At 48.2% G+C, this 107,577-nt stretch overlaps 2 protein-coding genes across 2 annotated transcripts in view; both read left to right on the top strand.

Annotated features, from left to right (window-relative positions):
• SPRED1 (sprouty related EVH1 domain containing 1) overlaps positions 1 to 6,001 on the top strand; it is an 83,386-nt gene extending 77,385 nt beyond the window's left edge. Inside the window, exons 5-6 of the mRNA XM_075330495.1 lie at positions 988 to 1,137; positions 4,390 to 6,001. Coding sequence (XP_075186610.1) covers positions 988 to 1,137; positions 4,390 to 5,034 — 795 coding nt within the window. The 3' untranslated portion in view covers positions 5,035 to 6,001. The remainder of the gene's footprint in view (positions 1 to 987; positions 1,138 to 4,389) is intronic.
• Positions 6,002 to 44,975: 38,974 nt separating this feature from the next.
• Positions 44,976 to 94,482, top strand: FAM98B (family with sequence similarity 98 member B). The gene is made up of 8 exons (XM_075331096.1): positions 44,976 to 45,110; positions 48,065 to 48,210; positions 57,816 to 57,947; positions 72,127 to 72,296; positions 73,632 to 73,712; positions 82,033 to 82,149; positions 83,120 to 83,287; positions 93,225 to 94,482. The coding sequence occupies exons 1-8, from the start codon at positions 45,073 to 45,075 to the stop codon at positions 93,504 to 93,506; spliced, it is 1,134 nt and encodes a 377-aa protein (XP_075187211.1). The 5' UTR covers positions 44,976 to 45,072; the 3' UTR covers positions 93,507 to 94,482.
• The last annotated feature ends 13,095 nt before the right edge of the window (positions 94,483 to 107,577 follow it).

Genomic DNA, 107,577 nt, shown 5'->3' with positions numbered 1-107,577 from the left:
GATTCAGTTGTGACATACTCCCAAACTCCTGGGACAGTGGAGCCGCTGGCCAAATTCAGGACACTTCTGATGGATACAGGATGGTTGGGAGGTGTACAGATAGCCTCTTCAGGGAGGAAGAGGTCAGGAACTGTAGTGCCACCTATTGTAGCAATCCTAAAAGTCAATATCGAGCCTTCATAGGGCCAGAAACCTCACATGCAGACACTTGTTTCAGGTTGTTTGCCCATCATATGTGTAAAGCAGAACTGGTTTGGCTGGGTGAGAGACCTTGGAGTTCCTCTGAACAGGTTATTTGCATATTAAAATTCCCAGGGAAGCATTTCAAGGCTGTTATGCCTCCCTCCTTATGCCAACTTCGTGCTTTCCACAAGGAGAAAACTTTACCTAGAATTACGATGTGTAGAAGTTTGTTTAGGTGACCAGATGTCTGTCGTTCAGATAAGTCAGTCCAAAATATCTCCAGTGTTTAGCCTCACTTCAGGACAATTATTTATTGATTTTACTTATTTTTCCCCAAAAACTTATGTGAGAAAAGCCTCTTATGGCAAAAAATTGTCTTGATGTATTATTTTTGCTTTAAAAACAATTGACCACGAAGTTGGACCTTCCGGCTACTGATTCACAACACCGTAATGGGTATCAAGGCGGGTTAATCAGCCATGATGCAAAAAGTATGAGGAGTTCCCTACCACCACTGTAAAAAATATATATTTACTTAATATTTAAACTATCAGAATGAATTTTGCAGCAATTGGAACAGGAATCCCTTTTCAGCATGTAATTCAGCACCAGACTCATGGGCATGCTTCACGTGTAGCCATGGCTTAGACCATGCATGGCATATGAGCGCATGATGTGGTATCTGTTCTTGCTCATCCTGGAATATGTGGATTATTTTTTTTTAATTCATATTGTGTGTTTTATTTTTATCCTTTACCAAACACTGTATATGGAAGTCATGTTTTTTGTGTGTCCTCTCTTTAGATGAGCAAAGAAGATAATTGCAGCACTCAGAACAATGACTCGTTTTTCCATCGTGACTCGATTCCTACGGATGAACTCTACCGCAGCTCCGCCATCAGGCCTTCTCCCTTTGAAAACCTTAATCCCAGAAGAGCCTATATGCACACCCAGGTGAGGCAGCTGGGAAGGAATACAAGCCATCTCCAGGGTCAACGGGTTCATACACTTTAGATTTTAGTTGTACGTTTCCACTTTCTACAATGCTCATCATTGATGGTCATAGGATCAGGAATTCATAACATTTCTAACTCCACAAGGATCAGTGAAAGTGATGGCAGATAGTTACCTTTCTGGAATCTCCCTCTCTAATCCACAGGTTTTATGGATTCACATGGCCAAAGTAGGAGCACGTTTAAGTGAACCTGGAGTTCCCATGCTTCTACTGATCTCCTCAACTTGGATCATCATGGAGTTCTATAGCAAGCCAAGTTTCATAGTGTTTAAAGGGAACCTGTAACCAGATGGTTCATAATACCTAACGGTCGGTGCAGAGCAGACTGGTCGGATGGACGTCTCCGTTCTCCGGGTCCAGCGCCTCCTCTTTCGGCCATCTTTGTCCTCCTTCTGAAGCCTGGGTGCATGACGCGTCCTATGTCATGTACACTAGCCAACAGTGAGGTCCGCACACTTTGATCTGCCCTGCTCATGGTAGATCAAAGTATTGTAGTGCGCCTGTGCGGGGCCTCAATGTCTGCTAGTGTAGATGACATAGAACGCGTCATCCACACTAGCTTCAGAAGGAAAACAAAGATGGCCGAAAGAGGAAGCACGGGACCCGGAGAACGTAGACACCCATCCGACCAGTCTGCTCTCATTGGGTAAGTATTATAAACATCTGGTGACAGGTTCCCTTTAAGGTTGAAGGTAGACTTAGGGGTACTTCACACACAGCGAGATCGCTACTGAGATCGCTGCTGAGTCACGGTTTTTGTGACGCAGCAGTGACCTCATTAGCGATCTCGCTGTGTGTGACACTGAGCAGCGATCTGGCCCCTGCTGTGAGATCGCTGCTCGTTACACACAGCCCTGGTTCGTTTTTTTATTGTTGCTCTCCCGCTGTGAAGCACACATCGCTGTGTGTGACAGCGAGAGAGCAACAATCCTGAATGTGCAAGGAGCAGGAGCCAGCGTCTGACAGCTGCGGTAAGCTGTAACCAAGGTAAACATCGGGTAACCAAGGTGGTTACCCGATATTTACCTTCGTTACCAGCCTCCGCAGCTCTCACGCTGCCAGTGCCGGCTCCTGCTCCCTGCACACGCTAAGCTAAGCGGTGTGCGCTGGTAACTAAGGTAAACATCGGGTAACCATACCCGATGTTTACCTTAGTTACCAGTGTCCGCAGCTTCCAGACGCCGGCTCCGTGCAAGCGCAGCGTCGCTTGCACATCGCTGGGGGCTGGTCACTTGTCGCTGGTGAGATCTGCCTGTTTGACAGCTCACCAGCGACCATGTAGCGATGCAGCAGCGATCCTGACCAGGTCAGATCGCTGGTGGGATCGCTGCTGCGTCGCTAAAGTGTGACGGTGCCCTTAGTTCCATCGAGTTCAACCCATGACCTAACCTAACATGTTGATCCAGAGGAAGGCAAAAAAAAAACATGGGGCAGACAGTAAACTCCACATTAGGGGAAAAAATTCCTTCACCACTTCACGTACGGCAATCAGAGTAGCTCCCTGGATCAACGCTCAGGGTTCATTTAGTTTGGTCCATTTAGAGATGTGGTGAGCACCAATCTTTTGGCCCCAGTAGCAGCAAGTGTATTTTATGCGTGTACTCAGATTACCACCTCCCCCTTCCTTAACAGATCAGTCACTTTCTTTGAATGGTGTGATTGTCATTGTTATAACATGTTAAATACTGTAAAGTGATCCCTACAGAACAGGAAATGTCAGGCTTTTTAAATACAGCCCTTTTCACCCAGTGAGAATAACTTTTCAAATAGGAGAAGCCCCCTTTAATATGGTGATATGTTATCTGTAAAGCTTTTTTTCATTTGTTGAATAAAATTAAAAATTTAAAGGGTATGTTTTAGTTTACAAAGTCCATTTTGAAGCACACAAATAATAGATTGGGGTCCCTCCTTTGGACTCCCCCTTGTTAGGAAGGGTGTAGAGCGGGGTATTGGGATTGTCTCACAGTGCCGACCCTTTCCTGAAGAGGCTTTGTGATAGATAACTCCCAGCAGCTCCACCACTGGATTAAAAAAAACGCTGTGGCCACTCGCCCTTAAAGGAGTTATCCCACGATTAAAATTAATTTTGTTCAATATTTCATGTAAAAATAATTTCCACAATTGGATGTGTTTAAAAAAAATGTTCCTGTGCTGAGATAATCTTATATATGTATCCCTGCTAAGTACTGTGTAATGGCTGTGTCTGACCATACAGGACATGGTGTGATCATACCACATCTCCTGGCCAGGGGAGGAAGTAAGGGTATACAGACATTACAGCACAGAATCGCAACTGATTATTTTTGGGATGTAAAACATTTCCCTGTCCGTTCTTACAAAATATTTTGCCTCCAAAGAGAGAATAATTTGTGATTCCACGCTGTAATGTCTGTATACACTTTTTTTCCTTCCTCCCCAGCTCAGGAGATGTGGTATGATCAGACCATGTCCCTGTACGGTCAGACACGGCCATTACACAGTACACAGCAGAGACACATATATAACATTATCTCAGCACAGGAACATTTTTGTTAAACACATCCAATTGTGGAAATTATTATTATTCCAAGATCTATTGATTAAAATCAACTTTGTTAGTGGGAAAATCCATTTTAGCTTAACAAAAAAATTAGTTTGCAAAATTTTAGGAATCAAGAGCATTACTATTTATGATTTTTGTGTTTTCTTTGCTTTCTGAAAGGGAAGTAATATATGATATAAGATATCAAAGCATTGTGTCCCTCCTGGCCTGGTCTAGTGAAGTTTTTTAAGCAAATTGTCTTAATTTTTTTTCTGAAAGTCCCAGTAAGTGACATCATGGTTATCAAGTAACCCTCAGTCCACTGTAGCACCACATGACTATCTCCACTACTACTACTACTCTAGCCTCACCCATCCCCTGTAGACTGTGAGCCCTCGCGAGAAGGGTCTTCTCTCCTCCTGTAGACTGTGAGCCCTCGCGAGAAGGGTCCTCTCTCCTCCTGTAGACTGTGAGCCCTCGCGGGAAGGGTCCTTTCTCCTCCTGTATCAGTCTGTACCTTGTATTGTTCATGAATATTGTACTTGTCCCTATTATGTATACCCCAATTCACATGTAAAGAGCCATGGATTAATGGCACTATAATCATAAATAATAAAAAGTAAGCTACCCATTTCACATGATCGCTTACCCAAGATACTATCTCTTCCAGGTCCCTCTCAAGCCTCTCCGCCACGTCAGCTTCCAGGATGAAGATGAGATTGTGCGTATCAACCCTCGTGACATCATCATTCAGCGCTACGCGGACTACCGCCATCCTGACATATGGAGGAATGACACAGAGCGCGAGGAACATGAGATAAGTGCTCCTTTCACCAAGACGGACTGTAAAAAAAACAACTATCTTTACTCTCCAGCTAATGGCAGAGACTCGCTCAAGGAGCAAAAAACATCTGGGGTTTTTAAGACTCAGCCTACATCCTCTCTAAAAAAGCGAAGAAAAGAGGATGGAGAACGCTCCCGGTGCGTGTACTGCCAGGAGCGCTTCAACCACGAGGAGAATGGAAGGGGAAAGTGCCAGGACGCTCCCGATCCCATCCGCAGGTGCATCTATCAGGTCAGCTGCATGCTGTGTGCCGAGAGTATGCTCTACCACTGCATGTCAGATTCGGAAGGAGACTTCTCTGACCCCTGTTCTTGCGATGCCTCCGATGAAAACTTATGCCTGCGCTGGCTGGCTCTAGTCACTCTATCCTTCATTGCCCCCTGTATGTGCTGCTACCTCCCTCTACGAGCCTGTCACCACTGTGGGGAGATGTGTGGCTGCTGCGGGGGGAAGCACAAAGCAGCCGGATGACACCGTGACTCTGCAAGCACAGGAAGAATTTCTTAATTTTGCCGGGTGGCTGCTGGAACCGACGCGGGCAGTTTACGGTGACAAAAGTGGATCACGTGTGGCAGACTGTACTGGAGCTATCTGACTTCAGATAGGACCAGCGAGAATATGTAACAGTGCCAGTCTTGCATTAGATATATATATATAAATATATATAAATATTATTTTATTTTTTTCCTTTTTGTAATTAATATTATTTTATTTTTTATTTGCCATTCCGGAATGAATGCAGATTATTAAATCATCTTGTAACATATGAACTACAGGACATCCCACCAGATGAGAATGTTTGATGAATGGGTCGAAAGTGAATGTTTATCTTTGGAGAGAGGCGGTGCGGGAACTATAGAACAAATATATAGAAATATATATATATATGTATGTATGTCTGTCTACTTTTCCATGTCCCATCTTTTCGCCGTTTAATAATAGCTCTGGTACTTCCAGACGTGAACTAACCTTGTATAGAAATCCGAGCGATTGGACGACCTACAAATACACAATATCCGAATTTTTAGTGGAACTAAATAATTTCTAGTTTTATTCAAGTGATTTTCTGTATAAATAACAAATGTCTATATTTAACTAAATGTACGGTACAAGAAAATTTTATGACTTTTGGGAGAAAGTTTCTTACAGTGCGCTCCTCACCCAACTTCCCTCACCCAACTTCCTTATCTTTTCCTAATGAAATTTGGGACATTCCGGTATAGGGCCGAGTCCTGCTGCTGTTGTAGGGTGACCACGTGTCTCCGGCAGCTGAATGGATAAAACAAAGCTGATTTATCAATGTATTGTTTTTTTTTTTATTATTATTTGTTTTTATTTTCTGATGGTTTATTCAGCTTTTATCTGTTTCTCAAATCTACCTGTGTTATGTCACATTATTTATACACTCTGGTACATAGAATATAACACAAGTGTCAAATCTTTGTTTGTGTCTTTTTATTCATGGACCAATATCACAATCGCCAAAATTTGTATTCTACGAGGGGCTGCTGCTAAGTCTTTGGCTTTACCCAGAAAGAAACGAGATAGGATGATGAAACTTTACATTTATTACACATACTCTCCACTGATGACAACACACTTCTTACACCGGTACTCCACGTTCTGTAAGCCTAGCAAAAGAAGGATTTCGGTTTTGCCTCAAACTAGGCATCCGTAACAGACATGGCATCAGAAATGGTGTGAAATTTGGTACCCTTGAGGTGTTTCTTCAGGTTTGGAAATAATGATAGTCGGAGGGAGCTAGATCTGGTGAATAAGGTGGTTGGTCAAGCAGCTGGAAGCCCAGCTCTGCCAGTTTTGCAGTGGTCGCTTGTGCAGTGTGAGCGGAGGCGTTGTCTTGCAGGAACAAGATTCCTTTGGACAGCTTGCCGCGCCTTTTGATCTTCAGAGCTGCCTTCAATTGGTCCAAAAGTTCAATGTAATACCTTGCATTGATGGTGGAACCCTTTTGAAGGTAGTCCACTAGCAGCACGCCCTCCTTATCCCAGAACACAGATGCCATCACCTTAGTGGCTGATTTTTGCACCCTGAACTTCTTTGAACGAGGAGACCACTGTGCCTCCACTCTTTTGACTGCTCCTTGTTTTCAGGGTCATACACATAAATCCAGGTGTCATCCATAGTGACCAGCCGATCCAGGAAGTTCTTATCAGTCCGGAAACACTGACAAATGGACCGGGAAGTTTTCACTCACATGCTTTTCTGATCTGTTGTCTAACATTTGGGGACCCACTTTACAGATAACTTCCTCATGTCCAAATGTTCATGGATAATGACACAAACATGTTCACGGGAAATCCCCATGGTGTCTGCTATTGCTTTAGCTGAAATTCGTGGATTCTCCAGTATGAGATTGTGCTCAGCATCGACGATCTCTGGAACAACAACCACTCTCGGTCGTCCAGGACGTTCCTCATCATTGGTGCTGAAGTGGCCCGTTTTAAATTTGGCAACTCAGTTCTTAACATTGGGGGATCAATGCCCTTCATATTCCAATGTCTGCGACATATCACCATGAATATCCTTCACGGACTTTCCTTACAGAAACAAGAATTTTATCCATCCTCTGCTCTCAGTTGCTGTAAATATCGCATTAGACTCCGCCATTTTGTTTTCCCGCCTGCGTAAAACACTGTTGCCATAAGCAACAAAAACATAATTTTGAAAACCTATATTAAGCCTATATTAAACACACAAGGCTTTCATGTAATGTAACATTCGTTACCATAGAAACAAAAAAAATCACAAAGCCAAGGACTTATCAGCAGCCCCTCGTAGTTTGCAGTGGGAATTTCTATTCTAGCACTATTAGGTGTTTCTCTTGGAAGCTGGTCCGGTATCACATGGCTTTATTAAGACCATTATTATTATTATTATTATTATTATTATTATTATTATTATTATTATTATTATTATCTCCACAAGCGACTGTCCCCTTAGTTTGCAAAACACAAAGCGGAAAAAAAAGACATCAGGTGGGTGGAATTTAATAAATCACATTTATTTTGCTGCTAATGATCAACGCTGCATTCTTTCCACATGAAAAAAAACAAAAAAAACGCAGTGTGAATAAGCCCTTAGGATATGGTCCCACAAAACACACTGATGAGTAAAAGAGTAACAATGGACTTTGTGGGGCCAATTGTATTATATGGAAGGCTACGCTGAGGCCATTAGAATATGGGGAGGCCTATATATTATATACAGGACTATGACATTACATTACATATTAGTACATATTGGGCCATTACACTGGCAAGCAAAAGGGTAACAATGTTTTAAACTTCTGACTTTCAGGCTCCGTATCTCACCATTCACTAAAACTTTGAGCGTGAGACTACCTTCATTTTATAGACAATCATCTTGGCTATCTCATACATAAATTTGACTTGCACCTATTTAGCATATGATTAGTTATGCAGATTCTTGTCATGTCACTGCATAGTTACTGTTTTGTGCCTAAAATCTAAATTTTAATTTTTACTATTTTGTTAGTATTCTGTAAATCCACCTTTTGGCTGTCAGCACTATTGAATCCTTCTGGCCAAACTCTCATTCAGATTCAAGCTCATCTTGACCGAAATCTGATCCTAGATCTCTTCTACACGTTCCCAATGTTGGTGCAAATTGGTCGCCTCGCTTAGGTTTATATGCAGCTTTTTCTTCAACTCTACCCACAAGTGTTGGATTGGTTTGAGGAATGAGGACTGTGGGGACAATCCAGCTCCTCTACTTCATTGTCATTGAACCATTTTTTCACCAATATCAACTTGTGCTTTGTGTCGTTGTCCTCCTGGAACACTATCGTCCTTTTCATTTCCATTTTTCTCTAGGGTATGAAGTAACTCATCTTGTAGGATAATCACATATAGCTCAGCATTGAGACCATCATCGATCCTGGTCTAGTATCCAAAGCCTTTGGCTGTGAAACAATTCCATGTCATCAGGCTTCCTTCACCGAACTTGACAGTCAAGTTCCTTCAATTTCTCGATCCGATATCCTCCTTATCCCTAGTTTCTTTCAGACCCATTTGCGCCCATCAGAGCCTAGTCTATTGACTTTCATCTCATCGCTCAACAATACCCGTTTCCAATCTTCTATTGTCCACTTTTTGTAATCTTTTGCAAACTCGAGCCGACGCTTCTTATGAAGATATGGAGGTCGAAGCTTCCTCATTTTTTTTTTTTTCAGCCACCATTCCAGACCTATGTAACATGCGTTGCACAGTGCTTGTATGGACATCTGTGGTCTCACTATTATGAAGTATAAGAGCCGCCTCCACTTTCGACTTTGTCGCTCCAGAACTGATGGACCTTGTGATGAGACGACTTACTGACTCCAATATTTTGCCTGGACGTCCACCTCTTGGCTTTTGAATGGACGGACTTCATTTCATATTCTTCCAACTGGCATGGCCTCACATGATGCAGTTTGGCAATTTTCTTGGCCAAGAGATCACTATGAGCTGGATGATGTGGTGTCTGATTTCTTGGGAAATCTTCATGGCTGCTCCTTAATTTGAATCAATGACCTTTCACATGAGAGTCAACCTAATAACACACTGAGGTATTAGGGAATGTAAGAACAGGTTGTAATTTGTAGTATACAGGAAGAAAAAGATTTTTCCAACAACAGGAGCAAAACAGTAACAATGCAGTGAGATGACAAGAATTTGCATAACTAATCATGTTAAATAGTTGCAAGTCAAATTTATGTATGAGATGACAAAGTAAATTTTTAACCCTTAGAAACAGCCATTCTTCTGCAGTGTACCCCTAGGGTATGTATACACGACATCTTTTGTTAGGTACAATGCTGCCTAGAACCTGCCTGAAAAAGTGCTAAAAGAAACAAAACCTAAAAAACAATTAAACATGCACAGCATTGTCAAAATAACTTGCTGTGCACATGTTTCGTCTTTTGTGACTTCCTTTAACTGCTTCTGGCTTTGAAAGTCATGAACCAGCTGAAGGATGTCACCCGACAAAAAATAAATACATAAGTCGCCGGCGGCAAAGCCATCTCGAAAGTAACTGAGTAGATGACAAAGAAGATGCTTCTGGAAAAACACCACCAATGTTTTGCTGAATCATCATCTTCAAAAACATTTCTGGTATACCGGCGTCTATAGGACAATGTATGCACATACCTTCCTTAAGGGGGTGTATTCTGCAGATATAACATAAATATCTCTCATGAGACTGATCGGCGATATCACACGCAGAGAATGGACAAGACTAGCATTTAGTTGCATCCTATTCTTAGTAAGGGACTAGTTAAATGACTGGGTAAAAGACAAAGCCGCTTGCTTCCATGCACCCAGCTTTTATTTTGTCTGGCACGGGTGGCATTGGCCTTCCACACCTAATACACCAAATCCTCCACGTGAGCGGTTATTGTAAAGTGAATCTGAGGTCATATTGGTCAAACCTTTTTCTAATACCATCACAAATACAAGACGAGGGAAATGTCATGGTGCATTTGTAGAAAAAAATACCACTCTGGATATTTTATATTATAGTTTATCATGAGTGAATAAAATCTGTTGCCAGAAATATACTAATCATGTCTAATATTTAGATAAACTAAACACCTGAAATTGCGCCAAGTTTATGAACATGGCTCAGGCTGGATGATGAATCTGGTGCATGTTCAGATACTCTTCTGGTTGCACCACCAGTTGGTTGGCTTCCATTGGATAAGACTATTAAGCTGCAGATACAGGGTTAATTTGCAGGAAGGTGCGTTAGGAAGGTGCTCGGCTTTCGTACTGAAAGTGCGACACCTGGGAGAAAATGAACTTTATTCCTCTCAGAAGCTGCCAGTTTACAGTTATCCAAGCTACAATTATCTCTATAGTGTAATTCGGTGGCTGTAAGCACACCCCGGCACTGATTCATTACACAGCCAGCTGTCAGTCAGTGTCCAGGCGTACTTTCAGTTACTGTTAACAGTGCTGTGAGTGGTGACTAGCCACGCTGACACACCTCTGTGACTGAAAACCGGTGGCTCTCGAGAAGAATTAAGTTAATTTTTTACCGGATGTTGCACGTTGAGTACTGCGGCCGGACATGCTCATAACTCTGGTAACCTGCAGATTAACCCTATATCTGCAAGTTAATAGCGTTCTCCAATGTAAAAGGTTTCCTTTAATCTTACACTGCGAGCACATCAGCGGTATTCTGCCACAATGCCGGATCCGTCAGAAATGAGGTACAGTTCAATACAGTGGACTTGCGGGAAGATAAGGTCACATGTGGTCATGGCTGCATGTGACCACATGTGACCTTATCTTGCCGTGATTCCATTTAACTGTATTGAACTGTACCGCATTTCTGACGGATCCAGGAGCCAGCCTCACTGAGCTACATTAGCCATTTTGTTTGGCCTGTGTTTGGCAGGTCAGTCAATAGGGTTATGGAGTAGACTTCAACCAGAAGGAGATACTTATCCCAACACTTCTGTTTTTCACGTATTTGGGTCTGTGATTACGCATAACACTGGGGAACGCAATTTTTTAGGAGTTAGGTCAGACAACTGTTCTTAATTAATTTTTGGATGCTGAATCCAGAAATGATCTCAGTTTTTCTCTATCACGTCAAGTTTTTGAACTATAGGATTTTTGTCTTCTCAAAAATATGTAAACTACTGTACCTAAAAAGTGTTTTGTTTTTTTTTAAATAGTACAAATATGGACAAAAAATGAAATATATAAGAAATAGGCATGACAAATATGTTTTTTAGTTGTGACTACTCTTACAAGTTGCCACGTAGCTCGAATTGTACTCAGATAACAAGTCTTATTACAGAAATCAATGCAATTGTGCTTCTATGGCAGGTAAGTTGAGGAGGAAAAACTTGATGTGATAGAAAAAAACTGACTACATTTTTGGAATCAGCATGCCAATTTTAGTATAAATCCGCTCAAAAACCTAACTCAACAGAAATTTTTTTTCAAATTGTTCCCCAGTGTAATCTATAGACTACGTGTTTGCAAAAAAAAAAAAATCATAGAAACGGCTGTTTTTGATCTGGAACAAAATTAGCCATACAAATCTATGGACCCGTGAAAATCACAGACCGCACATATATGGCATCAGTATGCTGTGTCTGATTAATATTGCAATGTATAGGAGAAGATTATTCATTGTATTCATGCGTAAAACTCACTAATAAAACTGACACGCTGATCTAAAATACTGACATTTGGACCATGTTTTGCATATGTGAATAAGGACTGCCGTATGAAAGGCCTCGCACCTAGCTCCAGTTACATGTCCATGACCGAAACCGCTATTCTATTCTCACCTATAAGGCCCCTTTCACGTTGCGTTCCGATCTCCGTTCACTGGGCCCGTCGGGGCTTCAGGCCGCTGACGCTGTTTTTTTTCTATTTTCTGTTTCCATTTTGAGCCCCGCTGCATTATTGCCTAGACATGGCATGTCAATTCTTTGTGGAGTTTTCTGAATAAATGGTGCGATTACACTGCAAAAACGCATAAAAAAAGCAACGTTCGCATACACAAACACTGACCAAACTGATCCAAAATACTGATGAAAATCTGATCCAAAATACTGATGAAAATCTGATCCAAAATACTGATGAAAATCTGTCAGGTTTTTTTTGCGTATGAGAAAAAAAAAACTCACTGACTAAATGAGCTCTAAGGACATGTTCACACGTTGCGGTTTTTTTTGTTTGGTTTTATGCAAATAATCTGCTTTGTACAGAACCAGAAAAACCTATGAAATTCCAGAAATCTCATGCACTCACTTGCTTTTTTTTCCTGACTGACATGGAAAACGGCTGCGTTTTTGATAGAAGCAGCTTGTCAACTCTTTCAGCGGTTTTTGCTGCTTTTTCATCATTAAAAAGAATGGAGCTGCCTTATTTGCAGCAGGGTTTTTTTTCAGCTTTGTGGTGAATTTATTTATTTTATTCACTTTTATAGCGCTATTAATTCCACTGAGGTTTACAAACATGATCGAAACTAACTTTATTCAAAGATGTACTATAGACAAATGAAACAGAATAAATTCAACAAAAAAGGTGCAAAAAATGCAGCTTCTTTTTACTGGTTTTGCTGCAGAAAAAAAATGCAACATGTGAACATGGCCAATGCTTCTTTTTGCTGATCCAATGCGCTAACTACTTTGAGGATGTCACATGATGTGGTTTGGGGGGGTATCATGATTTTCAAAAAAATCCAGTAAAAACTCAACAATTTTCACGATTTTGGCAAAAAGTATGTATTGTTTGTCCACTGCCCTGTTCCCTTTCTTTTTTTTTTTCCTTTAGTTTTTCTTTCTCTTTTTTTTTTTATTTCTGCCTTTTTTTCTTTCTTATTTTCTTTCTGCCTTTTTCTTTTTTATCTTTATTTTTCTCTTTTTTTCTTCTTTCTTTTTTCTCTTTTTTTTTGTTTTTTTTCTGTTTTTCTTTGTTTCTTTCTTTCTCTTTTTCTTTCTTTCTTTTTCTCTTTACTTTTTTTTCCTTCTTTATTTTTTTTCTTTTGTATTTTTTCTTTATTTTCTCCTTTTTTTTCTTTCTGCCTTTTTCTTTTTTTTATCTTTATTTTCTATTTTTCTTTTTTACTTTCTTTTTTTCTACTTTCTTTTTTTTCTTTCTCTTTTTTCATTTTCTTGCTTTTTTTTCTGCTTTTCCTTGTTGTTTTCTTTTTCTTTTTTTCTTTTCTTTATTTCCTTTTTTCTTTCTGCCTTTTTTCTTTTTTATCTTCTATTTTTCTTTTTTACTTTTTTTCTTCTTTCTTTCTTTTCTTTCTCTTTTTTTTCATTGTTCTTGCTTTTTCTTCTGCTTTTCCTTGTTTCTTTTTCTTTCTGTTTTCTTTTCTTTATTTCCTTTTTTCTTTCTGCCTTTTTCTTTTTTTTTCTCTTTATTTTCTATTCTTTTTATTTTTTCTTTTCTTTTTTTCTTTCTCTTTTTTTCATTTTTTTTCTTTTTTTTTACTGTGTTTCTTTGCTTCCATCTTTCTCTTTTTTTCTTTTTTCCTTTTTTTCTTCTTTCTTTTTTCTTATTTTTTCTTTTGTATTTTTTCTTTATTTTTTCTTTTTTTCTTTCTGCCTTTTTCTTTTTTTATCTTTTTTCTTTTTTTCTTTCTTATTTTCTTTTCTTTCTTCCTTTTTTCCTTTCTCTTTTTCTTTCTCTATATTTTCTTTTTTCTTTGCTCCTATATGAATATTACAGACAAACCACACTGGGGGAGCATTTCATCCTCCCGACATTTTACAAGATGCAGATGCACAATGCTGTTGAAATTTGGCCGTCTGCTTTGAAGGAAAGCTTTACTGTAAATCATTCTCACCATTTCCACTATGAAGCCACATAAAATAACTTTGCGCTCAGTTTGATTTAATAATCTTGTACTGACTTTGAGCCGCAGTTTAGATGTGAACAGAGAAAACATCATTAACATATTATTAGCAATTACTTCTTCATGCAGATCTGGAGATGAAGAGAAGCGGAGCGCTCCTTTAAATACATAAGTGTATTTGTTGGCGTACGGAGCTCATTCTCCCACCATTATCGGAGCGGCACATTGTGATACATTAGTAGAGCTGGAATTTCATACGGCCGGGCTTATGAGCTGATAAGACTAGTCATGGTAAGTACATGACATTACTGATCCTCCCTGTCAGTCACACCTGCTAATGTCACAAAGCAGGTTCTTCTTCTCCAGGGTAGCAGGGTCCAAGTTACACATTTCACAAGAGAACAATGCCTCTACTGACCCCTCCAGCAGCCAAGAATGGAGGCGGCAGAGCCAGTTGGCTCACATTCAGGCTTGTTAACTATTAGTTTTGTGGATAGAAACAAGCCCAGGGATAATTTTCCTTCTTATGTGACAATACATTTAGTCGCTTCACCTTTGCACATGTTCTCGTGAGCACAAAGTCTTCCTATGTATTTGTAGCATTTAGCATCGAGGCCCAATAAGCGCTCAGAGACTCAGCCACATCCTCTTTTTCCTCTACAAAACACACCGGGCCCAATTTTTTGACCGTTTTTGCACAAATGTCATCAAAATAGCAAATTGTCTCTCCAGGAAAGGAGACAAACTCTAGCGCAGCGCCACCTATTGGAAGTAGCAATCCTAAAAGTGGCAAAAATTTTGCAAAAAAAAAAAAATTTCGTTTTTGTCCTTCACATGTTTTGCACCTTTTCAGCACCAAAAATCACAATGTTCACGAAATGCTGCAAGATCTGAGACCAAATATCTGGCAGATATAAGATCAGGCCGGCGGGGCATTGGAGAATGTTTGCACAAAAATGTTACCACTTTTTAAAAAGTCGATATTGATGAATCAGCTGAAAACATCTGGAAAACCCAAATCCTGCTAACAATGGAATACAAAAAAAAGATGTAAACAATCAAACTAGACCTGAAGACTTAATGAAAGTAACTTACTGCTCCTCTGCCACACTCCCCAACGCACGTTTCGCTTGTTGCTTCCTCAGGGCATGACGTGGAGGGGAGTTTAAAATAAACTTTAAAGCACCACTCCATTGTTTTTTTATGTTACTGCTGGAGTGGTGCTTCTAATCTAAGTTCCCCACACTTAGCTATAGGCTGTGTGCACACAGTGCATTTTTTGATGTGTTTCGCTTGTTGCTTCCTCATGGAGTGATGTGGAGAGGAGTACAGAAAGCTTAGATAGTGGGAGCATGAAAGACACACCAATAGATAAAGCCAACTATCTTGTTATTGGGTGCCACCATGAATGCCTATCTTTATGCCAGCAAAGTCAATGAGAACTCTGAAGTGTTGTGTGCACGTTGCTTATTTTTTTCCTTGCAGATTTGGTGCAGAAAATAATCTGCATCATGTCAATTGTTGGTGCATTTTTTTCTTGTAGTTTTTTTTTAGCCCTTTCACCCATTGACTTCATTAACAAAAAACATACATTTTTTAGGGTGCGTTTTTCTGCCAGTAGGTGCAGAAATTGTCTGCACGAAACACTCGTGTGCACACAGCCTCCAGTCGCGTTTCACCTTCTATTGCTTCTATTTCCATCAGTCTCCAGCCATTTGTATTTTACGAAAAATACTAGAGCATACCCTTTATGAAAAAACGAAAATAATATGCCAGTATGGAAGAAGAAATTGTGAGAAGTACCAATTGTGTATTTAATCAAATTCATTATTTTATTAATTGCAAAAAATATTAAAACCAACATGAAACATAAACAAATTAAAATAAGAAGTTGTCATAGGGAGCAGGAAAACACCCAGAAAAGATGAATGAATAAATCAGGTCAGGATAACCATATAACTGAATGGTATGAAGAGGATCACATGTGCTAATAATTGGGTTCAAAGACTGGAGTAGGAATTGATCAATCCAATACCAAAAATATAATAATATCAAAATTGCTAGTGCAATATATACAAGGATTGGATTTCATGAATACATAAAAGGATTATATATTGAGTTACCAAAAGATACAAAATGGAAAGCGACATAAATACCACGATTGCAATGAGATAAATGAGGTAAGAATTTACAATAAAGAAAAAGTGCAAGTGCAAGAAATAGAAAGTCTGAGCCAATGGATAAATGGCATCTATTTAGAGACCGCCATGAAATGAGATCAGGTAAATCTGTAGACGACAAATAAATGGTAACAATCAAACCAGACCTGAAGACATAATGAAAGTAACTTCCTGCTCCTCTGCACATATCCCAACGCGCGTTTCGCTTGTTGCTTCCTTAGGGCGTGACGTGGAGGGGAGTACAGGAAACACTTAAGTAGTGGGAGCATGAAAGACGCACCAGTAGAAAATTCCCAGTATCTTGTTATTGGGTGCCACCATGAAGTGCACCTGACCAAAAGTCCGGGGCTAATCACAGTCAGAAATATCACTAATACACGCCAAGGAACATGCAGTGACGTGGTGTGAAGGTGCACTTGAGCCAAACACTGTTGGGAGCACGCACAGGGGTGCAATACTGGTGATGCGGGTGTTACGATGTTGCGATTGGAGCCATACAGGCAAAAACCTGATATAAAACAATGTGCACAGAAGGATAATGATGAGAAGACTATTTGTAGAAGAAAAAATAAAGTGATGTTTAAATATATGATAATTGTGTAAGGTTCCATTGTGAAAAATACTAAAATGACTTGTTACAAGAGTAAAAACTGAATAAAAGAAAAAGTGCATGAAAGTAGACAGTTGCTATTGTGAGATATATGAGATATATAAATTTGTAGAGCATTGTGATATATGAATCTGATATACAGTGTGTCCACCCATATCCTGTCCACCGCCATTAACTTGAGAACGGCGGCAGCTATAGGCATAGAAGTGGTGTCTAGGTATAGTAAAGTAGCAATGCGCTACGCAATGGAACCACCTATAGCGCCACCTGGTGGAAAACAACGGAGTTAGCATTTTTATCTCAAAAACGGAACGAGATGGAGAAAAAAAGTGAATTAAAAAATTGTAGGGCATCATCAATTCAATACGAATCGACACCTTGCATACAGCAATGCTATGATATGAAACCCATGACCCCCCCAAAACATTGAATGCTGGTCACGCATATGGTGCTCATTTAACTTTGATGCTCAGAGTGGCCCCCGTCAGCTGCAATGCACATCTGGACTCTGGACAGCATACTGTATCTTGCTGCACGCTGTGCAATATGGTAGGTGACACGTTTGCACAAGCATCTGTGATACATCGTCGTAGGTCCTGCAATGTTGGTGGAGGGGTCGCTTAGACCTGCTGTTTGATGTGACCTCACAGAAAGAAGTCCAATGGGGTCAGGTCAGGTGGCCGTGGAGGCCACTCCACGCAGCCACCATACCCAACGACTTGTATAAAGGTCTCCATGAGGTATCGCTTCACGTCCGCAACCTTGTGCATTTTACACATTCTAATCATAGCATTACTGTATGCAAGGTGTGGATTCATAATGAATTGATGATGTCCTACTACTTTGTACTTCACTTTTTTTCTCTATCTTGTTCCGTTTTCGAGATAAAAATGCTAACTCCGTTGTTTTCCACCAGGTGGCGCTATAAGTGGTTTCATTGCGTAGCGCATGACTACTTTACTATACCTAGACACCACTTCAATGCCCATAGCTGCCGCCATTCTCAAGTTAATGACGGTGGACAGGATATAGGTGGACACACTGTATATGTCCTCATCTTAGGCCTATCCTGGTATATATGTCACCCATCCTGGTATATATGTCCTCATCCTGGGACCAACCTGGCGTATATGCCCCCATTCTGGTATATATGTCCTTATCCTGAGCCCATTCCTGGTATATACTGTATGTCCTTATCCTGGGCCCGTTCCTGGTATGTAGGTTATCCTGAGCCCCTTCCTGTTATAATGTATATAGTCCCCATTCTGTCTCCAACACAAAAAATTAAAAACATTCTACTCATCTTCTCCAGCTCCTACATCACGCAACCTCCTACTCTGTAACTGGTGCAGTGTCTGGCAGCTGACAATGTCGTTCCTGCTATGGTAATGCATGATATCAGTGTCATGCGTCCCCAGCCACTTGAGCACCAAAGTCAGCTGCCGGCCTGTAGCGTGTATTGCAGTACAGAGACTCAACAGGTCTCTGTGCCGCAATGCATTTCACCTTGATGTGCATTCTCAGACACATATACAGCTGAAGTAGGCACTGGGGTTGGTGAGCCCACTCTAGACCTCTGTGACCATGATCATTATGTGGCGCCCCTGAGGCTTCAGTCGCCACAGGGTATTGCATCTCTTTTAAGATGTAGTACTCATCCCAGGTAAGGAGAGGTTAATTGCTGGTGATTCTCATATTCACACACCACAAACAGTTAGGTGTCTTCCCTCTGGGGAAAAGCCTAGGGTAGGCAGGGGGGTTGGCCGTCACAAAGCATGGGACTTTCCCAGTCACTGAGCCAGCCACCTGGTGGGCGGGAACCACTTGGGGAAAAGGGAAGGAGCATCTTCACACATAGTTAGTTAGCCCCGGGCACAGCTTGGGGTGAGACGCACTTGGGGACCTTGGTCCACTCTCTTCTACCTCACGCTTCTGGCAGTGCCATAGGGCCCGTGGCTTGGAGCATCCAGCTCAGCCCAGGTTCTCTACAGCTACATGTGATTCCAGGGTCTGCGGTAAGTGCAGGAAACAACCGCAGCCCGTTCCATATTCCAACTACACCGGGATAGGACGGACCCCGACCAGAAAGTACTCACAGTGGGAACACCGGCGGTGACCTCAAATTGCTCGGGATCAGCTGGGGCCCGTCACAGTGGTGGCCAGTACTTCTGAAGCGGCAACTGGGTTACTTAAAGAACTGTGAGTAAAACACCTGGAACCCGCAGAGACTGTGATCACCTGTCATTCCCGGCACCGCCGCCCCGTGCCTCGGCGACCGCCATTACTACTCCCCTCATCATCTTCCCTGGGGCCCGTCCACCTGTGGGGAGCAAAAACACCTCAGCTGCTACTACCATCCGTCCTGGAGTACAGCGACAGCAGCGGCGGCTAATTCCCTGGCCGCATACCGCAGGTAGCGTCACGAAATCAACCTCCATCACCACCCCTTCCCTTTATTGTACACCTCGGGGTCACGAAACCGGGCAGGGCCACCCGTGACATCCCCTGACCCTCACCGGCCCGGTGACGAGTATTTTCCCCCGAAACCCTGGGGTGCTACATTTACGTCCCTGACCGTTGATCAATGTAACTGCTCTTCTGAAAATGTATGTACCTGCCAGATACCCTAATAGTTAGCTCACAGGTTTAGGCTATGTTTTTAAAGTCTGATTACTGTCTGTGAGAAAAAAAGACCTCACATGGATAGCACTTTGCCAGTTATTCAAATATCTACATGACAAAAATGACAGCATGCATGTATTTCAGATGAAACATTCTCATTCAAGCCCATGGTTGCCCCCCCCCCCAAAAAAAAATTGAATCCCATATGGATCAAACATATAACGTCCGATTTTTACAGATACATTTCTTAACATGGGAAACAATTTTTGGACTTGTAAATCTAAGGCTACGTTCACACACCAGTTTTTTTTTCCATCAGTCACAATCCGGAAAAAACGGATAAAACGGATCCGACGCCGGATCCGTTTTATCCCCATTGATTTGTATTAGCGTTGGATTGTGCCTGATGGCCTTGTGTTGCATCCGGCTTTTGATGGATCCGGCATAATTACTCAATGAGGCGGCCGGATGGAACGTCTCATTGAACGTTTTTTGTCTCTGAAAAAAAAGTATCGCGCGATACGGCGTGATTTACAATGAATGCCTATGGACGCCGGATCCGGCGCGATGCGTCAAAATATGGATGAGGCCACCGGATCCGTTTTTTTTAAACTGAGCATGCTCCAAGTTATTGAAAAAACGGATCCAGCAAAAAAACGGATGAAATGGATGCAAAAAATGGATGCGCCAGATCTGTTTTTTTTGACGGATCAGGTATACCGGATCCATTAAAAAAAGGATAAGGCGCATCCGTTTTTGCATATTCTGCGCCGGATCCGTTGCATCAGGCACACGCCGGATTGTCAAAAAAACTGATGTGTGAACGTAGCCTTATTAACTGCTGATGTTTAAAAACGGATGACAAAGAAGATGAAAAATTGCCCATTTTTGGGGGATTAAAATGATGATAAAATGGTGATTTTTTTTTACACTGATGTGAACTTAGATCTCGCGGTCTGGAGAATATTTCCTCATTAGTAGTGTCTTTTACTCTGATAAACTCCTGAAACATTTGGGTTTGTTCACATTTACGCAGTCAGACTCTTTCCCACCCACATGAAATTCTATACAGTTTACACACAGTGACTGGACCCAGCATTCACATGGAGGATGGTGACAACAGATGGATTCATCTAAACACTGCTGTAATGATGAGTAGTACACATTCATATAAGCAGATTTCTGGAGGCGAGTGCAATTCACTGCAGCCGGAAGAGAACTAAGCAGGGAAAGTTCAGCTGAATTGTAGGGCGGTGAGTGGCTTTCTCCTGGCTGATCCCTTTCCGGATTACACATATTGATCCACCTCGACATTCCATTATAGTGCATGATGTCAGCTGTACTCCGCATGCTGGATTTGTAAAGGACTTAGTGTAAAAAGAAATATAATTAACTGCTAGTATTTGGGTACAATAGTACAAGTCAAGGAGTGTGATTAGGCTACAATTGGCCAGTTCATGAAGATGATATGTTGGAAGCTCGAAAAATTGGCAAGAATAATGATCTCTGTGACAAGGTCAAATTGTGATGGCAAGATTACTTGATCAGAGCGCCTCCCCCGGGTTTTCCATGTATTTACCGGCTAACAGTGGTCCATAAAGGACAACGATAAACCAATTGTTCCCAGGGCTCACTGAGGCCAGTGATTAGCCTGTTTAGGCCAGAGTCATACTTACGATTGAGTCATGTGTGACTTGCGCAAGTCTCGCATCACATCACCCGGCACGGCCCCACACTCTCTGGACAGAAGTGTCTCAAATGCATAAAAATACATGTAGCCGACCCACTCCTGTCCAGAGAGCAGATGCCGTGTTGGGTGATGCACTACGAGACTCACATGAGTCACGCACGGGTCAATCGCAACTGTGACTCCATCCTTAGTCTGACACCACGAAAGGGATATAGTATAGATGTCTGAAAATTGTAAAGCTGGCTATGAAAGACACATGTCTGAAAGTACAGTTCATCACAACTGGTGTAACTGGAGCTGTACAATCACAGACGGGTCAGCATAGACATTCAGCTGCAAGTGTCTCCAAAGGGCATGTGAGCTTTTGGACCGGACCATGGAACAATGGTGGCCTGACGTGATCAACTACATTTTGTTTTACATGACCCTGGAATTGTAGATTCCGGAATTAGAGCAAAAAAAAAATAAAGAATGATCCTGCACTACCAGGGTTTACCTTCACAATTCCAGTAGCGGTAGAAAAGCGGATCCAATTCCTTTAAATCCATACGTACGAAGCGGTGCACTCTCCAAAATAAGCCACTATCCTAGGAAATCCACCACAAAAAAAGAAAGGGCGGCTCAACTGCAAAGTCCGTAAAAAATAGATTTTTATTCCAATAAGGTGTGCATAAAATAGGCAGTGTCGAAGCCGGATGTGGGCTCCCCCAGCTCCCCATTGTCCTGGAAGAGCCTGCATCCGTCTTTGCCACTGCCTATTTTATGCACACCTTGTTAGAATAAAAATCTAAGTTTTTACGGACTTTGCAGTTGAGCCGCCCTTTCTTTCTTTGTGGTGGATTTTCTTAGATTCCAGAGTTACCAGCGCCTCCCCCCCACCCAAAAAAAGGGGATTCCACCCCGTATAATAAGCACTCAGACTCTTTGCTTGGATAATTTTGGCCACATCAGCCATTTTATTTAACAAATACGTAACAGGATATAACACTATAGGATGGGGACTAGGATGGGCACAATACTATAGGATGGGGACATTACTATAGGATGGGGACAAGGTGGGCACAGTACTATAGGATGGGGACTAGGATGGGCACAATACTATAAAATGGGGACATTACTACAGGATGGGGACAAGGTGGGCACATTACTGTAGAATAGTGACATTACTACAAGGGGACAAGGATGGGAAACATTACTATAAAATAGGGATAATGCTGGGGACATTACTATAGGGTGGGGACAAGGTTGGCACATTACTAAAGGATGGGCACATTACTATAGAGTGGGGACAGTACTATAGGATGGGGACATTGCTACAAGGGGACAAGGATGGGGAACATTACTATAAGATGGGGGACAAGGATGGACACATTACTATAGATTGGGGACATTACTATAGGATGGGGACTAGGATGGGCACATTACTACAAAATGGGGACAAGGATGGGAAACATTACTATAAGATGGGGACAAGGATGAGCACATTACTGTGGGATGGGGCACAATACTACAAGGGGACAAGGATGGGCACGTTACAACAATATGGGGAACATTACTAAAAGATGGTCAAAATTTCTATATAGTGCTAATTGTAAGACTATTAGTTACAAGAAAGGGATAAAATGTAAAAAAAAATGTTTATATTTAAACAAAGAATGTGCATGTTTGCTATAATGAACAAGTGAAAATGTTCAAAATCAGTGATCCCAAGGTGTGTAAAAAAAAAAAAAAAAAAAATTATATATGGTACCAATAAAAATGTCACTTTGTCCTGCAAAGAATGTGCCCCCCCAAATTATTTTTTTTCCTCTGTGCGGCCCATACACCCAGCCGAGTTTGAGACCCCTGACCTAGAGGATATTTACCAATAGCGACATTAGCCCTGCCTGAGGTAATAGTATCATAGAGTTGATACACGAAACAAAATATTCCAAGACCGATGTCTTCAGCTCCATTGTAGCACTTTCCACCACCTCCGTTCATGCCTTTGCGGCGCCGATTGACGTCAGCAGTGTGATCAGCTGACCGGATCACACTGCTGACGTCACCAGGTCAGGACTTGTACTGGCGTGTAATAGACTCTAGTACTGATCCATGAGAGCCGCCACTGCAGATTCTGTGAGCCACGGGCAGCTTAACAGCAGCTCAGAGAACGTCTGACTCCCATGTGTGACTCCCTGGCCTATCAGGTCGTCACAGGGTATTGTGCAATCTGCCCTTCAGCACAGTATCCGCATCCTCCTTGGTTACGGATCCCTGTTCTTTGGTGTTGCTAAGATCAGAGCCAGCCAAAATCCTAGAAACACTTTACACCACACCCACCAGACACACCATTGGGGGGCCTGAAGAGAATAGGGCCGCCCACTTGGGGGGTTGGTAGGGAAAAGTGAAAAAGTGTAGAAGAAGAAGGAGAGAGAGGAGTGTGAGGAGCAGATGTGCAGTGGTGACTCTCGTAGGGAGAGGTCACCGTGTTGGAGCAGGGCTCCTTCAGCTACTAGGTGGCAGACGTTGGTCTGGGCCTGGTAGGAGCCGGAACCCCGGTTGCAGGGGATCGCGTCAATATTACAAAAAGATCTGGATAAGATGTCAGAATGGGCAGATACTTGGCAAATGAGATTTAATGTTGATAAATGTAAAGTAATGCACCTAGGACGAAGTAATCCTATAGCTGCGTATACATTAAATGGAAGTAAACTTAGGACTACAGAACAGGAGAAGGACTTGGGTATTCTCATTACAAATAAGCTGAGCAGCAGCACTCAATGTCAGGCAGCAGCTGCTAAAGCAAACAAGATTTTAGGGTGTATAAAAAGAGAGATTAGATCCCGTGATCCCAACATATTGTTACCCCTCTATAAATCACTTGTAAGGCCACATCTGGAATATGGATCCAGTTTTGGGCTCCACTTTTTAAAAAGGACATTCAGAAGTCAGTTCAAAGGCGGCAACTAGACTACTACAAGGAATGGAGGCTGGCCGTATGATGAGAGGAATGGAGGCCACCCGTATGATGAGAGGTTGGAAAAATTAGATATGTTCAGCTTAGAAAAAAGACGTCTCAGAGGAGATCTCATTTATATGTATAAATACATGTGTGGTCAATATAAAGGACTGGCACATGACTTATTTCTTCCAAAGACAATACTAAGGACCAGGGGACACTCACTGCGAGCGGAAGAAAAGCAATTCCGACAGCTAAATAGGAAAGGGTTCTTTACAGTTAGAGCAGTCAGACGGTGGAATGCCCTACCACAAGAGGTAGTAATGGCAGATACTATAACAGCTTTTATATCAGGGCTGGATGATTTCCTCAGTACACAAAACATTGTTGGTTATAAATGACTTAGTGACCAAATGTAGAACTGGTGGAGGAAGGTTGAACTAGATGGACCTAGGTCTTTTTTCAACCTAAGTAACTATGTAACTATGTAACTACTAAGGGGCACGGATCTGCCGAGGAGGGCAGCCAGCGGCCTTGAGCCATCTCCGGGCAGGGGCCAGGACACGACGGGGTGCGCGAACCCTAGGTCGGGAAGTAGCTTCAAGCCTCCTGGTAATTTACCCGACGGGGGTGAAGTCTTAAAGATTCATCCCTCACCCGCTCCAAAATCAGGGTACTAGCGTACCGATGGGATAGGACTTTTCCCAAAACACAGTCCATCAAATCCCACGTGTGAACCCTGAGAGCAAGCTCACTCCGTTAGCCATACGGGTGAGCGGGACCTGACTAGTTACACACCACAGGGTCCAAACAGCGAAGAAGGTGCCATGAAAAAGGTCACAGGCTAACAAGCAACACCAAGGGCACGGATCCAAGCGTGCTCCCTCCTGGCTGCAGCGGTGCTCAGCATTCTGGTTTACAAGCTGTCGGTGTCAGTATTCTTGGACTGAGTGAGTACGCAGAAACCCTTTCCTTCACAACGGCACCCCTTTGCTACAGTCACCGGGCCCCGGGGCACAACCCCCTTACCCACGGAGGGGTTAAAAACCTTGCTACCATATCATCGCCACCGGGCGCCCCCAACAGCAGCGGTGGTACTCCATCTTACCACGCACCGTGGGTGGTGTCACGAACTTCCCAGAGACCCCTCGAGCCACCGCGGCTCCAGATCCGAGCGGCTCGGCCGCTGACGAGGGGGCGGTACACATGCAGCTGCTGAGAGACACCGCGGACCCCCGCATCAGGCGCCCCCCTGCCAGATGTGCCCGCCTGCCTCCTCTACATACGGCTCTGGTCCCCGCGCCTGGGGCCCGGTAAGTAGAAGAGTAAAATCGGAGGGGTTTGACTGCCAGTGTGTCCAGGACCCCCTGTGTGCTTCTGCTCACCCGGTGCGCCCTCTGACGTGCATCTCCCATTCCCCTTCTCTCCCCACCCCCCTCTGCGCCACTGACCCAGACTTCCAGTCCAGCACATGGCTAATTTGCATGCTCCGCCCCGTCACATGCAAATGATCCATCTATAGAAGCTAAAACGACACTGCCGGGCCCCTCTGCTGCAGCTGTGACTGGGGCCTGGTGAAAAGGAGGGCCTGGCCGGCCGAGGCTTAACACAGCTAAGTAATTACCCAAGGCTTGGCCGGGGCCCCCTTCTTGACCAGGCCTCATACACCAGTCACGGTTGTAATGCCCTGATGGTGGCCCTGTTTATACATATCCAAACTGGGTAATGTACTAAAGAAAAGAGATGGGCATGCTGAGCACAAATTGGCTCTGAGTGCTGGTTGTGTGTGTAGAAATTGGGGGAATGTGGGAAGGTCATCAAATATATAAAGCTGAATGTGTGTGTGTATGTATGTCCGGGATTGGCATCTGCACCGTCGCAGTTACAGCCACAAAATTTTGCACACTCACACGTCTGGACCCCGAGAGCGTCATAGGCTATGTTGTGAGGCGAAATTTTAACCCCGCGCGTTCCAATTTACCAATTAATTTTGCCCCTATCTAGATAATGGGGAAAAAGTGAAACGAAAAGTGTATCCGCACCATCGCATTTACAATCACAAAATTTTGCACAGACACCTCATGTGACCCAGGGAATGTCATAGACTATGTTTTGACAGGAAAATTTAACCGCGCGCTTTACAGTTACTCTCCAAAAAACATGTCTCCATTAAAGTAAAAGGAGCCTGAAACTACAGGTTATTAGTAGGAGCTGTGATTGGTTGCTATAGGAACAAAAGACATTCATAGTATAAGAAGCTTATATGTGAGGTAATAAGATGTCGGTGGGGAGACGGATAGAAAGAGACAGAGAGACAGACAGAGACAGACAGAGACAGACAGACAGAGACAGACAGAGAGACAGACAGAGAGACAGACAGAGAGACAGACAGAGAGACAGACAGGGAAAGAGACAAAGAGATAGCGACAGACAGGGAAAGAGACAGACAGAGACAAACGGTGAAAGAGACAGACAGAGACAGACTTGGAAAGAGACAGACCTTTAAAGACACAGACCTGTAAAGAGACAGATGGGAAAAGAGACAGATGGGGAAAGAGACAGATGGGGAAAGAGACAGACAGACATGCAGACAGGGACAGAGACAGGCAGACAGGGAAGGAGGAGACAGCCAGAGAGAAAGACAGAGATAGATGTGGAAAGACACAGACCTTGATAGAGACAGACGGGGAAAAAGACAGAAATAGAGACAGACAAGGAACGAGACAGACAGAGACAGGCAGACAGGGAAAGAGACTGACAGGAAAAGACACAGACAAAGAGACGGGGAGACAGACGGGGAAAGAGACAGACCTAGAAAGAGACAGACCTAGAAAGAGACAGATGGGAAAGAAACAGAGAGATAGAGACAGACAAAAAAAGAGACAGACAGAGACAGGCAGACGGGGAAAAAGACAGTGGAAGAGACAGACGGGGAAAGAGACAGATCTGGAAAGAGACAGACGGAGCACATTACTTGGCCAATTTAAATCTGTGTGGAATATCTGTGGTGTTGAAATATATGTTGTGAAATGCTTCTATTAGCTTAGTTTTTGCCTTTTAATAATTACATTTCTATCTATTTGTTTTGTGTGCAGAATACATTTTTGTTAATACATTCTATTTTGTCAACAACAGTTATTAACCCGGGCGAAGTCGGGTAGTACAGCTAGTCTATTATAAAGGCTGAGCGGGGAGGCTTGTAGGCAGGACGCCCCATAAAAGAACTTTCTGTACAGTGAAGGCCCATAATCTGCTCTTCATATTCTGCTGTTTGATCAGAAGGAATGAAAGTTTATGGCTGGATATAAATAGAAAGACTCCTTATTTCAGACAGCTTGAGCTGGGAAACAAGAGAGGCATTATCCTCCTCTACTTTCTGATACATGAATCCAGCAGAGAAGAAAGAATAATTATTAAGATCCGTGACAAAGCCTCTGATGTGGATCTGCAGCAGACTGATGTCGTGCGAGATGGTTATTTCTAGTGCTGCCATCACTGGATGGGATTTCATCCTGTCCTCTCTAGTCGGCCATATTCACACAAACTTCTGATGTGACGAAACTGCTTTGTCCTAATGTCTGATAGATAGCTGGTGTTTTTCATGAATGACTTCAGAACATGACAAAATAGCTCAGCATTGCCCCCCTGTGGCCACACACAGAACTGCCCTAATGTGAACGTTTGTAATATTCTCTGTAGCTAAAGATATTTTTAGGTTTAGATGGACAAAAGACAATTATGTTCATAGTGTAGCTGCTCCCACAAAAAGACTCAATGGAAACCAAGGGAAAACTTGTGCTACGTGTAGGGCTTTGAGATAACCCATCTGACAGGGTCCACCTAACTTGTATCTAGAGCAAACTTTGCTCCTTTGGTGGCCGTTAGAGAAGTAGGGACTCTCTCTGTACCTCACTGTACCCCTCATAATTTCATCATGGTGTATCGATGGCTGACATGGGAGCTGCATGTCAAACAAAAGTCTCAGGGTCTACATCTAGCAAAGTATATTAGACCCTGCTAAAAGCATAGTCTAATAGCCTCATGTCAATGTGAAAGTAACCGTTGTAATAATCTGAAATACACATGTATTTAGATGTAGTAAAGGGAATCTGTCAGCAGGTTTTTGCTATGTAATCTGACAGCACAAAAATGTTGGGGCAGAGACCCTGATTCCAGTGATATGTCACATACTGAGCTGTGTTTTACTGTTTCAATACAATCAGTGTTTTATCAACAGGATATTATCACTATGGACAAATGGTCTTCTGCATACTAGTCCCACTGCGCCCTCACCATCAGCAGTTTGTCACTATACAATGTACACAGTAAGCTGTGGTGATGTCGGGAAGGGGGGGGGGTTATACATAGCTCAGCTCTACTAGATCTATAGCAGAGAAAACTGTGATGCTGTATATTATCAGCTGTGATTCTATATATATTCACCCAAACTTGCAAAAACTGATTTTCCATGACAAGCTGAACTATAAAGTTATAACATTATTACTCCTGCATGGTAAAACCTGTTAAGAAAATAATAAAATGAATAAAACTGGTGTGAAATTCGTTTTTGGTCAACTTTCCTACAAAAAAATATAATAAAAATTAGTAAAAAAAATGCACATTTTTCCTTTGCAGAAAAAAAAAGCTATGCCTCTTAAAATATACTGTGAGTATCTGACTAAAGACTATTGGACCAATGGATGTAGTAGAGCGGAGCCCACAGTTCTAAAGAATTTAGACCTTTACAGCACAGAACACCAGTTATGTCAATCTTATTGTTGTGTTTTATTAGAGATTGCTTGTTCGTCAGTTTAAGGTACACAATTTGAAGGGGAAGGGGTTGTAAATGGGTGCAGCCTAGTTGTCCTCCATGGACTCTAATGTAATCAGGCTTGCAGTAGGATTCATTGTCCTACATCTGGTGGGGGTTTGTGCATCCATTGTTGCCTTCTGCAGTCTGCTGGCAAATGCAGGAAGTCTTGCAAACAAAATGAATTAATTGGAGACTCTTATGTCAGCCACAGGTGTGGTGGGCATTATGGAAACCTGGCTGGATGAAAGCCATGACTACCATGAATACCAAACGTAGAAGGTTACACTACATTCAGAAAGGACAGGAAAGACAAAAAATGTAGAGGGGTATGACTAGTGATGGGCGGACCCGAACTGTAAAAGTATAGATCCGCACAGTTTCAAAGGTACCTGAGTGCCGGACCCAGGATTCCAGATATTGATCCGGATCCGGCACTAGAAAATAAAAGATATAAAGGAAAAATAAAGAGAATAGGAATGAACCAAGCGTTTTATACTTATGAAGGCTCCAGAACGGCTGTATCTACACCCATGGTCTCTCCTTAATATCCTGGGCCACTCATCATTACTCATCCTTATGCACTGCTTATCCCGTCCACCGGCCATCCTAGTGTCTGTGATTGGTTGCAGTCAGATGCGCCCCCAGCCTGTGTGACAGTGTCTGACTCCAACCAATCACAGTCGCTGTCTGTGGGTCAGTATCATGGTAAAAAAAATAAATAAAACAATTGGCGTAGGGTCTCCCCATATTATGACACCAAGCACAGATAAAGCCCATGGCTACGGGATGCAGACTGCAGCTGTGCGCCTATCTTGGCTGTGTACCAAAATAATAGGAACCACATATGCCTTTTTTTTCAATTATTTAAATAGTTTTTAAAAACAGCGTGCCATCCCCCCCCCCTTCAATTTTGATACCCAGTCGTAATAAATCCCAACAACTGAGGACTGGTATTCACATCTTGGGGAGTCCCATGGTTATTGGAACCCCTCCAGGCTAAGAATAGCAGCCTACAGCCGCCCCTAAATTGTCACATCCATTAGATGTGACAATCCCGGCGCTTTACCCAGCTCTTTCTAATTTCCCTGAAGCGGTGGCAATCGTTGTAATAGGGGTTAATGACAGTGCACAACTGTCATCAAGCCTAGAATTAGTAATGGATAGGGGTCTATGAGAAACCCCCCAATCACTAATCCTATACGTAAAAGAAAACAAACACAAACATAGAGAAAAAATCCTTTATTTGAAATAAAATACAGCACCCACTTTCCCCTCTTTATTAACCCCAAAAAGATCCTTGAAGTTCCACCGCAATCCACACGATGGTCCTGGCTCTGCTACATCCGAGACTGAAGAGACAGAAAACATGTCTGATCTCTCTACGCTCCGGGTAACAGTGACAAGGGAGACCCAGCTGGCAGCAGAGAATTCACTCAGTTCACCAGAGGTCATACCTGGGTTAAGCTAGAGGACCGCACTCTAGCTTAAAGTGCGAGGTTATGTCCTGCACTCCACCAGCCCTTTAACAGTAACAGTACCGGCTGGGGACGGGGATTGCTGAGATGCCTCGCATCCCCCTCCTCGACCAGCACTGTCACCCTGCCAGCCATTTAACACTGACAGTACTGCTTGGGGAGTGTGGGGAAGCCCCACACTCCCCTCCACCTAGTTGGCACTGTCAGTGTTGAAGGACTGGCGAGATGTGGGGCACGGCCCTGTACTTTTACAGTGACAGTAGCAGCTGGGGGTAGTGGGTTGAGGGGCTGGCCCATACTCCCCGACCCTGGTTGGCACTATCACTGTTAAAGGGCTGACGGGGTGCAGGGCATGACCTCGCACTTTAAACCAAAGTATGGTGCTCAGTTCACCGGAGGTCATACCATGGGAACCCAGGTATACCCTTTGGTGAACTGAGTGACGTCACTGCTGCCAGTCGGGTCCCCCTTGTCAGTCTTTCCCGGAGCCTGAAGATATCGGACATGTTTACTGCTTGAAATTAAACTTGTGACTTATGAAGCACTGGCAAAATTACAGCCCACCATACCAGTTACTCCATAGTGACAGCACCAGAGAATTCTTTTTAATAGTCCAATTACCCCAATACACGCTGACATGCGAGTCTTGGGAAGGGGTGGGGGTTATTACAGAGCTGAGGGACTGATCCAGTGGTCAAAGTAAAGGTGGCTTTACACGCAACGACATTCCTAACGAGATGTCGTTGGGGTCACGGAATTCGTGACGCACATCCGGCCTCGTTAGTGACGTCGTTGCGTGTGAAACGTACGAACGACCGCTAACGATCAAAAATGCTCACCTTATCGTTGATACATCGTTCTAATCCCAAATATCGTTGCTGTTGCAGGACGCAGGTTGTTCGTCGTTCCTGAGGCAGCACACATCGCTAAGTGTGACACCCCAGGAACAAGGAACAACACCGTACCTGCATCCTCCGGCAACGAGGTGGGCGTCACTTTCTTTCGGCTGCTTCTCCGCCCCTCCGCTTCTACTGAACGGCTGCCGTGACGTCGCTGTGACGCCGCACAAACCGGCCCCTTAGAAAAGAGGTGGTTCAGCGGCCACAGCGACGTCGCTAGAAAGGTAAGTTTGTGTGACGGGTGTTAGCGATGTTGTGCGCCACGGGCAGCGATTTGCCCATGATACCCAACCGACAGGGGCGGGTGCTTTCACCAGCGACAACGCTAGCGATGTCGCTGCGTGTAAAGCAGCCTTAAGAATCCTAGCATCAAGTAAACAAAACCACGTAGAATAAGAATTTGTTGTCAGGCAATTCTCCCAGAGTCCATATGTTTTTTATTTTTGCATAATTTGCTGTAGTTTTCACTGTTTTCTGGATTTGCACTGATTTGTGATTTCTCTCGATTTTCACTGATTTTTGTGCAGTCTGGTGATTTTTACTGACTTCAAATAATTCAAATCAATGTGACAGTAATGTTGCTGATTTCACTGATTCTAGGGGAAAAACACAAAAAAAGGAATGCGACTAGACTAAAATTACTGAACATCAGCAGATGCCTAAATTTCAGTGAAAACCTAGAATGAATAGTGAAAATCTAGAAAGAAAAAAACCCCAGAGGAAATATAGAAAAATGATAGACTGATGTGAAAAACATCCTCTGGACTGTGAGGATATCCCAGAAAACAATAAATAATTATTAATATTTTATCTATTAATACTTGGAATTGAACCTGTGACTTGTAGACCACAAGCTGATTTGCTGCCCACCAGACCAGTCACTTGGTAGTGACAGCACCTAAGAATTTTATTTAATATCATAATTACCACAAGACAAAATTTAGAAAATTAAAAAAATCCCATGGTCCGTATTTCATAAAAATTTGTGACTTAATTGGTTCATATTAAAACATTTTCATGTACATATTCAAGATAACTGTCCCACTGACGCGTTTTGGATGTAGTGCGGACCCATGCCAGTCACCAACCGCGAGGTACCAAAGATTGGGCACGATCGGAGAGTTGGCTTATTTTGACTTGCCGTGCAGCTGCAGAGATCATGACCCAAGACTGTGTGCTCATTTAGCGAGCTGTGGTGGAGTAGAGACACCTTTTATGGCCGGGATAACCCCTTTACCGAAGGTTTCCATGTGGCATTCTTAAAACTGGAAAGCCCACTGAGGTTGTATGCAGCTACTGTGATGCAAGGAGCATTCACCTTTGAGGGTCGCGAGTTTCACTTTCATAGCACTTGTGCACCGATAGCACCACCAGAGGAATAGAAAACGTGGTCACCTGAGTGTGAGACCAGCCACAGTCTGCGTGGGTTTTTTCTGAACTGTCCCCCAGTTCTTTTGCACATGTTGCGCCCCCCTCTGCTGGAAAGCTGAACCCTGAGCATTTAAAGGACTGCCTGCCCCACAATGTCCTTACCACTTATCCCATGGACCTTGCCCCTACCTGGAACTTTAGGTCAAAGTGGACTGGAATCCGCAAAGAGAGGAGGAGAAAGGAAACTGTGGACTCTGGAGGGTGGGTCCCAGACTGTCATGCGCCCAGTCAAGTATAGGCAGGCACATGGATGATGCTGCTATCGGCAGTCATCTGCAGGTGGCTGCTGTTTTTAAGTTATCATCCTTGTTCGGTAAAGGACAATCATAAAATAGTTTTTATTATTGGTTTTAAAAATATATATATATATATATATATATATATATATATATATATATATATATATATATATCACACACACACACACGGGTGTGTATTAAAAGTTACGGTTGGGGACGACCATATTTAAGTAGGGAGGCGTACAGGTGGCAAACCCTCCGATATAGAGTGCATGGTTATGTTGAGTACAATATTATCCTTATTTCAAAATGTGTATGTTGATATGTTATGCTGCTAACTTGGTGCAGGTTCCAGATACAGTACAACGGGACTGTCACCAAAGGCGCCAACTAGTGGTTGCATTGAGATAGCAGCAGAATGGATGAGAAGGTGAAAGGGGTAGTGACAGATGTGGGAAAGGTTGGTTGGGAGGTCACAAGAGGAGCTACACTAGAATAGGGTTCAAGTGTGAGAAGATGTGGCCTCGGTGCTAGGAACCCTGAAGTATCCTCAAGAGGTCTGCTGCCTACGGCTCACCCCGGTAGGCTTAGAGAGTCATCCGCTACAGAGCCGCCGGGGCCCAGAATCGGACGAAGGTGAACTGAGTCAGGTAGAAGGAGACACAGACCTTCAAGCTTGAAAACAAGATCCCTGATTGCGCCGGGTAACAGGTTCCCCGCATTGAGCGGAAGCAAGCAAAGGAAGACCATGAAGAAAAAAGTAAGTTTCTGGTTGGCTAAGGCTACTTTCACACATCCGGCTTGAGCCCTGCGGCTCAATCCGGCTGTGCAAGCTATGCAACGGATGCGGTGAAAACACCGCATCCTTTGCATAAGTTTTTCCCATGCGGCCCGCCCGGTTTTTGCCGCTTGCGGCATGCTACTGAGCATTCGCAGTGGCAAAAACCGCATGCGGCGGCCGGATGCGGTATTTGCCGCATCGCGCCGCATCCGGCCGCCATAGGCATGCATTGAGAGATGCGCCGCATCGGCCGAATGCGGCACGATCCGGTTATTTTTGCCGCACGAAAAAACGTGCCAGGCAACGTTCCATCCGGCCGCCGCATCGGCTAAATCTGCCGCATGCGGCAAAAACCGGATGGAACGCAAGGCCATGCGGCACAATGCGGCACTAATTAAAGTCTATGCAGGAAAATCGCAACCGGCAGCAAAAAAAACCGGTTGCGATTTTCCTGCAAAGTGCCGGATTGTGCCGCAGAAGAAAAACCGGAGGTGTGAAAGTACCCTAAGTGAGATCTGCTGTCATGTATATTATTACAGTCTACAACAAGAACTGACAGAGGGTTGAGACACCGGCCTGAAGAAAAAAAAACTAAGAAAAAACTAGTAAGTGTCGTGAACCCCACCCAAAATGCCATGAGCAGTCTCCTTAGCAAAGGAGTGCGGCCCAGGGATGGCACCTTCCTTTATTTCCACCTAATCTAATTAGGTTATAGAGTGTATTCTCAACCTGGACATCTTTTATAATATAGGTTTGTGTGTTTTTAGGAGCCTTTGTGGCTTTCAAATAATTGGCAATAAGTTATATTTGAATAAACTTTCTACTCTGCTGAGTAACCAAAATAGGTTGGTAGAATTAATGAGCTCCTTGTTAGATTTTATAACCAATTCTTGAATCAATTAATAATATAAACTATACCAATTAAGTGCTCTCCTAAACAGCACGTGGGGCAAAGCTTCTCACAACATACCACTTAATAGTTCCCAGCAGCTGCACTAGAGTAAATATGTGACCATGTTCTTAAAACTCTTCTATAGTGAGTCCAGGTGGCACTACTTGAAGGGTCTCCACTGGAGTCTTACCAAGCGCAGTTTTTCCAAAGACGCCATTTACATCGCTGGCAAAATTTTGCCAGGTTTGTGTGGCTTGTGCAACTAATAGGACATCTCACAAGATACATTTTAATTTAATTATTTTAATGATAATGCAGGGAAGATGGTTAATAACATAATAGCATGGACCTTAAACCAGTAATGTTGGTGAAAAAAAAAACCAAAAAACCCCACATTAAGTCATCAGAATACCTTTAACTTTTATTACATAGACACAGAAAGAGGCCCAGAGTGGCTACAACATAGTACAAACTGCAAAACTTATGAAAATGGATTAATATCCCCCCGTTGCGTCCCAGTGTAATCAGAACAGCCATCCCTCTCAACTGCTGTCTATTATGACCCCACACGTCTGTATACTGAGAGATTACACTTTATATAAAGAGGTACACAGGGTTAATTAGTAATTATGGCCCATAGTTTGGCAGTCTGTGCAAAAGGAAAATGAAATTAACTAACTACAGGTGTTAAATAAATCAGACATTTTGTGGCGTGCTTCGGTTGCAATGGTAGTACAGCAGGCCACCTTTATTCAAGTGTAAGGGTATGTGCGCACGTTGCTTTTTACCTGCTTTTTTCCTGCTTTTTCTTCTGCGCTGTTTAATGCCAAAATGGATGTGTTCTTCTATTCAAGCAAAGTCTATGGGAATTTGGGTTTCTTGTTCACACTATGTTGTTCAAAATGCTGCCTTTTTGTGGCAGAACTTTGGTCAAAAACTCAGCTTTTCAAAGAAGCAACATGTCAATTGTTTTTGCCATTTGGGTTTTGCACTGCAAAGCTGAGTTTTTGACCAAAGTTCTGCCACAAAAAGGCAGCATTTTGAACAACATAGTGTGAACAAGAAACCCAAATTCCCATAGACTTTGCTTGAATAGAAGAACACATCCATTTTGGCATTAAACAGCGCAGAAGAAAAAGCAGCAAAAAAGCAGGTAAAAAGCAACGTGCGCACATACCCTAAGGCCGCTTTCACACTGCATTCCTCTCTCCGTTCACTGGTTCCATCGGGGCTTTTGTCTCAACTCCCGCAAAACGGGTTTCAGGCGTATGCGCTGATGGGGCCACTGACTAATGGTGCAGACGGAGTCACCGCGTGCTCTGTCATTCACTATTTCTGGGAGTATATGCCTATTGGATGCGGACACTCAGACATAGTAGACCACGTCTGAATGTCCTCTTCCAGTAGGCGTATACTCCCGAAAATGGTGCAAGACAGAACACACAGGGACTCCTTCTGCACCATTACAGTCAGGGGCCCTATATGAATGAATTCACTGCACTAGTTATTGAACTTGAAATAATTTTTAATGAAACGTGGAAAAGCAAAAAAATATCCAATGTTTCGACCCACCGGGTGCCCCCCACCACCACCAGACATCCCTCCGATGCACTGCCCCCACATACCAGGATCGCCATTCAGGTGCCCATCTGCCCCTCTAAAGCCAGCTTTACACCTTACAATTAGGTATGCGATCTCGTATGCGATGTGACACGCCCAAGTTGCATATGCGATTGAATGAGATCGCACGTAGGTCGTTCATTTGCTGTCACACGTGCGTTAGTAGTCTATGTTAAATTGATCAATTTTGTGTGCGATCCTTTAGATCATGTGTTCTGTGACGTATGCATTGGGTACCCTTTTTTTCTTTTTTTTTTTTATTTATTGACTTGCCAAGCGTGTGTAATGTGTAGGGATGCGTTTTTACTATGTCATCTGCCATTCAGCTCTGCTACATGGCCGCTGACAGCAGACACAGACAGCCATGTAGCAGAGCTGAATGGCAGATGACAGCAGACACAAAGAGCCGCACTGTCAGAATGAACTCGGGTTAACTTCACGGTCATGCTGCGGCTCTGTCTGTGTCGCGTCCTGATTAGCGGTCACCTGTGAAGGACTCACCGGTGACCGCTAAACTCCTGAGTGACTGAAGTTAGCAGCCCTCTCTTATATACTCACCGATCCCCGATCACCGGCGCTGCACGGCATTCACACTGCTCCGGCGGCTTGTACTATTTTGAAAAAGCCGGCCGCTCATTAAACAATCTCGTATTCCCTGCTTTCCCCGCCCACTGGCGCCTATGATTGGTTGCAGTGAGACACGCCCCCACGCTGAGTGACAGGTGTCTCACTGCACCCAATCACAGCAGCCGGTGGGCGTGTCTATACTGTGCAGTGAAATAAATAATTAAAAAAAAACGGAGTGCAGTCCCCCCCAATTTTAAAACCAGCCAAATAAAGCCATACGGCTGAAGGCTGGTATTCTCAGGATGGGGAGCTCCACGTTATGGGGAGCCCCCCAGCCTAACAATATCATCCAGCAGCCTCCCAGAATTGCCGCATACATTAGATGCGACAGTTCTGGGACTGTACCTGGCTCTTCCCGATTTGCCCTGGTGCGTTGGCAATCGGGGTAATAAGGAGTTATTGGTAGCCCATAGCTGCCAATAACTCCTAGATTAATCATGTCAGGCGTCTCCACGAGATACCTTCCATGATTAATCTGTAAGTGACAGTAAATAAACACACACACCCGAAAATATCCTTTATTAGAAATAAAAAAACACAAACATATACCCTGGTTCACCACTTTAATAAGCCCGAAAAAGCCCTCCATGGCCGGCGTAATCCACGGACCTCCAGCGTTGCATCCAGCTCTGCTGCATGAAGGTGACCGGAGCTGCAGAAGACACCGCCGCTCCTGTAAGCTCCACGCAGCAACTGAAGACAGCCACGCGATCTGCTGAGCTGTCACTGAGATTACCCGCGGCCACCGCTGTATACAGTGACAGTGGGTAACCTCAATGACAGCTCAGCTGATCGCGCTATTCCCTTCATTACCTGCATGGAGCTGACAGGAGCGGCGGTGTCTTCAGCAGCTCCTGTCACCTTCATGCAGCAGAGCTGGATGCAACGCTGGAGGTCCGTGGATTACGCCAGACATGGAGGGCTTTTTCGGGCTTATTAAAGTGGTGAACCAGGGTATATGTTTGTGTTTTTTATTTCTAATAAAGGATTTTTTCGGGTGTGTTTATTTACTGTCACTTACAGATTAATCATGGAAGGTATCTCGGGGAGACGCCTGACATGAGTAATCTAGGACTTATTGGCAGCTATGGGCTGCCATTAACTCCTTATTACCCCGATTGCCAACGCACCAGGGCAAATCGGGAAGAGCCGGGTACAGTCCCAGAACTGTCGCATCTAATGTATGCGGCAATTCTGGGCGGCTGCTGGCTGATATTGTTAGGCTGGGGGGCTCCCCATAACGTGGAGCTCCCCATCCTGAGAATACCAGCCTTCAGCCGTATGGCTTTATCTGGCTGGTTTTAAAAATTGAGGGGGACCGCACGCCGTTTTTTTTTTAATTATTTATATAACACATTTCAATTGACTAGGTTCGTACAACAAAACGTCCAATGTATGAGGAATAAACGACGTGTATGCGATCATCGTATTTGCGTTCAATCTTGATCGCACGTAGGTGTCACACGCAAATACATCACGAACGATGCCGGATGTGCGTCACTTACAACTTGACCCCGACGACGGATTGAAAGATCTATTGAAGCGTGTAAAGCAGGCATAAGCCTTGTCATGTGAATTTGACAATAGAGATGGCAGTTAACATGCTTAAAGGGTATGCTAATCTCCAAGATCCTATCCCAATATGTAGTAGGTATAATAATAATAATAGCAAATACCTCCAATTAGAAATGTAATATAGTTCTCCTGATTTACTATGTCACTTACCTCATGTGCAGAGCATGCAGGACCTTAGGTATCCATGGTTACGGCCACAAGCAACTAACTGTCACTATATGTGTGGTCGTAACCATGGATACCTAAAGGTGCTGGCTAAGCCATGCAGAAATATTTCATAAAATGGTGAATATCAAACACTTTACAAAGCTCCTGGGGAAAGAGAAAAAAATAAATAAATCACTATAACGACTGATCTAAACTGGGCTGAAAGCCAAGGGAATACAAAGCCGGACCACTCTGCCAAACTCCAGCCTCACTGCAAAGAGAGAAGAAAAAGGTCAAATGGCATTCAGCAGAACATTACACAGAACGGTGAAGTATAATATGGGGCTCCCCTTCCTCAAACAGCGTTCCTCTCCAATATGGCACATATGCCGTGTCATTACTAACTGAACAAGCTGGAGAGTGCCAAAAGATGGCATCTATGCCAAGATCCTAAGTGCTGAGGTCTCACAGTAGCTGGTGGGCGCAGCTCTGCCACAAGCAGGTGATGTGAGGACAGGGAACTCTTCCCCAGCAGCGTGGGGGTGTCTTCCAGAGCAATGGGAGCAGCCATAGACACACGCTGTTGCAGAAGTACATGGTCTCCATTTTCTACTGCATTATCAGGGGGTCTAAATTAATTTAGGGGTCTGGTCTAAAGTTTCCTATAAAAGCATTAAATTACGTATATAGCGCTATTAATTCCAGAGCCGTGATCACACGGTCTCCTTTATGACGCACAACCCAAATTCCCTATCTGTATGTCTTTCAAACATGGAAGGAAACCTGAGAACCCGGAGGAACCCACGTAAACATGAGAACATACAAACTCTTTGCCGATATGGTCCTTGGTGGGATTTTAACCATAGACTTCAGCGCTGCAAGACTGTAGTGATAACCACTGAGCCACCATAGAGCTCTAGCATCTTTTATCCTTCTTTCTTTTCTCTTCCCTCATTCTTTCTACCTCTATTCTTTTCTTTTACTTCCCTTATATGTATAGCCCACGTGCCAGCAGCCGACGCTGCTCAGGCCCAGACCTTCAGGGGTGGGTGGAGACCCAGGGGTCTCGCGGACACGCCGAATAAAATGGGGGACGTAGATGTACGGGCTAGGTCGTAATAAGTTTGTGACGCCACCCACGGTGTGTGGTGAGGTGGGACACCACCGCTGCTGTTACGGGGCACCCGGGGGAGATGTTGTGCAGCAAGTTGTTAACCCCTCCGTGGGCAGGGATGGTGGCCCCGGGACCCGATGGCACCGGTGCAGGGGAGATGACGACCGCAGGGGGTGCTGGAGTACTCACGATTAGTCACACACACACACACACAAGTCTCTGGTAAACCAAGGTGGTGGTGGCCGGTGCCGCGGCCGGTTGCGTTCGGGATCCCCCCACCCGGCTGGTGGTCTTCTGACGCCCCGGACTAGTCGGGTCGTCCTAGGTAGTCACACACAACACCACACCCCTCTCCCGATTAGGTAACACCAGTCAAACTGAAATCCTTGTCACCACCCTCCAGGTTTGATGTCCACACAGGGGGGGCGGAGCCAAGCGGTAGGCTCCGCCCACCAAGGAGTTCACAGGCATGAAGGCGGGAAAACAAGTAGTCTAGTTCAAGTGCAAGTCAAGAGCAGTCAAGTTCACGGGCAGTCCTGTGTCCAGGCTGCCAAGAGACTACCAGGTGGCTGGGTCGGGGCCCAGTCACCATTGGCAAGGAGGCAGATGGTGGTGGCCGCCTACAGGAGACCAGGAAGATGACCGATGGAACCGTAAGGAACCGGGACAGGGTAGTGGCCCGCCGGAACCGATGCGGGGAGCCAAGTGGATACCAGAGCACCAGGCAGGGTACTCAGACCCAGTACAAAGCCCTGAACTGACAGGGCCGAGTCGAATCAACTGATTGCGGACTGGACTTGAGGACCTATCCCACAGAAGTCCCGTTAGAAGACAACAGCCCAACCATACAGGGTAAAGCCACCGCCAAGGCATAGAGACCCAAAGGGCCAGCGTCTGCGAGCAAACGGGCTCCTACGGCATATACAAGTTGGGGAGCGGACTACCGGTGTCTAGGCATAGGAGTCAAACATTTACACACAGAGGTGCAGGAGAAAGGCGGAAACCACCAACCTATTCTGGGAGAAGCTGCGGCTGGCTGCGGGCCCCGTTCATCACTCCGATTGGTTTACCAGAGACTCCAGTGTCTTGTGTCAGAGTGAGTACACCAGTGCCATCAGGCACCGCACCACTTGACCCGGCACTCCGGACCAACACCCCCTACCCACGGAGGGGTCAACACCTAGCTGCGCCATTACACCGGTCCCGGGAGCCCCCATACCTTCACCGCAGCGATGGTGTCTAAAATCACCACAACCCGTGCATGGCGTCATGAACTATCATCCCAAACCAAACCACCGCGACCCCGGCCGTGGAACTCACCCAAATCCCTGCGTATAGCGCCAACTCCCTTGCAGAGCGACGTGACCCCCGGGTCTGTGAGAGGCTCGAGCCACCATCCGCAGTACGAGCACGGAACCGAGCAGCTCGGAGGTCGCAGCCGAGCCCGCAGGGTGGTACAGTCTCTATCCTGTTCCTGCACCTTTTTGTGATCAATGGACTTCCCCGGTATGGAACTCGGGAGTCCGCTCCCGGCTGGATGTGGCCTAAGGAGCCGTGCCCGCAGACGCTGGCCCGTGGGATCTCTGGGCCTTGCGGGTGACCTCTTATCCCTAATCGGTGGGCTGTTGTCTTCTATGAGGGACTTTGGGTGGGACAGGACCTCTAGTCCTGGCCTCAATCGGTTAATTAACCAGTTCCAGTAGGTTCTGGTGCTGGCTTCAGGGTCCGAGTATTCCCCTTTGTGCACGGTTTCCCGTCGGGTCCCCGGTGTCGGTACCGGCGGGCTACAACCCTGTCCCGGTCCACCTCTGTTCTGCCGAGCCGTCTTCCCATCTCCTGCTGACGGAGACCACCGTCTGCTTCCTAGCCAGTGGCACCAGGGCTCCTACCCTGGCACCTGTCAGTCAGCTTCAGGCTTGTCACACAGGCCTGACCTCCACTCTCCACTACTCTGAACTGATCTCTCAGCTTAACTGCTGCTTTTCCCGCCCCGGGCTGTCTAGACTCCTGGGTGGGCGTGTTCCAACCGCCTCGTCACGCCCACTGGTGTGTCTATCTGTCCCTAAGGGGGGAGGGGGGAGTGACTAGGGTTTACTGGTCGGCTGTGTGTTTCCTAATGAGGGAAGGTGTTATGCAGGGGCCTATTTGTGACTACCTGGTTTGGCCAGGGCATCACATATACTAGATGAGAGAGAGTACACTGGAATCTTCCAGTCAAGAGGCACTGACTGCTTCCAGCCCAGATGCCCTATACTGGAGAAACGCACAACTTGAGATACCATACTCTGACTTCTTCCAGTCAAGTGGTGCTGCATTCCACGTGGGCTTGTCATCTGTGCTAGAATACGTCAGTGCGAAGCCATTATCCTCGCTCTGCTTCCCATACATCATGTGATATGCTGCATTATTTGGTAAGCATGTGACTTGTCATTTGCAGTTTTTGATGAGAGGGAGGCCCTCTATTTGAACAAATTACCTATAGGTATTAAAACCATTGCTACACTTACCGAAGAAAAAACAAAAAGCCAGCACGAAATGTGCACTTTAGCACTAACAATTCCAAACTGTACTTATAAAAATTTTGAGATTTTTGGCAAAAAATTGCAATTTCTTGAGCTGCCTCGCCACGTCACGGCAAATCTCATTTGAGGCAGTCCTACACTAAAATATTTTTATACAATGTGCCATACGGCCTCACATATGAATAGTAGAACTGCTCTCAGCAGCACTCACCTGGTCTATTTCAATCCCGTACCCATGACTGAGTCATGGCTGTGGGCGGGACAGGTCCAAGCAAATGCTGCATGAAGTAAATAGCCTGTGGACAAGGCCTGATGACTTAATGTGAACAGTCACCAACCGCCAAACTCTAAACTGTCCCGCCCACAGCCATGACTCTATATGCACACAGAACCAATAGCAGTTCTGGGTGCATATTGCTAATCCCTGCCGAACCGTCCCAGCATCTAGTAGCATAGATAAAAGATCTTTAGAAAAGGTATTTCTAAGGATCGCAGATGATACACTAATTAGGCCAGCGATTAGTCGCATTGGCGTTACTTCCCTTGGCTAATCAGCCCTCTTAGCATGTAAACACGCCCCTGTGGGCGTGTTAACATGCTAATGAATGCGCAGCGTCAGAGTCACGGTCGATCACAACTCTGCTGCCATCGCATCCAACACTATGAAGCCGGGTGTACGTGTCCAGGCTTCAAACTCATGTAGTGCGTGTGAACGAAAGTCCAGGATAATTTGGTGCCTGTCCTGAAAAAGTGGTGCCAGTTCAAAAAAAGTTGAATAAACACACCCTTCATCTACTGCTGGGTTATTTTTAGTTTTTTTTCTTTTATCTGTACAGCAGTGCAGATTCATCCACGCATGTTCTGGTTCCTATACATTTACTAATCATAAGAGACACAGAGTTTCAATTTGCACTGCAGACCATGAACCATGCCACTATGGCCAATACCCAACCCACTGTATGAAATCTTTTGGTTCCTTGCCCCTTCCTCCAGTTTCTCAGCGCTGACCAGATTAAGGACAACCTGGTCACAGATCTTCCCCTGGACATCTCTGCAGGGTCTCCAGTTTGAAGCAAATGTTTCCGCAGACTGGTTGGGAAACAAACCTAACTAGCAAAGAGATGTACGAAGGAAATATTCCCAATGAGATAGGACTACAACTGGTTTCCGTTTCTCAACTACTGGTCTACCATTCAGCATGTGCCTCCAGAATACCTCTACACAGCCAGCCTGTCCCCTAGTGATGTGTCGGTCGCGAACGATCCAACACAAAGATCCGGCTCCCTGCAGTGACTGACAGGAGCCGGATCACCAAAGTGAGCCACTAAAATCGCTAAACGGCTCTTTTCGCCGCTGAAACCCCGCCCACCTGCATCTAAACCCCGCCCACTCCACGATCTAATTGGTCCCTTGTAAGTGGGCTGGGTTTAGCTGCGAGTGGGCATGGTTTCAATGCGTCACTATAATCCTAAATATGTGTTCACCTTGGGGTGAACACATATTTAATAAGGAGCCGAGAACGATCCTAATGAGCCGGCTCTTTTTGGTGAGCGGAGCCATGGGAACCGGTTCACCAAAAAGAGCCGGACTGCCCATCACTACTGTCACCCCCCCCTCCCCCATCCCCAACACAAACCGTATTCCAGAGTTCTCTTTCCCTGCAGCTGCTTAGGTTGCTTTCACACATCCGGTTTTTGCAGTACAGCTCAATCCGGCTCAAAAACCTATGCAACAGATGCGTTGGAAGAAACGGATCTGTTGCATAAGCTTTTCCATGCGGCCCGTCCGTTTTTTATGACTGATGCGGCTTGATACTGACCATGCGCATTGAATAAAAACGCATCCGGCGGCCGGATGCGTTTTTTGCCACAGGACGCTCATCCGGCGTCCATAGGCTTGCATTGTAAATTGCGCCGCATCCAGCGCAATGCGTTTTTTTGCCGCACAAAAAAAAAAAACGTGCCAGGCAACTTTCCATCCAGCCGCCGTATGGGCTAAATATGCCGCATCCGGCAAAAACCGGACGCAACGCAAGGCCATGCGGCACAATACGGCTCTAATGCAAATCTATGCGGAAAAAACGGTTGCGTTTTTTTCTGCAAAGCGCCGTATTGTGCCGCTCAGCAAAAAACGGATGTGTGAAAGCAGCCCAAGCAATAAACTAGCTCCCCCCAAGTGCATCCTCACACCACCAGCAATCAACAATTACCCATTTATCCTCAGAACATACTGTTGTAAGGTATTCCACAGTTCTCTATGTGCCTCTAGGGTCTTACAATACTACAAAGCATTTCAGTTTCCCCATGTGCGGCCTGCCTCCAGTGCACCTCCACATCACTATGCTGCCACTGTAGCCCCAAGGCCTTACCCCAGTGTGAATGTCCCCCAGTGCACCCCTAGCATTCAGCTATTCACCACGTGGGGTAATGTCCAAGCTGGATTTCTGCAGAAGGCTGCAAAAGTTGGCCATTTTCACCAGTACACTGCCACATGAGTAAGATTTCACTTTTGCATGTCTCTTCGATGCACACACACCCAGCATTCTGATTCCCAGTCACCTCCAGTGTACCCACATAGCAATACCAACTGGCACTATTTTCCCCCAGTGCACCCCCAAACTCCTCTCCACCTGTGCAGACATTTCCCGCCGCTCTGCCACAGTCACGTGACTGGACTGTATCACGTGACTCTGGAACGCTTCACATGGTGACATGACGACCGGAGCGACGAAACTCTATACCGGGCTGCCGGGTGGGGTGGAGGGGTTGTGAAATATCAGCCCAGTGCACCCCGGACCCTTCCGCTGCAGCCGGTGCCATCCTGTCCGCTCTCCGCCCTGCGTACGGCACAGGTACTTCCTGCACCGGAAGTTGTGTTGCAGCACGGACGGATTTTATAGCTGCACAGGAAACCGCTGTAATAATCGTTCCGGCCAGCAGCGGTGCAGTGTGCATTGTGTCTGTAGGAGCACGGAGACCTGATGGAGGCTGATTTACTGGACACACTGGAGGCTCTGGGGTGAGTGGAGCGGCAGTGCTGTGTATACGGCGGCAGGAGGCCGAGCTCTGACTACTGTTATTACAGGTTACATACTGAGGAGAATGGGCTCTGTGCACACGGTGCGTTGTGTGACAAATCTGCACCAAAATCCGCATGCCTATCCTGCAGCCAGCAAAGTCTATGAGATGTCTGAAGTGCTGTGCGCACAGTGCTTTTTTTTTCTTGCATATTTGGTGCAGAAAAGAATCAGTATGTGTACTGTTGGTGTGGATTTCTCTGCGTTTTTAGCCCTGCCACCCATTGACTTCATTAAGAAAAATGCATACATTTTTTAATGCATTTTCTGCCAGAAGGTGCAGATTTCATGCAGAAACTTTCTGCACCAAATACTCAATGTGCGCACATAGCCATAGGCCTCATGCGCACGATGCATTTTTTTGCCACGTTTTCCAGGTGCATTTCCTTCCCCAGCAAAGTCTATGAGATTTCATTTTTGCTGTCCCAACGTTGCAGCTTTTTTTGGCTGCATCTTTGTGGTGACCATAAGGCCTTGTGCGCACTAGACGGAATTTCCTGCGGATTACCCGCGGATTAGCTGCATGTTTCACTGCAGAAAATGTTCATAACATCTCTGCAGTGATTCACCAGCAAATCCTATGGGAAAAAGAATGCTGTGCGGAGTGCGCACTAGGCGGATTTTGACAGCTGCATGTTTTGCTGCGGGATTCCCGCAGCAAAAACAATTGCATGTCACTTCTGTTCCGCAGGTAGCTGCGGGACTGGCTACTGGGGGAATCTCCAGTAATATCGGGCCTGGCCGTGGTTACCTGCACTGAACTCCGGAGCTGTCACCTGAGCTCCGGAGATCAACCCAGCCTGAACTAAACTCCAATCACCAGGGAATCAATCACTTGGCGCTCGCAGTTTAGTCTATGCTGCAATCGCTGGGGAATCAATCACTCGGCGCTCGCAGTTTAGTCTAGGCTGCACTCCGGAGCTCAGGTGAGAGCTCCAGAGTTCAGTGCAGGTAACCACGGCCAGGCTTGGTATTACTGGAGATTCCTCCAGTAGCCAGTCCGACGCTAACTGCAGCATTTCCGCACCCAATCCGCAACAAATCCGCACGAAATCCACAGCAAAACGCAACAATGCGGATTTGGATGCGGATTTCGGTGCAGTATTTTCCCGCAGGTACGGAAATCTTACTGAGTCTCCGGAATTTTCTTAAGAAAATTCCTTTTTCTAGTGCGCACAGGACCTAAAACTGCAGCATGTCAATTCTTTTTGCATTTGGTCCCTGCATTTCTCACTAGTGATAGGAGGACTGGCATATAAATCCCCCCTTGTCACGGGGGATTGATCCCTGGTATCTAGCCGGATGCCGGTCTCTATATAAAGTCTATAGGGACCAGAATCCGGCGCAAAGGAGTAGGTGCAAGCATTTCATACTTATCACGGCTATCACACTGCTCCTGCGGCCACTCATTCACTTCCCAGGTCGTTCATTGCCTTCATTGAATATGCACCGCCTTCCCCACCTACCGGCATCTGTGACTGGTTGCTGTCACAAGCACCCCCAAGCTGTGTGATAGCCTTTCTGACACTTCCAGTCACAGATGCAGGAGGGTGGGTCTACATCAAACAGTAAAATAAATAAACAAGATTGGTGTAGGGTCCCCCCATATTATATACCAGCACAGATAAAGCCTACGGCTACAGGCTGCAGCCTCCAGCCCTGCGCTTCTATTGGCTGTGTATCAAACTAAGAGGAACCGCATGCGGCTTTTTTTTCTTTTAATTAATTATTTAAATAATTAAAAAAAAACAAAACAGCGTGCGGTCTTCCCCAATTTTGATACCCAACAAGATAAAGCCTGACAGCTGGGGGCTGGTATTCTCAGGCTGGGGAAACCCATGCTTATTGGGCTCACCAGCCTCAAAAAAGCAGCCTGCAGCTGCCCAGAATTGCTGCATCCATTAGATGTGACAGTCCCAGCACTTTACCTGGCTCTTCCCGATTGCCCTGGTACGGTGACAATCGGGGCAATAAGGAGTTAATGGCAGCCCACAGCTGCCCCTAAGACCTATATTAGTAATGGGCGGTATCTATGAGAGCCCCCCCATTACTAATCCTGTAAGTGAAAAGAAATAAACACAAACACTAAAAACATCCTTTATTTGCAATAAAAGGCAAAAGAAACACCCTCTTTCACCACTTGATTAACTCCCAAAATATCCCTGCAGATGAGATGTAATCCATATGAGATCTCAGTATGATTCTAGCTCTGCTACATCTAAAGTCACGGCGCGTGATCATGGAACATGACTGCTCACTGTGAGGTTCAGGCAAAGACTGAGTGAGCTGCGTGATTTACTATGATGTCACTCAGCTTAGCCGCGGCCACAGCTGGAGCTTCCCACGGCCCTCCAACTTTGACCACAGGTAACCTGACCCTAGGGTTCCTCAATGAACTCCCTCAAGTCACCTGAGATCAAGTTACTTGCGGTCACAGGTGGAGGGCAATGGGAACCTCCAGCTGTGGCTTCGTCTAACCTGAGTGGTCAGTGGGAATTGCTTCATCAGGACGGCCTATGAGCAGTTTTCACTTATGATGTATCTGCTGTCTTCCCCACACGTCCCTGCTTCTCCATTGCTGGGATCATGTGGTGCAGGGATGGGGATTTGGTCTCCCCTTCTATAAGTTGGTGGCTCCTATTTATCTAGTGGACAGATACTAAATCTGTGTTGCTAGAATATCATGATAAATACAATTGAGCTTTCCCGTTATCATTTTGGTCGCCGTTTACCAGGCAGAGAACCGTTATCATTCCGGACTGCTGAATTCTAACACTACAGAAGAGGATAAATTAGGAATTCATGCGGATAGATTTCATTTCCAAACTGTTACTCAGTATATAAACGATTTCTGCACTTTTTGTAGTGATATTTTCTTTTTTTTGTGTCCCTCTAGGTACCAGGGTCCTCTATTGGAGGAGGATGCTCTGGGTCCAGCCCTAGAAAGTGGTTTGTCATCTTCTGAGTATTTTCAGCTCCTGAACTGGCTCACATCACAGATACAATTACTAGGTCACCTAGAAGAAAGTGTAAGCTCTGATGGTGAGTGACAGCCGCACCGTTTAGTCTCACTTTCCCCAATCACTGACGCAACGTTATTTCCCATCAAGCTCATGTAAAACCCAATGTCCGGGTGTATACAGTATGTATATAAATATGTGGACATTCTGTTGCAGAATTTTCTGCTAATGTGCTATACAAATAAATGGGCTTTTTAAAAAAAGCAGCTTTCAAAATGCCCATTTTGTTGCATATTTGTTGCTTTTTTCTGTGTTCTTTGCCTACAGTACACGATTAATACAACAAAAGGCTTATGGCACATTTTGAAGTGTAAATGTGGCCCTGCAATACCATGAGAGCAAAGGCTCACTACCTACTCCATTCATCATTTGAAACAAAGAGGAAAAGGAGTTTTACAGAATAAGTATAAAAAACTTTATTGATATAAGATGTTAAAACCAATGCCAATACATAAGTGCAATAGTGTGATTACAATAAAAACTGCAAACACATGACAACAAATAAGGGGAGATGGGCTGAGCTCAAACCAGTGCTGGAAAGTGCGCTACTTCTGCACTCCCAAAATATGTCCTCCCAGCTATTGGAACAGCCAAATGGCAAAACAGTAAATCCCAGCGGGAGGAGGGGAGGGCGGGGAGCTCTATATTTACCATATGGATGTTCTTGGGGGTTTCCTCCTACCTCCTGCTTCCTCCAGCGCTGTTACTTTGGATGTTCTTGGGGGTTTCCTCCTACCTCCTGCTTGCTCCAGCGCTGTTACTTTGGATGTTCTTGGGGGTTTCCTCCTACCTCCTGCTTGCTCCAGCGCTGTTACTTTGGATGTTCTTGGGGGTTTCCTCCTACCTCCTGCTTCCTCCAGCGCTGTTACTTTGGATGTTCTTGGGGGTTTCCTCCTACCTCCTGCTTCCTCCAGCGCTGTTACTTTGAATGTTCTTGGGGGTTTCCTCCTACCTCCTGCTTGCTCCAGCGCTGTTACTTTGGATGTTCTTGGGGGTTTCCTCCTACCTCCTGCTTGCTCCAGCGCTGTTACTTTGGATGTTCTTGGGGGTTTCCTCCTACCTCCTGCTTGCTCCAGCGCTGTTACTTTGGATGTTCTTGGGGGTTTCCTCCTACCTCCTGCTTCCTCCAGCGCTGTTACTTTGGATGTTCTTGGGGGTTTCCTCCTACCTCCTGCTTCCTCCAGCGCTGTTACTTTGGATGTTCTTGGGGGTTTCCTCCTACCTCCTGCTTGCTCCAGCGCTGTTACTTTGGATGTTCTTGGGGGTTTCCTCCTACCTCCTAGTTGCTCCAGCGCTGTTACTTTGGATGTTCTTGGGGGTTTCCTCCTACCTCCTGCTTGCTCCAGCACTGTTACTTTGACTGGTAAATATAGACCTCCCGCTGGGATTTACTCTTTTGCCATTTGGCTGTTCCAATAGCTGGGAGGACATATTTTGGGAGTGCAGAGGTAGCGCACTTTCCAGCACTGGTTTGAGCTCAGCCCATCTCCCCTTATTTGTTGTCATGTGTTTGCAGTTTTTATTGTAATCACACTATTGCACTTATGTATTGGCATTGGTTTTAACACCTTATATCAATAAAGTTTTTTATGCTCATCCTGTAAAACTCCTTTTCTTTGTCGCTCCATTGGGAGACCCAGACAATTGGGTGTATAGCTTCTGCCTCCGGAGGCCACACAAAGTATTACACTTTAAAAGTGTAACCCCTCCCCTCTGCCTATACACCCTCCCGTGGATCACGGGCTCCTCAGTTTTATGCTTTGTGTGGAAGGAGGCACACATCCACTCATGCATTCTCATTTTAGTTATATCGGTTGGAAGAAAAGAGGGCCCCCGGCATGTTCCCTTCTCACCCACTACGTCGGCGGTGCTGTTTAAGGTTGAGGTACCCTTTGCGGGTACAAAGGCCGGAGCCTCATGCCGTTTCCTTCACCATCCCCTAGCGGCTCTGGGAGAAGTGGGATCCTGAGCGGTCATCCATTTACTGGGACCGTGCTCCCTCCGCAGCCCCTGTGGGAATCTGCCGGACAGGAGTCTATTCATCGTCAGGGACCGGGCCCTGCATCTATAAGGTACTCTGTGTCCCCATGGGGACTGTGCATGGAGCGCCTTTTTCCCGGACGCTGCAGCAGCTGCTGATTTGTGAAGACCGGCGGACTTCCGCGCCGACCGCGCCTGCTTGTCGGCCGCGGTCTTAAATTTAGTCCCCGGCTTCATCGCGGCCTAGTAGCAAAACTCCCGCCCCCGGGCCTGTCTGTCAGGGGTAAGGGCGGGACTGCCGACCTGACGTCGGATGTGAGGGCCGGAGCATCCTGTATGTTTCCTCCCCCCTCACTGATCACTGTGGGGACCAGAGATTCCCGCACTTTCCTAGCGCCGCCCACGGCTCCACTCCTCCCCTGAGAGCTCCGGCAGCCATTTTTCTGCCATTCTGCCGGTGGAGGATTATCAGGGAAGAGCTCTGCAGCTCTGGGAGACCTAAGGCAGGGAATCTGGAGGACACACACTCCGCTTTTTAGCGGTCGGTAAGCCACACCAGTCACCCGGTGCTGGTCCCCCTAGGGTGCCGGAATAGATACGTATTCTATATATATATTTCTGTTCGGCCGGGCTGTATACCCTTTCCCATATACCCTCAGTGATCACTCTCCTAGGAGACAACAGCATGTCGTCCACAAGGAGCAAGGGCGCTAAGGCACAGGGTTTTTTTGCGACCTGTACCTCTTGTGGGGCTATGTTACCTGCGGGTTCCACCTACCCTCACTGTGAGCAATGCTCGACCCCTGTTTCGCTTGCTCAGCCGGAGCCTCGGTCACTAGTGGGCCCCTCGGCTCAGGTAGACCCCCCCCCTGCTGCCCCTGTCCAGGCGGCAGGGACAGAGTTTGCAGTTTTTGCTGAGAAACTCTGAGTCACTTTCACAATCCATGGCTCAGTCTATGGACAAATGGTCTGCCAAGCTGCTAGAAGCCTTGCAGTCCAGACCGGTCCTTACACAGGTCCCGGGCCCTGTTGGATCGTCGCCTCCAGGTCCCTCTCGGTCCGCGCCGCAGCGCGCTCCCGGGGTGGGCCCTAGGTCTCACGTGGAGGACTCCTGCACGGACCACAGTCCCAGACCGGCTAAGCGGGCTCGCTGGGAATCTTCCCCGACTTCTTCACGCTGCTCGGGTTCCCAGCTTGAGGACTCTCTGGAGGACGAGGCGGACATCGCAGCTCAAGGCTCTGACCCTGACGTTGCCCTCAATCTTGATACACCTGAAGGGGACGCCTTAGTAAATGATCTTATCTCGTCCATCAACCAGGTGTTAGATCTATCTCCCCCGCCGCCACCTGTAGAGGAGTCGACTTCTCAGCAAGAGAAACACCAGTTTCGGTTCCCTAAACGTACACGGAGTGCGTTTTTCGATCACTCTAACTTCAGAGATGCTGTCCAGAAGCCCAGAGCGGTTCCGGACAAGCGCTTTACTAAGCGCCTTACTGACACACGTTACCCCTTCCCCTCTGATGTAGTTAAGGGTTGGGCTCAATGTCCCAAGGTGGATCCTCCAGTCTCTAGATTGGCGGCTAGATCTGTGGTATCGGTTGCAGATGGCTCATCGCTAAAAGATGCCACTGACAGGCAGATAGAGCTCCTGGTGAAGTCCATCTATGAGGCCACGGGCGTGTCTTTTGCCCCGGCTTTTGCAGCCGTGTGGGCACTCCAAGCTATCTCAGCTTGTCTGGCTGAGATTAATGCGGTCACACGTAATTCTGCTCCGCAGGTTGCATCTTTGACTTCTCAGGCGTCGGCTTTTTCTTCCTACGCCATGAACGCAGTCCTAGACTCTGCTAGCCGTACAGCGGTGGCATCCGCTAATTCTGTGGCAGTCCGCAGGGCCATGTGGCTGCGCGAATGGAAGGCAGACTCGGCTTCCAAGAGGTTCTTAACCGGTTTGCCGTTTTCTGGCGACCGATTGTTTGGCGAACGATTGGATGAGATTATTAAGGAATCCAAGGGAAAGGACTCCTCCTTACCCCAGTCCAAACCGAAGAGACCTCAGCAACGGAAAATACAATCGAGGTTTCGGTCCTTTCGTCCCTCCGCCAAGTCCCAATCCTCTTCGTCCAACAGGCCGGAGAAAGGCCAGAGGAACTCCTATGCGTGGCGGTCTAAGTCACGCCCCCAAAAAGCCCCCGGAGGCACTGCCTCCAAGGCGGCCTCCTCATGACTCTCGGCATCCCCGAACCGCATCCTCGGTCGGTGGCAGGCTCTCCCGCTTTTGCGACGCCTGGTGGCCACATGTTCAAGACCGATGGGTGAGAGACATTCTGTCTCACGGTTACAGGATAGAGTTCAGCTCTCGTCCTCCGACTCGTTTCTTCAGAACCTCTCCGCCCCCCGCTCGGGCCGACGCACTTTTTCAGCCAGTGGACGCTCTGAAGACAGAAGGAGTTGTGATTCCCGTTCCCCCTCAGGAACATGGTCGCGGCTTTTACTCCAACTTGTTCGTGGTGCCAAAGAAGGACGGATCATTCCGTCCCGTTCTGGACCTCAAACTACTCAACAGACATGTGAGCACCAGACGGTTTCGGATGGAATCTCTCCGCTCGGTCATCGCATCGATGTCACAAGGAGACTTCCTAGCATCAATTGACATCAAGGATGCTTATCTCCATGTGCCGATCGCACCCGAACATCAACGCTTCTTGCGTTTCGCCATCGGGGACGAACACCTTCAGTTCGTGGCATTGCCTTTCGGCCTGGCGACAGCCCCACGGGTTTTCACCAAAGTCATGGCATCCGTTGTGGCGGTCCTACACTCTCAGGGCCACTCGGTGATTCCCGACTTAGACGATCTCCTAGTCAGGGCACCTTCTCGGGTAGCGTGTCAACACAGCCTTACCGTCGCTCTGGCGACTCTCCAGCGGTTCGGGTGGATCATCAACTTCCCAAAATCCAAGTTGACACCGACCCAATCACTGACTTACATCGGGATGGAGTTTCATACACAGTCAGCGGTAGTCAAGCTACCGCTGGACAAACAGCTTTCTCTGCAGGCAGGGGTGCAATCTCTTCTTCGGGGTCAGTCACACCCCTTGAGGCGCCTCATGCACTTCCTGGGGAAGATGGTGGCAGCGATGGAGGCAGTGCCCTTCGCGCAATTCCATCTGCGCCCACTCCAATGGGACATTCTCCGCAAATGGGACAGGAGGTCGACTTCCCTCGACAGGAACGTCTCTCTTTCCCTTGCAACCAAGACGTCTCTTCAGTGGTGGCTTCTTCCCACTTCTCTATCGCAGGGAAAATCCTTCCTGCCCCCAACCTGGGCTGTGGTCACCACGGACGCGAGCCTGTCAGGGTGGGGAGCGGTTTTCCTCCACCACAGGGCTCAGGGATCCTGGACTCCGATAGTCTTCCCTTCAGATCAATGTTCTGGAGATAAGGGCAGTGTATCTAGCCCTATTGGCTTTCCATCGGTGGCTGGAGGGCAGGCAGATCCGTATCCAGTCGGACAACGCCACGGCCGTCGCATACATCAACCACCAGGGCGGCACGCGCAGTCGTCATGCCTTCCAGGAAGTCCGGCGGATTCTGCAGTGGGTGGAAGCCACGGCCTCCACCATCTCCGCAGTTCACATCCCGGGCGTAGAAAACTGGGAAGCAGACTTTCTCAGTCGTCAGGGCATGGACGCGGGGGAATGGTCTCTTCACCCAGACGTGTTTCGAGAGATCTGTCGCCGCTGGGGAACGCCGGACGTCGATCTCATGGCGTCACGGCACAACAACAAAGTCCCGGCATTCATGGCATGGTCTCAAGATCACAGAGCTCTGGCGGCGGACGCATTAGTTCAGGATTGGTCGCAGTTTCGACTGCCTTATGTATTTCCTCCTCTGGCGATGCTGCCCAGAGTGTTACGCAAGATCAGGTCCGACTGTCGTCGCGCCATTCTCGTCGCTCCAGATTGGCCGAGGCGGTCGTGGTACCCGGATCTGTGGCATCTCACGGTGGGTCAGCCGTGGGCGCTTCCAGACCGCCCAGACTTGCTGTCACAAGGGCCGTTTTTCCATCTGAATTCTGCGGCCCTCAACCTGACTGTGTGGCCATTGAGTCCTGGCTCCTAGCGTCTTCAGGGTTATCTCAGGATGTCATTGCCACCATGCGACAGGCCAGAAAACCAACGTCCGCCAAGATCTATTACAGGTCTTGGCGGATCTTCTTGTCCTGGTGCTCTGATAAGGGGTTTACCCCCTGGCCTTTTGCCTTACCCATTTTTCTTTCATTCCTTCAATCCGGAATGGACAAGGGTTTGTCACTCGGCTCTCTCAAGGGACAAGTATCGGCGCTCTCCGTATTTTTTCAAAAGCGCCTAGCCAGGCTTCCGCAGGTCCGCACGTTCCTGCAGGGAGTTTGCCACATAGTCCCACCTTACAAGCGCCCGCTGGAACCCTGGGACCTTAACAGGTGCTAACGGCTCTTCAGAAACCACCTTTCGAGCCGCTGCGGGATGTCTCTTTATCACGTCTTTCGCAGAAGGTGGCATTTCTAGTGGCAGTTACATCACTCTGAAGAGTGTCGGAGCTTGCAGCGCTGTCATGCAAAGCCCCCTTCCTGGTTTTTCACCAGGATAAGGTGGTTCTGCGTCCTGTCCCGGAATTTCTCCCTAAGGTGGTATCTCCTTTTCATCTCAATCAGGATATCTCCTTGCCTTCATTTTGCCCTAATCCAATTCACCAATGTGAAAAGGATTTGCACTCATTAGATCTAGTGAGAGCACTCCGGTTCTACGTGTCTCGCACGGCGCCCCTGCGCCGTTCAGATGCGCTCTTTGTCCTTGTCGCTGGCCAGCGTAAGGGTTCGCAGGCTTCCAAGTCAACCTTGGCTCGGTGGATCAAGGAACCGATTCTTGAAGCTTACAGTTCTTCGGGGCTTCCGCTTCCTTCGGGGCTGAAAGCCCATTCTACCAGAGCCGTGGGTGCGTCCTGGGCATTGCGGCACCGGGCTACGGCTCAGCAGGTGTGTCAGGCAGCTACGTGGTCTAGTCTGCACACTTTCACGAAACACTATCAGGTGCATACCTATGCTTCGTCAGACGCCAGTCTAGGTAGGCGAGTCCTTCAGGCGGCGGTTGCCCACCTGTAAGAGGGAGTCGTGTCGGCTCTTTTTATCGAGGTATTCTTTTACCCACCCATGGACTGCTTTTGGACGTCCCAATTGTCTGGGTCTCCCAATGGAGCGACAAAGAAGAAGGGAATTTTGTTTACGTACCGTAAATTCCTTTTCTTCTAGCTCCTATTGGGAGACCCAGCACCCGCCCCTGTTCCCTTCGGGCTGGTTGTTCTTTTGTGTACACATGTTGTTCTTGTTGAATTGTTCTTTTGGTTCATGGTTTTCAGTTCTCCGAACATCCTTCGGATTGAATTTACCTTAGACCAATTTATAAGTTTCCTCCTTCCTGCTTTTGCACCAAAAATGAGGAGCCCGTGATCCACGGGAGGGTGTATAGGCAGAGGGGAGCGGTTACACTTTTTAAAGTGTAATACTTTGTGTGGCCTCCGGAGGCAGAAGCTATACACCCAATTGTCTGGGTCTCCCAATAGGAGCTAGAAGAAAAGGAATTTACGGTAAGTAAACAAAATTCCCTTCTTCCTCTTTGTTTCAAAAGTACACGATAAAGTTATGGTCAAAAGGGTTTCAAAAGTACCCGAGTGTCAGGCACAGGCCAGGATTGACCTGGATCCAGCACTCTGGTAATATGAACCCCTCCCAAAAAAAAAAACCCAAGCGCGCTGTATTTTACCAGTCTCTGACATTGCTGTAGATGTATGGACTCCTTCAGGTATGACGTCATTTCAACACGCCTCTATCACATAGTGGGTCAGAGGGGGGCAAAGCCCCCCCTGCTTGATTATAGTGGAATGGAGAAAACCTTGCCAAGCTCACTAACCCAGCCGGTCATGTCCACTAACCTGAAAGAAACCCGTACATTCTAGGCTCAATTGTACCTGCTCCTGTGGCCCCTCCTATTTCCGGGGGCCACTCATTAGCCTCATGCACATTCACTGCTTTCCCCACCCATCAGCGTATGTGATTGGTTGCAGTCAGATGCTGTCATATAGGCTAGGGGCACGTCTGACTGTAACCAATCACAGACCCAGTCTTTGAGCCTATCATACAGTAAAAAATAAATTAAAAAAAATTGGCGCAGGGTCCCCCCATATTATGATACCAGCACAAATAAAGCCCATGTCTACAAGCTGCAGCCCCCAGCCGTGTGCTTATCTTGGCTGTGCATTAAAATAATAGGGACCCCATTCTGTTTCTTTATGATTTAAATAAAAAATTAGAAAAAAAAAAAACAGCGTGCGGTCCCCCCAATTTTGATATCCACCTAAGATAAAGCCCAACAGCTGGGGGGCTGGTATTCTCAGGCTGGGAGACCCAGTCTAAAAATAACATCCTGCAGCCGCCAAGGTTTGTTGCATCCATTAGATGCGACAATCCCAGCTCTTTATCCGGCTGTTCCTGATTGCCCTGGAGCGGTAGCAATCGTGTAATAAGGGGTTGATTGCAGCTCATAGCTGTGACTAAGCCCTAGATTGGTAAAGGCAGGCATCTGAGACCCCTCCCCCCATCACCAATCTGTAAGTGAAAAGAAATAAAACACAACAAAAAAATCCTTTATTTGAAATAAAGTATGAAAAGCCCCCTCTTTCACCATTTTATTAACCCCATAAACACCCCTGCAGCTCCAACGTAATCCACACAAGGTCCCACGACAGTTCAGCTCTGCTACATCTGAATCTCACAGCGAGTGTCATAGAACAAGGCTGCCCACTGTGAGCTCCAGAGAGAGAATAAATGAGCCGCGCATTCAGCGGTGACATCAGTCAGGCTATTTGCAGTCACAGATATCTGCAAGTCCGCCCATCACTAGGGTGAAAAATGAAGGCAAACCTGCTGGCTCAGTGCGTATGATCAGAACTCCCTGTACTTTCGGTCATGTGTACTTTGAAGCCAGATGTCCGTATAAACTGGTGTAGTGCACATGACCGGAAGTCTGGGGACACACTGAGCCAAAAACCAGCGGTAGTAACAGAGGTGAGAGCGACCTTGCTGCTAATGCTGGACATTCATTAGCATATTAGCGCGACCACAGGGGGCCGACTAGCCAAGGAAAGTAACGCCCTTAGGACTAGTCCAAACGCTCATTAGCATTTTATAAAGGATCTTTAGAAATACTTTTTCTAGAGATCTCTTTATCTATGTTACTAGATAGAGGGACGGTTAGGCAGGGATTAGCAATCTGCACCCAGAACTGCTTGTGGTACTGTTGCATATTACACCTGACAGGTTCCCTTTAATACTAAAGATGATACAGTGGGATACTTGCCTCCCGTCAGATTATTCTATATACAACAAGACCGCTTTCCTCACAATAATTCCTAAGGCTCTGGTGGGCCGCTCCTTTACTAAAGCCCCTATACCTAGGCAGCCATCTCATGTCCTGAGTAAGGGCTGTATGAAGGGCACATGGATTGGACCCCCGTATGGTGGTGATATGCAAGACAGTCATAATACGGCTCCTGCAAATATGAGAACATTGTGCTGATTGCAGGCAAATATCTAACTGTCCAATTTCCTATCTTAGGTGGTGATCTAGAAGGCGTTCAATTGGAAATAAGTGGTTTCTTGAAGGAGCTCTCCTGCCCTTATCCTTCCCTGGTTTCTGGAGACATTAAAGATAGATTAAAGAAGAAGGACGACTGCCTGAAACTACTGTGTGAGTACAGCGAGAAGCCGATCCAATGATCAAAGGATGAAAAAAAATTGATCATATCATCACGGCTTCAGTAATGGAGCCATGAAAGCTCGGCACACTTTACTTATTATTTTTTTTTTTTACATATAAATATATAACACAGACTTCTGTATTCCTGGCATCAAGATGATCAGAAACCCGATGATCGCGCGTGTCAGTAGCATGATGTATTGTAGGCCTTGTGTAACGCTATAACATGGGAACATATCATCATGTGATGTAAACAGAACCGAGGACATAGCTGCTTCTCACACAGCCTCCGGGCCACAACTGTTCTGTCCTGGTCAATGCTTTTCTGTGCTGATGAGATCTAAAGTAGAAGTGGCAGGTCCATAGCCAGTGTAAGTCTGTGCTCACACTCAGTGAAATGCCCGTTTTTGCTGCTTTTTCGTCCCTTTTATTTTGCATTTCTTTTTGAGTAACCTCTCCACGGAGAAAAATAGTGCCAACAACCCAAATAATTAAGACTCCATTTCTTTATCGTTCCTATGGGAGACCCAGACATTGGGTGTATAGCTTCCGCCTCCGGAGGACACACAAAGTACTACACTAAAAAGTGTAGCTCCTCCCTCTGAGCATATACACCCCCTGGATAACCAGATCTAGCCAGTTCATTGCTTTGTGTTCAGGAGGCATACATCCACACATGCATTCTCATCTGATTTTTCATTTTTGGAAAGATTTTGAAGAAAAGCGGGTCCAAGCCTGGACCCCCGGCATGTCCCTTCTCACCCCACTGTGTCGGCGGTGTTGTTAAGGTTGATTCCAAGGCTGGAGCCTTACATGCCGCGCTCCTTCACCATCCCTCGGGCTCTGGCTTGAAGTGGGAGCCAGCACGGTTCTCCATGCTTTGCAGGAGACCGGTCTCCATCCGCAGCCCTTCAGGATCCTGCTGGACGGAGCGCTCATCCCCAGGGACATGGCCCTGCGTCTCAGCAAGCTAAGTACCTGAGACGTTTATGTTCTGGGGGTCCCTGTACTTTATTATGTGGGGAGAGTGTGCTGAGTGTTTTTTTGTGACATTTCCGGCGGGTTCTCTGGCTGTCGCCTGAGAACCGCGCCGATGGTGCCTGCGTGCCGGCCGCACCGCTCAAATTTAGGCCCCGGCTTCGCCGGAGGCCTACTTTCGGTTTCACTGCCCTCGCATGTCATTCATGCAGAGGGACAGTGTGGCTCCGCCCAGCGGCCGTTCTACACAGGGGAGACACACTCCTCACTGAGTACATGTCTCCTCCCCTGTAAGTCTCTTTGGCCCTCCAGATCCCGCTCTCGGGTTGGCCCCGCCCCCTCTCCTCGCTCCGGCGCCATTTTATCAGCGTTTTCTCTGCAATCAGCACTTGCTGCAGCATCCCTGCTGAGGTGCTTGGGGGTCCGGGCTTTGGGATCTGGAGGGCACAGAACACCGCTCCAGCGGTCTGGTAAGCCACAACCTCTGGTTGTGGGCCTCTGTATATACTCTCTGGGGGTCACTCTGGCAAGAGCCCCCACTTCAGCAGCATGTCTCACACGAGGAGCAAGGCTCCAAAGCTATATTCAGTATGCACTGCATGTAAGCTCGTGCTGCCTGAACCGAGCACATATCCACATTGTGATGCCTGCTCTAACCTGACGATGCCTCAGCCTGGAATCGCCCCCCCCAGTGGTCTCTCCGGCTGCTCCGGCTCCTGTGGCTGAACCCCCAGCTTGGGTAGAATCCTTCTCTAGGTCAATCTCCCAGTCTTTTGCCTACTCCATGGGACAGCTGTCCCGGACTTTGCTGAACATGCATCAGCCCCCTTCACAGGGTGCCTCTGCTGCTAGGGCTCTCTCAGCGGAGCTCACAGAGGATTCATCATCTGGTCCCAGACCCCGTCCTCCTAAAAGGAGACGCAGGGCTCCCTCTCCTTCCTCGTCCCGCGGCTCTGTTTCAGAAGCTGACTCGCCGGACGAGGAGGATGCCTTTACTGGGGGCTCGGAGGCTACCTCCATGTGCCCCATTGATCTGTCCGAAAGTGACGCAGATGTTAGTGATTTGATTGCGTCCATTAATTCTGTACTGGATCTCAATCCGCCAGTATCAGAGGAGCAACCCTCTCTGGCAGAAAAGCACCAGTTTACCTCGCCTAAGAGGACAAGGAGTGTGTTCTTTAACCACTCCAGTTTTCAGGCCGCTGTGACCAAGCCCAGGGCCTGTCCTGACAAACGCTTCCCAAAGCGTGGTTCTGATGACCGTTTTCCCTTTCCACCTGAGGTGGTCAAGGAATGGGCTCATTCACCAAAGGTAGACCCTCCGGTGTCTAGACTCTCAGCCCGGACCGTTGTATCAGTGGCTGATGGCACCTCTCTTAAGGATTCCACTGACCGCCAGGTTGACCTTCTGGCCAAATCTGTATATGAGGCGGCAGGGGCCTCGTTCTCCCCATCTTTTGCAGCAGTGTGGGCTCTCAAAGTCATCTCTGCTTCTCTAGAGGAGATGCATTCCCTCACCAGGGAATCTATGCCCGAAATGGTTACCTTAACTTCCCAAGCTTCAGCTTTTTCATCCTATGTCATGTCTGCCATGCTGGAGGCTTCTCACCGCACTGCGGTGGCTTCGGCTAATTCCCTCGCTATCCGCAGGATCTTGTGGCTTCGAGAGTGGAAGGCAGATGCTTCTTCAAAGAAGTACCTTGCTGGGCTCCCTTTTGCTGGGTCCCGGCTGTTCGGTGAACAACTGGATGAAATTATTAAGGAAGCTACTGGCGGGAAGAGTACTTCCATGCCACAAACTAAAACCAGGAAACCTGTCCAGGGTAGGAACCAGTCGAGGTTTCGTTCCTTTCGTTCCTCCAACTGGTCGTCCTCTAAGCCCTCGGCCTCGTCCACTAACTCAGCCAAGGACCAGAAATCCAACTGGCGCCCAAAAGCGCGTCCACAGAAGACCGCAGGAGCTGCTGCCACTAAGGCAGCTTCCTCATGACTCTCGGCCCGCTCCAGCCACGTCCTTAGTCGGTGGCAGGCTCTCCCACTTTGTCGACGTGTGGTTTCAACACGTCTCCGATCAGTGGGTGCGGGATATCATCTCCCACGGCTACAGGATAGAATTCTCTTCCAGCCCGCCAAACAGATTTTTTCTGTCAACTCCCCCCTGCTCCAAGGCCGCCGCCTTCTCTCAAGCCGTGGCATCCTTGCAGGCCAACGGAGTAATTGTACTGGTTCCCGTCCGGGAACGGTTCAGAGGTTTCTACTCAAATCTCTTCCTAGTCCCCAAAAAGGACGGTTCCTTCCGGCCCATCCTGGATCTCAAGCTTCTCAACAAGCATGTTCAGGTGCGGCATTTTCGCATGGAGTCTCTGCGATCAGTCATTGCCTCAATGACCCAAGGAGATTTCCTGGCATCCATCGACATCAGAGATGCCTATCTGCATGTGCCAATGGCAGTTTCACACCAGCGTTGGCTACGTTTTGCAATCGGAGAGGAACATTTCCAATTCGTGGCTCTCCCCTTCGGGTTAGCCACGGCCCCTCGAGTATTCACCAAGGTCATGGCAGCAGTGGTTGCGGTTCTGCACCTCCAGGGGTTGGCAGTGATTCCTTACCTGGACGACCTTCTAGTCAAGGCTTCATCCAGCGCAGACTGTCAGCGGAGTGTCTCGCTCACTCTCGCCACTCTAACCCAATTCGGGTGGCTTGTCAATCTGCCCAAATCCACTCTGACTCCGACCCAGAGGCTCCTGTACCTAGGGATGCAGTTCGAGACTCTGCCGGCACTTGTGAAGCTGCCCTTAGTCAAACAGCAGTCCCTCCAACTGGCGGTGCGCTCTCTGCTGAGGCCCCGCCGTCATTCCATCAGGCACCTAATGCAGGTGCTGGGTCAGATGGTGGCGTCAATGGAGGCTGTTCCCTTTGCCCAGTTCCATCTGCGTCATCTGCAGCTGGACATTCTCCGCTGTTGGGACAAGCGGACTTCCTCCTTGCACAGGCTAGTGGCTCTGTCGCCACAGACCAGGAGCTCTCTTCAGTGGTGGCTTCGGCCCCTCTCTCTGTCTCAGGGGCGCTCCTTCCTGGCCCCGTCCTGGGTGATCCTCACCACGGATGCCAGTCTATCCGGCTGGGGTGCGGTATGTCTCCACCACCGAGCGCAGGGCACTTGGACTCCGTCCGAGTCAGCCCTCTCGATCAATGTGCTGGAAACCAGAGCTGTGCTTCTAGCTCTCCTAGCCTTTCACCACCTGTTGGCGGGCAGGCACATCCGAGTCCAGTCAGACAACGCGACAGCGGTTGCCTACATCAATCACCAAGGCGGGAGACGCAGCCGCCTGGCAATGTTGGAGGTTCAACGCATCCTTCAATGGACGGAGGACTCCAAGTCCACCATATCCGCAGTCCACATCCCAGGCATGGAAAACTGGGAAGCAGATCATCTCAGCCGTCAGACCGTGGACAGTGGCGAGTGGTCCCTGCATCCGGCAGTGTTTCAGTCAATCTGCCGCAAATGGGGCACTCCGGAAGTGGACCTAATGGCATCCCGTCACAACAACAAGGTTCCGGTTTACGTGGCTCGCTCCCACGATCCTCAGGCCTTTGCAGCGGACGCTCTGGTTCAAGATTGGTCCCAGTTTCGTCTGTCCTACGTGTTTCCCCCTCTAGCTCTCTTGCCCAGAGTTCTGCGCAAGATCAGAATGGAGGGCCGTCGGCTCATCCTCATTGCTCCGGACTGGCCCAGGCGAGCTTGGTACCCAGACCTGCTCCATCTGTCCGTAGAGGTGCCGTGGCATCTTCCGGACCGTCCAGACCTTCTCTCACAAGGTCCGTTTTTCCGTCAGAATTCTGCGGCTCTCAGATTGACGGCGTGGCTCTTGAGTCCTGGATCTTGACGGCTTCTGGTATTCCTCCTGAAGTCATCTCCACTATGACTCGGGCTCGGAAGTCTTCCTCGGCCAAAATCTATCACAGGACTTGGAGAATTTTCCTGTCCTGGTGTCGCTCTTCCGGCCATGCTCCTTGGCCTTTTTCCTTGCCGACCCTTCTGTCCTTTCTACAGTCCGGTCTGCGGCTAGGACTATCCCTCAATTCCCTCAAGGGACAAGTCTCGGCTCTGTCAGTACTGTTCCAGCGGCGTATCGCCCGGCTGGCTCAGGTCCGCACCTTCATGCAGGGCGCGTCTCACATCATTCCACCTTACCGGCGGCCCTTGGATCCCTGGGACCTCAATTTGGTCCTCACGGCCTTGCAGAAACCCCCCTTTGAGCCTCTTAGGGAGGTTTCTTTGTATCGTCTTTCACAGAAAGTGGTCTTTCTAGTGGCCATAACTTCCCTCAGGAGAGTCTCTGATTTGGCTGCGCTCTCTTCTGAGTCACCTTTTTTGGTTTTTCATCAAGACAAGGTGGTTCTCCGTCCGACTCCGGACTTTCTCCCTAAGGTGGTTTCTCCTTTCCACCTTAACCAGGACATTTCCCTGCCTTCCTTTTGTCCGGCTCCTGTTCATCGCTTTGAAAAAGCGTTGCATACTCTGGATCTGGTGCGGGCGCTCCGGATCTATGTGTCTCGCACCGCTGTTCGTAGGCGGTGCACCTCTCTTTTTGTGCTAACCACAGGTCGGCGTAAGGGCCTCGCTGCTTCTAAGCCGACCTTAGCCCGTTGGATTAGGTCGGCCATTTCCGATGCCTACCAGTGTTCTCAGGTGCCTCCCCCGCCGGGGATCAAGGCACACTCGACCAGAGCTGTCGGTGCCTCTTGGGCTTTCAGGCACCAGGCTACGGCTCAGCAAGTCTGTCAGGCTGCCACTTGGACTAGCCTGCATACCTTTTCAAAGCACTACCAAGTGCATGCTCATGCTTCGGCAGATGCGAGCTTGGGCAGACGCATCCTTCAGGCGGCTGTTGCCCACTTGTGAAGTTAGGCTCTGCCTACTTCTCAGTTTTCTGTTTATTCCCACCCATGGACTGCTTTGAGACGTCCCAATGTCTGGGTCTCCCATAGGAACGATAAAGAAAAAGAGAATTTTGTTTACTTGCCGTAAATTCTTTTTCTTATAGTTCCATATTGGGAGACCCAGCACCCTCCCTGTTGCCAGTTCTTGTTCCGCGTGTTATCACCGGCTGTTGTCGTGGACAGAGTCTCCGGTTGTTCCGGTTCTTACTTTGTCTTTACTTGTGGGTGGCTATTCTCCTTCAGCTTTTGCACTAAACTGGCTAGATCTAGTTCTCCAGGGGGTGTATATGCTCAGAGGGAGGAGCTACACTTTTTAGTGTAGTACTTTGTGTGTCCTCCGGAGGCGGAAGCTATACACCTAATGTCTGGGTCTCCCAATACGGAACTATAAGAAAAAGAATTTACGGTAAGTAAACAAAATTCTCTTTTTTTTATTTGGAATATGCAATATAAAATTCATGAAAACAATTAAAAGTGCAAGGAGTCCATATACAGGGATGATCTCACCACTAGAGTAAATTAGTATAATGAATTAGTCATATCTAGATTATAATATGCATATGTAAAAGAGGGGGGGCAGGATAGTAACCTATTGTGGCTATAATACACAACATTTAATAACTATTTAGCCATATGTAAGGGACAAATGTATAATTAATCTAAGCCTGTGCTGAAAACAATTACATTAGCCCTGATCCACCTAGGCAAACCATTTTATACTAAGTACAATATAACACTAAACTACCTGCTGTTGGTATACATAAGGTACCAATGTGACCTAATATAACCCTGTAGTGCTGAATAGCATTAAAAGTTAATTACCAACCTATCAAATTGCAGTGCGAGGCCTTTCAAGTCCCAACGCGCGTTTCACTTCTTCTTCAGGAGGCCTGGAACGGCCAAAATGCAGTGTGAATGGACACTCACTAATACAGAGCTTTTTATAAACCGCATGTGATGCAGAACTATTACTCGGACTTCCATGCTCCCTGCTGTCCTCACATGACTGTGGCAGAAGGTTTCTGTGATGTCCTATTAGTGGGTTTCACTTGGGAATGACAAGGCAGCCATATATCAAGAGACTATGCAGTGTATCAGGGGATCAAAGGTTAATTCCGCGCTGCCAATGGGCCAGACCATAAGTAGTTTCCGTCTGCGGGTTTTGAAGCAGAGGCTTCTTCAGGACATAAAACTACTAAATTAGATTTTTTATTTTTTTTGTCCTGAAGAAGAAGCCTCTGCATCAATAAACATAGACTGAAGCTACTTATGGTTTGGTCCATTGGCAGCGCGGAATTAACCTCTTATTTCCTGATACACTGCTCTTCACCTTTCGGGTCCGCAGCAGCTTCCTTTTTATGTTTTTACTGCATTATTGTGGATTTACAAACCCCCCCCCCCCCTCCCCCGACCAGGTGAGCACACTACAATCGTATATACCCTTTACCACTTTGCGCTGTCTTCATTGCAGTTACTATTCCTACAAAGACACTATGGTCAAAGCATGTGGATTCTTTGTGAATGTGACCTATCACCAAAAAGGTTGGCTAGCCCTGGCCTACAGTATTAAGATGCAGAGTTAAGGTATTCCCATGTTCGACACTGGATATGTCATAAATGTCTGACATCTTGGGACCCGCACTTATGTGTTATAATGGCCATCCACACCAATGTCCAGAAAGTAGAAATCTACAACATACACCATCCAGTATTCCAAAGTGCTTTATTCCATCGTTGTGTGCAGTTAAAAGTAGCGGGGGGAGAGCCGAGTGCAGGCCCCCTATGGACGACGAACGTTTCTTCATCGTTCCTTATGGGAGACCCAGACCATGGGTGTATAGCTACTGCCTCCGGAGGACACACAAAGTACTACACTAAAAGTGTAGCTCCTCCCTCCGAGCATATACACTCCCCGGATGACAAATCCAACCAGTTCAATGCTTTGTGTTCAGGAGGTCACACACACACATGCATCCTTTGATTTTTGATTTCAAAGATTTGGAAGAAAAGCGGGTCCAATCTGGACTCCCGGCATGTCCCTTCTCACCCCACTGTGTCGGCGGTGCTGTTAAGGTTGATTTCAGGGCTGGAGCCCTTTTTCATGCCGCGCTCCTTCACCATCCCTCGGGCTCTGGCTTGAAGTGGGAGCCATCACGGTTCTCACTGCTTTGCAGGAGACCGGTCTCCATCCGCAGCCCTGTTCAGGATCCTGACGGACGGAGCAATCATTCCCCAGGGACCTGGCACCTGCGTCTCACAAGCTAAGTACTGAGACGTTATTACCACAGACTGTGGTCTTTCCAGGGGTCCCTTGTACTTTATTTATTGGGGAGAGTGTGTTTTATAACTGTGTTAACATTTCCGGCCGGTTCTCCAGTTTTCTCTGGAGAACCGCGCCGATGGTGCCTGCACGCTGGCCGCATGGTTAAATCTAGGCCCCGGCTTCGCCTGAGGCCTAGTTTCGATTCTCTTCCCCTGCATGTCAGTCAGTGCAGTGGGACAGTGTGGCTCCGCTGTTCAGCACAGGGAAGGGACACTCCTCACTGAGGAAAGATTCCCTCCCCCGTATGCCTCATTTGCCCTCCGTCCTGCTCTCACAGTAGGCCCCGCCCCCTCTCCTCGTGGAGACGCAGGCTGCGGACGCCATTTTCTCAGCGTTCTCAATGTCTGCATAACACATTGTGACAAATGGGGGCCTGGGCTGGGGCATCTGGAGGGCACAGAGATGTCTATGTAAACGGTCTGGCAAGTCACAACCTCCGGTTGTGCAGCTGCTTATATACTCTGTTTATATACTCTGCTGAGGGTCATCCTGGACAGAGCCCCCACGTCTGCAGCATGTCTCATATCAGAGCAGTGCTGCAAGGCTGTTCTTATTATGCACAGCTGTAGGCTCGTACTGCCTGTACCGAGCACATAACCACATTGTGATGCCTGCTCTAACATAGTGGTGCCTCAGCCTGGAGGCTCATCCCCAGTGGTCCCTCCGGCTGCTCCAAGTGGGCTCATTACCCCCGGCTTGGGTTGAATCCCTCTCTCCAGGGGACAGCTGTCCCGGACACTGCTGAGCATGCATCAGCCCCCTCCTCAGGGCGCTTCTGCTGCTACGGCTCGCTCAGCAAAGCTCACAGACGATTCTTCATCTGGTCTCAGACCCCATCCTCCTAAAATGGAGACGCAGGGTCCCCTTTCCCTCCTCGCCCCGCGGCTCTGGTTCACGAGCTGACTCGCAGGACAAGGAGGATGCCTTTACTGGGGGCTCGGACACTTCTCCATGTACCCCATTGATCTGTCCGGAAGTGACGCAGATGCTAATGATTTGATTGCGTCCATTATATTTGTACTGGACCTCAATCCGCCTGTATCAGGGGAGCACCCCTCTCTGGCAGAAAAGCATCAGTATACCTTGCCTAAGAGAACAAGGAGTGTGTTCCTTATCCACTCCAGCTTTCAGGTTACTGTGACCAAGCCCAGAGCCTGTCCTGACAGACGCTTTCCAAAGCGTGGTTCTGATGATTGTTTCCCCCTTCCACCAGTGGTGGTCAAGGAGTGGGCTCATTCACCAAGGGTGGACCCTCCGGTGTCTAGACTTCAGCCCGGACAGTTGTATCAGTGGCTGACGGCACCTCTCTAAGGATCCCACTGTCCGCCAGGTTGTCCTTCTGGCCAAATCTATATATGAGGCGGCAGGGGCCTCGTTCTCCCCATCTTTTGCAGCAGTGCGGGCTCTCAAAGCCATCTCTGCTTCTCGGGAGGAGATGCATTCCCTCACCAGGGACTTTATGCCCGAAATGGTTGCCTTAACTTCCAGGCTTCAGTCTTTTCATCCTATGCCATGTCTGCCATGCTGGAGACTGTCACCGCACTGCGGTGGCCTCGGCTACTTCCCTCGCTATCCGCAGGTTCCTGTGGCTTCGAGAGTGGAAGGCAGATGCTTCTTAAGAAGTTCCTTGCTGGGCTCCCTTTTGCCGGGACCAGTCTATTTGGTGAACAACTGGATGAAATTATTCAGGAAGTTTTTGGCAGGAAGAGTACTTCCATGCCACAACCCAGGAAACCTGTCCAGGGCAGGAACCAGTCGAGGTTTCGTTTCTTTCGTTCCTCTAACTGGTCGTCCTCTAAGCCCTCGGCCTCGTCCACTAACTCAGCCAAGGTCCGTAAACCAACTGGCGCATGAAGCCGCGTCCTAAGTCGGCAGGAGCTGCTGCCACCAAGGCAGCCTCCTCTTGATTATCTGGCCGCGCCAGTAACGTCCTTGGTCGGTGGCAGGCTCTCCCACTTGGGTGACGTGTGGTTTCAACACGTCTTCGATCAGTGGGTGTGGGTTACCATCTCCCACGGCTACAGAATAGAATTCTATCCAGCCCGCCAAACAGATTTTTTCTGTCAACCCCCCCCCTGCTCCAAGGCCGCCGCCTTCTCACAGGCCGTGGCATTCTTGCAGGCCAATGGAGTAATTGTACCAGTTCCTGACTGGGAACGGTTCTGAGATTTCTACTCAAATCTCTTCCTAGTTCCCGAAAAGGACGGTGCCTTCCGACCTGGATCTCAAGCTTCTCAACAAGCATGTTCAGGTGCGGCACTTTTGCATGGAATCTCTGCGATCAGTCAATGACCCAAGGAGTTTTTTTTAGCATCCATCGACATCAGAGATGTCTATCTGCATGTGCCAATCGCAGTTTCACACCAGCGTTGGCTACGTTTTGTAATCGGAGAGGAACATTTCCAATTCGTGGCTCTCCCCTTGGGGTTAGCCACGGCCCCTCGTGTATTCACCAAGGTCATGGCAGCAGTGGTTGCGGTTCTGCTCCTCCAGGGGTTGGTAGTGATTCCTTACCTGGACGACCTTCTAGTCAGGGTTTCATCCAGTGCAGACTGTCAGCGGAGTGTCTCGCTCACTCTCAGCGGAGTGTCTCGCTCACTCTCAGCGGAGTGTCTCGCTCACTCTCGCCACGCTTGCAAGTCCACTCTGACCCCGACCCAGGAACTTACGTACCTAGGGATGCAATTCGAGACTCTGCTGGCACTTGTGAAGCTGCCCTTAGTCAATCAGCAGTCCCTTCATCTGGCGGTTCACTCTCTGCTGAGGCTCTGCCGTCATTCCATCAGGTGCTGGGTCAGATGGTGGCGTCAATGGAGGCGGTTCCCTTTGCCAGTTCCATCTGCGTCCCCTGCAGCTGGACATTCTCCGCTGTTGGGACAAGGAACCTCTTCCTTGCACAGGCTGGTGGCTCTGTCGCCACAGACCAGGAGCTCTCTTTAAGTGGTGGCTTCGGCCCCTCTCTCTGTCTCAGGGACGCTCCTTTCTGGCCCCGTCCTGGGTGATTCTCACCACGGATGCCAGTCTATCCGGCTGGGGAGCAGTGTTTCTCCACCACCGAGCACAGGGCACTTGGACTCCGTCCGAATCAGCCCTCTCGATCAATGTGCTGGAAATCAGGGCTGTACTCCTAGCTCTCGCAGTTTTTCACCACCTGTCGGCGGGCAAGCACATTCGAGTCCAGTCAGACAACGCGACAGCAGTTGACTACATCAATCACCTAAGGCGGGACTTGCAGCCGCCTAGCAATGTTGGAAGTTCAACATATCCTTCAGTGGACGGAGGACTCCAAGTCCACCATATCCGCAGTCCACATCCCAGGCGTAGAAAACTGGGTGGCAGATTATCTCAGCCGTCAAACCGTGGACAGCGGCGAGTGGGCCCTGCATCCGGCAGTGTTCCGGTCAATTTAGCAGGCGGGGCACTCCGGAAGTGGATCTAATGGCAACCCGGCACAACAACGAGGTCCCGGTTTACGTGGCTCGCTCCCACGATCCTCAGGCCTTGGCAGCGGACGCGCTGGTTCCAGATTGGTCCCAGTTCCGTCTGGCCTCCGTGTTTCCCCCTCTAGCTCTCTTGCCCAGAGTCCTGCGCAAGATCAGAATGGAGGGCCGTCGGGTCGTACTCATCGCCCCAGACTGGCCCAGGCGAGCTTGGTTCCCAGACCTGCTCCGTCTGTCCGTAGAGGTGCTGTGGCATCTCCCGGACCGGCCAGACCTTCTCTCACAAGGTCCGTTTTCCGCCAGAATTCTGCGGCTCTCAGATTGACGGCGTGGCTCTTGAGCCCTGAATCCTTACGGCTTCAGGCATTCCTTCCGAGGTCATCTTCACTGTGACTCAGGCTCGGAAGTCTTCCTCGGCCAGGATTTACCACAGGACTTGGAGAATTTTCCTGTCCTGGTGTCGTTCTTCCGGCCATGCTCCTTGGCCGTTTTTCCTTGCCGACCATCCTGTCCTTCTACAGTCCGGCCTGCAGCTAGGACTGTCCCTCAATTCCCTCAAGGGACAGGTTTCGGCTCTGTCAGCGTTGTTCCAGTGGCGTATCGCCCGGCTGGCCCAGATGCGCACCTTCATGCAGGGCGCATCTCACATCATTCCGCCTTACCGGCGGTCTCTGGATCCCTGAGACCTTAATCTGGTCCTCATGGCCTTACAGAAACCCCCCTTTGAGCCTCTTAGGGAGGTTTCGTTGTTTCGTCTTTCACAGAAAGTGGTCTTTCTGGTGGCCATAATTTCTCTCAGGAGAGTCTCTGATTTGACTGTGCTCTCTTCGGAGTCACCCTTTTTTGTTTTTTTTTCACCAAGACAAGGTGGTTCTCCGTCCGACTCCGGGCCTTCTCCCTAAGGTGGTGTCTCCTTTCCACCTTAACCAGGACATTTCATTGTCCTCCCTTTGTTCGGCCCCTGTGCATCGCTTTGAGAAGGCGTTGCATGTTTTAGATTTGGTGCGGACGCTGCGGATCTGTGTCACCGCTGTTTTTTTTCAGGCGGTGCACCTCTCTTTTTGTGCTGACCACAGGTCAGCGCAAGGGTCTCTCGGCTTCTAAACCGACCCTAGCTCGTTGGATTAGGTCGGCCATATCCGATGCCTACCAATGTTCTCAGGTGCCTCCGCCGCCGGGGATTAAGGCGCACTTGACCAGAGCTGTCGGTGCCTCTTGGGCTACGGCTCAGCAGGTCTGTCAGGCTGCCACTTGGTCTAGTCTGCACACCTTTTCGAAGCACTACCAAGTGCATGCTCATGCTTCGGCAGATGCGAGCTTGGGCAGACGCATCCTTCGGACGGCTGTCGCCCATTTGTGAAGTTAGGTTTCGCCTACTTCTCAGTTTCTGTTTATTTCCCACCCATGGACTGCTTTGAGACGTCCCATGGTCTGGGTCTCCCATAAGGAACGATGAAGAAAAAGAGAATTTTGTTTACTTACCGTAAATTCTTTTTCTTATAGTTCCGACATGGGAGACCCAGCACCCTCCCTGTTGCCTGTTGGCAGCTTTCTTGTTCCGTGTGTTTTCACCGGCTGTTGTTGTAGACAGAGGTTCCGGTTATTCCGGGTTTTACTCTATCTCTACTTATGGGTGGATGTCCTCCTCCAGCTTTGGCACTAAACTGGTTGGATTTGTCATCCGGGGAGTGTATATGCTCGGAGGGAGGAGCTACACTTTTAGTGTAGTACTTTGTGTGTCCTCCGAAGGCAGTAGCTATACACCCATGGTCTGGGTCTCCCATGTCGGAACTATAAGAAAAAGAATTTACGGTAAGTAAACAAAATTCTCTTTTTTGCACCTCCTTGTGCTTCAACGGGTCCCACCCAACACCCACCCTGCTTGTTGGCTGCATCCATGTATATATGCCATGGAGATTTATTTGGTAAATTCTCAATCACTTCTACCCCCCCGGTAAAGGTTATACTGGGAGCACCAGATTTTTCCTAATCCATCTGAGAGCAAACTGAATTGGTGTAAAGACCCTGATTCCAGTGACGTGTCACTTAATGTGCTGCTTTCTACAGTTTTGATAAAATGAATGTTGAGCTGTGTATAACCCCACCCACTGATTGGGCCATTTCTGTGTACACTGTGCATAGGCAGAATGCTGCCAATCAGTTGGTGGGGGAGTGGCTGGACTACCTGGCAGCAGATTTACTAGTCCTCTAGTGAAAATCTCCTGCTGATGATACTTCTTTTATAAAAGCTGCAGCAATCAGCCAAGTAAGTGACACATGACTGGAATCATTGTCTCCTTCTCTACATTATGCTGCTCTCACATTACATGGCAAACGCCTGGTGACAGATTCCCTTTCTGACATCCATGGTTATATTTTGTGTTTCACGATTTTGCCTTCTTAGCTGCTGACTCCGTTTCGGTGACAGACCACAGACCCGTTGTGTCCGGTTACATTCATCTTATGTTTTGTTGATCTCTTTCAGTGTTTTTAGGTTCCGAGCTTCAGGCCTTACAAATCCTACAGAACAAAAAGAAGGACTCGAGCCTGGGCGATGACGTCTGTAAGGAAGTCCGGACGGTCTGTGAAGCTCTGCGCCTCCCTGATCAGTCATCTTCAAACATTACCTTGATGTTAAAAAGCGTGGAGGAAAAGGTGGGGACTTATGTGTCAGGGTCTCCCAACTGCTCATAATTTCTGATGAGGGAGGATTCATCTGTAGAAATGCTGTAATTAATCCTCTACTGTTTATGCTGCAGAATCTCTGTATGTATTACTATAAGGGGCATATCAGACCCTCCTAGTTTACGTAGATTTGAACACCGCAAACATACCATATTTTTAATTTTATAAGATGCATCAGATCATAAGACGCATCCCAAATTTAGAGATAGAAAAGTAAAAAAAAAAAAAAGGGTGTGTCTTACCGGGTTTGGGTTTGAGCGGGGTCACAGGAGGCAGGGGCGTTGTGGTGGGGGCTGTGCTGGCTGCGGTGGGGGCACTGCTGCCTGTGGGGCTGTGCTGGCTGTATGATGCAGGGCGGTGCGATGGATGTCCTAGATGCTTAGTCTGCGGTGCAAGCTTCAAAGAAATGCAGCCCGGAGTGGCACATGCGCAGATTGCGCTCTCGGCTCAATGACAAGCCAGTCAGAGATCAGTGGGCCGGAGGCGGCGCGTCTGTAGATGAGATCTTAACCCACAAGCTCCATCTGCACACGCGCTGACTCTGGGCACCATTACTTGAAGCCCGCACCACCGATAGAGCACCTGCTGCACAGCTCTGCTCCACACAGCCCCCCCCGCCGCAGCCAGCACAGCCCCCCGCCGCAGCCAGCACGGCCCCCACCCCCCCCCCCGGCTGCAGCCAGCACGGCCCCCCCCCGGCTGCAGCCAGCACGGCCCCCCCCCCGGCTGCAGCCAGCACGGCCCCCCCCCCCCCCCCCCCGGCCGCAGCCAGCACGGCCCCCCCCAGCCCCAGCCAGCACGGCCCCCCGGCCGCAGCCAGCACGACCCCCCCCCCCGGCCGCAGCCAGCAACGGCCCCCCCCCCCCGGCCGCAGCCAGTACGGCCCCCCCCGGCCCCAACCAGCACAGCCCATCCCGCCACAGCCAGCACGGCCCCCCCCCCCCGGCCGCAGCCAGCACGGCCCCCCCCCGGCCCCAGCCAGCACAGCCCCCGCAGCCAGCACAGCCCCCCGGCCGCAGCCAGCACAGAGCCCATTCTCCACTTTTTGGTAAGCTACGTTCGGATTATAAGACGCACCCCTCATTTTCCTCCTATATTTTTGGGAGGAAAAGTGCGTCTTATAATTCAAAAAATACGGTATGTTAAAATCTTGTGCATTTATGATTAATGATCTTCACCCTCCACAAACCCTGATAAATACCTTTCACGAGCATCCCGGCACTAATACTTCTATGCACTGATATATTATTTTTATATAAGGAATTTTATTTTTTACAAGTAAATTGTTTATTTTATTGTTTGCAGATTACGGAACTTTTACCAAAAGCGAAGGCTTCCAGCATCAACCAGGGGCTGCTCAATGTGGACCTGAATGCTCAGCAGCTGGTGAGGACGCGGTGCCATGTACAGAATACTTGTGGGCGAGGTGTATATTTACAGATTATACAGGGTCTGCGTAGGATCCAGGATCTAGAGAGAGAGCAAATGATTACTTGTTATCCATAATACACAATGCTATCAGAATGAGGCTGTATGGAAGCACGTGGACTCCCGCCTGCCTCTCTATAGTGCTGCCATATAGCACATTACAGGGCTAGTCTCAGTGTGCAGAAAAGCTCCGTAATATGGAGTGCAATGGAGCATTCCAGATTTATTTGAGAAAAATCCTATGTGTGTCTCCATATGAAATCAGAGATACAGTAAGGCACCATAGACATCTATGGGAGACCTTAAATCTAAAAAGGTGTGCGTGAAGTCCTCAGGTAACTACTAGATAGATTTGGTAGGTTTGATCATAACCCAAATTTGTATGCGAGTTTGAACAGGGACAGCAAAAAAAATCCTAACACCTTATCACTGACCTCTCTGGCTGCCCCACTGCTCTCTGCCCACTGTCTGGTCCTTTTCTTCCTGCCATAGCACTGTATCTCTGGCCTCCTCACTATAGGCCAGGACATCAAGCTGCCTCCAGAGCTTGCAGGATCATAAGGTCATGTCTTACGTCTTGACGTTACAATGCTTAGGAAGTGCCATCTATTTTCTAACCTTCATTCTAATAGACAAATGTGAACAGGTGCAAACTGAACATGCAACATATTCTAACAAACAGCTGCACTCTGAAATGCAAATCAGGAACTACCACTTGCTTGTATGTTTACAGTGTTCAGCATAAATGAGTACACCCTTTTGAAAACATACATTTTAATTAATACCTCACTAAGCAAAATTTTGACAAGACGGAGTTTCATAGCATAACATGAACATAAGGTTCATAAGGATGATTGAATGCCAAAATATCTGACTTCGCGAATATCCGACGAATAGGTTGCCACTACTTGAACATCTAAGAATCTAATGTCCTAACCCAGAATAAATTATATGTATATTACTGTGTGTGTGTGTGTGTGTGTGTGTGTGTGTATATATATGTGTGTGTGTATATATATGTGTGTGTGTGTGTGTGTGTGTGTGTGTATATATATATATATAATAAAAAAATATAATACGCGCGCACACACATACATAAATATACACGGTGCAGTTCAAAAGTTTAGGATCGCTTAGATATTTCCTTATTTTTGAAAGAAAAGCACATTTTTTTTTTTTTTCTTTCAATGAAGCGAACATTACATTAAACAATAATCTACTCTATATATTGTTAATGTGGTAAATGACTATTCTCGCTGCAAACGTCTGGTTTTGAATGCAATATCTACGTAGGTGTATAGAGGTCCATTTCCAACAACCAGCACTCCAGTGTTCTAATGGTACATTGTGTTTGCTAACTGTGTTAGAAGGCTAATGGATGTTTAGAAATCCCTTGAAAACCCTTGTGCAAGTATGTTAGCATAGCTGAAAACAGTTTTGCTGATTAGAGAAGCTATAAAACTGACCTTCCTTTGAGCTAGTTGAGAATCTGGAGCATTACATGTGTTGATTCCATTAAACTCTCAAAATGGCCAGAAAAAGAGAACTTTCATGTGAAACTCGACAGTCTATTCTTGTTCTTAGAAATGAGGGATATTCCATGAGAGAAATTGCCAAGAAACTGAAGATTTCCTACAAGGGTGTGTACTACTCCCTTCAGAGGAGAGCACAAACAGGCTCTAACCAGAGTAGAAAGAGAAGTGGGAGGCCGCGCTGCACAACTGAGCAACAAGACAAGTACATTACAGTCTCTAGTTTGAGAAATCGACGCCTCACAGTTCCTCAACTGGCATCTTCTTTAAATAGCACCCGCAAAACGCCAGTGTCAATGTCTACAGTGAAGAGGCGACTCCGGGATGCCGGCCTTCAGGGCAGAGTGGCAAAGAAAAAGCCATATCTGAGATTGGCTAATAAAAGGAAAAGATTAATATGGGCAAAAGAACACAGACATTGGATAGAGGAAGATTGGAAAAAAAAGTATTATGGATAGACGAATCCAAGATTGAGGTGTTTGGATCACACAGAAGAACATTTGTGAGACATAGAACTACTGAAAAGATGCTGGAAGAGTGCCTGACACCATCTGTCAAGCATGGTGGAGGTAATGTGATGGTCTGGGGTTGCTTTGGTGCTGGTAAAGTGGGAGATTTGTACAAGGTAAAATGGATTTTGAAGAAGGAAGGCTATAACTCCATTTTGCAATGCCATGCCCTGTGGACAGCGCTTGATTGGAGCAAGTTTCATCCTACAACAGGACAATGACCCAAAGCCACCTCCAAATTATGCATGAACTATTTAGGGAAGAAGCAGTCAGCTGGTATCTATCTGTAATGGAGTGGCCTAGTCCCCAGATCTCAACCCTATTGAGCTGTTGTGGGAGCAGCTTGACCGTATGGTACCAAAAAGTGCCCATCAAGCCAATCCAACTTGTGTGGGGGGGGGGAAGCATGGGGGGGGAAATATCTCCAGATTACCGCCGCAAATTAACAGCTAGAATGCCAAAGCTCTGCAAAGCTGGAATTGCTGCAAAGGAGCATTCTGTGCCGAAAGCAAAGTGTGAAGGAGAAAATTATTATTTCAAGTAAAAATCATTATTTCTTTGTCGCTCCATTGGGAGACCCAGACAATTGGGGTGTATAGCTTCTGCCTCCGGAGGCCACACAAAGTATTACACTTTAAAAAGTGTAACCCCTTCCCTCTGCCTATACACCCTCCCGTGGACCACGGGCTCCTCAGTTTTATGCTTTGTGTGGAAGGAGGCACACATCCACTCATGCATTCTCATAATTTAGTTGTCGGCTGGAAGAAAAGAGGACCCCCACGGGGTCCCCGGCATGTTCTCTTCTCACCCCACTATGTCGGCGGTGTTGTTAAGGTTGAGGTACCCATTGCGGGTACAAAGGCTGGAGCCACATGCCGTCTCCTTCACCATCCCTTATGCGGCTCTGGGAAAAGTGGGATCCTGAGCGGTCATCCATTTGCTGGGACCGTGCTCCATCCGCAGCCCCTGGTGGAACCTGCCGGACCGGAGCCTCTTCAACCCCAGGGACCGGGCCCTGATACTTAAAGGTACTCTGTGTCCCCATTGGGGACTGTACAGGGAGCGCACCTTCTTCCCGGAAGCCGCGGTAGTCGTAAAACTGAGGAGGCAGGTGGACTTCCGCGCCAACCGGGCCTGCTTGTCGGGCGCGGCCTCAAATTTAGTCCCCGGCTTCACCGCGGCCTAGTCGCGAAAATCCCGCCCCTGGGCCGGCCTGTCAGGGGTAAGGGCGGGATTACCGACATGATGTCGGATGTGACGGCTTGAGCATCCTGCATGTCTTCCTCCCCCCTCACTGACCACTGTGGAGACCCCAGACGGTACCCATTGCGGGTACGGAGGCTGGAGCCACAGGCCGTCTCCTTCACCATCCCTTATGCGGCTGGGAGAAGTGGGATCCTGAGCGGTCATCCATTTGCTGGGACCGTGCTCCATCCGCAGCCCCTGGTGGAACCTGCCAGACCGGAGCCTCTTCAACCCCAGGGACCGGGCCCTGCTACTTAAAGGTACTCTGTGTCCCCATTGGGGACTGTACAGGGAGCGCACCTTCTTCCCGGAAGCCGCGGTAGTTGTAAAACTGAGGAGGCAGGTGGACTTCCGCGCCGACCGGGCCTGCTGGTCGGGCGCGGCCTCAAATTTAGTCCCCGGCTTCACCGCGGCCTAGTCGCGAAAATCCCGCCCCCGGGCCTGCCTGTCAGGGGTATGGGCGGGATTACCGACATGACGTCGGATGTGAGGGCTGGAACATCCTGCATGTCTTCCTCCCCCCTCACTGACCACTGTGGGGAACCCAGACTCCCGCTCTTTGCTGGCGCCGCCCTCGGCCCCACTTCTCCCCTGAGAGCTCCGGCGGCCATTTTCTGGCATTCTGCCGGTGGGTGCTTCTCAGGGGAGCTCAGGGTGAACACAGCACCCGGTGCTGGTCCCCATAGGGTGCCGGATACATATGTATATATTATATATATTTCTGTTCGGACAGACTGTATACCCTTTGTTCACATTTACCTTCAGTGGTCACTCTCCTAGGAGACAACAGCATGTCGTCCCAAGGAGCAAAGCTACTAAGGCACAGGTTTTTCTCGCAGTCTGTACCTCTTGTGGGGCTATGTTACCTGCGGGATCCACCTACCCTCACTGTGAGCAATGCTCGACTCCTGCCTCGCTTGCTCAGCCGGAGCCTCGGGCACTGGTGGGCCCCTCGGCTCATGTAGACCCCCCTGCTCCCCCTGAGCAGGCTGCAGGGACAGAGTCACCGGTGTTGGCCCTCAGTCATTTTCATATGAACAAATGGTCTTCTAAGCTCCTTGAGGCATTGCAGTCCAGACCGGACCCTTCACAGGCCCCGGCCCCTGTTAGCTTGTCTCCTCCAGGCCCCTCTCGGTCCGCGCCGCAGCGCGCTCCCAGGTTGAGCCCTAGGTCTCAGGCGGAGGACTCCTGCCCGGACCGCAGTCCAAGACCGGCTAAGCGGTCTCGCTGGGACTCTTCCCCGACTTCCTCATGCTGCTAGGGATCCCAGCTTGAGGACTCTCAGGAAGACGAGGCGGACGGGGGAGCTTAGGGCTCTGGCCCTGATTTCACCCTTAACCTTGATACTCCTGAGGGGGACGCCTTAGTAAATGATCTTATCTCGTCCATCAACCAGGTGCTGGATCGCTCTCCTCCGCCTCCTCCTGTAGAGGAGTCGGCTTCTCAGCAGGAGAAACACCAATTTCGGTTCCCCAAATGTACACACAATACGTTTTTTGATCACTCTAACTTCAGGGATGCTGTCCAGAAACCCAGAGCGCTCCCGGACAAGCGCTGGGTTAAACGTCACACTGACACGCGTTACCCCTTTCCATCTGAAGTCGTTAAGGGTTGGGCTCATTCTCCCAAGATGGATCCTCCAGTCTCCAAATTGGCTGCTAGGTCCGTTGTGTCTGTTGCAAATGGCTCATCCCTGAAGGATGCCACTGACAGACAGATAGAGCTCTTGGTGAAGTCCATCTGTGAGGCCACGGGCGCGTCTTTCGCCCCGGCCTTTGCAGCCGTGTGGGCTCTCCAAGCAATCTCGGCTTGTCTGAAGGAGTTTAATGCTGTCACATGGAATTTTGCTCCGCATGTTCCGTCTTTGACTCTCGGGCATCAGCCTTTTCGTCCTACGCCATGAACGCCGTCCTGGACTCCCACTAGCCGCACGGCTGTAGCATATGCTAACTCCGTGGCAGTTCGCAGGGCCATGTGGCTGCGCGAATGGGAACCAGACTCGGCTTCAAAAAGGTTCTTAACTGGTTTGCCCTTTTCTGGCGACCGTTTATTTGGCGAACGATTGGATGATATTATTAAGGAATCCAAGGGAAAGGACTCCTCCTTACCCCAGTCCAAACCTAAGAGACCTCAGCAAAGAAAAATCCAATCGAGGTTTCGGTCCTTTCGTCCCTCCGCCAAGCCACATTCTTTTTCGTCCAACAGGCCGGAGAAAGGCCAGAGGAACTCATATGTGTGGCGGCCCACGTCACGACCCCAAAAGGGCCGCAGGGGGCACTGCCTCCAAAACGGCCTCCTCATGACTCTCGGCCTCCCCTAGCCGCATCCTCGGTCAGTGGCAGGCTCTCCCGCTTTGGCGGCGCCTGGTGGCCACAAGTTCAAGACCGATGGGTGAGAGACATTCTGTCTCATGGTTACAGGATAGAGTTCAGTTCTCGTCCTGCGGCTCGTTTCTTCAGAACCTCTGGGCCCCTTCTCAGGTGGCGTGTCAACAAAGCCTTGCCGTCGCTCTGGCGACTCTCCAGGGACAAACAGCTTTCTCTGCAGGCGGGGGTGCAATCACTTCTTCGGAGTCAGTCACACCCCTTAAGGCGCCTCATGCACTTCCTGGGGAAGATGGTTGCAGCTATGGAGGCAGTGCCGTTCGCGAACCAAGGCGGCACTCACAGTCGTCAAGCCTTCCAGGAAGTCCGGCGGATTCTGCAGTGGGTGGAAACCACAGGCTCCACCAGCTCCGCAGTTCACATCCCGGGCGTAGAAAACTGGGAAGCAGATTTTTTCAGTCGTCAGTGCATGGACGCGGGGGAATGGTCTCTGCACCCAAAAGTGCTTTGAGAGATCCATCGCCGCTGGGGAACGCAGGACGTCGATCTCTCAAGGTCTCGGCCTTCATGGCACGGTCTCAGGATCACAGACCTCTGGCAGCGGACGCTTTAGTCCAGGATTGGTCGCAGTTTCGACTGCCTTATGTGTTTCCTCCTCTGGCGATGCTGCCCGGGGTACTACGCAGGATCAGGTCCGACTGCCGTCGCGCCATTCTCGTCGCTCCAGACTGGCCGAGACGGTCGTGGTATCCGGATCTGTGGCATCTCACGGTGGGTCAACCGTGGGCACTTCCAGACCACCCAGACTTGCTGTCACAAGGCCCGTTTTTTCCATCTGAATTCTGTGGCCCTCAACTTGACTAGGTGGCCATTGGTCCCTGACTCCTAGAGTCTTCAGGGTTATCTCAGGATGTCATTGCCACCATGAGACAAGCCAGGAAGCCAACGTCCGCCAAGATCTATTATAGGTCTTGGCAAGTCTTTCTATCCTGGTGCGCTGATAACGGCTTCCTCCATGGCCGTTTGCCTTACCCACATTCCTTTCATTCCTACAATTTGGAATGGACAAGGGTTTGTCCCTCGGCTCTCTCTCTAGGGCCAAGTATCCACGCTCTCCGTGTTTTTCTTTCAAAAGCGTCTAGCCAGGCTTCCGCAGGTCCGTACGTTCCTGCAGGGGGTCTGCCACATGGTCCCACCTTACAAACGTCCGTTGGAACCCTGGGATCTTAGCAGAGTCCTGACGGCTCTTCAAAAGCCGCCTTTTGAGCTGCTGCGGGAGGTCTCTCTCTCCCGTCTTTCGCAGAAGGTGGCCTTCCTGGTGGCAGTCACATCACTTCAGAGAGTGTCTGAGCTTGCAGCGCTGTCATGCAAGGCTCCCTTCCTGGTTTTCCACCAGGATAAGATTGGTTCTTCGTCCTGTCCCGGAATTTCTCTCTAAGGTGGTATCTCCTTTTCATCTAAATCAGGATATCTCCTTGCCTTCCTGTTGCCCTAATCCAATTCACCAGTGTGAAAAGGTTGTGCACTCTTTGGATCTAGTGAGAGCACTCCGGTTCTACGTGTCTCGCACGGCGCCCCTGTGCCGTTCAGATGCGCTCTTTGTCCTTGTCGCTGGCCAGCGTAAGGGCTCTCAGGCCTCCAAGTCAACCTTGGCTCGGTGGATCAAGGAACCGATTCTCGAGGCCTACCGTACTTCTGGGCTTCCGCTCCCTTCAGGGCTGAAAGCCCATTCTACCAGAGCCGTAGGTGCGTCCTGAGCATTGCGGCACCGGGCAACGGTTCAGCAGGTGTGTCAGGCAGCTACGTGGTCTAGTCTGCACACTTTCACGAAGCACTATCAAGTGCATACCTATGCTTCGGCAGACGCCAGTCTAGGTAGGCGAGTCCTTCAGACGGCGGTTGTCCACCTGTAAGAAGGGGCCGTTTTCGGCTCTTTTTATTGAGGTATTCTTTTACCCACCCAGGGACTGCTCTTGGACGTCCCAATTGTCTGGGTCTCCCAATGGAGCGACAAAGAAAAAGGGAATTTTGTTTACTTACCGTAAATTCCTTTTCTTCTAGCTCCTATTGGGAGACCCAGCACCCACCCCTGTGCCCTTTGGGCTGGTTGTTCTTTTGGGTTATGGTCTTCAGTTCTCCGATCATCCTTCGGATTGAATTTACCCTAGACCAATTTATAAGTTTCCTCCTTCCTGCTTTTGCACCAAAACTGAGGAGCCCGTGGTCCACGGGAGGGTGTATAGGCAGAGGGGAGGGGTTACACTTTTTAAAGTGTAATACTTTGTGTGGCCTCCGGAGGCAGAAGCTATACACCCAATTGTCTGGGTCTCCCAATAGGAGCTAGAAGAAAAGGAATTTACGGTAAGTAAACAAAATTCCCTTTTTCTAACCTCGTCAATGTCTGGACTGTATTCTCTATTCATTATGCAACTCATTTGATAAATAAATGTAGGATTTTTCATGGAAAAGACAAAATTGTCCAGGTGACCCCCAAACGTTTGAACTCTGTGTGTGTGTGTGTGTGTGTGTGTGTGTGTGTGTGTGTGTGTGTGTGTGTGTGTGTGTGTGTGTGTGTGTGTGTGTGTGTGTGTTTTATATATATTTATTTATATATATATATATATATATCACTTAACTGATGTTGGTATTTGTGTCTCTCATGTTATAGGAGCACCTGGAGAAGATAAATGCAGCTCTGTGTAAGGAATATGAGTGTCGTCGCAGGATGCTGATAAAGCGTCTGGATGTCACCGTGCAGTCATTTGGGTGGTCCGACAGAGCTAAGGTGAGAGAAGCAAAACAATTACGAAACTACAATGCGGAGTGTATGGGGCGACGACAGCTGCAGGGGTGACTGAGGACATCTTGCTACAAGTTACTCGTATGGGGAGACTTGGATCACTGTCTTTTTTAGAGATTCATGTCCCTCCTTCCCTCTTCTCCCGTACTGATTTATTGTGTATGGTCAATAATAAATTCCTCCTATAGTATTTAGCTCATCCTCAGGATTTTATAGGAGCTATTCGTATTGACCTGTCTCCCATCTTACCACACCACAAATACATTTAATAGGTCAATCAATAAAATTGCGTCCTGCACACATTGTTAGAGACAGGGACTCGTGTATATTCTGCACCCAATGCTGGAATACGTTGAGATCCTATTAAAAAAATTAAAGGGAACCCGTCACCGGATGTTTATAATACCTAACGGTTGGTGCGGAGCAGACTGGTCGGATGGGCATCTCTGTTCTCCAGGTCCTGCGCCTCCTCTTTCGGCCATCTTTGTCCTCCTTCTGAAGCCTGTGTGCATGACGCATTCTACGCGCGAGACCTCAATGTCGGCTTGTGTAGATGGCCTAGAACGCGTCATCCACACTAACTTCAGAAGGAGGACGAAGATGGCCGAAAGAAGAAGTGCGGACTCTGAGAAAGGAGACGCCCATCCCACCAGGCTGCTCTGCACCGACCGTTAGGTGAGTATTATAAACATCTGGTGGCAGGTTCCTTTTAAATGTAATGAGTAGATAGCATTCCATGCAGTGCCATTAAATGCCACATGAGGGCAGCAGTTCCGTGCTGAGCTTGTAACCGGGAGTCTTTCATTTATAAGCTCCTGGTAGTGTCACCCTGTAATAACAGATGATGATGATTATTTTATGATTTACGCCTATGGAAAAGTTTTGTTTTTTCTTGTTTTGTTTTAACATCCTGCTTATGAATGTAGAAATATATTTATTTGATCTGTGCTTTTAGGCAAAAATGGATGAAATTGCAAAAGTGTACCAACCAATCCGGTACTCCCTATCGCCGAAATCGGGAATCTCTGTGCCGCATCTCTTGGCCGCCAGACGGGATCTGTCCAGGATCGTGCGGACCAGCAGTGGGTCAGTTCGAGAAAAGATGGTGTGCCCTGTCAATAAGGTAAATTGGGATATTTTTGCCCCCTCTCCCCATTCACATGCCACCTGCCACTTTCAGCGTAACTTTGTGAAAAAAAGGAATTGGTCAATTTTGAGGCTCGACCTCTTAAGATCGGATGTGTAGGTTGTGGGTTGGGTGTCCATAACAGACCTATTGCAGATCAGCCTAGTTTATTTAGGAGAGCAATTTGTGCCTGGCGGTTGTCGATGATAAATGTTCCTGCCTGCTTCTGAAGATGACTGAGAGTTTTCCCTTCTGTTTTTCCCATTTATTTGATGCCTGAATCTACTCCAGATTGGTTGGTTTACGGTTTCTGTGCTTAATTGATGGATTTACAGTTGAGTGTTTCTGCTTATTCCATTTGGTTCTGTGTTTGGTTTCTTGTATGTGAGGATCTGATTTCTGCTTTTGTGAGCAGGGCAGTCCCTCCAGCAAAGAAAGGGAGTTTCTCCCTGGTCAATTTTGGATTATTTGCAGATTAGAATATTACTTGTTCTGTGATTTTTATTTCTTCCATTTATATCTGCAGTTCTGTTTTAAAGTGTCAAGCACAAGAGTGCCTGATATAGTGGGGGAGAGTCTGTGTGGTCTGTTTTTTATTATTAAGAGATTAGTATCTTTTCAGGTTTTTTTGCTGGCCGCAATCAGTTATCTGTCCTGTCCTGTTCTATTTAGTAAGTCGGGCCGCACTTTTGCTAATCTATATTTTCTGTGTATTGTGGTTTCTTACATGACCGTTGTTGCATGTTGGGGGCTTGCTATTTCTTTGGGGACTGTTCTGAGGCAAGATAGATTTCCTCATTTTTATCTTTGAGGTGTAGCTAGTTTCTCCAGCAGTGATGAGGTGTCTAGGTGTGTTAGGAACATCCCACTGCTACTTCTAGTGTTGTCCCATAGATACGTGATTGCGGTCAGCTTAGTTTCCAACTGCTCTTGTGGTTTTGTTTTTTCCTTATTAATGGGATTTTTTTGTGATCGTCCACGGTTACCAGATCATAACAGTCACCTGTCAATCATTATTTTTCCTTTGCAATATGCCATTATGTCAGTGCACTGAGGACACGTCTTGTCAGGGCTTCTCAGGAACATATCGGTTTTGTTGTGCTTTTCTATACTTGCGTCTTACCCAGACGGAACAATAAGAGACTCGTACGACAGCTGGACCCACGACTTAGTCACCGGGTCTCATTTTTCAGTCACTATGGAGACCCATCAGCGACTGGGATCTGCTGAGCCCTGATTTACAGTCATGTGTTATGCACATGATAGGACATTGCCATATGCTGTATATCCAGTCTGAGCGGAGCTAAGACACCCACCGTGCACGTCTCAATAGGACGGAGATGCCAGAGCTGTACTTACTGTACCAGGCGTTGTGCCCGGATGCAGTTTGCCTTTCTAACAATGGACGCATAGAAATGTATGTTTATGTAATATTTTGGCATATAGTCCATATATCTGCATACTCTGCAGCCCATTAAATACTGTGAGGAAGAGAAGGGAACATTTCGCTGAAAGCTACAGTGAACCCATCAACCATGTCTCTTGTATTCCTCCTATACAGAGGTCCAGAAATATTTGGACAGTTACACAAATTTTGGCATTTTAGCTGTTTACCAAAATATATTCAGGATACAGTTATATAAACAATATGGGCTTAAAGTCCAGACTCTCAGCTTTAATTTGAGGGAATCCACATCCTGATTGGAGTAATGGTTTAGGAATTACAGTTCTTTAATATATAGCTGCCAGAGTTGAGTTACCACCTAACTATTGGTACTCGCGATACTCATAACGAGAATTGTATTCATTCCGAATAGCGAGTTCAATGCAAGTCAATGGGGAACAACTCGCAATGTAACGAGTAACCTGAATGCCGTACAAGTAGTGAATAGTACGGTATTTGTGTTACTCGTTACATTGTGACTTTTCCCCACTGACTTGCATTGCACACGTTATTCGGAACAAATACATGAGTATTAGCCAGTTCTCGTTATGAGTATAGCAAGTACCAATAGTTAGGTACTCGCTCAACTCTAGTAGCTGCCTCTTTTTCAAGGGTCCAAAAGTAATTGCATGATTATCCCAAAAGCTCTTTAATTGGCTGCATTAGCTATTCCCTCATTAATCCATCATCAATTAAGCAGGTAAAAGGTCTGGAGCTGATTCCAGGTGTGTTATTTGCATTTGGAAGCTGTTGCTGTGAACCCACAAAATATGGTCAAAGAAGCTCTCAATGGAGGAGAAATAGACCATCAATAGGCTGAAAAAAAAAAGAATAAGAGATCCAACAGTGCGATGGCAGAAATGTTAGGAGCGGACAAATTAATAGTTACATTCTGCAAAGAAAAAAAAAAAATGAGCACACTAGTGAGCTTGGGAACTTAAAATGTCCTGGATGTCCAAGGATGACAGCAGTGGTGGATGATCGCAGAATCCTTTCCATGGTGAAGAAACCCCCTTCACAACATCCACCCAAGAACACTCTCCAGAAAAATAGTTTCTTCAGCGCTCTATTGGGAGACCCAGACGATTGGGGTATAGCTACTGCCCTCCGGAGGCCACACAAAGCACTACACTAAAAAGTGCAAGGCCCCTCCCCTTCTGGCTATACCCCCCCCGTGGTATCACGGGTACTCCAGTTTTCAAGCTTTGTGCGAAGGAGGTCAGACATTCCATGCATAGCTCCACAGATTTTAGTCAGCAGTAGCTGCTGACTATTTCGGATGGAAGAAAAGAGGGCCCATATAGGGTTCCCAGCATGCTCCCTTCTCACCCGTAGATGGTGTTGTAAGGTTGAGGTACCTATTGCTGGTACAGGGGCTGGAGCCCCACATGCTGTTTTCCTTCCACATCCCCTTGTAGGGCTCTGTGGAAGTGGGATCCTGCCGGCCTCAAAGCTCTGACGCCGGGCTCCATCCACAGACCCATAGCACCTGATGGATACGGAGCAGGAGTACCATCAGGGACAAGGCCCTGCATCATACAGGTACTCTGTGTCCCCGGCAGGCACAGACACACTCCGGGCTGGCTGGGTGTTGTAGTGCGCCGGGGACCGTAACGCTAGAGCTAGTGTTCCTACAGTTTAACTGGGGGACTTTTTTCTGTGTTGTGGGAACGCAGCGCCGACCCCCGCTGGACCGGCGGCGCTGCTGTGACTTTTAGTTCGCCGGGGACACGCCGACCGCGCTTTTACGGCGGTGGCGTTTATAAATCTAGTCCCCGGCTTTTGCGGCCTAGGACGCCGGCAGCTCCGATTCGTTCCCGCCCCCACCCTGTCAATCAGGGTAGGGGAGAGACGCTGTTTCACGGCAGCGACGAGGGCTGGAGCCTGATTTACATGCTCCAGCCCTCTCACTAGGCACAGAGGGAAGCAGGCTTCCCGCTCTTAGTCAGGAACGCCCAGGGCCCGCCCCCCCTCCTCTCTCAGGACGCCGGCAGCCATTACATGCATGTCTGGCTGGAGGAAGGACGCAAGGCTCTGGGAGACCTGGACTAGGGGGCTTTGGAGATCACACACCCGCTCTTAAGCGGGCGGTAAGCGGCTTTTCAGCTGGCCCCTCTAGTGCCTCAGTGTGTATTAGTGTACTGTGTCACTGGACATATATATATTTCCTTATTGCTTGCACTGTGAGGTCGCTTCCTGGCTGTATACCCAGATCGCTCTGAGGAGGCAGCAACATGTCATCCACAAAACGCAAGGCTGCCAAGGCTAGGGCTGTGTACACTGCGTGTGCTGCATGTGGGGCTGCTCTACCAGCAGGCTCCAAGGACCCCCATTGTGTGCAATGCTCAGATCCGGTGCTGCTTCGCCAGCCGGAGTCAGGAGAGATAGTGACCCAGGCTGAGACGCCTGTAAGTCCTGCCCCGGTGTCAGGGACAGACTTTGCAGTTTTTGCTGATAATATGTCTGTGACTATGGCAAAAATCCTTGAAACTTTGCAATCCATGCCTGGGGCTCAGTCTATGGACACGGCGAGGTCTCTGTCCTCTAATCCCCCTCAGTTGGATTTAATCCAGACTGCAAGGGGGTCCCCGGCTTCACAGGCTGAGTATTATGACTCAGATGATAGCCCCAGCCACCCTAAGCGAGCTCGCTGGGAAAGACCCTCAACGTCATCACACTGCTCAGGGTCTCAGCGCAATCAGTCGCTCTGTGATGCGTCTGATGAGAGTGATCAGGAGTCTTATCCTGGAACCCCTCTCAATCTGGATACCCCGGATGGGGACGCCATGGTAAACGATCTTATATCAGCCATCAATAGACTGTTAGATATTTCTCCCCCAGCTCCTTCAGCAGAGGAGGCAGCTGCAGAGCAGGAGAAGTTTCGTTTTCTCTATCCCAAGCGTAAATTAAGTGCTTTCTTGGATCACTCTGACTTCAGAGAGTCAATCCAGAAACACGACGCTCATCCAGAAAGGCGTTTCTCTAAACGTTCTAAGGATACACGTTTTCCTTTCCCCCCTGATGTGGTCAAGCGCTGGACCCAGTGTCCAAAAGTTGACCCCCCGATTTCCAAACTTGCAGCTAGATCCATAGTTGCAGTGGAGGATGGCGCTTCACTTAAGGATGCCAATGACAGACAGATGGACCTCTGGTTAAAATCTGTCTATGAAGCTATCGGCGCGTCGTTTGCTCCAGCATTCGCAGCCGTATGGGCACTCCAAGCTATTTCAGCAGGGTTAGCAAAAGTGGATGCTATCTTACATCCAGCGGTGCCGCAAGTGGCGTCCCTTACCTCGCAGATGTCCGCGTTTGCGTCGTACGCTATCAATGCGGTCCTAGAATCTACCAGCCGCACCTCAATGGCGTCCGCCAATTCGGTAGTTTTGCGCAGAGCCTTGTGGTTAAAGGACTGGAAAGCAGATGCTGGTTCCAAAAAATGTTTAACCAGCCTGCCTTTATCTAGAGATAGACTGTTTGGCGAGCCATTGGCTGACATCATTAAACAGTCCAAGGGTAAAGACTCTTCTTTGCCCCAGCCCAGATCAAGCAAACCTCAGCAGAAAAGATGGCAGCAGAAGTTTCAGTCCTTTCGAGGTTCGGGCAAGACACAATTCTCCTCGTCCAAAGGGACTCAGAGGACGCAAAGAAGCTCAGATTCCTGGCGGGCTCACGCGCGCCCCAAGAAAGCAAATGGAGGAACCGCTTCCAAAGCGGCTACCTCATGACTTCCAGCTCCCCCCCTCCGCATCTCCGGTCGGGGGCAGGCTCTCCCGCTTTTCCGTTATTTGGATGTCACAGGTCAAAGACCGGTGGGTGACAGACATTTTGTCTCGCGGGTACAGAATCGAGTTCAGTTCTCGTCCTCCAGCTCGGTTCTTCAGAACCTCCCCACATCCAGACCGAGCAGATGCCCTGCTGCAGGCGGTGGACTCCCTAAGAGCGGAAGGAGTAGTGGTTCCTGTACCGCCTCAGGAACAAGGGAGAGGGTTTTACTCCAATCTCTTTGTGGTTCCAAAAAAGGACGGCTCGTTCCGTCCTGTTCTGGATCTAAAGCTGCTCAACAAACATGTGCACGCCAGGCGGTTCCGGATGGAAACCCTCCGCTCTGTCGTGGCCTCAATGTCTCAAGGAGACTTCCTTGCCTCAATAGACATCAAAGATGCTTATCTCCACGTGCCAATTGCTACAGAACATCAACGTTTTCTACGTTTTGTGATAGGAAACGAACATCTTCAGTTCGTAGCTCTGCCATTCGGTCTGGCGACAGCCCCACGGGTTTTCACCAAGGTCATGGCGGCAGTGGTAGCGGTCTTGCACTCTCAGGGACACTCGGTGATCCCTTACCTAGACGATCTACTTGTCAAGGCACCCTCTCAAGAGGCATGCCAACTCAGTCTACATGCTACACTGGAGACTCTACAGACGTTCGGATGGATCATCAACTTTCCAAAGTCGAATCTGTCTCCGACACAGTCACTAACGTATCTTGGCATGGAGTTCCATACTCGAGCAGCGAGAGTGAAGCTTCCGCTGAACAAGCAGCGGTCACTACAGACAGGGGTGCAATCCCTCCTTCAGGGCCAGTCGCACCCCTTACGGCGCCTCATGCACTTCCTCGGGAAGATGGTGGCAGCCATGGAAGCAGTTCCCTTTGCGCAGTTTCATCTGCGTCCACTTCAATGGGACATTCTCCGCCAATGGGACGGGAAGTCAACGTCCCTGGACAGGAAAGTCTCTCTTTCCCAGACGGCCAAGGACTCTCTACAATGGTGGCTCCTTCCCACCTCATTGTCTCAGGGAAGATCCTTCCTGCCCCCATCCTGGGCAGTGGTCACGACAGATGCGAGTCTGTCAGGGTGGGGAGCAGTGTTTCTCCACCACAGGGCTCAGGGGACGTGGACTCCGCAGGAGTCCACCCTTCAGATCAATGTTCTGGAAATCAGAGCAGTGTATCTTGCCCTACTAGCCTTCCAGCAGTGGCTGGAAGGAAGGCAGATCCGAATTCAGTCGGACAACTCCACAGCGGTGGCATACATCAACCACCAAGGGGGGGACACGCAGTCGGCAAGCCTTCCAGGAAGTCCGGCGGATTCTGATGTGGGTGGAAGCCACGGCCTCCACCATATCCGCAGTTCACATCCCCGGCGTAGAAAACTGGGAAGCAGACTTCCTCAGGGCATGGCAGGGCATGGACGCAGGGGAATGGTCCCTTCACCCGGACGTGTTTCAGGAAATCTGTCGCCGATGGGGAGTGCCGGACGTCGACCTAATGGCGTCCCGGCACAACAACAAGGTCCCGGCATTCATGGCGAGGTCGCGCGATCAAAGAGCTCTGGCGGCAGACGCATTGGTTCAAGATTGGTCGCAGTTCCGGCTCCCATACGTCTTTCCACCTCTGGCACTCTTGCCCAGAGTGTTACGCAAGATCGGATCCGATTGCAGCCGCGTCATACTCGTCGCCCCAGACTGGCCGAGGAGATCGTGGTATCCGGATCTGTGGCATCTCACGGTCGGTCGACCGTGGTCACTGCCAGACCGACCAGACTTACTGTCCCAAGGGCCGTTTTTCCATCAGAATTCTGCGGCCCTGAACCTGACTGTGTGGCCATTGAGTCCTGGATCCTAGCGTCTGCAGGATTATCTCAAGGAGTCGTAGCCACAATGAGACAAGCTAGGAAGTCAACGTCTGCTAAGATCTACCACAGAACGTGGAAGATTTTCTTATCTTGGTGCTCTGCACAGAGAGTATCCCCTTGGCCATTTGCATTGCCCACCTTTCTTTCCTTCCTGCAATCGGGGTTGGAAAAGGGCTTGTCGCTCAGCTCCCTTAAAGGGCAAGTCTCGGCACTGTCGGTGTTTTTTCAGAAGCGTCTAGCACGTCTTCCTAAGGTGCGCACGTTCCTACAGGGGGTCTGTCATATTGTGCCCCCGTACAAGCGGCCGTTAGATCCATGGGATCTGAACAGAGTACTTGTTGCTCTGCAAAAGCCGCCCTTCGAGCCTCTAAAGGACGTTTCCTTTTCTCGCCTGTCACAGAAAGTGGCGTTTCTTGTCGCGATCACATCGCTTCGGCGAGTGTCTGAGCTGGCAGCTTTGTCATCCAAGGCTCCTTTCCTGGTGTTCCACCAGGACAAGGTAGTGCTGCGCCCCATTCCGGAGTTTCTCCCTAAGGTCGTATCCTCGTTTCATCTTAATCAGGATATATCCTTGCCTTCCTTTTACCCTCATCCGGTTCACCGGTATGAAAAGGACTTACGTTTGCTAGATCTGGTGAGAGCACTCAGAATCTACATTTCCCGAACGGCGCCCATGCGCCGTTCCGATGCTCTTTTTGTCCTTGTCGCTGGTCCGCGCAAGGGATTGCAGGCTTCTAAAGCCACCCTGGCTCGATGGATCAAAGAACCAATTCTAGAGGCCTACCGCTCTGCGGGGCTTCCGGTTCCTTCAGGGCTAAAAGCCCACTCAACCAGAGCCGTGGGTGCGTCCTGGGCATTACGACACCAGGCTTCGGCTCAACAGGTGTGCCAGGCAGCAACCTGGTCCAGTCTGCACACTTTCACCAAGCATTATCAGGTGCATACCTATGCTTCGGCGGATGCCAGCTTAGGTAGAAGAGTCCTGCAGGCGGCAGTGACATCCCCGTAGGGGAGGGCTGTTTTTTTGCAGCTCTAACATGAGGTATTTCTTTACCCACCCAGGGACAGCTTTTGGACGTCCCAATCGTCTGGGTCTCCCAATAGAGCGCTGAAGAAGAAGGGAATTTTGTTACTTACCGTAAATTCCTTTTCTTCTAGCTCTTATTGGGAGACCCAGCACCCGCCCTGTTGTCCTTCGGGATTTTTTTGTTGTTTGCGGGTACACATGTTGTTCATGTTGAACGGTTTTTTCGGTTCTCCGATGTTTCTCGGAGTTAATTTGTTTAAACCAGTTATTGGCTTCCTCCTTCTTGCTTTGGCACTAAAACTGGAGTACCCGTGATACCACGGGGGGGTATAGCCAGAAGGGGAGGGGCCTTGCACTTTTTAGTGTAGTGCTTTGTGTGGCCTCCGGAGGGCAGTAGCTATACCCCAATCGTCTGGGTCTCCCAATAAGAGCTAGAAGAAAAGGAATTTACGGTAAGTAACAAAATTCCCTTCGTTTCAGTATTAAACTGTACCAGAATGATGGGAAGTAGATAGTATGTTGAAGATTTGGAACGGCTCATGATCCAGAACACAGCACATCCTCAGTAACACATGGTGTAGGAGTGTGATGGCCGGGCATGTATGCCTTCCAATGGTCCTGGGGCACTAGTGTTTATTGATGATGTGACTGAAGACAGAGGCAGTCGGATGAATTCTGAAGTGTACAGGGCGATACTTTCTGCACAGATTCAACCAAATACAGCAAGGATGATAGGACAGCGCTTCACCAGACACATGGACAATGACCCAAAACATACTGCGAAAGTGGAAAGTGGAATATTGTGCAATGGCCGAGTCATCACTAGATCTCAACCCCATCAAGCTGCATTTCACAGGATTAAGGCAGAACTAAAACCACCACTCCAGCGGATTTTTGTTTTTTTTATTGCACCATTGGAGTAGCACTTTAAATGTAAGTCCCCTGCCCCGGTCTTATACTCGCCCTCCGACGGCTTCATCTTCTATCTCTTCTGCTCTCGTCGGTCTCTGGTGATTTCTGATCTGCCGCCAGCTCCAGTGTTTCATGGAGCCGGAGGCCACGACTCAATACAAGTCTATGAGAGCCTCGAACTGGTCTCGGGGAAGCATCAGGAGCTTGTAACAAAACATCTGACATCCAGCCACTCAGGAGTTACAGTCACAAGATGGGACCGGAGCAGCGTCAGTAAAAGGTGAAGCCGGGAAGTGAGTATATGACGGGGAAGGGGCTTAGATTTAAAGCGCCACTTCAGCTCTGAAAAAAAAAAAAAGGAAAAGCAGGAGTGGTGCTTTAAGATAAGCATCACACAGGAGAAAACCAAGCTTGGTGACAATACACATTGGTTGCAAAGTAGAACAAAGCCTTTGGAGGGGTTGTTCCCTTTCAATTAAAGGTTGAGGTTTGTTATAAAACAACAAACCGCGCTCTGGTCACTCTCCCCAGGTCCACCAGTGAGTATCCACCTCCAATCAGTGAGCTCAGTTTATATGGGAACGCCCCACTCAGAGCCACTGAGCTCACTGATAGGTTCTCAATGTAATGTATGTGCGATGCTACCAAAGTCAGGAGCAGGGGCATAGACTCACTGGTGGACCTAGGGAAGGGGAGTATGGTGCAGTTTGTTTCTTTATATTAGCCTACAGCGATGGACTAATATTTAGTTAAAGTGTCCAACTCCTTGTATTAAAGTGACTTCTACAGAACTATGGACCTGTTTAGATAAAAATAGCACCGTTATGGGGGAATATAATTTTAAGGTGTTTAGATGTGTCTGGCTAATGCTGCAAATGTGACTATTTGACGTGTCCTCTCTATATCACGCTTCAGATTCTCATGGGCAGGGTGCCGGATCGAGGAGGAAGGCCTTCAGAGATCGAGCCCCCACCTCCAGAAATGCCACCATGGAAGAAGAGACAGGACGATGGAGGAAGAGGAGGCTGGAGAGGAGGAGGAGGAGGACGAGGCGGCAGCAGTGGTTATGGAAGAGGAGGGTATAATGCAGGTGCTAGGGATTTTAATAGAGGAGGAGGAGGAGGCTACCAGGGCCGAGGAGGCTATGGTGGTGGTGGCGGCGGCTATGGAGGAAGCGGGAACTACAGGAGGTACTGAATGGACATGTTTCCTACCAGCAGGCGTGCTCCGCTCCTCACAAAGCACAGTGTCTGCCTCTGTAAAGGCATCGTCCAATCAACTACGATCCTCATTTTTGCACCACAACTTATTTATTTTTTTATGCCCGTGTCAGGAGATCATGGAGAATAACCTAATGCTGATAACAGACAGGACACGTTTTAATTCCGGATATGTAGTATATGCCATTCCTATCCATAGTTGCTGTAATTTGGTCTTTGTGAAGACTTGCAATAACTTTTTTATATGTTTTTCAAGTCAAAATGAATCAGTGTTCTTGTTATAACCTGAAACGTGAAGATTTTAGACTGCAGAGACCTGGTAAGCTCATAGCGTATCTGTAGAGGGGAGCCACTTGGCGGCACTATTACTTGGTAGTCTACGAACATAACATTTTATTCAGGAGCATTGTTATTATTTCTAAGTTGGGCGTTCAGGCTTGTTGGTGACATTCTATAATCCGGGATCACCACTGATCACAAGGATAAGGGTGCCAAAGTATCCTCTGTGACTGTAGTGGTGGTGACCACTGCCATAATCGCTGTCAGATAACCGGATCCGGGGCTTTGCTGGCATCAGCCGTCCACCCTCAGGCCTTTCTTACTGGGTACTTTACAATCCCTGTTATTGTGGTCACTGTAGGTCGGACCCTCCCCCCAGCGATCGTACATATACATCTCATGGAGAGATAATTAATCTGTTTAGTGGTTAAAACTTCCAATCGGTTTTTATGTATTTGGGAGGGGTGGAAGACTGGTACATCTTTTTGTACAGACCAAAGACCCTTATCGCCCAAGGCCCTCTCTGAGTCTGTAAACAGCACCACGCCAGTGACTTCCTCTGTGATATCGCAGGGATCAGGTTTGCATTAAATCCGGACATCCAATATATGAGCAGCCCTTAAAGAGGACCAACCACCAGGATTTTCCTATATAAACTAAACCCAGTGCTATACTGGCGCTATCATGCTGATTCTATACATACATGTAGTTGTGAGATCGGATGTATACTTTCTGAAATACAGGCAAGTAAAGTTTGTAAAATGCACTGTTATTTGATGATGGGTGCAACGGAATATATAATAGGTGGGGGGTGTTTTGCTAGTTATTCCCACCCCTGTCTGCCTGTATTTCCTCCCCCTATCTCTGTTATTATAGAGGGTGGAAGGACAGGCAGAAGGAAAGACAAGCAGGCATACGAGGCTGGGAATAACTAGCAAAACCCGACCCACCTATTAGATATTCTGTAGCTGCTATCAATCAAATAACAGTGCATTTCGCATACTTTACTTGCCTGTATTTCAGAAAGTATACATCTGATCTCACAACTAAAGGTATGTATAGAATCAGCATGATAGCGCCAGTATAGGACTGGCTTTAGGTTATACATGAAAATCCTGGTGGTTGGTCCTCTTTAAGCTGGGTATGTACGTCCAGCATGAAGCCTTGTACAGTATGGATACATGGCTGCATTGCCCAACATTATTCTACCTGTTAAACTCGCTTCTGGGATATGGCTCATGTAAAAAATAACTTAATCATGTTTTGCATATTTCTATAAGCCTCAAAAAGTGGCTGCAAAAATCTTCTGTGTTTATCTATTGAAGCAAGTGGTTTTCATGAAAACTCTGCACTGTGCGTTTTTAAAAGACATGAATTGAACTTTTTTTTTAACTATAAAAATGTGCATGTAAATAATGAAATTGCCTTTTATTTTCAAAATCAGCATTTGTTCACTGAAAAAAGCAACAGGGAAAAAAAACCCACTGCATCAAGAAAGGGGAAAATGCATAAAAAAATCTCAATAATCTGAACTATTGCTGGTTTTGGTGCAGACGCCTGCGGGAACGTGCCCTGAGGCAGAGGTTCAGTTGTGTGTAAGGTCCTGCCTGGTACATAGGCCGTGTGCGGGGAGAACAGTACGTAGAGCAAGATGGTGTCTGTAATGTAGGAGGGGGGGGGCGCAAAAAACAATGGTGCGCTATGGACGTCTTTCGTACAAAGTAAGAACCATAATTGCGTCACTAGGGGTGAACATTCAGATATGGAAGAAGGAAGCCGGGATATACCGCGCTGACATAAAACATCCAAAAGTTGATTCATTTCTCTTTTATTCAATCAGGTCTGCGCGTTTCGGAGGACGCAGCCTCCTTCTTCAGGACATTTATGACAGAAAAGTCACTTGCGTTTTACACGAGCGAGTGCATTCCAATAAAACTTCAGATTACTCTCACTCTAGTGCAAAACTATGGGGCAGCTTCCATCTGCGATTGATTTCTCATGCCATAGTGGCATGCGGAATGATTCGTAGTATGCTGCGTTGGCAGCGATTCTCGGCTCACGCACCCACATACAAGTCTATGGGAGCGTTAGAAATATCGCACTACACTCACATGTAATCTGAGTATAGTGCAATATACGCAGACAGACAGCGGAGGAGATGAGGAGATAGTGTCTCCCTCCTGATTCTCCGCACCTGTGATGTGATCGCAAGATCGGATCACAGTCGCATGAGCCTTAGCTGACACCCGCGGCAGAGGGTCTTTATCATATCACTTTTGATGCTCTCGCATCACAAGCTATACGCTAGTGGAGCCGTACCCTCTGAGGGATAATGTTTCTCCTTGTGGAGAGTGACCTGTCTGGTCTGGCATGTCGGTGTAAGGAGGCTTATAAGCCAAGCAATGCTCCTCTGGGAAATTAAATAAATAAATTGCCTCTTCAGAGAAGAAGAGGACTTGACCTCTAGCACCACTTATTGGAAGTAGTAATCCTAAAAGTCAATAATGACCCTGTAACGATCCTTGCCATATGACTTAAGTTATGGCAAGGCTCATTAAAGGTGGATACTGTCTTACATTCTCAGAAACATCACCCCCTTTTTTTTTGTTTGTTTGTAAGTCCGTGCGATCCATCACGATTTTGCATGTTTTGGGTCTGTCAGTGATGGAAGCCTGGAATAAGGTGCCAACAGAATTTCACATGTATTGCGATGATAACAGGGGGTAATAACGCAATTTCTGTGCCACTGATCAAACAGAGAGGTGTAATGTGAAAGTACAGACAATAGTGTATGTGGATAGGAAGCATCTGTTACTGTCATTTCTTTTTCGCTCCTAATTGGGAGACCCAGACAATTGGGTGTATAGCTATTGCCTCCGGAGGCCACACAAAGTATTACACTTAAAAGTGTAAGGCCCCTCCCCTTCTGGCTATACACCCCCAGTGGGATCACTGGCTCACCAGTTTTGTGCTTTGTGCGAAGGAGGCAACACATCCACGCATAGCTCCACTTTTTAGTCAGCAGCAGCTGCTGACTATGTCGGATGGAAGAAAAGAGGGCCCATACTAAGGGCCCCCAGCATGCTCCCTTCTCACCCCACTGTATGTCGGAGGTGTTTGTAAGGTTGAGGTACCCATTGCGGGTACGGCGGCAGGAGCCCACATGCTGATTCCTTCCCCATCCCTTTTTACAGGGCTCTGGGTGAAGTGGGATTTACCGGTCTCCAGGCACTGAGACCGTGCTCCATCTACAGCCCCTGGAGAAGATGCTGGATGGAGCGGAGTACATCAGGGACATGGCCCTGCTTCCTCAAGGTACTCTGTGTCCCCGTGCATTTGGCGCTCACACCGCAGCATGCTGGGTGTTGTAGTGCGCCGGGGGACATCAGCGCTGCGGCGCCTGTGCCATGGCCTCATTCAGCTTCGCTGAAGCAGGCTCACTTATGGGAATTGGTCGCGCCGGCCGCTGGGACTGCGGCGCGGCTGGCACTTGTAGTGCGCCGGGGACTTCAGCGCGGCCTGCGCTTTTACGGCGGCCGCGCTGATAACTAGAGTCCCCGGCTTTTGCGGCCTGCTTCCGTTCGTTCCCGCCCCCAGACCTGCCAGTCAGGAGAGGGGCGGGACGCTGGCCACTTCTAGGAATCGGTCGCGCCGGCCGCTGGGACTGCGGCGCGGCTGGCACTTGTGGTGCGCCGGGGACTTCAGCGCGGCCCGCGCTTTTACGGCGGCCGCGCTGTTAACTCGAGTCCCCGGCTTCTGGGCCTAGTCTCCCTTCGTTACCGCCCACAGCCCTGACAGTCAGGGTAGGGGCGTGACGCTGCATAGCACAGCAGCGCTGAGAGCTGGAGTATGTTTTGAATACTCCACCCCTCTCACTGTGTGCACTGTGAATCCGGATTCCCGCACTTTCTCAGGCACGCCCACGGCTTCCTTCTCTACAAGGACGCCGGCAGCCATTAGTGTCAGTTTCTGTACGATACAGAGACAAGTGTGGAAGACCCTGGCATTCTGATAGTCACACAATCGCTGCAACAGGCGTTAAGCAGCACCTGTGGTGCTAACCCCACTAGTGCAGAAGTGCACTTATAGATATGCTTGTACTATATATATTGCACTGTTTGGTCGCACGTTGTATATACCCTCCTGGATTATGCGGAGGAGTTATCAGCATATTCTCTGTGTAAAACAAAGGTGATAGACTCCCATTGTATGCACTAATGGCCAGGGGATGAGGACGGTGTCTGCAGTATTTACTGACAGTTTTTCTGAGACTATGGCTATGATACTAGAAGCCTAGCAGTCCGGACATGTCTCTCACAATATGGGCACTGTTGAATCATTGATCCATGGCCCCCCTCAGTGTGAACAACTAACAGCTCCGGGAATGTCACACGCATCCCAGAGTCACGGCTCTGCACGGACGTCAGTCCCAGACAGCCTAAGCGGGCTCACTATGAGCGGCCTCGGTTTCATCAGGGTCCTACCAGAGGACTCTCTGTGTAATGAGGCGGAAGTAGCGGCTCAGGATTCTGATCCTGAGACCGCTCTCAATCTGGATACACCTGATCGTGACGCCATAGTAAATAATCTTATAGCGTCCATCTATAGAATGTTGGTTATTTCTCACAGCTCCTCCAGTGGAGGAGTCAGCTTCACGTATTTTTCTGGACCACTCTGCCTTCAGAGAGGCAGTCCAGGAACACCACGCTTATCCAGATATGCGCTTCTCCAAACGGCTTAGGATACACGTTATCCCTGTCCCCTGACTTGGTCAAGGACTGGACCCAGTGTCCCAAGCGGCATCCTCCAATCTCCAGGCTTGTAGCTAGATCCATAGTTGCAGTGGGAGATGGAGCTGCACTCAAAGATGCCACTGACAGACAGATGGATCTCTGGTCGAAATCCATCTATGAGGCTGTCGGCGCACCGTTGGCTCCGGCATTCTCTCCCTTGGGGCACTCCAAGCTATTTCAGCTTGTCTTACACAGATTGACACGGTTACACGTACATCTGTGCCGCAGGTGGCATCCTTAACCTCTCAAATGTCTGCATTTGTTTCTTACGCGATTCAGGTTGCCCTGGACTCTGCGAACCGTGCGGCGGTAGCCTCCGCTACTCCGTGTTTTTAAGCAGAGCCTGGTCTGCTCGTTAAGTGAATGGAAGGCAGATTCTGCTTCCAAAAAAGGTTGCTTAACCAGTTGCCTTTTTCTGCTGACCGACTGTTTGGTGAGCGTTGGATGTAACCATTAAACAGTCCAGGGGTAAGGATTCATCCTTTCCTCAGCCCGGACACAACAAACCCCAACAGAGCGAGAGGCAGTCGGGGTTTCGGTCTTTTCGAGGCTCGGGCAGGTCCCATTTTTCCTCGTCCAATGTGGACTCAAAAGGATCAGAGGAGCTCAGATTCTTAGCGGGCTCAGTCACGCCCAAAAAAAGCGACAGTCTGAAAACCCGCTTCCAAGGCGGCTTCCTCATGACTTGCGGCCTCGGTCGGTAGCAGGCTCTCCCGCCTTGGCGATATTTAGCTGCCATAGGTCAATGACCATTGGGTGTGAGACATTCTGTCTCACGGGTACAGGATAGAGCTCACTTCTCGTCCTCCAACTCGATTCTTCAGAATTTCTCCACCTCCCGGCCGAGCCGCTGCTCTTCTGCAAACAGGGTGCACTCTATAGGCAGAAAGAGTGATGACCCCCGTTCCTCTTCAGGAACAAGGTCACGGTTTTTACCCCAAATTCTTTGCGGTACCTATAACAACGGGCCGTTCCGTCCCGTTCTGGATCTAAAACTGCTCAGCAAGCTCGTGGACACCAGGCGGTTCCGGATGGAATCCCTCCGCCATGTCATCGCCTCAAGGTCCCAAGGATATTTCCTAGCACATTAGGCATCAAGGATGCTTATCCACACGTGCCGATTGATCCAGAGCACTAGCGTTTCTACGCTTCGTTATAGGAGACGAACACCTTCTGTTCGTAGCTCTACCTTCCGGCTAGCGACAGTCCCACTGGTCTTCGCCAAGGTCAGGGCAGCAGTAGTCACAGTCCTGCACTCTCAGGGTCACTCTGTGATCCCGTATTTAGACGATCTACTTGTCAAGGCACTCTCTTAGGAAACATGCCAACACTGCCCGAACGTTGCGCTGGAGACTCTCTAGAGTTTTGGGTGGATCATCAACTTTTTAAAGTCAGATCCGACCCCGACCCTATCGATAACATATCTAGGCATAGAGTTTCATACTCTCTCAGCGATAGTGAAGCTTCCGCTAGACAAACAGCATTCACTACGGGCTGCAAGCTCTTCTTTAAGAACCAGTCGCACACATTGAGACGCCTCATGCACTTCCTACGTAAGATGGTAGCAATGGAGGCAGTTCCTTTCGCGCAGTTTTACTGCGTCCACTACAATGGGACATTCTCCGCCAATGGGACGAGGAGTCGACGTCCCTCAACAGAGTCGTCTTTCTTTCTCAGGCGGCCAAGGAATCTCTACGGTGGTGGCTTCTTCCCACCTCTTGGTCAAAAAGAAGGTCCTTCCTATCCCCATCCTGGGCGATAGTTACGACAGACGCGAGTCTATCAGGGTGGGGAGCAGTTTTTCTCCACCACAGCGCTCAGGGTACGTGGACTCAGCAAGAGTCCACCCTTCAGATCAATGTTCTTGAACACAGAGCAGTGTATCTTGCCCTACAAACCTTCCAACAGCAGCTGGAAAGCAAGCATATCCGACTTCAGTCGGACAGCTCCACAGCGGTGGCATACATCAACCACCAAGGAAGAACGCGCAACCGGCAAGCCTTCCAGGAAGTCCGGCAGGTTCTGATGTGGGTGGAAGACACGGCATCCACCATATCCACAGTTCACATCCCAGGTGTGGAAAACTAGGAAGCTGACTTCCTAAGTCGCTGGGGTGTGGCCGAAAGAGTATGGTCTCCTCACCCGGACGGGTTTCAGGAGATCTGGCGCCGCTGACAGAGGCCGGACGTCGATCTAATGGCGTCACGGCACAACAACAATGTGCCAGCTTCATGGCACGGTTTCACAATCATCGAGCTCTGGCGGCAAACGCCTTAGTTCAGCATTGGTCGCAGTTCCAGCTACCTTAGGTGCCACCTCTGGCATTGTTGCCCAGAGTGCTGCGCTAGATCAAGACCGACTGCGGCCGCGCCATCCTCGTCGCTACAGATTGGCCGAGGATGTTGTGGTACTCGGTTCTGTGGTGCCTCACGGTAGGCTAACCGGGGGCACTACCAGACCAATCAGACTGGCTGTCTCAAGGGCCATTCTTCCATTTGAATTCTACGGCCCTCAACCGGATGGTGTGGCATTGAGTCCTGGAACCTAGTGTCGTCAGGATTACCTCAGGACGTGGTTGCCACCATGAGACAGGCTAGCATACCAACGTCCGCCAAGATTGACCACAGGACGTGGAAGATATTCTTATCTCGGTGCTCGGCGCAGGGTGTTTCTCCCTGGCCGGTTGCATCGTCTATGTTTCCTTCCTTCCTGCAATCTAGGTGGGAAAATGGGTTGTCGCTCAGTTCCCTTTAGGGACAAGTCTCAGCGCTATCTGTATTTTTTCAGAAACGACGACTTCCTCAGGTACGCACGTTCCTACGGGGAGTTTGTCTTCTCAGCACTCCGTACAAGCGGCCGTTAGAGCCCTGAGATCTGAACAAGGTTCTAATTGCTCTCCAGATGCCGCCTTTCGAGCCTTTGAAGGATGTCTCCCTTCCCGCTTTTCACGGGAAGTGGCCTTCTAGTAACGGTCTCGTCTCTTAGGAGAGTTTCCGAGCTAGCAACGCTCTCATTCAAACTCCCTTCCTGGTCCTTCACCAGGACAGGGTAGTTCTGCGTCCGGTTCCGGAATTTCTCCCTAAGGTGGTATCCCACTTTCATATCAATCAGGATATCACCTCACCTTCTTTGTGTCCTCGTCCAGTCCATCAATTTCAGAAGGATTTGCATCTGTTGGTTCTGGTGAGAGCACTCAGGTTCTACTTCCCGCATGGCGCTCCTGCGCCACCCGGATGCACTCTTTGTCCTTGTCGCTGGTCGGCGTAAACAGTCGCAAGCTTCCAAATCCACCCTGGCTCGGGGGATCGAGGAACCAATTCTTGAAACCTACAGTTCTACTGGGCTTCTGGTTCTCTCAAGGCTGAAGGCCCATTCTACCAGAGCCGTGGGTGCATCCTGGACATTACGGCACCAGGCTACGGCTCAGCAGGTGTGTCAGGCACCTACCTGATTGGGTCTGCATACTTTTACCAAGCATTTTCAGGTGCATACCTACGCTTCGGCAGACGCCAGCCTAGGTAGATAAGTCCTTCAGGCGGCAATTGCCCACCTGTAGGAAAGGGCTGTTTGACGGCCCTATCACGAGGTATTCTTTTACCCACCCAGGGACTGCTTTTGGACGTCCCAATTGTCTGGGTCTCCCAATTAGGAGCGAAAAAGAAGAAGGGAATTTTGTTTACTTACCGTAAATTCCTTTTCTTCTAGCTCCAATTGGGAGACCCAGCACCCGCCCTGTTTTCTCGGGGTTTTTCTGTTTTTTCGGGTACACATGTTGTTCATGTGGTATGGTTCAGTTCTCCGATGTTTCCTCGGATTGATTTGGTCTTTAAACCAGTTATTGGCTTTCCTCCTTCTTGCTTTGGCACTAAAACTGGTGAGCCAGTGATCCCACTGGGGGTGTATAGCCAGAAGGGGAGGGGCCTTACACTTTTAAGTGTAATACTTTGTGTGGCCTCCGGAGGCAATAGCTATACACCCAATTGTCTGGGTCTCCCAATTGGAGCTAGAAGAAAAGGAATTTACGGTAAGTAAACAAAATTCCCTTCTTTGTTTTTCTGCATTTTTGTGGAATAGGTTAAAGCATAATTGAAGCCCACATTACATAGTCGTGGTCACCTAACTAGTGTGTTCTTAGTAGATATGAAAATAAATTGTGTGATTAGTGTTTAGTTTATGGCTACTCTGCGGTGCGACATCAAGGCTCAGACAAGGGAGGGACCCAAAAATATCATAAGCAAGTGGCATGTGACATACATTGTGGTCTGTTATGGCAAAGTCATACGCAAGCGGCATCCAAATAACCAATCGGCTTTAATCTTTCTAAAAAGTAACCGCATTGATGATCATTAGATTCAATGTCATAATGTCCTAATGTTCATGTCACCCGACCTGTGTCGCCATAGTCTAAAAGGGGCTTCACATGCAATGACATCGCTAACGAGATGTTGTTGGGGGTCACTGAATTCGTAACGCACATCCGGCCTCGTTAGTGACATCGTTGCGTGTGACACCTACGAGCGACTGCTAATGATGTAAAATACTCACCTAATCGTTGATTGTTGACACGTCGTCCATTTCCCAAATATCGGTGCTGCTTTTGGACGCAGGTTGTTTGTCGTTCCTGAGGCAGCACACATCGCTACGTGTGACACCCCAGGAACGACGAACAACACCGTACCTGCGTCCTCCAGCAACGAGGTGGGCGTGACTTTCTGCGGCTGCTTTCCGCCCCTTTGCTTCAATTGGATGCCTGCCGTGTGATGTTACTGTGACGCCGCACGAATCACCCCCTTAGAAAAGAGGCAGTTTGGCGGCCACAGCGACGCCGCTAGGAAGGTAAGTATGTGTGACGGGTACTAGCGATATTGTGTGCCACGGGCAGCGATTTGCCCGTGACGCACAAACGACGGGGGCGGGTGCTTTCACCAGCGACATCGCTAGCGAGATCGCAGCGTGTAAAGCAGCCTTAAGGCCTAGAGTTGACCGAGTACCTAACTATTTGTACTCTCTATACTAATAATGAGTACTGTCTAATACTCGCGTATTCATTCCAAATAGGGTGTGTGCAATGCAAGTCAATGGGGAAAAATTTAAGGAGTAACCCGAATGCCACATTATTCGTGCAAGTAGCGAATAGTGCGGAATTCGGGTTACTCGTTACATTGCGAGTTTTTCCTCATTGACTTGCATTGCACACACTATTCGAAAAGAATACGCAATTATTAGACAGTACTCGTTATGAGCATAGCGAGTACCAATAGTTAGATACTCGCTCAACTCTACTAAGGCCCCATTTACACTGGCAGATAATCGGGGATGAGAGTTCAGTAGGAGGCCTCTTTTTCTGTATGTAAACTTTTTATTTTTCCAGGAATGTGAAAACATACATTTAATGTATGATGACTGTATTGTACGATGAATAAAAGTGACTAAAGTCTCGCTGTCTCCGAATGCTCTCGATAGAAGTCCCCTCCATACCCACACTGCTTATTACATGACGAGTCAGATTTACCATCCTGGGAATGCCATATTGTGCATCCACAGATGCACAGAAGCTGAAAATTGCAACCTGACAGCACAGATCTGTATATAATTAGGTGAAATGCTGTAGACTGATATATTTTATTTTTATATATATATATATATATATATATATATATATATATATGTATATATATATATATATATATATATATATATATATATATATATATATATATATATATATTACAGTGTTCTTCTTGGAAACTCCAAAGTGACATCATAGCTATAATTTCCTGTAATAAAAACATCCTCCCTGATTCAATGGTGTGGAAAAACTAATTGCTAGCACTGTTATTATGGTTTGTTCTAGTCGCATGAGTCAAGCAGGCATGAAAGTCTCCGCGAGTCCACACTTGTGCTGGTAAGACATGGTAGAGCGGGAAGCAGTAAGGAAAAGTTATTAATGCTTATAAATAAAATATATATTCAAAACGCCTATTAGGCTATGTGCACACAACGTGTTTTTTCAGGTGACATGCGCCTGAAAAAATGTGGCAGGCGTGGCTGTTCGACGCCGTGGGCACATACACTAAAAAACAGCACTCCGATGGGACATGGGTGGCATCTGTGCACTGTCTGCATTTTTAGTTTACGATCATATACCAGTAAACACTGTCTTGATCGCCAACTTCATTTAGCCTCTAGTTGTAGCCCCAAATTTTTTTAAGTTGGCTAAATTATAGGGTAAATTTAAGAAGGGAAAAAAAAAATTATATATATAATATATATAGTGTGTGTGTGTGTGTGTTTTCTAATTATTTTTAAAATATATATCTGTAAATTGTAACGTGCATTTGTATTCAGCCCCCCCCCTGAGTCAATAAAAGTAGAATCACCTTTTGCTGCAATTACTGCTGCAACTCTTTTGGGGTATGTCTCTACAGCTTTTTCACATCTAGAGGCTGAAATTGTTGCCTATTTTTCTGCGCAAAATAGCTCTAGGTCAGTGAGATTGATGGAGTCATCTGTAAGCAGCAATTTCTCTGACGCCTCATTGGGGGACACAGGACCATGGGTGTTATGCTGCCTATCCATAGCAGGACACTAAGTAGATGCAAAAGCATAGCTCCTCCTCTGCAGTATACACCCCCTGGCCGGGCCAGGCAAGCTCAGTTTTCCCTGCCGCCCATGACAGCACCACATGAGAGATAGGTTCCGCCCACATCAGGACAGGAAACCCACTGATAAAAAGGCGGTACCTCTCCTCCACATCAGTTTTGTTTCCTGTCCTGGTATGGACAACCCATTGCTGTCCCAGGTCCGACCCGGTGTGGAAGCCTGGTACTTACCTGAAGCCGGTGCTCGGGCCTGGCTGCACCCCCCCTCGGTCTCAGACCTCTGCGGCGGTGAGGCGCGGGCCTGGAGCGGGAGCTCGGCCCGGCGTCGCTCCAGGGATGTGCGCACTCACGGCGGCCGCTGGAAGGCTTGTCCCTGCTGGGCAGCACGCTGGAGTGAAGCTGGACGCTCCGGCCGGAAGTGACGCGATTCCATGGTGACGTGCGCAATGCGACCAGGAAGTGACTGGTGTGCGCATGCGCACTAGGATCCAAGATGGCGGCGCCCTTGTAACGAGGGATCTCTGTTTCAAATATGACCGGCGCTTGGGACTGGTGAGTTTTTTCTCCTCCATTGTTACCATTACGGCAGGAGATTCACCCCGCAGCAAGGAGCAGCGCAAGGAGTCGCCACAGCGTGGCTCGGAACGCGGCTCTGCGGATCGTTCCCGGAAGGCTGTATCCAGTCCGGGCAGCGTTCGGTCGGTGGGTCCCAAGAGGTCCAAGGGAGATAAGAATCCGCCTCCTGATCCGGTATTGCCAGTAGTCGTGGGGGTGAGTGGACTTCGTGGTCTTCCATGTTTCTAAGTCCCCGTTTCCGTGTCCCCTCTCTTGTTAGGTACCGAAAAAATGTGCCTCCAAGCAGCGTCACAAGGAATGTGCCATATGCCAATCCTCCCTGTCTTCGGATTACACCAAGGCCCTGTGTGCAGGCTGTATCCAACAGACCCTACTCAAAGAGGGGCCGGGGTTCTCATCTGAATTGCGTTCCATTATCAGAGCAGAAGTACAGGAGTCCCTTAAATCCCTTAAGGGGGACAAGAGGCGCAAGAAATCCCGTCATCCTAAGCTGTCTACTCCCGATACCTCGGCGGGTTCGGCTCAGGGCTCTCGGTCGTCGGGCTCCTCGGGATCCTCCCCCTCCGATTCTGGCTCCTCTTCCTCTTCCGGTGAAGGTGGTCGTCCTTGTTTCCCTACAGCAGCCCCTTCTTGAGAGGTCGCCATGTTCGGGTCCTTTCAGACAACAGGGTGACTGTGGCGTACGTCAACCATCAGGGAGGCACCAGATCCCCTTCTCTTCTGGCTCTGACTATGCGCATCTTCCAGCTAGCCGAACAACATCTCTCCTCATTGACAGCTCTTCATATCAAGGGGGCGGAAAACGCGGAGGCAGACTTCCTCAGCCGGCACTGTCTCAGTCAGGGGGAGTGGTCCTTGGACCCGGGGGTCTTTCGCAAGCTCACGCTTCTATGGGGTGCCCCTGTTCTCGACCTGTTCGCTACCAAGGCGAATCGGAAAGTGGACAGGTTCTGCTCTCTCAACCCCCGAGACGATCCTGTTGCCCTCGATGCCTTCCAGATGTCTTGGTCTCACGGCCTCCTGTACGCGTTTCCTCCCCTGATCCTGTTGCCTTCGGTTCTCCGGAAAATCCGGACCGACAGAGCGGAGGTTATTCTCATCGCCCCCTTCTGGCCGAAACGGGCATGGTTTTACTGGCTGCGGACACTGTCTCTGGTGGATCCTTGGGTTCTCCCGGACGCCCCTCATCTCCTGTCCCAGGGCCCAGTCCGTCACCCCCCCGACCCGGCTCTCCATTTGACGGCTTGGCGTTTGAGCGGCGGCTGCTAGCTCGACGGGGGTTTTCTTCTTCCTTAATCGATACTCTTCTTCGCAGTAGGAAAGTGGTCACCACGGCCATTTACGGTAGGGTCTGGAAGCGCTTTCTCCTTCAGTCGGGGGCTCGGGCGGAGGGCCCCCCTCCTATCTCGGCTATTCTAGAATTCCTCCAGAGGGGGTTGGAATTGGGGCTCTCCACCAGTATGCTCAAGGTGCAGGTGTCGGCCTTAGGGGCTCTGTTTCATTGTAGTCTGGCACAGAATGAATGGATTTGCCGGTTCATTAAATCTAAGTCCAGGTCTGTGCCTGTTCAGGCTCCCAGGGTTCCCCCATGGGACCTTAATTTAGTGTTGGATGCCCTCACAGGGCCACCGTTTGAGCCCTTAGGGGAAGTCCCTCTCAAACTGCTGTCCCTTAAGGTTTTTCTCCTCGTCGCACTCACCTCGGCCAGGCGGGTGGGGGATCTCCAAGCCTTGTCTGTGGTTCACCCTTATACCCAGATTCTGGATGATAGGGTAGTGTTGCGGACTGATCCCTTCTA

This window comes from Anomaloglossus baeobatrachus, chromosome 12 (genome assembly GCF_048569485.1).
Source record: "Anomaloglossus baeobatrachus isolate aAnoBae1 chromosome 12, aAnoBae1.hap1, whole genome shotgun sequence".
Taxonomy (NCBI): domain Eukaryota; kingdom Metazoa; phylum Chordata; class Amphibia; order Anura; family Aromobatidae; genus Anomaloglossus; species Anomaloglossus baeobatrachus.
Note: the sequence above shows the minus strand (reverse complement) of the source record. Positions and strands in the feature narration are given on the sequence as shown.

Bases quoted from the DNA above. Each gene is read 5' to 3' on its own strand.
- FAM98B (XM_075331096.1), top strand. From the start codon at position 45,073: ATGGAGGCTGATTTACTGGACACACTGGAGGCTCTGGG. The intron at 82,150-83,119 runs GTGAGAGAAGCA...CTGTGCTTTTAG, and splicing joins GGTGGTCCGACAGAGCTAAG to GCAAAAATGGATGAAATTGC. The intron at 83,288-93,224 runs GTAAATTGGGAT...ATCACGCTTCAG, and splicing joins TGGTGTGCCCTGTCAATAAG to ATTCTCATGGGCAGGGTGCC.